Genomic DNA, 144,179 nt, shown 5'->3' on the forward strand with positions numbered 1-144,179 from the left:
ACCATAATCTCTTGTTTTATAACTTGATGTAACACTAAAGAGGTAGGCCCTACCAAATCCTAAAATAACAGGCCTACATTACACTTTCTGGCTTTCTATGTTTTGTCCCAAAACACAACCTAACTTAATGTTTTCCTGTCCATATAGCTAAATGTTACTCTTTGTTTAACCAGTTATTTTTGCCCCTTGGATCGTGATAACACACTCCGTGTCCACGAGGGCTGTCATGTTGCTGGCGACAGTACAGGCTCTTATCACAGTCGCAGCGGTCCAGCCTTCGCCGGTATTTGGCGCGTCCCCGCAACAAGCAGACCTCGCCCAGCGCGGGAACGCGCTGACATCTCCTCCCAGTCAAGTACAGAGCGCAGCACAGACCCTCCTCGCAGTCACGCGAGCGCACGCACGTGGACATCTCGGGCACTAAAGACAAGAAGAAGAATGGTCAGGGGGAAAGAAAAAAAAACCATACATTTGATTGAAATTTGAAGTTGGTGTTTGTGACTGATTTGGTCAAAAGATTTTCACAGAAACCTTTTAGTAGTCGCTATTACTGATTATTTTTTTAAATGTGTCACGCATATACATCCCTACTACTTGACAGATTACCAAATCACATATATCTCCTGAGAAATCATTCCTATAACCCTATTCTTTAAAGGGCAAATACAGTCGCGTCCCACGTCTTTCAGCCATTTAGAAAAAAGTGGAGGGTGTTACCTGAAAATTGCGGGATTTATATTGCTGGATTAACTGTTTGGGTGAACAATTATTGACGGGTTTATGTTGGTAAAAAAACGTAGGTAATTAGTATTACGATTCTACAGGTAGTTTGTTTTAAAAACAAGATATGAAGCTTATATGTCTTTAATCTGGTTCAGACTGTTCTGTGTCAGATGCCAAATATGTGTCTAATTTCGTTACTTACCTGTAACCAGTATTGGGTAAATTAATAAAAAATAAAAAAAATCACTACAAATGACCAATTACTCTCAATTAGTAAGTTGATTACTTTTATTGATGAAGTAAATCAGTTAAGATAGTAATCAGCTTACAATTTTGAGTTACTTTCTAAAACCATAGAAAAACTTAATTTCTATATTTCCTCCTTGTTCACTGACACATTAGTGTGTACAGTATATTTAAGCAGTTCATGTTTTAAACAGTGTTGGGTGTAATCGGATTACAAATGTATTAGTTACTGTACTGTAATTAGATTAGAAATTACTTAGATAAAAAGTAGTGTAACACATTACATTTAAATACTGTGACTGCGGAAGGGTGTGCGACATTGACTATGTTTACATGGCCCCAGTAAGTGGGTTATTGAGAGAAAGCAGCATTGTGGTTTACATACACTGTTTATGGTGTGTATTCCTTTCACTTGTATACAGCTCGGTAAGCAGCTTTCTCCACAGCAGCATGTTAATTACCTCGCAACGCTTGTGTAAATAACAAACATGGTACCCGAGGAAGTCGTCACTATTTTATTCTCTGCTGCTTTGCTTTATTTCCAGAAATTCCAGAGTTGTTGCTGTGTTTTTTTTATTAACTTAACAGTACTTTTATTAATTTTATCGTGACAGTGGAATTGTGTTCAATAGTGGGCTTTCCCTTTACGTAAAACTCAACGTATGAGATCATTTACGCAAACGTGAGGGACGTCATATTTTACAGTGGTGTTTATAAATTGGTATAGTTTATAATGTATGTGCTTTTTCCACTGTACCAGTGGCAGAGCTAGGGGTGGCCAGGGGTGGCTTTGGCCTGAAGCCTGTCCACCCCATTGGCCACCCAACTCACAATTGCTGTTTTAGTCATTTTGTTTTTGGTAATTTTTTGGCACAATTTAGTTCTTTAGAGGTGAAATAATCTCTGTACAAATGTACAAACTTAACATGTGCACACACACCAAGGTCACCAAACTTGACATAAGTATTCAGACCCTTTGCTCTGGCACTTGAAACTGAGCTCAGATGCATCCCATTTCTGGCTCATTTTTGAGATGTTTCTACACTTTGATTTGAGTACACCTGTGTAAATTCAATTGGTTGGACATGATTTGGAAAGGCACGCACCTGTCTATATAAGGTCTCACAGCTGAAAATGCATTTCAGAGCAAAACCAAGCCATGAGGTCAAAGAAACTGCCTGCAGAGCTCAGAGACAGGATTGTATGGAGGCATCGATCTGGGGAAGGCTACAAAAAAAAATTCAGCTGCATTGAAGTTTACCAAGAGCACAGTGGCCTCCATAATTCTTCAATGGAAGAAGATTGGAACAACCAGGACTCTTCCTAGAGCTGGCCACCAGGCCAAACTGAGCAATCAGGGGAGAAGGACCCAATGGTCACTCTAGTTGAGCTTCAGAATTCATATGTGGAGATGGAAGACACTTACAGAAGGATAACCATAACTGCAACACTCCACCGATCTGGGTTTTATGGCATGGTTGCCAGAAGGAAGCCTTTCCTCAGTGCAAGAAAACAAAAAAAAACACCTAAAAGACTCTCAGACTGTGAGAAACAAGATTCTCTGGTCTGATGACACGAAGATTGAACTGTTTGGCCTCAATTCCAAGTGTCATGTCTGAAGGAATGCGTTCTCGTGGAGAAACCTGTGTGTGTTAAACTGTTTTCTCTTAATCCCTTAAGTGGCATAAGGAAACTGCCATTCTCGTTTACATGGCGTTTCAGAATGCTGCTTTCTGCAAAACAGTGCATGTAAATGTGGTCATTGAAGGAGGAAATATAGACATTTTGAATGAGCAGAAAACCAAAAACCTTTCTAGGAAAAGTGACTTAAAAGTATTTTTTTTATTTGATTACTTTATATTAAGTAATCAGTAAAGTTATCTGATTACATTTTTGAGGAATAATTATTAATTTATAGTGGATTACTTATTTTGAGCAACTTACCCAACACAGGTTTTAAATGTATTCAACATAAGAAATAAAAATATTTTAACCCAAGTATTTGAAGTAATTAACTTAATTGAAAGTCAGTAACTATAATCTTATTACAAGAATTTGAAATGTAATGTGCTACACTATATTTTGTACTAAAGAGAAATTAAATTATAGCAATTAATTACTTGACCAGTCTATGAAGACTTTCAGCACTAAGTGATGGAATATAAATGTAATTTTATTTAATTTATTTTATCATATTCCTTAAATTAATCAGCCACAGGATTGTCATTGTTGCCTACTTTCAGGAATTGTTTGTGCTTTCATCTATTTTTTACCTTATAGCTGTGCTAACTGTACTTTAATATACTGTTGTTGACTACCTTCACCTGTTTAGCAACGTTTAGCAGTGTAAATTACAGATGATGTTGACAAGAGAAGACACACTGTTAATGTTTTCCCTGTGTCTATCCACTTGGCAACACAAGGAACATTATTAACATTCTATTTAGTATGGCCAAAGGGCCCAAACAAGACTTAAAATGTTATAGATTGGACTTTCAATTGTCAAGAAATCTGCAAATACATCATCCCTCTTACTCTCTCCTCACCTTTTTGCCTTCCATGCCCATCCAACTGAATCCTTGTCTTACCAGCACTACGCTGTTTCTTCTTGGAGCTTTTGCATTCATTTACCTTGTAAAAGATCAATCATCACAACCAAATTTATTAATTTCTTAAAAGTCCATTAGTGAGTGTGAATATGCTGAATGAAAATTGGTATAAGTAGAATTATATTAAGATATAAGAAAAAGACAAAAGTACAAACTGAGGCATGTAACCAAATATTGAGGAATATCTTACTAACCTGTGCAATGGTGCAGTCTTGCCCAGGTAAAGATTCTCTGATTCCCATAATAACAGAAGTTCTTCTTCTAACAGAATTATGGGAATTTGCAGTGGTGCCACTCAGTAAATGAAATATTGACTGAAAGTGATTGTAGGGCTCATGTCAACTCTTTCAAACAATCCTAACTTCATGAGTGCATTCTTAAATTATTTTATTATGAGTTATTGTATGACATTGGTCAAGCATGAAGGCAAAAGGCAAAAACTATTGTTTGTAAATTACTTAAGGGTTTAAGAATATATATTCTTACCTCTTGAGAGTTTATCATTTCTCTGGAAGACCGGATAATGTTTGAATCCAGGCACTGTACAACAGAAGTAACAGAAAGCAAAAATATAACAATAACTATCTGCATTGTTGTATCCAAACTCTATTGACTGCAATGAGGTTGTCCACAACAGCAAGACGATGAGCTCTTGTGGGAAAGAGCAATCTGCCCCTGTGTTTTAATAGTCGTACTGCGATTACCCTAATTATCAAAATAAATAAAAGAAAGACAAGTAAGAATAGGTCTTTCATTAGCGCTTACTTTCTGACTATTTCATTTATGTTTATAGGAAGTATGATGTGCATTACAGTGGTAATTAAGGCAAATTATGGCCCACACGCATAACAAACATGAAAGCTTGGATGTACCTTTCTTGGCTCCTAGATCCACATAGACCCTTTACACATGTAACACCTTTGAAAGTTGTTATGATGAAAAACATTACATTCTTTAAATGACAGTAATCATTTAACCGCATTAGTAGACTCGGATGCAAGTTGCTTCCTGAAACGGAACAGATGATTATCAACACCTTGAACCATGGCTTAGGGGGGAAACCTCGAAACCTATGTTTCTCACCAGACAAGGAGGTAGAAAATATCCAATATACTTTTGGAATTACTCAGAACAAATGTTCTGTCACGAAGTAAGCCAATCTGGGGAAATAAGAACAGAAACCCTCCAACAAAGTCTCATAATAATTCGTACAAGATCACAAAATCATAAGACATCGGATGAAAAGGTACGCTTTTATTCCCACAGAGACCAACCTATCATCAAATAAAATTGAATATAAACAATTCAGGCCTCAATTTTTTGCTGGTCTCCTATCCAGCACTGTATTTTAAGAAAGGAAACATCTGTGAACAAATTTGGCAACTCATTCCATATTAATTAATTCAAAACAAATGACTGACGTATTTCAATAACCTGTAAAACGCTTCCCTTGTTTCGTTCCAAACACTAATATTTTCTTTCTTTTAAATGGTACACAATGAGAGAGAACAGGGCAGGAATTTTTTCCTGAAATAGTTTTACATTCCCTCCCAATAAGTTTTGCGTTCCCTCACAATAGTTTGCATGGCACCCGCGGCCAGATCTCTGGAACCTCGGGACGTGGAAGACCTAGCAGGACTTTCGCCAGCAGTGATAGACACAATCAAACAGGCCAGAGCCCCCTCCACGAGGCGGTTGTACGCTCTGAAGTGGCTTCTTTTCGTGAACTGGTGTTCTTCCCATGGGAAAGATCCACAGAGGTGTTGTTCTTCTTAAAGGAGGGAATGGAGAGACAGCTGTCTCCCTCCACCCTTAAAGTGTGCGTGGCTGTATAGCAGCATTTCACGATATACTGGATGGGAGACCCTCGCGGCAGCACAAACTGATCATCAGGTTCCTCAAGGGCATGAGGAGGTTGAATTCTCCTACACCACACCTAATGGTGGTCCTATCAGCCTTACAGAGAGCCCCATTTGAACTCCTGGACCAGGCCAAGGTCAGCAATCTGTAGCTGAAGACGGCCCTCCTGGTAGCACTCACCTCTATCAAGAGGGTTGGGGACCTGCAGGCGCTCTCCGTCACCAGCGAATGCCTGGAGTTTGGGACAGGAAACTCTCACCTGATCTTGAGACCCTGGCCCGGTTACGTGCCCAAAGTTCCCACTACTCCCTTTCGGGATCCGGTGGTTAACCTGCAAGTGCTCCCTTCAGAGTCGGAAGACCCAATTGGATTGTGGATGCCATATCTTTGGCTTACCAATCGCAAGACCTGCTGTGCCCCTTGGGAGTTCGGGCACACTCCACCAGTGTGTTGCATCCTCTTGGGCACTGGCGAATGGCGCCCCTCTCTAACAGACATATGCAGAGCAGCGGGTTGGGCTACTCCCAATACCTATGTGAGGTTCAACAACCTCTGCATAGAACTGGTTTCGGCCTGAGCGTTACTGGGTACCAACAGGTAAAGGTCGGGCAGTCAGTTGGGTGTATTGCTTGCATTAGTGCCTTTCCCCTCTCAAGGTGATAATGTGCGCTCTCTTGTCCATAACAGTTCCCCGCAACTGGTGAAAACTGGACGCCTTCTCGATTTCTTAAGCACTGTCCGGTGATTAACTCGATAGAGGTGTAATGCCCCCAGGACCGGTATTTGTGGTATGGCCCTTTTCAGATAAGCCTGTGTACATGGGCTCAGTGCTCTATACGTGGTGATTCCTGCCTCGGTAATCCCGTATGATGTATTTCACATGATGAGCCGCTGTGTACCCTCTCTATAGATTGGGTCCTCCCCAGGGGTTTCTTTCCATATGCGAACTTCCCGGCCGGTAAGTCCATATGAGGTATTCTCCACATGTTAACCTCCCTCTGGGAGCATGGGGGTGGCAATATCATGCTGTGGGGGTGCTTTGCTGCTGGAGGGACTGGTGCACTTTACAAAATAGATGGCATCATGATGGAGGAAAATTATGTGGATATATTAAAGCAAAATCTCAAGACATCGGCCAGAAAGTAAAACTCAGTCGCAAATGGGTCTTCCAAATGGACAATGACCGCAAATATACCTCCAAAGTCAAGGTATTGTCGTCACCATCACAAAGCCCTGACCTCAATCCAAAATTTGTGGGCAGAACTGAAAAAGCAGATGTGAGGAGGCCTACAAACCTGACTCAGTTACACCTGTTCTGTCTGGAGGAATAGGCCAAAATTCCTGCAACTTATTGTGAGAAGCTTGTGGAAGGCTACACAAAGTTAAACAATTTAAAAGCAATGCTACCAAATACTAACAAAGTGTATGTAAACTTGTGATCCACTGGGAATGTGATGAAAGAAATAAAAGCTGAAATAAATAATTCTCTCTACTATTATTCAGACATTTCACATTCTTAAAAGACAGGGAATGATTTCTACGATTAAGATGGAATTGTGAAAAACTGAGTTTAAATGTGTTTGGCTAAGGTATATGTAAAAGTCTGACTCACACTGTAACTGAAACCTGATTTTCACTGACTAGTATTCAGACAGCTTTTTGTAAAAACACAGGGACTACTGAAAAGTAGCATCCGGCTGCTGATTGTGTGTATTTAGGCAGGATGAGAGATCAGAGATAAAGGCTCACTGTTATGAAAATAATGACGCAGTGTTTAAGTGTGTGCGTGCATGAATGTATATTTCCTTCAAAAGACCCCTCAACAAATCTTATACAGAAATCACTGGGCACAGAAACCTCTTTCACTTGAGCAACATTTCAACGAGTGACCACTACGTCTACAGCGCCTGCAATGAACATACACTCATACACTGAAGATGATAATGCATCCAAAGGTAAGACTAATTTACTTGAGTCTCTCAAAAACTTTTTTTAATGCAGTGGTTTCACATATTTCATGATTCATGTCTTCAATATTTAACCTATACATTAATAAGACATATATAGTGAATAGAATATATTTACCATGTTGAATGATGTATTGTATATGATAACTGTTATTAACCTTCAAACAATGCCTTGAGCAACAGACTGATTATGGATTAATTTTTTTTTGTTATTAATTTGTACTCTTAATTAAAAGTCTTCTTTTATTCATTTATTTCTCAGTAGTTACCAAAATACTAATGAGGTTAATAACAACAGTTTAACTCGACAAGTAATCTTTTAGAAGTTTTTCTCACTTTTTGTTAATTTTGATCCATGATTGACCATAATTCTTTATTTTAAGCAGAAAACTCCCTCCTTCAGAAGAGATGAAAGTTTTGGCACACATTTGTGTAACACAATGGTTATGGTTGGGATATGTGTTTGCTGAGCGATAACTCGATAACAGAGGGTGGTAACTAATGTTGCTAACATGTTCCAAGCATGTTCTCTGCTTTGTGTTAACAAGAACTGACTCGATGTTGACTTGATGATCAGTTCTTATTGACTTATGTTTATGTGGGTGTGCGTGCTTCTGCCTGTGGCATGAACAGGAATATAATGGAAATATTAGTAGCACAATCAGCATCAGATTGTTCAGGAAGCAGAACACCATTCAGTGGCCCGTAATCTCTCATATCATCTGTCCTTTGGGAAACATGCACATTCATAAAATGTTAGTTGCATTAGGAATCGTAGCATGTGAAAAGCATATTTGAGTCATGAAAGTCAAGAAATAATATTGCCAAATAATTTATTTATTATAATTTTTTTCATAAAACTGGGAAAAAATAGTCAAATATAAAAGAGCAGTTTAACTGTTCCTCATGTGCCTCAGAGCATGTGTAATTATATTGTTGAAATTCAATCACACATCACATAATTTCTGCTCTGGAACAAAGAGTCCATCTAGAACAAACCTGTTTATAAGCCCTTTAATTCATCAAAAAAGACTGTTTGGACCTGAGCACAGGAACAATAAGTCCTCATCCTTGTTGAGAGACAATGAACCTGCCATAATCACTTCGATGTTTCCAATTCAACAATCTTTTTCAATTCAATATGTTTGTGTAGCTTTTCTTATTGTTCTGTTACTTATTGATCTGTCTTACAAAGAATAATACCTTACAATTTTCACTAGATAGCAAGTAGAAACAGTGGTAGGGTAAAACTCAAGAAGTAAAACTCTTCGATACAGGGTTATATTTACTCCAAAAAAACTCTGACAAATTTCTGTGATACTTTTAGTGAGCTTGTATGCCATATTAATGGATTGGAACTGAAGTGTGCTGTCCACTATTGACTAATCTGCACTGAAAATCCAGAAATGTTACCACTCTTTTGATTAAATAAACTTGTTCCCTCGATTGAATTGTGTAATGACGTCTCCAAAACTCATGTAATTAAATTCAATGAACTTTGTATTTGTATAGAATGAACTTAACTACACTGCGTGCACAATTATTTGGCAAGTGAGTATTCTGATCTTATCATTATTTCCATGCAGATTTTCCAACTCCAAACCATATAAACTTGAATGCTTATTGGATTTAATCATTTTCAGGTGATATACGTATATTTGTGTTATGAGGGAGGGTGTGCATAATTCTTAGGCAGCTTCATTACCTCAGGTAAAATTGGACAAAAAAGAGATTTAACTGGCACTGAAAAGTAAAAAATTGTAAAATGCCTTTCAGATGGATGTAACACTTTTGAAATAGCTAAACTATTGAGGCGTGACCACCAGACAATCAAACATTTCAACTGGGGCGCAACAAATGCATGGAGAAGAAAAGGCACATATTAACTGCAAAACACTTGAGAATAATTAAACATGAAGCTACCAGGAACCCATTATCCTCCAATGCTACCATTTTCCAAAACTGCAACCTATCTGGAATGTCCCCCAAGGTGCCAAGTGCTCAGAGACATGGCCAAAGTCAAGAAGACCAAAACACGACCACCACTGAATATATTCACAAGTTGAAGTGTCAAGTTTGTGCAAAGGTTTTATGAACAGATGGATGGGCCCGTGTCAGGATCACTAATGGACACAGGGCACCACTTCAAGTCAGGTGCCAGCAAGGTGGAGGAGGGGTACTGGTGTGGTCTCCTATCATTAAGGATGAATTATTTGGACCTTTTTAAGTTGAAGATGGACTGAAACTTAACTCTCAAACCTACTGCCAGTTTCTGGAAAGTACTTTATTCAAGCAGTGTGTGAACTGGTTTGATTGGAGCGATGGAGGAGTCAGGAGACCCAGCCCCCTGTCAGATGCATCAGTCTGCAAAATAAAGGGGAGAGAGAAATTAGGTGCATGTAAAAGCGGCCCCCCACACAGTGCAGATTTTACCTTAAGGAAGGCCTGTTGGCACAACTCTGTCCACTGGACCGGATCGGGAGCCCCCTTTTTAGTAAGGTCAGTCAGTGGGCTGGTGACATCAGAATAACTAGGCACAAACCTTTGGTAGTAGCCAGCCAGCCCCAAAAACTGCCTTACCCCCTTTTTGGTCTTGGGTGCCGGGCAGCCTGCGATCGCTGCGGTTTTGTCAACCTGTGGACGCACCTGCCCGTGACCCAAGTGGAACCCCAGATATCGAACTTCCACCCGTCCAATTGCACACTTCTTCGGGTTTGCCGTGAGTCCCGCCCACCTCAGCGCTCTCAGGACAGCCCTCAGATGTTGCATATGCCGCCGCCAGTCATTACTGTAAATTATAATGTCATCTAGATATGTGGCGGCATATGCCGTGTGTGGTCTTAGGATCTTATCCATAAGGCGCTGAAACGTGGCCGGGGCTCCAAACAAGCCAAACGGAATTGTTACAAATTGGTGTAATCCGAACTGTGTTGAAAAAGCGTTTTTTTCTCGGGACATTGGAGTTAAAGGGATCTGCCAATACCCCTTCATTAAGTCCAGCATCGAGTAAAATTGAGCCGCGCCCAACCGATCGAGTAACTCGTCAATACGCGGCATTGGATATGCGTCAAATTTGGACACCGCGTTCACTTTCCGATAGTCAACACAGAAGCAAACCGAGCCATCACTCTTCGGTACCAGGACTACCGGGCTGGCCCAATCACTGTGCGACTCTTGTATTACACCCATTTTGAGCATTGCCTCTAATTCCTCCCTAACGACCTTTTTCTTGTGCTCCGGGAGGCGATAGGGCCGACTACGAACCACCACGCCCGGGGTGGTCTCGATATGGTGTTCTATGAGGTTAGTGCGACCGGGCAGGAGAGAAAATACGTCTGCGAACTCCGCTTGCAGCCTCGCAACATCTGTCAGCTGCGACAGCAAGAGGTGGTCTCCGCAAGGGACCGGGGTAAATGAATTTGCTTTGAGCGATATCTCCGGTCCGAGCTCCGCCTTCTCCGGAACCGCCGTCGCCAAGGCTACAGGTACCGCCTCCCTCCATGGTTTGAGGAGGTACGTTTGACGTGACCCTCTCCTATCCGTTCGCTTAACCTCATAATCGAGATCTCCAACTCGTCGCGTGACCTCAAAGGGTCCTTGCCACTTGGCGAGTAATTTGGAGCTCGAGGTGGGCAGTAACACAAGTACTTTATCTCCCTGTGAAAATTCCCTTAGCTGAGTGCCCCTGTCGTACAGTCGGCGTTGGCGTTCTTGCGCTTGGAGCAAATTCTCCTGTGTTACCCGTCCCAAAGTGTGGAGTTTTGCTCGAAGGTCAATAACGTATTGAATTTGGTTTTTGCTATCCGAAGGTCCTTCCTCCCAAGCTTCCCGTATGACATCAAGCACGCCCCATGGCCGGGGCTCATACAGTAGTTCAAACGGAGAAAAGCCGGTGGAGGCTTGTGGGACCTACTGCAAACAGCAGGGGTTCGAGTCACTTATCCCAGTTTTTAGCATCTTCGTGTACGAACTTACGAATCATGTTTTTCAAGGTCTTATTAAATCGTTCCACCAGTCCATCGGTCTGCGGGTGGTAGATGCTGGTACGAATCGACTTAATGCCTAATAATTCATATAGTTTGCAAAGTGTACGTGACATGAACATTGTGCCTTGATCTGTGAGGATTTCCTTTGGAATCCCCACTCGGGAGATCATTTTGAAGAGTGCCTCCGCAACACTGCATGCTGAGATGTTGCGTAGAGGCACTGCTTCCGGATATCGCGTTGCATAGTCCACCAGAACTAACACAAAGCAATGCCCGCGTGCAGTCTTTTCTAATGGCCCAACGAGATCCATTCCAATTCTGTCGAAGGGGATTTCGATCAACGGCAGCGGGCGCAATGGCGCTTTTGGGGTGGCCGGTGGGTTCACCAACTGACATTCCCGGCACGCCGCACACCACTTGCGAAAGTCCCCGTGAATGCCCAGCCAAAAGAAACGGGCCATTATACGTTTCAAAGACTTTTTGTGACCTAAGTGGCCGGCCATTGGATTATAGTGGGAAGGAGGGAACAGCAGGCACAGGGGGTGGAGAGAGAGAGAGAGGATACTGCCTCGCCGTCTCCTGGGAACGTCCTCTGCCAGCTGAGTGAGGGGAACGGGGAGAAGGGGAGGGAACAGCAGGCACAGGGGGTGGAGAGAGAGAGAGAGAGAGAGAGAGGATACTGCCTCGCCGTCTCCTGGGAACGCTGCCATGTAGTCCTCTGCCAGCTGGACAGCTCCATCCAACGATGCCGGGAGGTTGCACTGGACCCACTCCGACATGCCTCGGGGAAGCTGAGAGACGAACTGCTCCAGCACCACCATGGCGACCACTTCCACGACATCGCGGGTTCCCCCCACCAGCAGCCATTTCCGGCAGGCGTCACGGAGCTGTTGCGCAAACGCGAACGGGCGGCCGTCCTTCCCGAAGCTTAATGAGCGGAATAACGGTCGACTCTGCTCCGGGGTGCGACCGACCCGTTGCTGGATGGCTTTCTTCAAGTGGCTATAGTCCAGGAGGCTGGCGGCGGGAAGTTGTTGTGCCGCCAGCTGCGCCTCCCCGGAAAGTAGGGGCAATAGGCGGGCCGCCCACTGCTCGGGAGGCCACCTCCATACCTCCGCTGTTTTCTCGAACAGGTCGAGGAAGGCCTCCGGATCATTGCTTGGCCCCATTTTCGCGAGGGCAAGCGGTGGGGTGGGAACCAAGGAGGACGCAGCACCAGCCCCCTCTCCGGCGATCAGGCGCCGCAGCGCTTGCCGGTCCTCGGCTTGTGCCTGGAGCAAGGCTTGGAAGCGTTGTTCTTGCTCCCGGCGAACCTCCAAGAGGGCATGGTGTTGTGTCTGCTGGATGCTGGTGAGGGTGTTGATGACTTGGGCCAGCGGTGAAGGCTCCATAGCGGCGCTCTCCTCCAAACCCGGGTTCTCGGCTCCACTGTGAACTGGTTTGATTGGAGTGATGGAGGAGTCAGGAGACAACGAGGCAGGTTCAAGTTTAGACCTTTTTTATTGCTCGTGCTTTCTCACACACAGAATCGACGTGACCATCGATCACAATTACACCTCCCACAAAGGTATATATGTATATATAAATTTATAGAGCAGGATCGAGACGCACTCTCCCGTCTGTCGTGCTTTCTGGAAATTCTCTCTCTCCCTCTCGACATTTGGCGTCCCTTAAATGTCTCTTTCCATATCACTATAACAAGACACAGGTGTTAGAGGTAATTACAAACCAGGTGACAAGCCTTACCGCTCTCTCTCTCCCGCAGACCGACACATGACCACGCCCTCCATGCCACACAGTGTTACAGGAAGAAGTCTTCAGCATTCAAGAAGGAGCATGATCTTTATGCAGGACAATACTCCATTAAATGCATCCAAGTACTCCACTGCTTGGCTATCCAGCAAGGGCCTCAAAGATGCCCAAATAATGACTTGGCACCCTTCCGCACCTGACTTAAATCCTACTGAGAACATGTGGGCCCTTCTCAAATGTGAGATTTACAGTGAGGGAAGACATTGCAACTCTTTGAACAGCATTTGGGAGGCTTCAGCGAAAGTAGTGTTTCCCTGGGCCTTCAGCCCGAGACAGCTGGGAAAGTTCCTGCATAAGATAAGCGGCTATAGAGCAATTGATGGATTCAATTTTAGATCAAACAATTGCACAGCTCAAATAAAGAGGATAACTGATTCTAGGTAAGTCATTAAATCAACTTTATTCTCCACTCATGATGACTGTTTCAGTCATGTCAGTCGTGAACGGGTTTACCAGTACATTCAGTTTGATCACGTTAGGAACTAAATGACCAGTTAGTTCAGTGAAGAGATGTATTCGTTCAGTGGGTCCAAACAATGATATACTCCTTCACAGCCCGCTCTCTAATGCTATTTGCTCACACTAAAGTCATTCTTTAAAAGTGCAGCAAAGGAAGCCAAATGGACTAAAGTAGAGTTTAAAAATCATAACTATTTTCACCACCTATATTTTGTCAAATTCTGGGCTAAATTATTACCAAGACAAAGAACAAGTTTTTAAAAAGCCTAAATATCTTACACTGTGCATCAAAGCACAACATTTATATCCGTAATACATGTCATTTTTACTGTACGTCTTCAATTTTTACACATTCATAAATTAGGGATTATGTTTTGTGTATACCTATAAACTTGTCTTAAGTGCATTTCACTCCTGTCTCTGCTTGATTATCGCGACTGACTCGCATGCCGAACTGAACGAACGACACAACTCCACTCATTCAATCATTCAGCAGATCTTCATTCACGAGTCATTCATTAGTGAGTTTACCAGTATATTCAGTTCGTTCACGAACCACCTCTCCTCTCATTCAGACTCAAATGACCGACTAGTTCAGTGAAGGAGCATATTCATTCAGCGGGTCAAACCAATTATATTCTCCTTCACGGCATGCACTCGAATGCATTGGCCTGTGCTATTGTCAGTCTTTACAGGCATGAAAAGCAGCAGAGTCCATTGGCTTCGAAAGGGAGAGACGCCAGTGAACGGAAAATATGAGTCAGTGTATGGAGGTGAACGAGAACGATTCATTCACTTAAAATATTAGTTAAATTAGTTTTATATTACTTATAAAAGCTGTTTTATTCTACATGGAGAGGGTCCGCACATGGAGGCTGCCATGTTACAATCACATGACCAGCTGAATACTACTCGCTTAATCTGAGTAACCATCCTGTTATTGGACACTTTCATTCACTGATTAAAGTAATCATGGCTGACTGTGAATACTACAGTTCGAACGAACCCCCCCCCTTACTGCCAAAGGTCCAGAATTTAAGTCGTTTATTTTATTTTTTTCATGTGATTATTGTCATCATTGTTTTAATCAATGCTTGTGACAAATATTCTGGATTGCTGTTTCAAATTAATATGATTTAATATTATAGCTGGACATGTGTGTATGTGTGCCGCGCGTGCAGTTCAGAGATAGTTCTCGCAACACACTTTTCAAAGCAACGGTGAAGAAGCATCACCTCTGAATGATGGGGGTTATATATATATATATATATCCATCCATCCATCCATCCATCCATCGTCAACCGCTTATCCTGTGTACATATATATTTTTTTTTTTTTAATTAAAAGGATTTCTATATTTTATACACTCAATAGTCTACAACAGGCCAGCTGACAGTCTTGCCTGGGCCCGGGACAAGATAATCTTAGATGGGCCCCCCCATGCCCAGATCTCTCCTTTTCCCTTGCTCTTCCTCTCCTGTTCCCCTCCTCTGCTCTTCCTCTCCTGTTCCCCTCCTCCGCTCTTCCTCTCCTGTTCCTCTCCTCCGCTCTTCCTCTCCTGTTCCCCTCCTCTGCTCTTCCTCTCCTGTTCCCCTCCTCTGCTCTTCCTCTGCTCTTCCCCTCCTCTGCTCTTCCTCTCCTGTTCCCCTCCTCTGCTCTTCCTCTCCTGTTCCTCTCCTCTGCTCTTCCTCTCCTGTTCCCCTCCTCTGCTCTTCCTCTCCTGTTCCTCTCCTCTTCCTCTCCTGTTCCCCTCCTCTGCTCTTCCTCTCCTGTTCCCTTCCTCTCCTCTTCCTCTCTTGTTCTTCTCCCCTCCTCTGCTCTTCCTCTCCTGTTCCCCTCCTCTGCTCTTCCTCTCCTGTTCCCCTCCTCTGCTCTTCCTCTCTTGTTCTTCTCCCCTCCTCTGCTCTTCCTCTCCTGTTCTCCTCCTCTGCTCTTCCTCTCCTGTTCCCCTCCTCTGCTCTTCCTCTCTTGTTCTTCTCCCCTCCTCTGCTCTTCCTCTCCTGTTCCCCTCCTCTGCTCTTCCTCTCCTGTTCCCCTCCTCTGCTCTTCCTCTCCTGTTCCTCTCCTCTTCCTCTCCTGTTCCCCTCCTCTGCTCTTCCTCTCCTGTTCCCCTCCTCTGCTCTTCCTCTCCTGTTCCCCTCCTCCACTATTCCTCTCCTGTTCCTCTCCTCTGCTCTTCCTCTCTTGTTCCTCTCCCCTCCTCTGCTCTTCCTCACCGGGCCCCTCCCGCATCAATGTGACTCTCCCTCTCTCTCTCTTCTCTCTCACTGGTAGCCTGACTCTGTCCCTCTGCTCCGGGGCAGCGGGCCCCTCCCGCATCACTCTCTCTGTCACCTGACTGCAGCTGGATCTCTCTCCTCTCTGTCTCATCCTCTCTGACGGAGCTACCAAACTCAACTGTTTCTGTCAAAGATAACGTGTTGTGTCAGGCTGTTATACTAGAGATGCACCAATTACAATTTTCTAGGCCAATTCTGATTTTAGCCGATTCCGTTGTTCTAACCACTTTACAGCAGACTTCCATTTTTTTTATTTTTATAAAACACCATATACTTTTACCCAAACTGAATAATAAAAACACGTTTAAATGGGTACATTTTCTATAAATGTTTTCATTTTTTTTCTGACATAGCCTACTGCAGTTCTTGTTAAAACATACTAGACATGCAAAATCTGTGCATTTTGGGCACTTTTGTGTGAAATCATATTTATTTTTTGTCCATCAAAAGTGTGCTTTCACTTTTAATTAAGCATGAGCAGCGCAGCAAAAATAGACTCGGATCTGGCCCATTATCTGTTCACCGATGCCAACAGTGACGCATTTCAGTCGGCTTTTTATTTCTCATCTCCATAAATATATCTAGTAGTAAAGCTAATGCAAGGGCTAGAAATCAATGAATTCTTTGCTAATACTTCCTCGTCATCATGGAGAGCGCAGTTCGCACCGCTTTCTCCTTTCCACAAGCGCGTGCTCTCCCGTGGCGTCTGTCGTTGCTATGCAACAATGAACTTGCGCGCCTGTAAAAACGAGCGCGCCGCGTCGCTATTATGAGCTAATATCCAAAATATTTCCATATGTGTCTCTTTCCTCCTTTCTTATCAACAAGTGGATTTACAGCCACCACATCAGCAGCACCGCCGGTCCCAATGTCTCAGCACTTTTATGAAGAGGACGCAACTGCACGCGCTTCGGGCATGCACGCGCATCAAGTACCGGGTTTGAGAAAACCTGGTACCGTGGCGTGACGTTTAAAACAAAATTAGTACCGACTTGGTACCGAAGTACCGGGTCTTTGACAACACTATAATAAACGTTGGCTGCGCTGTTTCTTACCTTGCTCTACGTTGACTTTACTAACGTTAGTTCCAGCTTCTCCGTCACCACCTTTTTTAAAATATTTGTTTAGGACATCTCGAAGGCCTCTATTTTCTTCTTCCCTTCTTCTCTTTTCTTTTCTTTTCTGAGCACCAGACTTGTGCTGACCGGACATTTTGATCGTAACGTTAGCCTACTGAACTTCAAATCAAATGACAACATCAAATTTTGATCAGTGGCCAAACCATTTTTGTTTTGGGGGTGGGCGGGGGTTCTTGACCACTATTTCAAGGACAATTAGGAAGAAAACAAATAAAAAGCTTTTATGTAACTCAAATATTAGGTCTTTTTTCCACAAATATGCCTATTTTATTTATTTTTTAACAATTATTCCATAATTTAATGAGGGCCCAGTTCTGGGCCCCCCCCTACCCTGGGCCCGGGACAACAGACCCGTTTGTCCCCCCCTGTCGGCGGGCCTGGTCTACAATATAATAGCCATATAAACATAGCGTAATTAATAATAAAACATAGTTGGATATTCAGTGTTATTGGCTGTGCAATATCGACTTTTATGATTGGCCAATACCGGCAGACTGGAGCCAATGGAAATGCTTCTCCTTCGGTGCGCATCTTATTCCTATGAGAACTTCAAAGCAGACCGCTTGAGGTAAATTATGTGGAATGATTTAATTGATTTACAATGCCTAGTATGTGAGAGTGTTACGTTAGTCTGAGTGTTTTTTATGCGTGTCATGTTATCCTTTATTTATTAACTGTTATGTGTTTATTTTGCACCGATTCACTGATAGTGTGAGGATGTATGAGGTCACGAGTATGTACTAGAAGTGAAGTTGGATGTACATACATCTAATGAATGAGTGTTTAGTCACTGACAAAGCTTCAAAAAAGGTGTTTTGACTGTTTTTATATCAGGCTGAACAACCAAATAGTGAGTAGGCTATGGGGCGAAAAAAGCAGGAGAGACGGAAGAGAAAGCAGGCAGCAGCGTCATTGTCGCAGAATATTGAACATATGTTCAAAAAAACTGGCAAACAGGGTAAGATTGTTATACATAAGCTTGGGAGGGTTACTTTAAAAATGTATTCCGTTACAGTTACAAATTACTTCATAAAAAAATACACAAATACAGCAACAAGCAAAGAGGCATTGACAGAGAGTCAAGAAATGATGATGAGAAGAATTATTATTAATATTTCAGTAAAGTTCATTAAATCTGTTCTGTTGTTAGTGTGGTCTTTAAACTTATGAACTGTGTATGGACTGAAGGTGTTACATGAGGAAGCATTTGACAACAATGCAGTAAATATTTTAGGTGCATCAAAAAGCGTGCTCGTTAACCAGCAGACAAGCTAATCCAGCACAAATTAGCGCATAAAAGGTCACCAAAATGAAGTATTTGAACCTCATAATTAAATACAAAAGGACCACTTCACAACTGCAAAAAGGACCACTTTTTGAAAAAAAGAACCCCCCCTTTCAATAGGCTGGCTACGGACCTGCATAAAGTTCAGTATTGTTTATTGGTCATTAGGCTTTATATGATTTATGCTGTGAATAAGCATGAAGACCTGAAAAGTGTTTGCACAGGACTTTAGGTAACTAGTACAAGTTAAGTTGGGACGCCACTCGGTGTAACTTTATTCTTTTGACATAAACGTGACAAGAAATGTGACATCACAAGTCAAGAAATTACAATATTTAATAGAAACACAAAGCTGACTGTGGCAAAATGACATCATCCCTCCTTTTATTCTCACTATAACAGTCGATTTTTGCTGCACTGAGACATTCCTGTAACAAATCATGCATTAGGGCATTTTATGTTTTTTTGATTCATATGAACAAGTGTATTTATTAAGTATTATAACATATAAGTTCACTTGTTCATATAGTCCTGGAGTATATGAATGTAAACAGATTTGGCGTGCTGTCCATAACAGAGGGGCTCAAGCACAGGAAAGGGCTTGAGCTCTGAGACCCCCCATCAGGACAATCTGGCTATAACTAGGAATGGAGAAATAATTTTGAAGATGGGTAAGGATGCCGGAAGCAGCCGCTTAGATATCTTTAAGATGATTGGCAGGACTAGATGAACAAGCTCCTCCTGAAATGCTCACTATTTGGGAAATTTTGCAGGAAAGTCACCTTTTTATTCATGTTATAACTGTATGTCAGTGAATTATAATGCATTTATAAATTACTTGTTAGTCATTAATAAACTCCTTTATAAAGTCTTAACAAAAGGAACATTTATGTAAAGTGTTACCACCATTTGTTTACAGATCTCACTTTGTGCTTTGGTAAGACCCAAGGAGTTGATATGACATATTCTACTTTAAATGTTTGTCTAAGGAGATTGCATGGCTGTATGCTTGATTTTATGTTAGCAATGGGTGTTGCTCAAACAGCTAAATATATGTAGAAGGGTGTCCTGTCCACATACGTTTAGCCATGCAGTGTATCATTGGTTACTTTTTAAAATCCTTCATATAGACAAAAGGTTAACATTAGAGAAAAAATAAGTGTGAATGGTAAAGCAGCATTAGTGCATGGCGAATGAGACCACAAACTTTCAAGTAGTAGTTCACCCAAAAATGAATATTTTTTATTTACTTCTCATATTGTTTCAAACCTGTATGACATTCTGATTTATATAAAGCCCAAAGTATACTTCGATTTTGATGCGAGTCACTCAAATGCTCATCGTCTACGTACAGTCAAACGCGAGCCTGTCACAGTACACTTCCTTTGACTGTGCGAATACACAGGCGGTTAGCGCATGCACACTGCAACGGCTATGAAACACTGGACTATTTCCTATTTAGTAACTTCAGACATAAAAAGAAAGTTACCAAATTTAATAACAAAATAAACAATAAAATTAGTGTGAAATAAACTTGCAAACAGTGAAACTGTGCAAGCTCATTAATTATTCAAGCATGCTGGGAAGGCCAGCTTCGAAAAGTTAAGTTAAGACTTTCTCGTCTATTATTCATACGTGATGACACATTGTAAAGACACTGTAACAATCATAAATAATATTTACTTATAAGCTAGAGCATTCATTTTTACATGTTTGAATTGAGTACAAATGTAGAATTTACTTAATATTTTCCTGTTCACACTTAAACTAACTTATTCAATGTAGAAAGTGCTTCTGCTATATTTACTTAATTTTTTTCAGTGTAACGTAGTTCTAACATTAAGAAAACTGGACACATTCTCACAACCGCAATGTAATGTTTGAAAAATGTTTCGAGCACATTCATTTGTTAGCTGGTTTGTAATCAGATTACAGTTACTCCTTTTCAATGAGGAGATTACAGTGATTATTTTATTATCTTAATTTGTTGAGTTTAAAAACTAAAATTTGTCTGTTAAAAGTGTTAGTAGAGGTTTAAAAAAGTAACTTAAAAGTAAAGAAATTAGTGATATGATTACCTTTTCCAAGAAGTAATCAGTAAATGGAATCTGATTACAGTTTTAGATAAGAAATTAGTAATCTGTTTTTTTTTTTTTACTCAACACTGTTTACAGGTACATTGCTTTGATCATATCATCTAAATGGCTGCTTTTTTGGTGAAGGTAGTTAATAGTTGCAAATATAAAATATAATGATACTTAAAAAGGCCCCAAAAGATTAAACAAATAGCAAAGAAGTGCCAAGTGCGAACAGCAAATTGTTAGTGAAATGTCCTTTTGCTGCTGCATTTGGCATTTTTTTGCACTTTTTTGTAAATGTTTTACTCTGTTGGGGCCAAACTGATGTGAGTTTCATTTAGGAATGGATTAATTCCTATCATTTACATATTTTTGGATTATCTCTGTCTGTACTTGGGCTGTTGTTTGGCGCAATGTTGTTTGCCACATTGCTATTTACACATGAAAAAAATTACCAGTAATTTTAATATCACAAGTTTTTCTAAGTAAATCTTAATAGTATAAAATTAAGTAAAATCTACTTAACGTCATGACATAACATTGATTAAAGTAAGTAAAAGTAACTTTATCTAACTAACTAAATTTATTTGAACTAAATTCAACATAAACACAATAACTTATACAGGGTCCTTAAATAAATTTAATAAAATGTTATTGAACATTTTTATGCAGTATTATTTAACATGCCATGTTTTAAACTTTGCTTACAAACATGCTTAATCATGTACCACATGACATACAGAAGCCTCCCGCAGGAAAGCTTAATGCACGCTATGTAGTCTATAACAACATCACCTTGAATTACTGGCAATAGACACATGATATATTAAGTTGCGTACATATACCTCAACACTTTGTGCACTAAACCTGATGACAGTGACAATCAACAGATCATTTGTGGACCATGAACAGGTTATTTTGAGTTGAAAATTAACCAATTGCACAAAACAAGTTTCTAAATGAAACAACAATAAAACAGTGTAAATAAACTTGTATACAAACACAAGCTCATTAATTATTCAAGCCCAGTGCATTCTGGGAACACCATCTTAGAAAAATTACAAACACTGGGACACATATTTTATTACAATTAGCTATATTACCACATTAATTTACTATAGCTTGTATCAACATGCTGTGTATGAATCTGACAACAATTGTATGGTTAGTTGAGCTTTATTCATTGCATTAAGTGTTGCTGTTTAACTGCTGTCCGCAACCACCAGAACACACCTGTGACCCACCAGTTGAGAAGCACTGATCTAGTGTGATTGTAAAGATGTTTGAAGTAATATTAGACTACTAAGACACACTAAATTAGATTTTCCATATCTATGTATATTTGAAGAAATGTGTGCGTTATGCTCAACTTTGTTGCTCAAGTTTTATAGCCCGCTCTTGTTCCAAATGTAAATAGCCAATTAAATCATGTAGTCTCTGACTTCATCTGGGCTGAGAAGTCTCCACAATATAGTGATTCTTATGTCCTTTCTCTTCAGTGTGTGGAAGGAACCCCTTTGCTCACCCTGCTGAAGGACCCATGCATGCTCATTAGTGCAGGTGTGTGTGTACTGTACACTACCAGACAAAAGTTTAGATATGCCTAATTCTATATTATTACTATTTTCCTCACTGTAGTCATCAAATTGTAATAATAGTGATCAAAACTTAAATAAATCTGAAAAAAAAAACTGGAAAAAAGGGTATGTATTGACTAGCTGATATAAAAGCTTCATCAAAGTAGCCACCATTTGTATAGATTATAGCTCTCCACACTCATCTCTCAACCAACTTCCTGTGATGCTTTTTAAACTGAATTAAAGGAGTTCCTATATATGTATGTTCCTTATCTAGTCCAACCTATAAAGTTTTTTTTTTCTTAAGTTAATTAATTCATATACACGTATAGACACAATTTATATTTGTCTACAAACATTTCAGCATTTAAGCAGACGCCTCAAAAACATCATGAGAAACATAAATGAATTGTGTCCAAACTTGTATCTGTTGGACTGTGTATCTGTATGCCTAACCAATAAAATCAAATTCATCGTCATATGTCAATGTCCACATTAACAGTTAAACCAGTTAAACCTTCAGCTGTAGTTTTGTAATTACATGTATGGTTCCATAAAATGATGGCTGTATGTTTAAGGATATGAACAGCTAAACAGATTTGTAAATGAAGCGGAAGAGGAGCTCGGTTGAATGAATAATGAGTAAGATTATGTTTCCTGTATATAATTACAGGGTCATTATGCTTTGCAAACATGGGAGTAGCTGTTTTAGAGCCCAGTCTTCCCATCTGGATTATGAAAACAATGTGCTCACCAAAATGTCAACTTGGAAAGATACGCAGTCTTCCATATTATTCATTGCAGTTACAGTGATGCAAGTTATTAAAATGTGATTGAAATAATTTCATATCCGATTTATTTTAGGTCTCAACATTTTAGGGCCCAAGCTCTGAAAGTGTGGAGGCCATATTGTCCTTCTAAGGATTATTAGGGCCCATGTGCGGTGGCCCTATTGTTCTTCTAATGATTCTTCTTCTTTTCAAGGTTTTTGGTACTTTTGATGTACAGTACTTAACATGTGTGAACACTCTTGAAAGTTTGCACACACATTAGAGTCGTCGGCCATTAGGGGTGGGGGGGTGGTGGATGGCGTGCAGGAGGGGCTCTGTAGCACCCCTTTGAAAATGGGCATGTATGGGGGCTCTATAACACCCCCATTTTCATCTAAAGTCACCAAAATTGGTACATACTGTATATAGATCTCATCAAGTCGGACGACTATCATACTGACAGTCATAAGTTCCACCCAACAGGAAGTCGGCCATTTTAGATTGTTTGAAAAATGCATGCTCTGGAATTTGAAATACTCCTCCTAGCGGATTCATGTTACAGGCACCAAATGTGGGTGACATCAAAATTGAGTTGTATGATTGGCCCTGCAGGCTTATCACATTGATGTGGCTATTGTTGGTCACAGTTGTACTGCCACAACTGGTGGAAGGAAGTGTGGCACTTACAAAAGACTTTGAAATAGTCCTCTTACATTTACCCATATCACATCAAAATTGTTAACAATAATGTCAAGACACAACTGAGGTAAAATTGTGAAGGGATTCTTGATGTCTTGAAAAGTGTTGTTCTGGCAATGGATCAAATCATATGATGTTGCAATGTATTCGGTGTATTTGACAATCTCACCCATATGTTTAATAACTCTTATGACATGAATGTGGTTATGGTGGGTCATGGTCATAGGGCCTCCAGCTGGCAACAATAGATGTGCAAGGGTATTCCAACACTTGCCATAATTACACATTTATTTCATTCGCCACACATATCAAAGTTGTTAACCATTATGTCTTGGCCGTTAGGGCTTTGCAAAAGTTCATACTTGGGCGTGTAGAAAGGACTCTGTAGCGACACCTAGAAGATGGGTATGTTTGGGGGGCTCTGTAGCACATCCCTTCTGAGCTACAGTCACCAAACTTTGTACATATATAGATCTCATCAAGATGGACAACTTTCGTGCAGACAGTCATAAGCTCCACCCAACAGGAAATCGGACATTTTGGATTGTTTTAAAGATTTTTTATATATCGAACGGTGTTGCCATGGCAAGTCAAGTCAAGTGGTTAAGTCAAGTGGTTTTTATTGTCGTTCAACCATATACAGTTAGTACAGTACACAGTGAAATGAGACAACATTCCTCCAGGACTATGGTGCTACATAAAACAACATAGGACAAACACAGAATCACATGAGACTACACAGACTAAATAACATACCTATATAAAGTGCACATGCAAACGTGTGCAAAAAGTACGGGATGGTACAATAAATTACTAAAAATTAACAGGACAATGGGCACAGTGAGAGATGATGCTGCTCAGGATGCTCTCAATAGTCCCTCTATAGAATGTAGTGAGGATGGGGGATGGGAGATGTGCTTTCCTCAGCCTTCGAAGAAAGTAGATACGCTGCTTGGCTTTCTTGGATAAATTGTGATATGTGATAAATTTAAGTAAAAAAATGGGAAACAGGAAGTGACTCATATCTTCTGCATGCATCGTGTGATTTATATAAAAATTGACCTGTGTGTTTGGCCTTGTGGGCTGATCACATTGATGTGGCTATTGTGGGTCACGGTCATAGCGCCTTCAACTGGCGGAAGGAAGTTTGGCAGTTTTAACAGACTTTGAAATATCCCTCTTATGTTTAACTGAATTGCTTCAAATCTTTTTAGAATAATGTCAAGACAACGCATATTTAAAATTCTGAAGGGATTCTTGATTTCTTAAATAGTGCTGCCATTGTAATACATTAAATGTCATTATTCCTTATATGTATATTCACATGTTTTTGAGGTACTTAACATGCTAGAATTTTCATCCTATTTTGCACACACATCAGAGTTGTCAGCCATTAGGCCTTAAATTTAACATATGGGCGTGGCTGGAGAGCTCTGTAGTGCCACCTTTTGACAAAAGTGGTGGGGTAAGTTTCTTCTACGATCACCAGTCTTGCTACATATATTGTTCTCATCAAGCCAGACAACCTTAAAAACTATAGTCTATAGTCATAAGCTCCACCCAACAGGAAATCAGCCATTTTGGATTGAATGTGCATTTTCAATGTCGTAAGTCAAAAACATTGATTTCATGGGGTAACAACAATAAGGATGTATATATCCTTTATTTTTGCTCATTGAGGAGCCTGTGTTTTTATGAACTTACTGAACTATAACATTGTTACATAGTTACACATTGGTATTTGTGGCCTGACCAAGCCAGCAGAAAGAATCTGAGCCCTGCTGTTATTATAATTCACTTCAATAGTGTGCTACTCAAACTCTTGAGGACATTAAAAGCCAATGTTTTTAACAGTGTGAAAAGTGTATGTTAGAGATGTATTGATTACGTCTTCTCCTCCTTTATGGAGTGTGCTCTATCATTCTTTTCAATCACTTATACAAATCGGAGTCTCCGCTCACACAGGTGAAACACTTTCACTCGCACAGTCCATGTGCTCACTCGAATGCAGAGTCAAGTTTTCTTACATGATGATTATATTTATCTTCCTTTTATGTGTAATTTTCAGGTTGTGCTGCCTTGACTTTTAGACTTACTGTCAGTCCTTGAGAAAGCACCAGCTCATGTAGGGTTACCACAGAAACCGAATCGCTTTGATGATGTGCTCCGCCTCATGTTGGCACACATGGAAATGGAGCACAAGTGTGACCTTCGGCATGTGTACGCTAGCAATCTTGTCTTATTTATTGAAAGGCGAGGCCTGGATAACTCAAGTAGCCTACTAGGTATTAGTGGCCATGTGTTATTTCAAAACATAAGCCATGATCTTGAGAAAACAATACAGAAAAATATTTGAATCCATTGTATCTTTGGATGTCCATATGTTTTTAAGCAATCATTTTTGCTCTTCTGTTTGGTGGTGTTAGTGGCACAGACATTTCACAGTTCACCTTTGAAGTCAACATGACACCTGAATCAAAATCTAACCTTTTTACTTGATACACATTCCTGGTCTTATTGTGCACGATTCATCAGTGCACAGTATTTTTTTAAAAAGTAATCATTCATCAAAATGTCATTCAAAACTCAGCCACTAAAACATCTTTGCTTTTCAGCTGACATCTCATAGGCCACACAAGCTATTGGTGGATGTATATTAATAGCCACATGGCATTTAAGAAATGTTTTAGGCTACTCTTGATAATTAGTAAGTAGCCTTTGCTAAACATTAGTTAATGTATTAGTTATCATGAATAAACAATTAACAATATATTTGTTAATAAATGCTTAATAAGTATTGTTCATTGTTAGTTCATGTTAACGAATGTTGTTAACTAATGTTAACAAATGGAACCTTATTGTAAAATGTTACCATTAAATCTTAGTTAGTAAACTTAATAGTTAATCCAGTTATATAATGCCAGTTTACGGTAGGACCACCTCTTAAAAAAAATGTTACTAATGGATGACCGGAAATTTTACATTACAATAAAGTGGGTTGCAAATGCCATTTTGAGTTGACTTTAGATCATTTTTACTACTGCATTTTACATTTATAAAAACTTCTTAAAGGGAGTTCACCCAAAAACTAAAATTCTCATCATTTACTCACCCTCATGGCAACCGCGATGTGTATGACTATTAATGAAGATTTATAGAAGACTATTTCAGCTCTCTAGGTCCGTACAATGCAAGTGAATGGTGACAAAAGTTTGAAGCTCCAAATAAAGCACATAAAGGCAGCATAAAATTAAACTATAAGACTCCAATGGTTAAATACATGTCTTCTGAAGCAATATGAGAGGTGTGGTTAAGAAACATTAATATTTACGTTTTTTTTTACTATAAAACTCATAAATGTACTCATTGAGGGCTTGAGTAAATGATGAGAGAATTTTCATTTTGGGGTGAACTATCCTTTTAACAAGATTAGCATAATTGAGGTAATATCACTAATCCTTAATTACATTCATGTCCTAATATGTCTATTATATGTACTACTGCTCATGTCCTGTTATTTCAAAGGATTGGAACAATAATCATTCGTCACCTGAAGAGGCTGATTGCGTGATTCTTGGAGGTCTCAGATGCTCCAGACGAGAAAGCCAAACTAAGTATCCTGGACGCTTTGTAAAAGACAATACAGTTTGCCTGGCCTGTGACTACACACACTTATTTTGCTTAATTCACTCGTTAATGATCCAGGCTCTCTCAGATGAGCTCAGGAAAACCTGATTTGCTGCTCAGTTTATTTCATACGTTCAAGTGCCTAAAAATGTCTTCAACGCAGGCAAAAACAGGGATTGTACATATCTTTATTACATTTACTGTGGAAATGTAATACCCTCTTCTCTGTGTTGACTATCCAAAAATAAGCTATTCAACTTGGCTCAAGTTCTTTTTTTTTCTTCCAAAAGTTGTATTAAAATCTTTGTTTGTATAGAACCGTTCAGAGAGAAATCCTAGTCTATTTTAACAGTAACTTGTACTATTTAATTATAATTAGTTCTACACTGTGTTCAGCTTAACTTTTAAAACTATATCTTAACACCAAGGCCAAAATAGCCATTGAGGTCTATCAAATGCGTCTTTAAAGTGGCCAAATATTTTTCAAAGATTACACAAAACAAACACTTAAAAAGCAGAAATACATAGTTCTCAATTTATTCAGACATATTTTAAGTGACAGCTGTCAGAACGCATGATTGTAGCCATTACCAGCGACTTCTAAGGTTTCTCATAAAATGAATAAGGGTCCAATAAAGCTGACCCGGATGTACATGGATGTAAAAAAGAAGAAAGAGAACATTTATGCTTAGCAACAGCATACAGTTTAAACAAGTCAAAACAAACAATCCCACATTAGAGATTTTAGGGTTTGGCGGATGTGTGTTGATATGCATCACTGTACATTGACTTATTGATTACAGTTGTTCTACAACAACAGCTGCATGATTTGAAAGGCAGCAGAGTGATGTGATCAGTAGTTTAGTCCTTATGTGGCTTTGCTTTTCTGAGCTGGTTCCGTCTCTTGTTCATATTCTATCTCCACATATGCCCGTTTTTTCCTGATAGGCCCTTTGAGTGGAGCTTTCCCTTTCGATTTTGCCTTGCTCTCCTCTTCCATCTCTTCTTCTGCTTCTTCTTCACTGGATACCTCCTCTTCATTATCATCCTCTTCTTCATCACTGCTGCCCTTAAGTTTATTCAATTCCTGTTTAATATAATGCAACATTCATTATGTACAAATCACTCTCATAGATATTCAGCCATGTTGTTCTTTTGAAGAACATACAATTATTCAATTCTACATCACCTCAAAGTCGCTGAGATCACTCTCTTCAAAATCCTCATCAGCAACATATTCTCTCTGCCCAGACTCCTAAAAACAGAAACATGTGATTATATGAATGATCAATGCAATTCACATGCACTTTTCTTGTAATAAAGATTTACACTTGCAATAAAAACAGTAAGCCTCAACATCAACCAAACAACATTTAATACCTCTTCATCATCTTCCTCTTCCTCCAATTCAGATTCACTCACATCCTGTTTTTCCATAGCTTTATCGAAGGCATGGATGGGGAAGTTGTAAATGTCTCCATACTAAAATGAAAACAGAACATTTGCTAATGTAATAACTGTTTTGGCAAAAAAGCAAAATTCGCTAAACAGTATCACCACTATTCCGTGTGGTGTTTCAGCGGAAAACCCTACATTGTTTTTCTCTCTAAACACCTGCAATCCAGTTTAATCGATTAATTATGATTAAAAAGCACTGTGCTGTAACTCAGTAACACTACAATAAAGTTCCATTTGTTAACATTAGTTAAGAATAGTTAAAATTATTGGCAATTTATTAGCATTTATTAATCTTGGTAAATGCTAATTTCAACATGTACTAAAATCAAACTTTTTTAAATCAAAAGCAGTTTGTTAACACAACATGAACTAACAATGAACAGTTGTATTTTTATTAACTAACATTAATAAAGATTAATAAATAAAAAAATAATATATTGTTCATTATTAGTTCACGAGACCAAATGCATTAACTAATGTAATCTTATTATGAAGTGATACCCACAAATCTGTACTATTTGCCCGGTGCAATAAAAGCTGCATTATACCATCCACGGAAAGCAGGTGGTAAACAGAATTTATTTTAAAAGAGATGTTTGTGTTCATTTTACATTGATCATGGCAACAGTAACTAATCAAATGATCAAGGAGAAACAAATGATGGAGAAATGGTGTTATAACCAGGTTTTCATACAAGCTTATGCAATGTGCAGTGGTTTACACATGCCTGTTTTATGTTTTGATGTCAAAAGCAGAGAACAACCAGACGATTTCAAATCTCATGTAAATCTCATATTGGTGTGCATGTAACTATGGTAAAGATCCACTTACAGTTCCTTGTTTTAAACGTTCTAGCAGTTCTTTTTCAATGGCATTTTCCAGCTGAGCAGCAATCAGGGCTTTTTCCTGTTAGTGAAAAGAAAAAGTGAGTGAATATTATGTTATTAAAGTAAATATAACACCAAGTTAAAACCTACATTTGACAGAAAATGAGAAAGGTTTATATATATATGAGTAATATTCTGGATTAGGGCTGGGTATTGATACAGATTTCATGATTCGTTTCACAAGCTCTTGATTCGATTCTACTTATATGGGTATTTTCAGTTATAATGTCACTTTTTACTTACATATTAAATTAATTCTCTCCCAGATAATGTAGTTAATTATACAGGGGACCTTCTAACTAGGTACAATGTGAAAATATTACTTTAATTATACGTCATAATTTTTTTTTATCATTTTGATCACATTTTGGCTTTTTAAAAATAACAAATTAATGTATTAAATCAATAAATATTAAATTATATTTTGTTACATGTTTAATTGCATAATTTGATCTATTTACATTAATATGTTTAACACTTACTAAAACCGGTACAGTCTCATTAAGAAAACCAGCATTTATGTGAAGAGCATTTGTAGATGAGAGCATGTTAACCAGAGAGACTCGAATGGCTTTATCTCATCCGTGCTATGCATGATTAGAATTAAATGTTTATTTTTTTGTTGTTTTTGATCAACAACTGAATGTAAAGAACTGAAACGGTATTAAAAGAGACCTTATTGAATGACAAATCGGTTGGTGTGGATCTTGTCTTTGGACGGAACAACTTTTACTCTCAACATGCAGTGAAAGGATCTTACTGCTGAATACTCAGTCACTATACTACAGAATTACTGGTGAGTGAAATATAAACATTTACCAGCCAATTGTCAAATATATATAGCCTACATTAAACATTTGGTTGCAAATGCAAGCGATTTCCTCTCATTGTAGTGGAGGGTTGCGCACGACGCAGATCACGACGCGATCAGAAAAATATTTTTACCCACCCCTATTCAAGAAAGCATATTATCAGTATTGTCACTGACCTCTCTCCTTTTTTCCCTTCTCTCTACTTTTCTACTGAGTGGAACCAGTTTTCTCCTTAAAAACAAAAACAAATCAATACAAAACAACAATGAAAATGATTCACAAATTTGAATAAATAGCCAGACACAGATAAGCATTGACACATAAGAAAGGGACTCACTGTCTTTTCAGCGTGAGTTTGCGGATTCGAATGAGATACTGTGTGATCTTTGTTAAGCGTTGTTTGCATTTGTGTCGTATGAATCGCGGCCAATAGATGAGGTTTTCATCAATCTGTTCCAAGGCCTTCGCATAGTTTCTGTCAAGTTTCACCTGAGAAAAAGAAATCATAGCATGTAATGGAAAAATAGCACGAAGCACACTTTAAATTAAACTCATTCCATCAGCGATCACTTTGTTGGAGCATGTTTACTAGTTTATAGTTATTTTCAGTTTACTGATCTTGACTGATGAATGCTCATACCTTCTCCCACATGCGAGCGGGGAATGCTGCTCTCTCAATAACTTTCATGTAAAGATAACACAGACCTGAGGGGAAAAAAACAGTTGTAATGGACAAGAAACATTTGGAAAACCACCTGCTTGCAATGACACTTTATTTCAATAGGATTACCTTTTTCTTCTCTTACAGTAGCATACTGACTGTTAGCAAGAGGACACGAAGATCGATTACAAAGTCCTGTGATGTTGTATTCATTTCGGCAGAACTGTTGGGTTTTAGTTCTTCAATCATTTAAAGAAAGCAAACAGTTAGATTTCACGTTCTTCTGCATATTTGATAATGGGGACATTATTAAACTCTTAAGACTGATTAAGAAAACGCAAAGCCACATTTACTTACTTTACTTTGTAGGAACAAAAACTCTTATTGCCGATAAGATCCCATATAACCTTTAAAAAAAAAAAAAAGAAAAAAAAAGAATTGTGTTGACAATGTGCATTGCTAAAGCAGCCCCATTAATTATCTATGTTTAGTTATAATAACCACAATCAACGCTGTCATACAATTAATCCCAACAGACAACTTGGTTGCGTCTATAGAGTTTCATGTGTTTTTAGATAGCTTTACTTACGTCGTCGTGTTGCATTTCTGAAGCCTCCTTTGAACGTCCGTCCCTTGATACGTGGCCAGCACTGCTAATCGGACACAATTAAATAAGTGGTAAAAACGTTTAAGATAGCTAAATCAACTTCTGCGATCAAACGATTAGCACATGGAAGTTACTGGCGGCGTCCATCTTGGCACGATGACGTACACAAATCTCGCGATATTTTAATGTTCATAATGTCGTTTTAATTCGGATTCAATTTTAAATTGTAGTGTATATTGTTATTATAGTTTTTATTTTATTAATGACCTGGCACCTTATTTTTTATATTAATTTGTTACTGTTTTATTTGTATTATTATTATATAATAAATTTTGTCAAAACAATCATGCCAATAAAGTACTTTAAATAGAATATTGAATACTTTCGCCAGCTTTGTCAAGTCAAGTCAAGTGGTTTTTATTGTCATTCAACCATATACAGTTAGTACAGTGAAACGAGACAACGTTCCTCCAGGACCATGGTGCTACATAAAAACAACATAGGACAAACACAGAACTACACGAGACTACACAGACTAAATAACATACCTATATAAAGTGCACGTGCAAACATGTGCAAAAAGTACGGGACAGTACAACAAATTACTCAAAATTAGCAGTACAATGGGCACAGTGAGAGACAGTGCAGCGCCGACCAGTACACAGTAGTGCAACAAGATGACAGTGTCAATGCCAAATGTAAACATAACATACTATGAGATAGTGTTCTATGCACATAGCAGTTATTGAGGTAGCAGTCTCTTTGATCATGATGTTGACGGAAATCAACAAAAACATGCTGCTGTGTGGGTTAAAAGTGTTTGCGGGATATTTCACATAGTTGTGAAATATATGAGGCAGTAGAATATATCTGATCATTAATGTAAGCCCAATTGATTCTATAAATATGTTTTTATTAACAACATAACGACATGTGCATTTAATTTCTACACAAGTCATTTATTCTTCAGCGATCAGTCAGCACATAATAATTTATTAACGATACAGATAAATATAATTTATTACGTTTCCTGGATAAATTATTCATCACATATCTTGTATTCATTTATAATTGCAATAATAGATCAGATGGTTTTTGTGCGAGCGTAACAAGACGGCAGCACATATCACGTACAAACGTGATTAAACCAGTCATCATTTGGCTGAACCAGAAGGATCGGTAAAGTCATGCGGCTCGAATCAGCTTGACTTCAAACTACTGCTTTCTGCACGATGGTTACAAACTTAGTTTTCCTGTTTTACATTTTAGCTTTTAATGTGTATTGTTTTATATAATTGATATCATTCAGTTCCATAATATGGAATGAAAAGAATATGGATTTATCTTAGGTCAAACGTGAAGTTAGCATGCATTTAATCATATTCATGACATGGAAACACTGGACACGTTTCATTGGTCGAAACGTTTTATAATCAATACTGGGCACTACATGTGAAAGCTAGTATGATAGACAGATAGTAGGGATGTAATAAAATATCGATATAGTGATTATTGATCGGCACGTAATTTTATCGATACATTTTTGAGGCACCTGATTTTGTAACGCGGAAGTAAACAGTGGCATTTCCGTCGAATGTGTAAAAGTTCAGCTGTTATTGACCACAGTGTAAATAAACAGAAGGATATTATAATAATAGTGATATAACTTTATAAACTATCACAAAATCACAGAATGATGGACTAATGTCTGATAATGTTTTAACTTAAGCATGTATAGTACAAGAGTATGTAAATAATTCACTTGTTGCTGTGTGTTGTGTTGAAGAGACGATATTCTGAAAATTGCATCCCTACCTAAATCTACACTGTGTGGATATAGGGACAATAGTTAAAGGGCAAAATTTGTCAACTTAAATTTGGCAAATAGTATTGAGACAGCAGGTTGTATATATATATATATACAATCTGCATTGTGATTGGAGCCCACTTTGAATTTTTCAAAAATATATGCCCGCCACTAAACAAACAAATAACGACAACAACAACATAATGTGTTTTATGGCTGCTTTTTACCCCAAATACTATCCTTTCACTTATTGGACAGATATTTAAAAAATACTTTTGTGTTAATCACCTTGAACAAAATTGAAAATGACAAATTAGTATTTTGGCTCAAAATAAATGTGATTATTTTAAGGATTTAGCCCCATTTTACCCTAAAACGTGAAGGGTATATAAGTCTTCAAATATGAAATTTTTCCACCTACTGGATACTGAAAGAAATTTAAGAATGCATTCAATGAAATGTGATTACTGATATTATTAAAAAAAAACTTTTTGATGGACCAAGGACTTAAAAGAAGGTGTGTGTGTGTGTGTGTGTGTGTGTACACATATGTATCATATATGTTTTATTTATTTATCAGGTCCTCTTATGATGGAAGATGAAGTCACTCTTTATGGAAGTGTGTAGGCTGAGATCAAAAGAAACAAAAGAAATCGTGTGGATAAAATCTGGACCGTGCAGACTATGCTGATGATGAAATTTGCCTATGGCTGAAATAGTAAGAGTAGTATGGTAGTATGGCATTAGTAGGTGTTTATTCTGACACCTTCTGTTCCTTGTGTTCTTGTAACAGTACATAATGTTTATATACAATGCTTTATTTTGTTTATCATAGTAAGATCATGTTTATTCTTAAATAAAATACAAGATGAATACAAATAAAGACTCACCCCTTAATTTAGGCTTTTATTGGACTCAGCTCTCCGTGCCAACCACAATCTGTCGGTGGATCAACGGCATTCTGACAGATAGGCAACAGCTAGTGAGACATCCGGGACCCTCACTATTAGCGTGTGCACTTGTTTCTCCAATCACCCCAAAAAATTCCTTGCGTACATGACCACACTTGGCAATAAAGCTCATTCTGATTGTGATTTTAACTGTTCTCTGGGAGCCGAGCTAAATAAGCAAGCACTGTTATTGCATTCCTGATAGAAATCAGACCCTCAATCACACCTCAGAGGACAAATACATCAATGGCCTGTAGCCTACCATTCATGAATTATAACCTGAATAAATGCAGATGATTGCTTAAAACTCATCAATAGGCTAAAGAGACTGAGGTTAACCCACTCTTTCACTTGAAGTACATTATTAATGTTATAAGCGCAACACATAATTCAAAGCTCAAAGTAAAAGTTTGTAGTAAAACCAGTCTTTCTTGTTGAACTAAATTCATTACAAATTTAACTCATAAACTGACATATTATTTCATAATAGCCTATTGATTACCACAAAGCTTAAAAAAAATCACAGGTACCGTGAGCAAAGTATAAGAAATGTCATCACACTAAAGTCATGTTAACAGTATACAGGTGAAACTCGAAAAATTAGAATATCGTGCAAAAGTTCATTAATTTCAGTAATTCAACTTAAAAGGTGAAACTAATATATTATAGACTCATTACAAGCAAAGTAAGATATTTCAAGCCTTTATTTTATATAATTTTGATGATTATGGCTTACAGCTTATGAAAACCCCAAATTCAGAATCTCAGAAAATTAGAATATTGTGAAAAGGTTCAGTATTGTAGGCTCAAAGTGTCACACTCTAATCAGCTAAACACCTGCAAAGGGTTCCTGAGCCTTTAAATGGTCTCTCAGTCTGGTTCAGTTGAATTCACAATCATGGGGAAGACTGCTGACCTGACAGTTGTGCAGAAAACCATCATTGACACCCTCCACAAGGAGGGAAAGCCTCAAAAGGTAATTGCAAAAGAAGTTGGATGTTCTCAAAGTGCTGTATCAAAGCACATTAATAGAAAGTTAAGTGGAAGGGAAAAGTGTGGAAGAAAAAGGTGCACAAGCAGCAGGGATGACCGTAGCCTGGAGAGGACTGTCAGGAAAAGGCCATTCAAATGTGTGGGGAGCTTCACAAGGAGTGGACTGAGGCTGGAGTTACTGCATCAAGAGCCACCACAAACAGACGGGTCCTGGACATGGGCTTCAAATGTCAAACGTCTTACCTGGGCTAAAGAAAAAAGAACTGGTCTGTTGCTCAGTGGTCCAAAGTCCTCTTTTCTCATGAGAGCAAATTTTGCATCTCATTTGGAAACCAAGGTCCCAGAGTCTGGAGGAAGAATGGAGAGGCACACAATCCAAGATGCTTGAAGTCCAGTGTGAAGTTTCCACAGTCTGTGTTGGTTTGGGGGCCATGTCATCGGCTGGTGTTGGTCCACTGTGCTTTATTAAGTCCAGAGTCAACGCAGCCGTCTACCGGGACATTTTAGAGCACTTCATGCTTCCTTCAGCAGACAAGCTTTATGGAGATGCTGACTTCATTTTCCAGCAGGACTTGGCACCTGCCCACACTGCCAAAAGTACCAAAACCTGGTTCAATGACCATGGTATTACTGTGCTTGATTGGCCAGCAAACTCGCCTGACCTGAACCCCATAGAGAATCTATGGGGCATTGCCAAGAGAAAGATGAGAGACATGAGACCAAACAATGCAGAAGAGCTGAAGGCCGCTATTGAAGCATCTTGGTCTTCCAAAACACCTCAGCAGTGCCACAGGTTAATAGCATCCATGCCACGCCGCATTGAGGCAGTAATTAATGCAAAAGGGGCCCAAACCAAGTACTGAGTACATATGCATGATTATACTTTTCAGAGGGCCGACATTTCTGTATTTAAAATCCTTTTTTTTTATTGATTTCATGTAATATTCAAATTTTCTGAATTTGGGGTTTTCATAAGCTGTAAGCCATAATCATCAAAATTATATCAAATAAAGGCTTGAAATATCTTACTTTGCTTGTAATGAGTCTACAGTGAGGAAAATAAGTATTTGAACACCGTGCTATTTTGCAAGTTCTCCCACTTGGAAATCATGGAGGGGTCTGAAATTGTCATCGTAGGTGCATGTCCACTGTGAGAGACATAATCTAAAAAGAAAACTCCAGAAATCACAATGTATGATTTTTTAACTATTTATTTGTATGATACAGCTGCAAATAAGTATTTGAACACCTGTCTATCAGCTAGAATTCTGACCCTCAAAGACCTGTTAGTCTGCCTTTAAAATGTCCACCTCCACTCCATTTATTATCCTAAATTAGATGCACCTGTTTGAGGTCGTTAGGTGCATAAAGACACCTGTCCACCCCATACAATCAGTAAGAATCCAACTACTAACATGGCCAAGACCAAAGAGCTGTCCAAAGACACTAGAGACAAAATTGTACACCTCCACAAGGCTGGAAAGGGCTACGGGAAATTGCCAAGCAGCTTGGTGAAAAAAGGTCCACTGTTGGAGCAATCATTAGAAAATGGAAGAAGCTAAACATGACTGTCAATCTCCCTCGGACTGGGGCTCCATGCAAGATCTCACCTCGTGGGGTCTCAATGATCCTAAGAAAGGTGAGAAATCAGCACAGAACTACACGGGAGGAGCTGGTCAATGACCTGAAAAGAGCTGGGACCACCGCTTCCAAGGTTACTGTTGGTAATACACTAAGACGTCATGGTTTGAAATCATGCATGGCACGGAAGGTTCCCCTGCTTAAACCAGCACATGTCAAGGCCCGTCTTAAGTTTGCCAATGACCATTTGGATGATCCAGAGGAGTCATGGGAGAAAGTCATGTGGTCAGATGAGACCAAAATAGAACATTTTGGTCATAATTCCACTAACCGTGTTTGGAGGAAGAAGAATGATGAGTACCATCCCAAGAACACCATCCCTACTGTGAAGCATGGGGGTGGTAGCATCATGCTTTGTGGGTGTTTTTCTGCACATGGGACAGGGTGACTGCACTGTATTAAGGAGAGGATGACCGGGGCCATGTATTGCGAGATTTTGGGGAACAACCTCCTTCCCTCAGTTAGAGCATTGAAGATGGGTCGAGGCTGGTTCTTCCAACATGACAATGACCCGAAGCACACAGCCAGGATAACCAAGGAGTGGCTCTGTAAGAAGCATATCAAGGTTCTGGCGTGGCCTAGCCAGTCTCTAGACCTAAACCCAATAGAGAATCTTTTGAGGGAGCTCAAACTCCGTGTTTCTCAGCAACAGCCCAGAAACCTGACTGATCTAAAGAAGATCTGTGTGGAGGAGTGGGCCAAAATCCCTCCTGCAGTGTGTGCAAACCTGGTGAAAAACTACAGGAAACGTTTGACCTCTGTAATTGCAAACAAAGGCTACTGTACCAAATATTAACATTGATTTTCTCAGGTGTTCAAATACTTATTTGCAGCTGTATCATACAAATAAATAGTTAAAAAATCATACATTGTGATTTCTGGATTTTTTTTTTTAGATTATGTCTCTCACAGTGGACATGCACCTACGATGACAATTTCAGACCCCTCCATGATTTCGAAGTGGGAGAACTTGCAAAATAGCAGGGTGTTCAAATACTTATTTTCCTCACTGTATATAATATATTAGTTTCACCTTTTAAGTTGAATTACTGAAATTAATGAACTTTTGCACAAAATTCTAATTTTCGAGTTTCACATGTATTATGTTTGCATCTTGTGGCTGCAATTTTGAAACAACGTATATTTGAATGTTTTTTAGACTGGCCCCATTCACTTCGGTTATAAATGTCTTACTGTAACCGCAATTTTTAAATATACAAGGAACGAGTTGAAAATATTTTTTATGGTAATCAATTTTATGCCACAAATGCTGTCGATTGAGTGTCACTTCACTTGTAATAAACCAGAATATTCCTCTAAAACAAGCATAAGCTGGTTGGCTGGACATAACAAGTTTTAGCTGGTCTCTCAGCCTAGTATTCAGTTGGTCTTCCACACAGACCAGACCACAACCTCCCTAAAACCAGTCAACTGAATCCAGTGCTTTGACATGTGGTGTTTACTCTTCTTTGTTTTGTAACTGATTGTTGTTTATTTCTATTTTAATTTGTTAAAACATTTGAATATACAGTATATATATACACAATACACTCAGCAGTTTTTAGGAACACTTGTACACCTACTTATTAATGTGATTGTCTAATCAGCCAATCATGTGGCAGCAGTGCAATGCATAACATCATGCAGATACGGGTCAAAGTAGCTTCAGTTAATTTTCACATCAACTATCAGAATGGGTAAAAATGTTTATTTCTGTGATTTTTACCATGGCATGATTGTTGGTGCCAGATAGGTTGGTTTGAGTATTTCTGTAACTTCCGATCTCCGGGGAATCACAACAGTCCCTAGAGTTTACTCTGAATGGTGCCAAAACCAAAAAACATCCAGTGAGCGGCAGTTCTGCAGATGGAAATGCCTTGTTGGTGAGAGAGGTCAAAGGATAATGGCCAGACTGGTTTGAGCTGACAGAGAGTCTACGGTAACTCAGATAACCACTCTGTACAATTGTGGTCAGAAGAATATCATCTCAGAATGAGCAACATGTCGAATCTTGAAGCAGATGGGCTATAACAGCAGAAGACCACGTTGGGCAAGTTATTAAGTGCTCAGTGATTATACATATGTATGATTCTATAGAAACTTTATGCCAAAACTGACAACCAAAGATCATAGTTCTTATTTACTTTCTGGATTCAAGAAATATCCAAGAGATGTTTATTGTAAAAACTTGAATGGTTATTCTCAGTCGAAGGCACTTGTATGCACATCAATAGCGAGAAGTATGGCCGGAATGACAACAGCACGTTCTGCTGGACGACCTGCAATTCAGCTTGCCAAAACTGACTGCTATGCTGCAAATTCCTTGGCAATAGTTGCTAAGGGGTAAATTTGTTCAAGAAAATAAGTTCGGAGTAATTCAACTCGTTTGCAAAGGTTTAATTAATTGCCTTTTTTATTGTGTAGTTAAAAAGGCAAAGATTGCTGCTACATACAGCCTCCAATGATATCTTCTAGGATCCATGTACATTCAAGTACCTGTACATCACATATTCCTGTGTCTGTCTGTTACTGTTAAATAACTATGAAATTGCTAACTCATTTGTTCATAACATTTGTTTTCATTTATTTATACTCATTAGAAATGCTGATGATGGCTTTCTTTATCTTGCAGAATACGGCAGCTGATCTAGTGTATTTTGGCTTCTCCACTTCTGTGCTCCGTGATTGGTAGGCATGGAATTGTAAGATGCATCTCAATATTAAATATATCTAAAAAGACACATCAGCAGCATTAAAGCATTTAATAATGGCATGGTTTATACAACTAATTGGGATTTTGCCCCATTTTGTCCACTGCAATAAATTCTCTGAAAATATTTTTGGTGGTTTTATTTATGGCATTTTATGTTCAATATGTAAAACAGCCGTTGGTTTTTGAACATGTAAAACAAGTACAATTTATATAATTCAGGGATAGAGGGCTTTGTTTGCTAGAGAGGACTTAAAAAGCTAGATTTTCTCATTCATAATGAAACTAACATTGAAATAAAAAATTTAAAAATGCCCTAATTTACTCCAATTTCAATTTAAAATCATTAATGCTCACAAGTAAGAACATGACATTCATCCTAAAAAAAAAAAAAAAAACACCAAACAAGTATAAAACACCCAACAAAAGAAACCAAATAAGCAGTGTTTGGTGGAAATAAACTGCCAGTTTAATAACATACAATAAAACCTGTAAATATTGATGAATTATACAAAAAAAAAAAAATAAAAAAATTATAGTAAAAAAAAAAAAAAAAAAAAATGAAAAATGCACAACCTGCTAAAGTGGAAAAAAGGGAATAATCAGCAAGGACGATTAGAGTTCACAAACCCCCCGATCCTTAATACACTCATTCTCTCACATTCACACAGTTATTATTCCAACTCAGTTACTCTCCATTAGCAGCACACTCACTCGTTCATTCACACGAACACACAAAAGGATAGGGTTTAGATAATCAGTACACGTTAAATTCACAAACAAAATTACTGGACCTGCTATAACGTCAGCATGCCACCCCGTAAGCATCCCCCATCCCTCTCCCAGCCAATGGTGACTGCATAAGGGGTATCACTGAGTGTCTTCCTGTGAGTACAGCTAATGCTGATCATCATACAGATGTATACGAGAATGGGGCAGGGAACTGAATGGAGAGGGGTGGATGATGTAGGGTGAAATGAGGTGGGAAGGTTGGAAGCCGTGTATTTAAGATGGATGTGTGTGGGTGCTTGGAGATCAGTGCGGCTTCCCTGCTTCCCTAGTTCTCGCCCTCGCCTGCGTCTGCTTCGTCAGCCTGATTTTCTGATGTCCAAAGCTGTAGGTATAATTAGAATAAACCATTTTTAGCAAATAAATCACTAAATCAGGCATACAGCATCATTTGTGTAGAATGTATTGAGGATAGCTTACAGTAAGGTTGTCCCTTAGAAGCTGCATGATCAAGGTGCTGTCTTTGTAGGAGTCCTCATTTAAAGTGTCAAGCTCAGCAATGGCTTCATCAAAAGCCTGCAACAGATGGTTTTATTTCTCAGCTATTTTCTTTTTTGGAGTGAATGAATGTTAACGTTACTGGTGTTTCCAAGGTGTCAACTTGATGTGGTTAAAACCATGCAAAGTGATGCACTTAATCTACCATTCATATGTGGCCAAGATTTGCAAAGACAAATATATAGAAATACACACTGTAAATATACTTATATACAAATTTCTAAGTGCTTCATTTGTAATCTGGTTTAACACTGCTAGTGATTTAAAAAGACACTAACCGTCTTGGCGAGTTGGCAGGCCTTATCAGGAGAGTTGAGGATCTCATAGTAGAAAACTGAGAAGTTGAGGGCAAGACCCAACCGTATGGGGTGTGTGGGCTGCATTTCATTCTTACTGATCTCAAAGGCATCCTGGTAAGATTTCTGAGAGTTCTCAACTGTGGCTAAAAACAAAAAGGAACAGTAAACTTGGCTAGAGATGATCACATTTACAAATCAATTTATGAATCAATCTCTACGTCAGTGTATTAGTGCATGATAATAAAGCACAAAAAAAAAATTGACAGGTGTGTAGCCAGTGCTTTATCGCTTTAGATTATTGTTTTTAGTATAAGCCCAATGGAGTCACATGTTTTTGACCACCTTTGCATGAGGTTGTGGTCTTTAAACGTTCTGTCTCCATCTCACACACACAAGATTGCATGTGATGATCATGATGAGGTGTTTTCAGTGTATGAGCGGCCATCTCTACACATTCATTTTGAAGCATGCATCACTTGCAGATTATTTATTTATTCAATTAAATCCGACACTTTTTAAGTTTAACTATCACAATAGGACATATCACAATTTTAATTCGATTAATTGTACATTCAAACATCCATTTTCATCCAAATATGTCATTCTGCATTTTATTGCTAATGCCATTTTTATATTAATCACGATTACAATATAAAGAGCAATAATCAACAATGATTTTTGCTATAATCGTGCAGCCCTAATGCGCATGTTTTTCCTTTTTGCTGATTGTTAGGTTCTACAGGAAATTCGGGGTATGATTGTTGCACTAATGGGGAATGAGGTCTCTATAATCTTGTTTTTGACACACAATGTCAAAATGTTAACATGAGTGGGTTGTCTCTCTCCACGTGGAATGTAAATAGGTGGAGGCACCCAATAAAAAGGTGGAAGGTTATTTCTTTAAGAAATATGAGTGTTTTTTCAAGAAACACACCTTTCCTTGCAGGAAGCTGAAAAATTGGGGAAGATATGGGGTGAAAATATTTTCTTTAGTGCTGGTTCAAGTAGAACAGGGGAGTTATTACATTGATAAATAAACATCTACAATTCAAATGTCTACCACAGATTAAATAAAACAGTAATTATTGTTTTAGCAGAAAATCAGGGGCAAAGGTTGATTTTGCCTAATATTTACACACCTAACGCTAATGATCAGATATAATATTGGGAGGAGACTTTAATCTATTGATGGACTCAGGCCTTGATCATAGTGAAGCAAAAGTGTGCAAGCCCACTAGAGCAACACTGACACTTCACAGGATGTGTAAAAATCTTGGTCTTACAGATATTTGGAGACTTTTGAACCCATCTGGTAGGGACTATAAAAAAAAATTCTGTTGTTAATTGCTCAATTGGAAATAATGTAGTCTCAGATCACACCCTGGTGAGTTTAGAGGTGTTGCCACATATAGAGAAAAAAAAATAATATAGTTGGTGCTTTAATGTATCCCTTTTGCAAAATCATGAATTCCATCAAATGTTAAATGCTGAAATCAATGTTTATATGGAGACCAACTGGTCCTCAGCATCCTCTGTGGGCATGGCTTGGGAGGCACTTAAGGCAGGTCTTAGGGGCCGGATCATACAGTATGCCACACCTTCCACCAAAATCCATGGCACAAGAACTTGTGGAGTTGGAAGGGAATATTAAATGTGCCGAGGCAGAGCTGAAGCGCTGAATGCCGTCCGAAGGTCTCAGAGCCTTGACCGGTTTGAAATACAGATATAATACTATTTTGCTGCGGAAAGAGGAGTTTTGGCTATTCAGGGCAAGACAGTCATATTTTGATGGTGGACAAATCAGGGAAGCTTTTGGCTAGATATATATATAAAACAGAGAGATTCTTTTTCCCTTTAAATATATCAGTGTCGGTCTTCATTTCACCAATATATTTAAAAGAACATACGACAAGCAACTTGCCACACAGTTGACACCGGAGCAATTTACATTTGACAACTTATCAAACTTATAAAACTTATCAGAATTACTCATGAATTGCTCATAAATTTGTTTTAATCATAAAAACAAAAAACAAGATCTACAATTATATATTCCACTTACTGCTCTTGTTTGATTCAGATGCAACCTCAGATAAGTATCTATAATAATCGCCTTTCATTTTCAGGTAAAACACCTTGCTCTCTGCCAGAGTAGAGTGTGCAATGAGATACTTCTCCAGAAGATCCTGTGAAGAGAGGTTGGATCTATCAGGATTGTGGTCAAGCAAGCAATGCCATTTCTTTCAGAAGAAACTTTAAACTGATGAGTAACAACATTTAACAGTTTTAATACATTAATATTGCAATAAAATCCTTGTTCTGTGAAATTTAAAACTTAAATATTTTGTTATAGGTTCGAGAATTCAAGTATTTAAGTTTCTTCAGAAGCAATTGATGTTCTCAGGACAAAAGGCTTCAGGAGATCAAAAGAACTCCAAAAGTGACTTTACCAGCACATCATTGCAGATGTCCTGCAGTTCAGTCTCGATCTTTTCACGGTACTCGCGTGCCATCTGCTGTTTCTTCTCGTTTCCCTCGGTTTTCTGCTCAATGCTAGAAATGACACGCCAGGAGGAGCGCCGGGCACCCACTACGTTCTTGTACGCCACAGAGAGCAGGTTGCGTTCTTCATTGGAAAGCTCCTCACCTCCCTCAGTAACGGCCTTCATTGCTGCTGCCATGTCATCATAGCGCTCTGCTTGCTCAGCGAGCTTGGCTTTCTGTACCAGGTCAGTCTTGTCCATTTTCAGACTAAGAATAAGACAAAGTGAAAGATAAGGGTAAATATGAAGAAATTAATTAACAGCAGGGATGTGTTCGAGTAATTGAGTAATCGAGTACTCATTCTGCAACAGCTACTAGATTAAAATCACTACTCGATAATGGCAAATTCATTATCTTTTATGCATTTGGCTGCCATGAGCAGCGCTGAATTACACTGCGTTTTCACTCCAAATCTCGAATCAAATCTTGCAGTCCACTGGGGGCACCGTTGATGTGTCGTTGAGGTGTTGGATGAGACATAATGGCATCTGTGCTTCTAAAGCAAGCCAAGTTTTAAACAATTTTTTTTTCTTTTTCTGGCATAATCTGAGGTAAAGAAGCACAATTTATGATCCCATTGTTGTCAGATTTTACTGCCGATTTGAAATATGTTTGTTTATTGTAATCTTGACCAACCGTTTTTGAGATTTCGGCCTTTACCAATTCAAGTACACAGAAACTGCACTTTCATAACTGGAAATAGCTTCCCTGGAGCGTTCCAAAGAGCCGCCAGTGGACTGACTTGCTGGAAAGACTTGGAGTCTACTCAATTTGTATTTGGTTCCTGTTGGAGTCAAGGAAACTAATGGAGGAGGATCAGCTTTTATGAGGGAAAGAAAATATGAATTGACCTCTAAGCTTATGAGACCAGTATGTGTGAATACGCATTAGATTTCTAAAGATGGGCAGATTTTCTAAAAAAAATTAAAAATCTTTCACCACTTGTTTTTCTGAATAATAACATTTGAAATTATAAAATTGTGATAGCCTTTATGTAGACTCAGAATTTATATACAGCTCTGGAAAATATTGAGAGACCACTGCAAAATTAGCAATTTCTCTGGAATTATGGATGTATGTGCTTGAATAAAATGAAAATTTTGTTTTATTATATAAACTACTGACAACATTTCTCCCAAATACCACATTAAATTATAGTAACTTAGAGCATTTATTTGCAGAAAATGACAACCGGTCAAAATAACAAAAAAGATGCCGGGATTTCAGATCTGTGTGGCATGGAGCAATGTCCTGCTAGAAAAAAAAATCCTCAGAGTTGGGGAACATTGTCAGAGCAAAAGGAAGCAAGTATTCTTCCAGCATAATGACCTGGTCATCTAATGGTTAAATGGAGACCTGGAGAGGCCTACAAGGCACAGTGTCTCACACCCACTGTGAAAATTTGTGGAGGATCGGTGATGATCCAGGGGTGCTTTAGCAAGTCTGGAATCGGGCAGATTTGTTTGTGAACGATGCAGGAATCAAATCCTGGGGAAAACTTGCTTCCTTCTGCTCTGACAATGTTCACCAACTCTGAGGATTGTTTTTTCCAGCAGGACAATACTCCATGCCACACAGCCAGATCAATCAAGGTGTCGATGGAGGACCACCGGATCAAGACCCTGTCAAGGCCAGCCCAATGTACAGACCTGAACCCCATTGAAAACCTCTAGAATGTGATCAAGAGGAAGATGGATGGCCACAAGCCAACAAACAAAGCTGTGCTGCTTGAATTTTTTCACCAGGAGTGGCATAAAGTCACCCAACGGCAATGTGAAAGACTGGTAGAGAGCATGCCAAGATGCATGAAATCTGTGATTGAAAATCAGGGTTATTCCACCAAATATTGATTTCTGAACTCTTCCTAAGTTAAAACATTAGTATTGTGTTCTTTAAAAATGTATATGAACTTGTTTTCTTTCCATTATTTGAGGTCTGAACATACTGCACTGTTTTTGTTATTTTTACCTGTTGTCATTTTCTGCAAATAAATCTCTAAATGTCAATATTTTTTAGGGATGCACCGATGTTTAAAATAACAATTTGGCCAATGCTGATTTTTGGTTTGTTTATTTATTTTGTTTTTATTGAATTACCCTTTTGTGCTAGTGAAACAAAGCACATAACTCTATAACTTCATTATAAAAATAAATGAGCTGTTTTTAAGTCTTTCAGCCCTTCATCACACTATCTTTGAATGAGCACAAATTCAATCATACAAATTTATGAAAGAACGTTTAATATAACCTTTCACATGACAAAAAATGACTTTTTCAAGAGCCTTTTTAGCCTGCTATACAGCAGAATTTCTCCAAAACTGCAGCCAGGTAGGCAACTGTTGTCCAAGTCGACCGCAGATAAACAAGACATATAAACAGATAAACATCGGCCACTGCCATCAGAGAATGACATCGTATTTGGCGATAGGCCGATGTCAGTCAACAAGGCGAATATTGGCCGATACCGATGTTTGGGCGATACATCAGTGCATCCCTAATATTTTTATGTGGAATTTGGGAGATATGTTGTCAGTAGCTTATAGAATAAATCAAAAATGTTAATTTTACTCAAACACATACATATAAATAGTAAATCAATATAAACTGATAATTTTGCAGTGGTATCTTAATATTTTCCAGAGTTGTATGTGCATTACCCTAATGCCGTAAGTATTGGCAAACATTTTTGCTGTTTTTATATTTTGTTTAAAATTTTTATGAATGCATATTTTTCAATTTTTTCCCCAAAAAAATCATAGCTTGCTGGAGTCTTATTTTGAAACTGTTCTTGGTAACGTTTGTGAATTAAACAAATGATACATTTCATGTACGTGTCATACTTGTTATTTTACATTTTAAATTCCAATTAATCAGGTTATCCTTTTTTTGTGGGTAAGAGTACTCAACAACATAAATTACTTGAAAATGCTCATCCTTAACTAACAGTAATTTATATTTTTTTTTATAAATTAAATGTATAATTGATATTTTAATAGATTCTTCTCAAAGCATAAGACAGAATTAGACAAGGAATGTCCCGAAACTGATATATACAGGTCCGATACCGTGCTCATGTACTTGTAAAAATGCTCCAATACCAAAAAAACTATACTATCTGATGTACGAATGTCATTCCGTAAACTTTCAGCGCACAAATTAAAATCATATTATTTCCTAGTGTGATCAATAAAACAAAGGCTGTGATTTAATGAAATATATATTTTTAAAATGTGCAGCACATGCAAACTAACAATATTATGTTGAAAATGAATTGATCTTTTGTCATTGAATTAAAATTAATAAATGTTTTATTTAGAAACCATTTTGATGAATTTAATTGTTTTAAACGGTTTATATGGAAGTTGGTTTCGGTGTGTGCTGAAAAGGAAGAATTTGTACTCAATTTTGAACAATCATCTTATCTAAAGCATTGCCATCACAACAACATTATGTCCTGCATATTTGTCCAGCAACATGACCAACTGAACTTGATTGTCATCTAAAATTAATTTTAGCATCGTTATGCAATTTTCATTTTCTGAAGAAGCACAGCAAATGCAATCTGAGGTAAACAGGGTTAGATTTAAAATATTTAAATTTTTTTTTTAAAAAGCTAGTTTTCTGAATGGGAACTCAGCATTAGACAAATAATTCTGATGAAAAGTGCAGAATATTCTGATAATGTCTTTCAGACTACTTTTTTTGTCTACTGAACAGGGTAAAGCTAATTTAAGTTTGTGTAAAGAAAAGGCATATATAGGTCTAAAAATATAATTTTTTTCATTTGGTAATTATTTTTATTTAATGCTTTATTCATTTGGTAAATTATTTAATTTAATACAGGGGATTTTGCAGGCATTTTTTCAAAAGAAAACAACAATAATTGTACAGAATTGGGTTGTATGTTAGTGTTCCAAAAATGCACACTGATGTTTTTCTCCAAGTGTTGTGTATTTACATTTAAAGCATCTTTGTGCACAGAAATGTTTTTTGTATTATTTTGAATGATGTGGAAAAGCAACTTTAATAAATAAACGGATGTCTACCATGATTAAATTAATTTCAAACAGTGACCATTCATTTGTTCTCTATGATACGATATATCAGTGTTGGCACTCCTGGAAGTGTCATGACGCAGAGGTGTTTGCAGCATCGGATCTACATGCCATTAAGATCAATCCATAATCACGAACAATAAATTGGCTTTCAAAGATGTATACCTTGTCGTCATGATTAACACAGGCTAACGATTGGGGTAAATTATCTCATGTGAGACTACATTTTTGCGTTAATGCCAATTTTCTCGACAAAGTGTTTCCAAACCAGTTTTTCCGCGACATTTGAAGTAATGGTGTAGAGTTTATGCGCTAGAGTTAAACGGAAAAATATTATGTCGACACTTGTGTGAAATTTTAGCGCTAATTTGCTTTATTTTGATGAGCTAAAACTTTGTTCGCAAAAATAAATCCTTGGATGAAACGTACTGAGAATCACTTGACGCGACATGATAGCGAACAACATGCATGTGCACTTTACTGAGACAAAACAGCAAAGACAATTTGCTGTGCCCCAGTTCAACTATAGGCTCAAACAGAAAATCTTACTCTAATCTTTAATACGCCATCTTTCATCACATAATGTCATTTTTCTCGGTAATGACTTTAAGCCACTGGATTCAGTTGAACTATGTCAGGTTACGGTGACGTTAGCTAACAGGCTAACCAGATATAATTTAATTAAAATGGACTAAATTCGCCAAAAGTATGTAACTATTCTCGACTTTCTAAACCATATTGTTAATATCATCTCATGATCAAACACAAATGCAGACAGGGAGTTGTATACTTCATTGTATTAATGAAGAGTGTCTGGTCAGACTGTCTGTGCGGCCTGAAGAGCGTCTGCTGCCCGGGAGAGCGGAAGACAAGATTGTAGCACAAAATTAAATAACTGAAAACGTCCGTGTATTATACACTGAAAGAGATATAACACTGAAAGGAACAACACTCACGTTTTGAACGGCGTGTACACTTGCTTTAATCGTTAAAAAGACACAATTTGGATCCTCGTCCTCTGCCTCGCTCTTCGGTTGTTCTGGGTAGTACTACTTCCGCTTCCTGCAAACCGTTCCCAGCGTAACTTTGAGTTGTGTAACATTTATTTGGCATTAGGAAAAATATATGTATTTTATGGGAGAATAGTAAGATCTACGACTCGAGTGACTGTAAGAATGCTTTTGGACAGCCCATAGAGCACCCACCAAATGACAAGCAATGATACACACATGATGCACAAAAGCAGGAAATTCGTTTTCTAATCGACGAGCCACAAAATACGTTTATATTTGTGTTTTGAAATCTGTATTATTTTTTATTCTTAAATATCACTGTCTGCACACACGTGTGCCACTTTTCCTGTGACGTAGTGGCACTTTTTACATAAATTGTCCTCTAGGCAAAGAGAAAGGAGATAAACTATATACCTATTTCTATTTCAGGATGTCCTATCAACTGAAATAAGTAGAAAGCATCTCTATAGCATAGAGCCACTGAAATGTGATATATATATATATATATATATATATATATATATATATATATATATATATATATATATATATATATATATAAATTAAGAGTCACCTCGTAAAGTCAGCTATGCCATATGAAAATATGGACTGAACCATAGGGGAACAAGTTAATGATTTACGTTCTCATATTTACTTAAATATGAAAATAAATAATATCTAATATTTATCAAAACTATTTAGCAATGAACAAAGTCTTGTTTTGCTGCACATTATGTATTTAGATTTTCTTAAAATCAAAACAAAACAGCAAAATTATATATTTAAAATATTTTATAGCATTAATTGTTTTAGAAATATTTTTCACAGTTCTCTTGATAGTGGTCCCACATAAGAAATGAAATAAGAAATGAAAACATGTTATATCTGCAGGAATCAAGTCTCTCCTCTGCCATTGACCAGTAATGAAGACGGTGGGAGCACCTGATTTATATCCAGGTGTGCAGGGGGAATCCGGGATCTCATGGTCATGGAAAACCTGGAAATATGAGGGAATTTTAAAATAGGACTTCTAGGCCTGGGAAAGTCATGGTAAATTAGTAAAATCTTAATAAGTCTTAATAATTTCTACAGTGAATATAAATTATTCTAGTTATGCTCTGCTCTAAAATATTTAAATGGCTAAAAATTGCTCTTTGTGATTGCACTCTCTATATAATAATAATAATAAAAAAATCCTTATCTAGTAATCCGAACAACACAAATTAATTAGGCACCATCATGATTTCAAGCTTGATACACTTCGTATCACTTTCCTAGATGGCACTGAAAGTAATCAGTGTAATCAAAAGCTGGAAATCATGATCACCAAGGAGACTGCTGATGTCAATATTTACAGTGGAAAAAAAAGAGAGTTATATTTTAGTCTGTTCTCACCCAAACCCAATTGGATCGCTTCAGAAGGATATGGATTTAACCACTGGAGTCATATTGATTACTTTTATGCTGCCATTATTTGCTTTTTGGAGCTTCAAAGTTCTGGTCATCATTCACTTGCATTGTATGGACCTACAGAGCTGAAATATTCTTCTAAAAATCTTCATTTGTGTTCAGCAGAAGAAAGTAAGTTATTCACATCTGGTTTGGCATGATGGTTATTAAATAATGATTTATAATGTTTAATCCTAAATGCAAGCAAAACTGTACAGCAATACTCTAGAGGTCTACAACCTCATAATTGCTGCCGTGCATACAAGAAAAAGGTGCGTAAATATGTCGCATATATTTTGTAACATTGTGGTTCAGTAATTCTGAAGCAGATAGCTTGCTAACTGAACGCTAACTGAAAAACACAGAGAACAAGAAATGTTTAATGTCACAATCTATAGCTTTGGTAATGTACAATTATGTGTAACATGATTTAAAAGTCATTACATATTGTATTTACAAAAGTTATGTCGATATTCATCATAAAGGGATTGTGTAGGATATCTACTCGGGCAGTGAATAGAGCACCCATTAAAACTCTATTAGCCAACTGAATCGCTATTATAGCAGATGGGGTCTCAATTTCTCGCATGGTCTAATTTGTTCATGACAAAACTACACAAATTTGTCTATTTGACACCGATCACAAATCCCGATTGTTACCATGTTTTTGTGCATGTAAGAAAAACCCTTGTAAGCAACAGTCAAACAGTTTTATTGTAATAAAATATTTTTCAGGATAAATAATTTTCCAGGACATTTAAGTATTTTTCAAATTTCTTCCATAACTTTCTCATGACTTGAAAACGGTAAAGCAAAATTCCAGGTTTTCCACGACACCTGAGATAACTGCACAAATATATATAATCTATTAAAAGCATTTGTTTCAATCTCAGCAGTGCTTATGTTGAACGCAATCAAACATCTGCTGCCTAGTGTTCAACCAAAGCAAACAACATAATTTGTTCTTTATTTTTTAAATAAAAAACAGTGTTTTCGTTTTATATTGTTTAGAGGAGATCCAAAGTCACACTTCTCCTGATTGAACAATCTCCAAACATGTTGTGAGACTGAGATCCAACCTCTTATTCATGTCACAGAGGTCGTGCAATGACTGTCCTACAAAAGATAATTTAAGAGACATGGAGATTAACCAAAAAATAATAATAAAAAAAAATTATAAAAAGAAAATTGTTGTCCATTTATCATCCAATAACATTTTTCATATTCTACTTATGAGAATACAATTTACACAAATAAACAGTAATCTGCTCAGGTTATACAATATGCCTAATTAATTTAAAAAAAGAAAGAAAAAAAAGCATAATATTTCAGGAGGAAGGAGGTAAGTTGATGAACAGACCAAGCAGTCTGTTTGCTACAGCCCTCCAGCTTTCATGTCAAAGATGTATCAACAAAAATTACACCCGTTCGAAATCTTCCACAGTTTACTCCAGAAGTTTAGTCTTGGATTAGTCCACCCTGCTTCAGAGGAGAGCAGCAATGATGGATTGTGGCTTTAGTTGCCAGCCAGAGGGGCTGAGGATTCATGTGGGTCAGAGGCCAGAACATTAGCTGGCTTTGGCTCGAAGCTGGGCTCTTTTGCCGGTGACAGCCTGGAAGCCAGTCTTGATGCTCGCTACAGAGCAACGTGAGTGACAGGTTTCACACTGCAGGAAATACAGACGCGTGTCCTTCTGCAGGATTGTATCCGGTGAGCGGCAGGTATGACAAGTCACATATTCCTCTGTGAAACATAAAGGGAAAATGTATATCGCCAACAGCAGATACACAGTTAACCACTGAGATGTCAATATAGACCAATTCAAGGGCTATTCGTCTGTTTAAGAAAATTACGTCTTTGTTCCTTGAACATTTACGGCTAGTTGTCAACCTCATTCGAAACAACAGCTAGAGGCACTTCATTTATAGTGACTTAAACATGATTAACATTAATAACGTTAATGAAATGTCATTATTAAAATGTGGACCATGTTACTTGGTGGCAGAATGCTTCCTGGATAAAAATTAAAGTGTATACATTTCCGAAAAAGTGACCACAAATGGATGCACGCATAAACCACTGCTTTGAAGTGAGGATGCTGCATGGATACGTGCAGTACGAACAACTGTAGCACACATCCTATCTATGGTAGGTAAACAACATTTTTTGCCAACTAATAGCAAGTTTGACAGTATGAAATACTGACTAAAGATTGCTCACATTATAATGAATGAAGCTGCACAAGTCATTTAGCAGATGCTTTTATCCAAAGCAAGTTAGAAAATGAGGAACCTAACAAGCAATTTGTCATACAAAAGTCAACAATATCTGCAGTATTGGACTGCCAAGTTCTCAGAGTAGCAGGAGTAGTATAGAAACGATACACAGAAAGACATACACAAGGAAAGTTTTTTTAATTAAAAAGAAAACCCTTAACTTGTCTGCAAGTCATGCGCTTGCTAAAAGTTTAATTGATTATAACAGAAGCGATCCAATATTCCTGATCTCACCGCTAAGGAAATAATTCTGAGCATCTAAACTATGATAGTTTCGTCGCCTCTCTCGCGTAGCTGTGCTCAGTATCAGCAACACCTTTGGACAACTCACTTTAGGTAAACATTTGATGTTCTTTGAGAAAATTCTGTAATGACACCTCATTGTTTATTTTCAGTTATGTTTTAGCTAGACTCTAAAATTATGCGCTAGTCATTTTATTTTGACAGTTCTGGATTATAAAAATTGTGCTACCGGAATTGCTTCAGTACCAGACATGCGCAGTATTATTCAAATTCCTATGTTATTGTTAACGTCCTTGAAATGGTCTATAGCATACTGCACCAAGCATGTTAGTAATATTCAAGTTTAGGTCAGTGAAGATTGCATTTTGTTCTCACAATTGGCCTTGACAAGTGCATTTTAAAAGGCCTTTGAGTCAGTGTGACAAATTAATGCGTAAAAGTACAAATATTCCACGTAGTCTCTAAATTCTGCATGCATACTTGTAAAACGAACTATTCATGCATAGTATAAAGCATAATATAAAATAACAACCAAAATAACTTAATGTCAACTACCCACATACACCAGCAAGTAGTATTAGTATATATATATATATATGAAAAAAATAACCCATTATAAACCTTTGACTTACTTATATATCTTCTCAAAACATTCTCTATTTGTTTCTGTTGAAAGCGTCCTCTGATCACAAGCTGGTTGTTTCCATCTATTGAACCACTAGAAAAGGGAACACATAATTTGTTTTACAAGAAAGACCACTTTTCCACCCATGCATTTAAGGACTGAAATTAAAAGCTTACCTTGTTCCTAACTCAGCTAACAGGAATGCCAAGAGATGTTTGGGCTGTCGATGCAACCTGTAGATGAGCAAACATATGGTAAACTAAACAACAGAGTGGATATTTCACTGACAAAAAAGGTTGTCAGAGGAGAGAAAAATTTGAAATCTTTTAAAAACCTAGTTTAGTTTGTTGAAATGTAATCTACAGTATGTCTCCATGTTTAATACATTTTTAAAAATCATAAAAATTATTTTCTACAAAAAAACCCTGAATTGATGACCATAAAAATGTCATGCTGTATAACCATCAAGTAAAATGTTATTAAAATATTTCCTTACACCTTGAACACATTAGTGTAAGCTCAGTAATTTAACATGTTAATTGTAGAAGAGGTGTATTCAAGTTATTGTTTGTGTGAATTGCATTTTGAATAACTTAAAACTTCACTGTGGAGTGTAACTTTTCCTATTTTCTATTGAACATAAAATTTGCCTTATCTTTGCACTCACAGTTTGCAAATGTCAGTGAAGTTGACAAAAGATGTTTTCTTGGTCCCAACTCGGACCACCTGAGGAGGCTTCATCACAAACTTCCTCTTCTCACCGGCAACCATATCAGGGTTCTTCTCCCTCATGATGTTAAACACCCGGCTCAACAACTGCAAAGTGACAAGCACAGACATAATTTCCATCCAGGCTGCAGCAAAACTTCATATGTTTGTACCTATATGAGGTAGAAGAATATGTTCAACAGGCAACAGTGTGTGTGTGTGTGTGTGTGTGTGTGTGTGTGTTTACCTCATCATAAGTGTAGTCTCTCTCAGATCCTGCCCATGCTGGGCCCAACTGTGAGCTGAACATGATTCCATCTGTGTTTTTATCATCATCGATGACTAGTAAATCATAAGCGAAGAATGCAGATTTCATCATTGCTGGTAGAATAATTTTCATTAACTTGCAGAAACTTGCTACAGTTAATCTAGTTAAAAAGCAACTTACATTACATTAATTGAATTACTTTGTATTTATGTTTAAACACTGAAAATCAGGTTTAAAAACAGACACAACAGTTATTGATTTCATTATTGTGCATGTAATGAACAAATGTGACCAAGTATGATTTAATACTAACGTTAGCTGACTTGTCCAGATGTACAGCAAAATTTGTAAACCGTTAACCACTTGTGTTAACTGTCCCACCACTTGCTCCACCCCCCCGCCATCATAACATGCATATAGCTGTACAATCTAAACATCAAATAAATGAAGTGCATCTCCATACCATCATCCTTTTCCACAATGTCACATTCCTCAACAAATTCCACTTTTTTTGCTTTCTTTTTCTTAGCTGGCAGCATCAGGTCCATATCATCTTCCTCAACCATTTCCTGTAGGTCTCCCTCAATTTTCAGCTCCTGGTCACCATTAAAATGTGAAACAGGAAAGAAAAATGTTACAAGTGTCTTGCATCATGAATAATCAGAAAACTAGTAATGCTCATTTGTACAATTTCTTGATAAACAATTACTAACCTTCATGCCCTCTTCAATGTCATTGTCAAACACTTTCTTTGGTTTCTTCTTCTTTTTCTTCTGATTAAAGAAGTTCAGATCATCTAAATCATCTGAAGGCTCTGTGAAGAGAGTTGAGGATAAATATACATTCATTAAGTGCTAAAGTCTATTCCTAAAACGTTATAGTAATACTCATTCACGTAACCACATACAACCGCTGTGTCTGAAAATATCCATCCTTCCCTACTATATAATATGGCAAAAACAGTATGCCAATAGAGAAGTATGTCAGAATCCTCAATATTCATGAAGCAGTAAACGAGAAATACCCATCTTAATATTTCCGGTGAGATTCTGAAGTGTGGATCAACTGGACAATTTACAATCCCATAATCCCACGGGAGTGGATAAGACATCATGTTCAAAACACTGGATTTAAATGAATGGTGGTGAACTGCGAGTCGGATGGCTTTTTTCAACTGTAAGTGCTATACATACCAAGAAAATGGTTTCTTATGCTTAAATGGTGCTTGTTTAACAAAACAAGAGCGGATAATTACCGCGGTTCATGTTCTTACGTCATATATTCGGGTCAAAGGTCAATGAAGTATGTCTGAAATCTCTTCATACTACTCACATATATACCTAAAGCATATACTGTTTTACCGGCAAAGTAGTGCATCCTTTATCAAATACAGTACATTTTATGACAGTACGCGGTTTCGGATGCAGGGAATTAACTAGTTTGCTCTTGTTGAAAGTACAATTTTTAAAGGTGCCTGAGGGCCTGGATGCAGCATCATTCAAATGCAATAGTTTTCAGTTACCAACGCTATTGTAGAAATTTACTAATCAGAGTCAGTCATGATTAATTTAATCCATGAGTGCAAATGTCCAATTACAGCGCGGTTACTGAGATTAAGGGCGAATTCCATTCTAAAGGGATTATCCATATCCACTACTCACTCCAAAGGACTTTCTGAAGGGAGCACGGCATTAATGTAGGACTATACCCTTCGCTAACACTGTTGAGGAAGGACCCTTTCTGAAAAAATAAAATGTAAATGAAATCTTCATGGCCGCAAAAAGAGAGTAGTATTCAGCTGGTCATGTGATTCCAACATGGCCGCCTCCTTGAGAGGACCCTCTCCATGTAGATTAAAACAGTTTTTATAAAGTTACTGATATGACTGGAGTCTTCATCTAACACGAGTGGCCATGGTTTTATAAATACATTTTAAAATTACAATTATGTTTTTTAGGAGGAAAACTTTAAATGTAGAAAAAAATACTGTATGCAACTGTAAGGTTCCCATTTAAATACATTTTATATCTTGCCAGAGAAGTATTTGAGTAACCCCACAGCACAAATCTACTAAGAGAACAGCAAACAACGTCATGTTTTTGGAAATAAAGACAACCACTCATGATCATAACACACTCTTCTCACCTCTTCTCTTGACTTCATCATCTTCAGGCTCCATTTCTTGCTCCTCTGCTGCTTCAGGCTCAATTTCACTCCTTTCAGTCTGTTGAACCTCTTCTCCAAGTCCATCTCCATCTTCATCCAGCATAAAGGGCTTCTTCTTCTTCTTTTTCTTCTTTGTTGTTGTAGGGTCGAATACAATCTGAGGGCAAATAATGCATCATGCTCATTTGTTCAAAATTACTCACTTTGACAAAGGAAAAAATGCTAAGATAAATAGTCTATTGCGAGCAATGAATAATGAAGGGAATTGTTAACTGTTCTCAATAACCTTTCCGCTTTATACAATTAGAAATAATAAATACTCATGCTAAATAAAAGCAGGTAAAAGTCAGTAATGTAACATACGCGCTTTCTCACAAGTCGTATGACTCAATATTTTCCCTCGACTATGAATAATGACAAAATATGATAATAAAACGCCATAATACCTCGTCTTCTGACATGATGGTTTTGTCCAAAAATGGTTTCGGTCTGTTTAATCTCGATCACACAGCTTCTATTCACATATCTTCTTGCATCAGCACAGGACAATTTAGCGCGCATGCGTGCTTAAACTGTTACATCATGATCACGACATAGCTTTTTCCAAACTCCGGGAATGTGTTCCACTTCATTTTAAAATCCACTCGCTATCTCTCCCTAAGCACTTCCCCTCGGGGGGCATCTTTGCCTCCATTTTGAAGTCTGTTCCACTTCGTTCAGTGAGGGAGGGGAGTTTCTGTGACCCTCAACCCCTCGATTTTGACCGTCCGAACATGCCCAAGTGATTAAGGGTTAAGGGTGTTCCAGATAAACCCATTGCACGTCTTCCGCAAGTAGTGGACACTCGCGCAACATAAGCAGTGACGTACTCCGAGTCCATGAGACGGAGTGAAGTTTGCTAGGGAAGCGGATACAATTTGAAATGGTACGCAGCCCATTTGAATGCAGTTTGCGGCTGAAAATTTCTAACCGGCATCTGTCGATGATCATCGGTGATCGGTTCTGTACGGAAGCCCTGAACCGCAAGATGGAGAAAGAAAAAAAAAAATGTGTCTCAGTTCCTGAAGACAAAAAAAAATAATAATTTAAGAGAGAGAAAACATTTTTTGAAAGAGAGAAAAAATGTAAGACTAAAATGTTATTGTTAATAAATGTTAATAAATGTTTATTGATGTAAGAATTGCACTGCATAATTTTATACATACACAAGTGAGCGCATTCTTGAAAAACACGTGTACAATTATTCATGAAATTTCGTAAAGCCATATTTCCACTATGTATTTTGAAAGTCGTCCTTTATCTTGTTCGTAACGCCTCGTCACGTGACTTTAGATAGCGCTGACGTATTTGGAAAGAGGAAATGACGTCACGCATGACAGTACGTCATCTTCATACACATTATTCTTTAGTGACGTAGGTACTGTAGATGTTTAGGTCCCCATCACAATGCATGCTCTGAAATTCTGATATAGAAACAATGGAACATTTCGGTCTCGCCATTGGACTAAACATAGGCGTCTGTACGCGAAATTACGTGTTTAGGCGCAATAACGCGAACACACGTTATAGTCTTGACACGTAAGTGTCCACAAATAAAAATCTGAAAAAAAAAAAAAGAATCTGTCCGGACTTCCGTACTGCGCAGAATTTGCTCAGCGCTGGAGTTAAACGACATATCTTAAAAATACATCTCATATATGTGTTACATTGTTCTTATATATTTATATTTTAGTTTAAACATATAATGTTTCTATTATGTTTGGAGTGGTGGTGGTGTAGTGGTCTAAGCACATAACTAGTAATCTGGTAATCACAGCCACCACCATTGTGTCCTTGAGCAAGGCACTTAACTCCAGGTTGCTCCAGGGGGATTGTCCCAGTAATAAGTGCACTGTAAGTCGCTTTGGATAAAAGCGTCTGCCAAAATGCATAAATGTAAATGTTTATGTCATCAATTGAAAACAGCACACAAGTGAAGAAAAGGCAAAATTCAACTGCAGTATGCTTTATTGAAAATCATTACCCCACCCCAAAACCACTCAAATAAGAGGGGGAAATAATAACACATATATTTTTTTTTTTACCAGGAATACACAGGCATGACAGTGAAAAGAAAATATACACATACATCACACCTTGCCCCATATTTCCATGAATCTCCCTTTTCAACTATCAGGCATTACACACAGCCTGTCATTTAAAGACATGCCACTCAAGTTACAAAAGCATTTCAATTATTAAGGCACTTAGCACAAGTGTTCATATGCCTGGAGTGCAAGAATCAAGACAGAAGTTACTTTATTGGAGAAATAGTATTATTTATTTTTTAGCAAGATCAAGGATATTATCTTTACCACGGAAAAACTATAACATCACCAGAGCAAAGGAATCCAAAAGTTTAATGTTCTCTCAAATAAGCCATCTGAAAATGTTCAAACATACAAATGTACACAAATCCCACTTATGTCTCAACCTGAATAGATACAGCATCCAGCAAAAGGTTTATGCTTCCAAAGAAGAAAAAAAAGTAATAATGTTTATTTTGTATATTTCAATAATTACAACAATCTACTGTCAGACAAAATCCTCAGCACATTAATGTATTTGGCCAAGAATGGGCATAATAGACAAGACCTGCACTTAAATGGGATTTTTTTTGCAAATATTAAAAAAAAAGCACCACATAATTCATGAAGGGTAGTCAAAGAGGATTTGTTTTCATGGAGCAATAGCTAACATCAATTACTCTAATATTTTTGTTTGTTTGTTACTAAACTGTAATATGTCACGGTCAATAAACGGTAAAAACGTTTATGCAGTTGGAAGTGCTGAATTACGTTAATTTAACAGAACACACTGATATCAAAGATTGTAGTAAACAAGTACCAAATCAATCTAATTTAGCAGATGAGAAAGGTCAATCGGTTGAGAAATAGAGCATGTAAATGATGTAAAACACAGTTGTGTATCAGCAAACATGCTTATGACAAAACTACACATTTTTTGAAAAGTAGAAAATTAAAATTAACTCTCTATCAAATAAGTGAAAATTTTAGACACCAATCAATATCTGAATAATCATGGTAAAATATTTAAGGGTCTTCTCACTTGTCTTTCTGTCATCAGATTTTATTGTCTGATTAACTTTGAAATCCTGCTTCATATCCATTGTCATTTGTAACTCTTGTCTGGACTTATCCTAGCCATACTTCAAGAGATATGGTAATTCTTGAAGTAATTTTTTTGTAGTGTTAACCCTCTGAAGGTGCTCAGGTTTGCCCATTCAAGCCAACCAAAGTAAGCAATGAGAGTGTCTGATTGGGGCAAGTTCACATGGCCCATGCTTTAAGATCTTCCATATCATCCTCATCCTCTTCTTCTCTCTTTTTTTGGACTAAAAAAAATTAAATAAAAACACAAAGACAGAAGGTTACAGGAGTATGACTTGTTTAACAACCAGCCAATCTTTTAATTTGACAACAAAACTAAATCTAATAACATGTTGGAATGTACTGGAAAGTATAGAAAGAATTGACACCTGTTTTTTGGGGTAATGGGTTTGAAGGCACACTGGGCAGAGGGAGATCCCCTGTACCAGTGATTTCCAGCATGTTTTTGTCCATCTCCTCCTGTTCCAACTCCTCCAATTCAGCCTCGAGCTCTTCCTAGAAAGGACAAGAATGATATTGTTCAGTAGAGGTAGACTGATATATCGGTTTTACAGATTAATCTGTGCCAATAGTTGCTTTTTTGGAACTATTGGTTATTGGCAAAAAACTATGACGATAGCTGACAATAATTATTTTTATTTATTTCTCCGTATTCCTCTGAAAATTGAGTTTTTTTTTATTGAAGCGAAGGCATGCAAAGGAAAATGCAACTACATAGAAATATCCCCCATCAGCACATACATTGTTTCTCCAACTTCAATTATGAATATAATAATAATAATAATAATATATGGGCTATAAAAAGCTTAATTTGGTAAATATTAAATATAGGGAATTGTAACGGAGCCAAGTCTACACCATTTAAAAAGAAAAGTCCCTGGTGTGTTTCAGGCTTGTTTAGTGGTAAACGTTCCATGTTATGCACCCCGTCATCTTTTTTTATGATTATTATTGGGATTATGGTTGAAAAATACTATCGGACAATGAATTGGTTATCTGACTTTTCCACCACCTAAGTTATCAGTATCGGCAAAATCCACTATTGGCCGAATCCTATTGTTCAGGATAGTGAAATCCACAACATCCATAATAACTTTTTTGAAGAGAATGTATGGCACATTGCTGTTAACGGAAACATCCAAGAAAAGGTCCACATCTAAACATTGTGATTAGTTTGGTAGAACTGTGCATATAATTATTTAAAAAAATTTCTCAGTACAAGTTTGTTCCTTTTGACTAGATTTACCTCATCAAATTCATCTCCAAAACCAACAGGCCGTGAAATAGCATCAGAAATCTCCTGTGCCAACTCCTGCTGTTCTGTGATGTCTTGCATGAGGTCATCCACTTTGTCTATGTCCCTGAAAAAAAAAGGCAAACAGGAAAATAAACTTCTGAATATTTGGACACTACAATTGCATTCAATGTGACATTTCAGATATCTTACATATTCTCATGGGCTGTCTTCATGGCCTTAGCTGCAAAGCCCATGTTCTTAAGCACTTCTGTGTTCGTATTAGCATTTTCTAATGCTTCTCGCTGGAACTCAATGGTGGAGAGAGTGCCATCTATCTGAGCAAGTTGCTTCTCATATCGCTTCTTTCTTTTCAGGGCCTGTAAAGCAGCTTAAAAAGGCAACAAACTTGTGGAGAAACATACACAGAAATACATTTTAAGAAAGGTTAACCTGTTAATACAAAAAACTTGTAAACTCCAAATATAGAAGATGTCATTGCCTTCCCAAACCATGCAGACTGTCAAAATTGAAATAAATAAAATGAGTTTCGGTTTTAAACTGTAAATCTTTGATCAACGAAATCAACATTCAACTATATCCAAACAAGCACTGGGCAGCCCATGTCCCTTGATGTAGTTCATGGTTCCTGTCAATGGCTCTTCTTTCACAACAGACCACATGACACAAATAGACGTAACTAAGTGATATGACATTCAATCTGCCCCAAACTCTTGAATACAATTCTTTGACGGCAGGCCTGAAGTTAAATTTTCTCTACCAATGTTCTTACCTCTAGACAGAGGTCTTATAATCGACATTAAGAAGTAAATTAATGAATATGTCTCAGTTTAAGGTAGGAAACGCATGGGTGTAGCTTCCTAACTAATCAGCCCACCGAAATCGACGACAGGTAGGGTGAGAGAGGGGACTCGTCTTCTTTTAAGTTACAGAAGAGCAAATCAGACGCAAACCATCCCTATAACGCGTATGTTTATCTTTAAATACATACCTCGTTTGTTTTTCGTGCCGTTTTTCTTTGCCGTCGATAGTTCAGCTTCAATCTTTTGCTCTAAGTACTCTTGTTTCTTCGTTAACATCTCCTCTGTCTCGCGGAGTTTCTGAATCGCTTCTTGTGGGCTTGGGCCTTTGTTGCCTTTCCCGCCACCGCCGAACAATTTGCCGAATACGGACATCTTGTTTTTAAGTACGGGAAACCCAAAAATCCTCCTGAGACTGTATGTTTCTAGACACTAACAAGAACGTCCTCCGCTTTTCCGTGTTCTGTTGTTTTCCTTACTTCCGCCTTCAGGCCCGATGACGTCATGAAACTCGTCACAGACTGGACACATATCATCGCTCCAAAAAACTCCACAGAGGTGGAAAGTCTTATTAAAAATGTTTGGAATTTGGCCAAAAATAAATTTATTTATTAGTGATTGGAATTGTTAAAATTTTAGATTGGGAAATACTTAGTAAAATTGTATTCTAATTTAGCTAAATCAAAACGTCACATGGATGCAATTGTGTGCGTGTTTGTGTGTGTGTTTTTCCATGAAAAAAAAAAAAATCACTTACAGCACCTTTAAAACTGAAAATAGTTTAGTATAAGGTACCTTACAATGGCGACACTGTGAGTCTGTCATGATCAGAAAAAAACTGACGTCACGCTTGTGTTGTACCAGCTGGTATCACCCAACTAGTGTTGGGCAATCCCCCTTTAGCTAGATGGCAGTTTCACATTATACCCGTTACTTTTCTGTGCTCTGGTCAGGATGGGCCAATCACAGTACTTTATTATTACTGGATGAGGATGCTTTTATAGATAATGCTGAGGCTGATATCCATTCACAGGTATGAATCCTTGCAATTGTCAGTTTTTATTCAAAATAAATATTTAGTGTAAAATGTCTCCAAAGGGATTTAAAACACTGATATTTAAATGTGGATGCATGGTGGATAGGGGTTTCAGAGCATCAAGCGCCCCCTGCAGGAATACAATTTTGTGTCTCACGAGACACAGTCAATGACTTACAACATGTGCAATTTTGGTCTGTACGTCTGTTACCACACAACTTTTTAAAAATACAAAAATAATGTAAATGAGATTTTCCTTAATTTCTGATTACCTTACACCGTTTAAGGGATTAAGAGGAAGCGGTTTAACACACATAGTTTTCTACTGTAGAACGTAGTTTATGTGGCCATGCAAACACAAGTGGCGCTCCGATGGGTGTTTGAAGAGTGCACATGTGCGTTTTTGGAAACTCTCAGAGAACACCAGGAGACTTGGATAAAGTTTCCACAGGGTTTTTTACTGTAGGAGATCAGGAGCCTCAGTTTACACGTCAGAACATGTTGTGCTGCAGTCATCAAGTCTAACTTATGGTGCGTTCAGACCAGAGGCCTCGAGAGCATTTAATCGAACGGAAGTAATTAATTTTCTATTGCAGCCAGTGTCTCTCGGCGGCGAGAAGTGGTGCGGCGTGTCTTGGGCGGTGTGCAGGGCTGGACTGGTAATCTGGCATACCGGGCATTTTCCCGGTGGGCCGACGCACTTTGTGTCCGATCATTGGCCATTGGGAGAACCGAGCGGGCATGGCGCCTTATGTAGAACGGACCACAAAACGGCACCGCGATATGCAGAAAAGGACAGCAAACACCCCAACGGGCCAGTTACCATGTAAAATCCCAGGCCGATTTCACTTCCCAGTCCAGCCCTGGTGGTGTGGGGGTCAGAGGAAAGTTCAAGTGCGGGCAACATTATGGTAATGAGCTTTGACGTGGTTCGGCGGCAACCTATTGGAGTATATAAGTGCTCCGCTCTAGCAAAGTCTAGAGAACACAACAGTGTCAAATTTGGTTCCCACCAAACAATAGTTCCAAAGACAAAATGGAGGAGAAACTGATTATTGCCGTGGATCTGTCCCTGTTTGCTTACAGGGATATATATATATATATATATATATATATATATATATATATATATATACATATTTTTTTTTAAAACCAATGCGTGGACAAAGGTGTCTGAAATTGTTGGTGTGCCAGGTGAGTTGATGAAGTGGATATTATGGTTTATATAATATTATATAATAATATATTAAAAGATTTCATGAGGATATAGACTTCTTGTGATATGTCGGCAAAAAGATACTGGTCGACATGTCTGGATATTTTGTGGCCCCTTTAAATATAGTTCACGAAACCAAGCATTCTGAATTAATGTTGCTGCCTATTTCAACTACGTCAGAGCGTCCACGAATCTTCGATAGCGTTGTTGGGAGGGCAGCCAGAGTGAATTTTGACACTCTCGCCACCTCTGGTCTGAACGCATGGTTAGCAAAGCATACATTTAATTTTATAGGCATTCAGTTGGCAGGACTTATTCAGATTGGCCTTACACACAGGGGTGAAACAGAGATGAGAAAATTGAATGTGAGTTCCAGCATGCTTAATCTACATAAATAGTATCCCTAAAGTGCTCGAGGGGTTCACACCTAGGCATTGCATTCACGATACTCTGAAAGTGATTGAGTCAGAAACAATGGCAACCAGTCAAAAATGGAACTGAGCCATCAAGAACCATCACAGGAAAAATGGGATAGACCTAGTTAGCATGAGAAAAATGTCGTCATTCACACTCTTGGTCAAGCAAGCAAACAGGATACAGCTATTGGGAAATAATCTCACAGAATCATGATTCCAAATACCTTCAGAATTTGGGAAATGTGGGAAAAGCACATACACAACCCATTTATACACACCAATGTAAAATATCGACAGTCCTCACGTTTGCTTATATATCTCATACATTGGGGGAATCCCCGAGTTTTACGTAAGAGGTAAACCCCACTATTGAAGCGCAATTCAGCTGCAGGTCACAATAGAAACTTAAGGAAACACAGCTACAATGGAAGATATATCGAAACAAATAGTGAAGACTTCCTCGATACCATGTTTGTTATTTACACAAGCGTCACAGGGAACATTGCTGTTGAGAAAGCTGCTTACTTACTGATCCCATGTATATGGGAGTAAAGAGTACGCCGCTTGTGCTTGTAAACTGGAATAACGTTTTCTTGCAATAACCCACTTTCTTTTGTTCATGTAAATGTAGTCAGTGAAATCTCATCTATTGCTAGAGTTTGTTAGAAGGTTAGAGAGCACATTTAGCTGATTTTCAAAATAAGTTACATGGTATATATAGAATGTGGGAAAAAGGTGCTTTCATTAGATCAAGGCAAAAGTGGCTAGAGTATGGAGAACAGAGGTCTGCTTGTTTTTTAAGCTTGAGTAAATACAATTCTATCTTTCAGTTAACCACTGATGGATCTATTACAGATAACTCTTGTTATTAGTCAAGATTAATAAATACTGTGTGATTCCCCAATTACTGCTGATGAATTTAAGGAAGCAATTTCTCTCTTGAAAAATAAAAATCACTGGGGAATGATGGGATCACAGTGAATTCTATAAACTTTTTTCTGAGCTTCTTTTGTTGTAGTTTATTGCCTAAATCTGTGAAGAATCACTCTCAAATTCTTAGGTTTTGATTCCAGAAAATTAGACTTTATTATTACAAATAAAAAGCCGAGTCAGTCTGCAGAGCAACTAAACAACTCTGGGTTTTGTTCACTTAAATCTCCCCAAACAAGGTGGGGCTTATACTTTTTAAACATGCATTATCTATCATTCTCTTCTTTGACTCTGGTCTGACCATTTTAAGAAGTGGACAGTAACCACCTTTGGAAGACATAAATTCTCCCAGCAGTCATGAGAGCACACATGCAAGGCTATTCCTGTTTCTGCACAAACCTTCAAATAGTCACACATATGTTGAGCACACATTCCATCACGACCACAGGCCTTCACACACACACACACACAGTAAACTACATGTCAGATATCACTGTTGTACAAATCAACAATGTTTACATTGATTATACCTGATAAAATCCCCCACACTTTCTCCATCTGGTTTTATGAAAAATCAACATATTTTTTTATAATATTAGACTTATTTTTGACCTTTTTGATTACTCTGACCTTATAATGGATGAGAGCTTAATTCTCTTTTTAGACTTTTTCAAAGCCATCAACACTGTTGAGCATCCCTTTATATATTTTTATTTTAAAGAACATTTTGGTTTTGGGAACTTTTTTTTACTAATGTTATGAAAACACTCTATGCTTGTGGAAGCAGTAAACTGAAATTAGGTCATGGCACAACTCCAAGGTTTGGATATCTGTGATTAATAACTTTTATAAAAATGGTGGCCTTGATTTATTTGATTTTTTTGCCTTCAAAATGGATTGGCTAAAATACTTTTACTTTATACTTGTAGAACTTTATTTCTATGTTTGCTTTTGACCATCTTGGTGGCCTTTCTGTGTGTGATTATAAAATAGACAAAATTCCAACTATCTGCTTTTCATGGGCAAGCTTTATTGGCATGGAAGATGATTTACAAGCACAATTTCCCCCAACAATGGTATTACATTTGGAATAATTTTAACATTTTGTTTAAGCAGAAGAGTATTTAAAAAAAAAAAAAAAAAAATAGGTTAGACAAAGGGATATTTATGGTTTGTCAGTTGTTAAACTCTAAAGGATATCTTATAATTAATTTATTTTACACTTTAAATTTCCTGTAACACCCAAGTTATTTTCTCTTATATTTTGTGCAATTCATTTGTTATCTCTATATGCAGAGGTGTGACTAATCGAACTGACTTACTCTTAATCAACCCAGGCAATACTGTGTGTGGTAAAATCATTTTATTTATTTATTTTTTTTACAAGTTAGAAACAATAACAAAGCTATTCGCTCTTTATTTAAAAAAAGGAGGTTGCCACCAAATCATATACTATTGTGGCACTGTTCATGAGATCCGTTTCTTCAAGAAACTTATATAAATTATATAAATACAAAATATCTAAACTATTTTGAATTTTTTAGACAAATATTGCAAGCTATTGTACAAAATAACAATATCCTTGTTCATATAATCATCATTTTAACAGCTCTTGGTTATTTGACAAATGTGCATTGCACTAATAATGCAGGCTTCACTCGAACTATTTTCTCACGTGGACCAACATCGATTAGAAGTTATCACAGACTGACGATTAATTGGTCCACACAGGAAAGCGTTAAAATTAACAGGTGTTCCTCAGCAATAATTAAACTGACACAAAACACTTACTACGGGGTTGAGCCCGTTAGTAGCTACAGTGAAGGATATGCTTCTAAGCTTCAAAAAATACACCAGGTAACTGTGACGAACATTATTTGAAGTGAGTTTGTTGCACTTTTAAAATGTAAACGTTGTCTCGCGAGGCCGCTCATTATTGGCACATCTGCGTGGAGTGATGGATGCTCGTGCTCGTTTGTTTTATTTAAAATCACAAAGCGTTATTAGTCATAAAAAAACCGTTTGTGTCTTGCAAGTTATTTTACATTTATGCATTTGGCAGACATTTATGCATTTGGCAGACGCTTTTATCCAAAGCGACTTACAGTGCACTTATTACAGGGACAATCCCCCTGGAGCAACTTGGATTAAGCATCTTGCTCAAGGACACAATGGTGGTGGCTGTGGGGATCGAACCAGCGACCTTCTGATTACCAGTGATGTGCTTTAGTCCACTACGCCACCACCAATAGCAAACTCATTCTTGTCATTAAAACATGCTCAATTATTTTGTCGTATCACATGGCTCACCAATATTGACTAATCTCTTGACTAATGGATATTTTCACTTAAAAGGAATATTCCAGGTTCAATAGAAGTTAAGCTCAGTCGACAGCAATTGTGAAATAATATTGATTACCACAATGCCCATGAACTCGTTCCTTCTTTAAAACATTCTGGGTTATAGTAAGGCACTTACAATGCTCACGATTTCAAAAGTATTGCCACAAGACGTAAACAATATGCGTGAATATGCTTTTGTTTTAAAATTGTTTACTAAGCTTTCCTGTGTAATGTTTTACAACTTCGTTGTCATGATGACATAATGCTGTAAACCCTTCAAAAAATACTATTTAACCCCTTAAACTCTGGTGCATTTGTAAATTTTGCACACTCCTATTAAAAGCTCACCATTCACAAACACTGTGGTCTAACTGCAAAAAATTGCTCTTTTAAAAATTATTTTTTTTTTAAATCATTCTGATTGACATGTTGCATTTGTGCTTGGATTCAATTTCAACAGCATCTGTGAAAAAACGCATCATTATCTTGCGCTGGTCTTTTCTGACATTGTTGACATCATTCCTTGATGTATATTGTCATGAAACAGAGACCCTTTATGGAATGATTTTCCGGACATTATTCAAAAGGAATTGCAAATTGTATTTGCAATTGCGTTTTCAATTTGTGGACGCATAAAATGTGACATAATCCAAACGCAATTGCAAATCGCGCATTACCGTTTGCATTTTCGTTTAAGCGAACGCACAGTGACTGCCAGATTTCAAATGGAAAAGCAAAGTCCATTTGCAACTGTGTTTCCCATATCTTAGGAGTTTTGGTCCTGTCATATTTAAATAGCAATTTCAATTACCACATCTGCTTTTTCACTTTCTCAGCGTCGCGTATGTAGCCAGCCAAAACTCAAATGGAATACTAATTCCCTTAGTATTTCCATTGATGCCTTACACAGAAACCTGTCAATCAGGGTCAAGGGTGGGATTATGCTATGGGGAGAATAATTATATAAATAATCAAATTTGTATCTGTAATTAGCTACAATAGCAAGTTCTGTGGTTGTCGATGAACTAATACATTTTCACATTCATTAGAATTAAAATTTCGTGTCCTGGTGTTTATTATTAATATAACAGATTCATTTATTCATGGATTTTGATTCCAGTGGCGGCTGCATAGGATTGTTTCCAATTTCCAATAACTCCAGAGCGTTGTAAAGTCCAAAAGTCAACATGTTTTGAAAAAGGATAGATGTAATAATTTCCAAAATTCACAACATGTTTTTATCTAACGAAATATTCCGCCTCAATCCATGTTTGTTGGCGTTTAAACTTTCGAAAACATTTTCACTGTGGTGGAAAAAACTTGCTGAAAACAAAGCGAGGCACGCACCTTCCGGGGCAGTCTAGCAGCTAATATATAGGCCTATGTATTTATATAGTCTAGCACTATTATATATTACAAAAAAAGATTGTATTATGTAGGACTATCTGCGTTCGCTTGGCGCTCCATTTGATCCATATTATTGTATTTTATTCAATACATTTTTAGGGTGATGACGCCATAAAATATGACGACAGACATTAGAAGCTTCATTCTAAAAACCTCAATAGAAGTTTCGAATGTAAATATGACATGACATTTGGTACAGTCTATGAACGGTCAGAATGACCACTATGGCCATTCTAGTAGTTCTAGAATTCCGGTAGTTCTCGTGTTAAATGCAAGTACAAGTCTATTGCTTGATTAGTGTCCTTTGGAAGATCAAAGCGTGTCTCAGCCATGACAGTATTACAAATGTCATAGACAGTAATGTCTTTGTATTGAAGGCCAAGTTTAAAATATATCTCTATATATTGTCTCAGACCCAAAGTAAAATAAAACCGGATTAAACTTGAAAGGCGGGACATGTTTACTTCCATGCAATCCAGCTAAAATAGAGCTCCTGGCAGGATTTTGAGGGATCTCAATATTTTTTTTAATGAAAAATTATCTCGTAATTCTGAGATAATTAAGTCGTTAATTCAGAAAAACAGAGTAGATTTTTTTTTCTCAAGTGAATGCAATACGCTTCCGTAGGACATATACAATGCATACAAACATAATGTTGCATATGTGAGCACGCACAGACATATGCACCCTTTTGTGTTCTTGTATTGTTAAATATGTCTAGACTTTGATTTATAGTGACTTCCACATCTACTTAAGCCCATATCTTATTTCATATATGGGATGTATTTGTATGTATTTTATTAATTATAAATCTTAAACTCAATACTCTGTAATTTTTGTTTTAAATTTATAAGCCTAACCAGGGACAGGGGTTGCAAATTAGTCATGGCTAGAAACATGCATACATGAGTGGCTTCTACTTTGTAGGCCTATTCTTTCTAAAGCAATGTTCTATGCATTTGTCCCTGTCAAATAAACATTAAAATAAATACAAAATAAATAAAGAGGTGATGCCCTGAACAGACGCCGGTTTATTTGATCTTGACCGTCGACTGTGAGTGACGTCTCTTCCCAAGACAAACACGCCCCATAGCATAATCCCACCCTTGACCCTGATTGACAGGTTTCCGTGTAAGGCATCAATGGAAATACTAAGGGAATTAGTATTCCATTTGAGTTTTGGCTGGCTACATACGCGATGCTGAGAAAGTGAAAAAGCAGACGTGGTAATTAAAATTGCTATTTAAATATGACAGGGCCAAAACTCGTAAGATATGGGAAACACAGTTACAAATGGACTTTGCTTTTCCATTTGAAATCTGGCAGTCACTGTGCGTTCACTTAAACGAAAATGCAAACGGTAATGAGCGATTTGCAATTGCGTTTGGATTATGTCACATTTTATGCGTCCACAAATTGAAAACGCAATTGCAAATACAATTTGCAATTCCTTTTGAATAATGTCCGGAAAATCATTCTATAACCCTTCCCTCCAAATCCGAAGACAACTAAACCGTGATGTATCTCACCTAACCACATGTGATTGGAGCTCCCGAAACGCATCTTAATACCAGGTCGAAACAGGGCCTTTGTAATCATGTAATTCTTCTTCTCTTCACTCTACCTCACTTTGGAAATCTTATTTCATTACACCAGATGACAACAAGCATTAGAAAAATACACCACCCTCGTTATTTCATCGAATATCTCGGCCTCTGAGTGGACTAGAAGCTCAATCTTAGTGGTATTCAAAATCTGAGATTTTTCCCTCTGTAGTGATCTATAATTTTATCATCAGTAGTCAAAAACATATTTTTCTGAATTTATTTAGCATGTTTTTACTGCTGTATTTCAAATGTTGTTCTGGACATCTAAGATATAACAAGATTATTCAGCCAAGCAAGCTCACAGACAAGTAAAAAAATGCCTTAATTTTTTTTAGAAAACCTCCCAAGATAAAAGCAGATATGAAGTTTAACTATTGGGGTCTTACAGCAGCAGTGAATGGCGCATAAGAATTTTTTCGACTTACAGATTACTTCTTATTAGGGCAGCAAAATAAACTGTACATTCTCATCCTGAGAATGAGATCTTTCATTTGATACATTACTTGTCCATTTAGGTGCTATGTGTAGGACTTTCTACCCCATTATCTCTATGGTCGCTAATTTTCAACGTGAATGCTTTTAGGCCTTATTAAATGCAGAGGTTATCTCTGAAAAGTTCAGATTCTAGGCTTTCAAATGATACCTCATATACCTGACTTGTATATATGTATACGCTTTTAAGCATAAACTTTTTTTTTCACGATATAGTGCAATTACCACCCCACCCCCCCAAGAAAATGTAATGTAAGTGCTTTTTATCTCCATTAACTCTCTTTATTGATTCACACATTTGAAACAGAATAGCTTATGAAAAAAAATAAATAAATATGAAACTCCCCAAAATAAGAGCAGGTGGCACAGCTGTAAATACCTTAAGAATTGAGACCAGGGAATCCCAAAATGCTGAACCATATTTTCAAAGGATCTCAACACTCCACTCTCATAAGTCACCGAGCATATTAACCTCCCTCACAATCCAGTCTGTCCAGCAGAAAGGGGACTTATTAATACATAATTTTGGGTTCATCCATATGCTCAAAGCAACATTTAAATAAATGTCAGATTTAAACACTCTGGACACTTTTGTCCATACCGAGTGCAAATACGAGATAACGGGGTGTAACTTCTGTTAGTTTGATAGAAAGGCTTTGCGATGGCGAAATGGGAGCAAGAACTTCCTTTTATACAATACAAAACCAGGGAGGGGCTCTTTCAGGTGGAAGCAACCAATGAACCAAATGGCTGAGACCGAATGCAAAATAATGAAACAAAATCTTGGGTAGGCCTAACCCACCTTTTGTTAATCGCCCTATGCAACTTGCTGAAATGTAATCTGGGACGTTTACCATTCCAAATGAAGGACTTCGCTATGCTATCAAATAGCTTTAAATTAGAGAGGGGGGTCATCTATAGGGAGAGATTGTAGCAGGTAGTTGAATTTTGGAATACAATTCATTTTAATAATGTTAATCTTCCCAATCATAGGTAAATGTAATGAAGACCACCTGCCCACATCACTTGAAAACCTTTTTTTATTAAATGCAAAATCTTATGTGCCATACCTCCCGCCATCACACCTGGAAAATCATCATCCTCCTTTCTTATTTCAGCTTCTAATGGTTCCAGGGCAAGACAGAACAATAATGGGGAAACGAGGGCAACCCTACTGGTTGCCTCTATTCAGAGTAAAATCTGAAATGAATCAATTTGTTTGTACCACTGCTACCGGGTGTCTATTAAGTAACTTATTACAACCAATAAAAGTATTCCTGAAGCCATATATTTTCAAAATCTTAAAAGATAATCCCATTCTACAATTTAATGTGCCTTTTTGTCAAGTGAGATGGCAGCGAACAGAGTCTGGTCATTTGCCACTGACCACATGATATTGATGAAGCGTCTAATGTTAATCAGAAGATCTACGGCCCCGAATAAGCCCAACCTGATCTGTATAAACTTCTAGCAAAAGTGGAGCCAATTCTGTAGTATATGATCTAAAAAATTCAGCGGCAAAGCCATCTGGTCCTGGAGCCTTGCCTGTAGGCAAGGCCTTAATTACCTCGCCAAGCTCCAAGTTTATCTCTGAATCATGAGAATATTTTTTTGCTCAGTCGTCAGTTTAGGGAGTTCTAATGGTTCCACGAAGTTTCAAAAATCAGCATCAGTAGACAAAGACGTGAAACTATAAAGATCAAGATGGATTTTTTTAAAAGCATTATTATACCAATGGCTGAGGTGAATATCACGGAAGGAAGGAGATTTCACTGAAGGAATGCTAGAAAAAGACTTCGTTATATATATATATATATATATATATATATATATATATAAACCAAAAGTTTCCCTGCTTTGTCCCCTGACTCAAAGTATGACTGTCTTGCCCTGAATAGCCAAAACTCCACCTTCCATGACAAAATAGCTGTATTGTAATCGGGTCAATTCTCTGAGGCCATTAGTTGACATTTGGTGCTTCAGCTCGTCCTCGGCACTTTTAATATTCTCTTAGAATTCCACAAGTTCTTGTGCTTTTTTTTTTTTTTGGTGAATGAGTCATACTTTATAATCTTGCCCCTAAGAACTGCCTTAAGTGCCTCCCAAGCCACGCCCAAAGAGGATACTGAGGATCAGTTGGTCTCCATATAGATATTGATTTCAGCCTTTAGCATTAGTTGGAATTCAGGATTTTGCAAAAGGGATGCAGTAAAGCACCAACTATATGATTCGTTTTTTTTTTGGGGGGGGGGTGGGGGCTTCCGGTTTGGTAATGCAGTGTTAGGACACAACATGTCTCAGCTCTGTGTATTTCATGTACTTTTTTCAAAATACACCCTATTTGTATCAATAGTTGAATTCATTACCTTTTTGCATTTTATAAACCACCCGCCTTCGGAACCTTCACTTAAAATGAGCAAATCTACAAGGACCGGCATAAGCCACAGACTCAAGTTCAACATGCGCAGACCGGTAAAGAATGCAGCAAAATGTTGGATGCTGAGTCCATATCCATGCAGCTCACAATCGTAAAGTGCTTTTTATCAAAGATGAATGAGAAACAAGTTGTGCTCTTACATCGCGGCTGTTTATCTGCGGTGAAAACGCAAACGCCGGTCTGTCTGGGTCCACAAAACAATTAAATCTCGGTGGTGAGTACCACCGGCTGGTGCAGGAGCTGTGGCTGGATGAAGTCTGGTTCTAGCAGTACTTCAGACTTGACAGGACCCAGTTTGATGAGCTGCTGCAGAGGGTGGGTCCACTGATCTTTCCATTACTGCAGGAGCTGAGAGCGAGAGAAGGGTCACTAGAGCTCTAACGTCTACTCTCGTATTGGCTGTCGCTCCCGTAAGTCGCTCTTCATTTGAATAAAGTTAAACTTGTCTCAACTTTGTGGCATCGCTGGACACACCCACATCTGGATGCCAACGGTCGCGACGGCTTGTGTTGCTGGAAGTCGCTATGCTCTCATTGAAAATAAATGGGATGGTGTCGCTCTCTTGCGCGATGTCGCTGGCAGTGTGAATGCAGCTTTACAGAGGAAACTCCACGTCTGCTGATCATCAGATTTCACTGATATTTTGTTAAGGAAACTGTCATGAGTTGGGCTAAATCTCATAAGGACATTTCTTACAAGGCCACAAAATCAAGATGCATGAGAATTTCAGCACAGAGCTGGTGAGGAAACGTGCAGCTTTCAACAAGATCAAGAGCCTACTTCACAAGCAAGGAGTACATTTTTGGATGCTGTACCCTGCTCACCTCGGAGTCGGCTGTAACTGAGTGGAACAGATCTTCGACTCCTATGGATTCAGTTAAAATAAACTCTTAAGTTCTCTTCTTTCTACTCTAATCTTTACAAATCAGAAGCCTGCTCAGACATTGCTACTATTCTGTCCTTCCTCTCTCAATTAGAAATGCCTAAAATAAGCCCAGATATAGCCAGTCACCTAGATGAGCCTCTTAGCTTGGAGGAGATTTGCATCTTGCATTTTAACCATGAAAAACAACAAAGCTCCTGGTCCTGATGGCTTCCTTTATGGATTTGTTTTTAAAGATTTCCACTATTCTCCTCATTATATCTATACAATTATTCCCTAGATCAAGGTTTCCTAAAACAAGCTTTGATTTTCTTAATATTAAAGAAAAACAAAGACCCTAAACTTTGTGACCGCTACAAACTTGTTAGCCTAATTATTAATGATGTTAAGTTACCAGCTGAAGTATTTGCCAAATGTTTAAAGGCTGATATTCAGTCCATTATATCAGATCAAACTGGCTTGATACTAGGTCATCAGTTGTCATCCAATAATACTGAGTCTTCTGAATGTAATCCTTACTTCATCTAGGTCATCAAGCCCAGAAATCTCACTAGACGTGGAGAACGCTTTTGACAGGGTGGAGTGGAATTATTTATTCATGTTTTACAAAAATTTGGTTTCGGGTCTAAACTAATCTCATGATTTGTTTACTGTATTCCACTCCCTCAGCTTGTGTAAAAACAAACTCTGAAATTTCTCTTTATTTCTCTTTCTCATGGCATGTGTCAGGGTTGCCCACTTTCACTTCTTTTTTGCTCTGGCTATAGAGCCTCTCTCTATAGCCTTGAAGTCCGCCTCAGTATTTTCATGTATTCATAGAGGAAGGGAACATCGTGTCTCATATGCATGCGATCTCGTTATATGTTTTGGATCGACTTAACTGCATGGATAACATAATGCATCTGTTGAATGTGTTCGGATTTCAGGATACAAGTTGAACTTTGCTAAAAGTGAGTGTTTTCCCATAAATTAATTGGCAAAACAAATCCCTCCAGCTATGCTCCCATTTCACGTGTCTCCCAAAGGATTAAGTTACATAGGCGTTCATATATCAAACTCAAGTCATTGCACAAAGAAATTTTACAAAATTAATGGAACGCATTAAAGTAGATCTTCAGCTTTAGAGCTGTCTTCCATTATCTTTAGTAGGTAGGATTGAATCCGTTAAAATGAATATCCTACCACAAATACCCTTTTTTTTTTATTTCAGACATTTCCCATTTTTCTCCCCAAATCTTTAAATAATTTAATGCCATTATATCCTGTTATGTTTGGTCTGGCAAGCCTCCACTTGTACACATCAACTCTTCAAAGAACCAAACAAGATGGGGGTCTCGCTCTTCCAAATGTCCTTTTCTGCTATTGGGTAGCTAATATCCAGATAATATATGCATGGTGCAACTTCCCAGATATTAATTGGTATATGATGGAAGCTGCAGGTCATCCTCGTTATCCACATTCGTTTTTTACTCCAATTTGTGGCGTGCCTCTAAATACACCACTAAACTGATTGTGCTTTCATCACTTAATCTGGAAATAGTTTCGTCAGCATTTTAGATTACATGCATTGTCCACTTTTGCCTGTCATTGGTAATTATCTCTTTGTAGCTCCTACTTTGTATTCAACTTTTTTTTGCACAGCTCAGGGAGAAGGTCCTAGTATTGTTTCACGATTTGTTTTCTGATCACATATGTGTCATTTAACGAACTGTTGAGTAGATTCAATATTCCTAAATCCAATTTTTTCCGTTATTTCAAAGCACACTTCGCACCCTTTCCTCACCAGCCAATGAAAACTTTTGATGATATAATGTTACTTTCAAAATCGCAAGCCATATAGCCTCAATTTATGACCTGCTACGCTCTGCACAGTTCACTCTTCTTTCTGCTCTCAAGGAAACCTGGGAGAGGGAGCTACGACTGGAACTTGACGAGGAGCTGTGGTAATAATGCTCTAGCTAAAATGAACTCTATCTGTATTTGTGCTTGTTTGCATTTTGTCCAATTCAAAGTTTTTCACAGAATTTATTACACCAAAGCAAAATTGAATAAACTTTCTTTAACAGATGATGACAGTTGCTATAGATGCTCGTTATCCCCAGAAGATCATACTCTTATATTTTACACCTGTCCTAAATTGCATTCATTCTGGTCTTCTTTTTTCACTACATTGTCAAAGGCTATTAATATCTCTTGTGAAACCCTGCCCAATAATTGCAATCTTTGGGGTACACCCTGTTGATTGCTTGTATAATAACCAGAATGCTGATATTTATTTTGCTTCATTGGTAGCCAGAAGACAAATACTGCTACATTGGAAATCCTTATTGCCCCACTTAAAATGTTTCTTGGTTGAAGGACTTGATGTCCTTTTTACAACTGGAAAAAATTCAACTCACTGTTAAGGACTCTGCTAACTCATTTTGTAAAATGTGGAAACCTGTCCTTTCCTTTGAGACTGTACTTTCATTGGAGATTTTTCTTTTTTTTTTTGTTTTTTTGTTGTGGGATCATTTGGGATGGGTAGGGATAAGGGTGTTCTGGTTATTTGTATAATTGTATACATGTATTATTCTGGTTGTTTAAAAAAAAAAAAAACAGCAGGTTGTGATTGTTTCCAAGTATGCCATGCATATATTGTCAGTTAAGAATCTGCTTAATGTATGATTTATTTTTCTCCATATGTGGCAACACCTCTAAACACACCAGGGCGTGGTCTGAGACTAAAATGTTTCCGATTGAGCAATCAATAACAGATGAAATAAGATTTATTGTAGAATAGATTTATTTTTTTATATATATAAAACCCTTAAGGACTGATGAAAAAAAAGTATAGTCCCTACCAGATGTGTTCAAAAGTCTCCACATATCTGTAAGACCAAGATTTACACATCCTGTGAAGCATCAATGTTGCTCGAGGGAGCTTACACACTTTTGCTTCACTATGATCAAGGAATGAATCCATCAAAAGATTAAAATCTCCTCCCAATATTATATCATGAGGGATGCCAGCGGCTTGCAGCATCTCTTCAAGATCTATAAAAAGCCCTGTTCATCAATGTTAGGTGCATAAATACCAGTCAAAATAAGACCTTGTCCCTGAATTTCAGCTAAAACAGTGACTGCTCCTAATTTATCTTTGAGACATTTGAATTGTAGATGTTTACTTATCAGCATAATGACTCCCCTGCTCTTACTTGAGCCAGCACTAAAGAAAACATGTCCTCCCCATATCTTCCCAAATGTTTCAGCTTCCTGGGGAGAAAGGTGTGTTTCTTGATGAAACACTTATATTTGTTAAGCTTGAGAAGAGAAATAACCTTCCTCCTTATGGGGTGCCCCGACCCATTCACATTCCCTGTGGAGAGAGACAATCCACTTTAACAAACCATATTAACATTTGACATTTTGACAATGAATAAAATAGAACACTTGTCAAAAACAAGAGTATAAAGACCACATTCCAACATTAGTGCAACCATCAAAACCTGAACAAAACAAACAGAAATGAGAAAAAACATGCGCATTAACTCCGTATATAAATAAGCATGTAGATTCTTCCATAAAACTGTCCCGAAGATGTGATATTTTACAAAATATACTCCAGCCACTAGGCGGAACAAGCACAAAAAAAGTGTGCAGATTCCTCAGTCAAACGACTGTTCAGTGAGCTGGTTGGCTACAACGCGAGTACAACAAAATGACTCACTCCATTGACTTTATGAAGGACATCGCTTGCTGTGGGCATGCGAATGTTTTACGGCCATCCTTGACATCCATTCTCAATTTGGCCGGGAATATCTGTGAAGTGACCTTCAGTTGATGTGAAAGTTTCTTGCATTCCTTGAATCTTTTTTGCGAAGTCTGGGAACAAGAAAATGCGGTGGTTCTTCCAAGAAAGATTTCCTTTACTCCTTGCTTTGCGATGATCTCAGAAATGTGGCCACAATTGATCAGGGCCTGTCTCCCTCCGTGGATTGCCAAGCAGTATCCCTGTGAGCTCACTCGATTTCCAGTTTATGGCCTGCTATGTTGAGCAGATTCAAAAAGCACACATTCAGGATTTTCCCCATATCCTGTCCCTCTACTCCTTCCAGGACTCCGATGAGGCCGTTATTCCACCGGCTATGGTTTTCCATGTCCTCCAACTTCTCGCAGTCATGCTTCAAATCCACCTTTGTTACTAGCGGATTAGCAGATAATTCTCTCTCTGATGACTCCAGGTATCCAAACGATCCATTTCATGACATCCCCCACTCTTGTAACCACATCAGTGAACTTCGCCTCCATGGCAGAGATCGACCGATGTATCACAGCAAGATCCTCCAAGTCACCAATGACCTTCGTCAGCATCGCCGACATGTTCAGCATCTCCCGCTGCATTTCCCGCACCTCCCTGAGGTCGACTCCCAGGCCCGCGGCCTGCTCGGGGCATCAACTTGAGCATGCAAGTATCTTTTTATGTCTCAGGAGGATTTTGAATTCTTTGTTCCATAACTGTTCTAGGAGGACAATATGTCAGTGTATCGATCTCACAGGTTTATTTCATAAAAAATATTAAATCTAGCAATGTGCGCAGAGCTCGCTGTTCACACATCCGATCCTCGCATCACATTTGGCGTCACATGACTCCAAATGTAAGCACTTTTTAATAAAATTACAAGCTTCACAATTCTGCCTTTTAAGCCCCACATAAACAGGCCCTCTTTACTTCCACTGTGAATTTGCATTTTATTTGTTTTAATAAAGGGACAAGTCAAATTGTTTGTGGTAATAAACACTACAACACTAATGCTGTAGATTGATTTGAACTTGTACTGAACTCCTTATTTCATTAAATTCTAGTCAGACTGATGCCTTTTATACTCTAAAATATTATGAAGTGGTTAAGGTGATGTTGATCTGCTCATACCAACTGACTTAAATTGGTTATTTCATTTGATTAGCCTATCTGGCTTAAATGTCCACCCTAATGTGGTTTAATGTCAGATTTTCCATGATCATGACATCCCTCCATGATGCTGTTTTGCAGAGTGGTTCTGAAGGATGAACAGCAGTGGACCAGCATACCCTTTAGCCTCCCTGTATGTGGGTGACCTTCATCCTGATGTCACTGAGGCCATGCTCTACCAGAAGTTTTCTCCTGCTGGTCAGATCATGTCCATTCGTGTCTGCCGTGATGTTATTACACGCAGGTCCCTCGGATATGCTTACATTAACTTCCAGCAGCCTGCTGATGGTGATGACGCACACTACTTACTTGCATGTGGTTCTGAGGGTCAATGCTTGGTGTGTTTTTTCATGTCATATGTGACTGCTGGGAAAATAGGAATTACATTAGGTAACATGTTAAGTGGTAGGTCATGTTGTGCCATGAAGGGCCTTTTTCAGTGACTTGTTGCTCTTTGATTGCTAAAAGCTGCCCCATTTATCATATCCCATTTGTATAAGCTATTTTATGTCCACATACTCTTCTTGTGGACTTTACATGGTATGCTGTACTCTAAACTTTGAATTTGTAAGACATTTTTTTTTCTCCATTTTAGCGGAGTGTGCCCTAGACACAATGAACTATGAAGTCATCAAGGGTCGTCCAATCAGGATCATGTGGTCCCAGCGAGATCCAGGTCTGAGAAAGTCTGGTGTGGGCAACATCTTCATTAAGAATATGGATGACTCTATTGACAACAAGGCGCTCTTTGACACCTTTTCTGCTTTTGGAAACATCTTGTCATGTAAGGTAAATTCTTTTTCAGTGATTTGATGATTAAAAAAGCAATAAGTCACAAGAAGCTGTGCATTACAGTGATTTTACAATGTGTAACTGGGTGTACCAAAACAGTTTTTTTTTTAAAGTTTTTTTAGTCACACACAAGGGTGTTTTATCCACATAATGACTGAGGTTTTTTAATTTTTTTATATATATATATACCTATGGTGTACTACAGTAACCGCTTGTCCCTTCTAGGTAATTTGTGATGAGAATGGCTCAAAGGGCTATGGGTTTGTGCATTTTGAGACACAGGAAGCTGCCAACAGAGCCATTGAAACCATGAACGGCATGCTTCTGAACGATCGCAAAGTGTAAGAAATGACAACAACTGTATGGAGCACAACATCAGCTACCAGCTCTGTATTTTCCCTTTATCTTTCCTCAGTCAGTTTGACCCCGTATACACCTGGTATTAAGATGTGTTTTGGGTGATCTGATCGCAAGTGAACACAGTCCAAAATGTATATGGAGGTACTCAAAATGCATGTGAACACATCACATTGCATGAACTCTTATACTTCCTGAATCAACCAATGCACTTCAACAACAAGAGTTTTTAAAGGAATAGTTCACCCAAAAATAATAATTCTTATAATTTACAATTTTATACTGTCTCAAACTCTTAAGACTTTTTCATTTGCGGAACACAAGCGAAGATTTTTTTTTTTTGAATTGGAGATATGAGGTGAAAATATTCATACAATGCAAGTCAATGGTGGCCAGAACTTTGAAGCTCAAACACATCATAAAAGTAATCCATGAGACTCCAGTGGTTTAATCCATGTCTTCTGAAGCAATCTGAATTTTTTGGGTGAGAAACGACCAAAATGTAACTTTCTCTATATCTTGACACATGCAGTCTCTTTGGCGCATTCATGATTTGATGCTTGAATACACTTCCTTTCACATGATGCATGCGTCAGGTTTACACACTGTTTTGCCTACATTTTGGTCTGTTCTCAACCAAAGCTGATCGTATTGTTTCAGAAGACATGGAATAAACCATTGTAGTCCTATGGACTTGTATTGTATGGATATATTCACATAATATCCCTATCAAAATATCTTTGTTTGTGCTCCTCAGAAGAATGTCATAAAATTTGAGACTGCAAAAGGTTGAGTAAATGATGAGAGAATTTTCATTTTTGGGGAATTTATTCCTTTAAACTTTTCCACTTATGCACTGCTTAAAGGAAATAACTGGGAAATTTCATAAATCGCATACATGCATAACACTTCAAGAGTTTCTTCAGTGTCTACAGATATCAACATGCAGCAACATAGATGAGAATCACTCACCTTTGCTTGGATTAAAATCAAGTATAACGGGAAAACGGTGCAGCAGGTTTGTTTTTTGTTTTTTGTTTTTTTGCACTTGTATAATCATGCAGTAATCCACTGACGTGGTGATAATGCATGTCCTCATGTAATCCGAGACCCTCCCTTCGAAATCCAGACACATGAGTGTGGTCACATGAGACACATTTGAGATGCATGTTACCAGGTGTAAACTGGGTCATCATCTACTTATGTTGCTTTGTCATCTTTTCAACACTCATTGCTATTGTTTGTTCTAGATGTCTTAAACTATTGTAAAATGGTCTCCATATTCTCCTGATAGAGGTCATTAGATCAAAATGTCAGATATCCATGTTTTGGTTGGTGCTTTAAAAAAAGGTCTAGCAGTACTTAATGGTGTACTCTGTAATTTTTACCTCATTAAAAAAAAGTTTAACTCCTAAACACACGAATTGTAATGTAATAATTAATATGTAGGACATAAATAGTAATTTTGCAAAAAAGGAAATCATTACCACTCACTATAAAATGAAGAGATCTACAGTCATATCCATAACTTTATAAAAGCTGTTTTATTCTATATGGAGAGCTAGAATCACATGACCAGCTGAATACTGCTCGCTTATTCTCAGTAACAGTCCTGTTATTTGACACTGTTTTAAGTGTGCAAAATAACAATTCATGTCTTTTTTTTTTTTTTTTTTTTTTAATGATTACAAAATTACTGCATACACTTTTAAAACCAAAGTTTTAAAAACATTTCACATTGCAAAATAGCTTTTTGTATTGAGCCCTCGCAAGCATATAATGTGACTCTTTAAGGATTTTCTTTTTCGCTCTTGAAGTGTACATTATATGTTCTTTATAACATCTCACTCTTTCATGCTTTGTAATGTGTACATATAACAGAATAGTTCACCCAAAATATGAAAATTCTCTCATAATTTACTCACTCTCGTGCCATTGCTGGTATGTATGACTTTCTTCTGTAAAACACAAATTAAGATTTTCAGAAGAATATCTTAGCTCTGTAGTTCCATAATGCAATTAAATGGTGAGCAAAAATGTAAAGCAGCATAAAAGTAATCTATAAGTGGTTTAATCCATGTCTTCTGAAGCAATCCATTTGGTTTGGGTGACCAAAATAAAAATAAAAAAAACTGACTAAAATTTTACTTTCATTGCAGCATGATCATGGTTTCAAACTCAATTACATTTCCTAGAGCTTGACATGTGCAGCGCACTATATGGTGCTAGATAGTGTAATCAAGCTTGAAATCATGATCAAGGAGTCTGCTGATGTCAAGATTTATAGTGGATATGTAGTTACATTTTGATCTGTTCTCACCCAAAACCGATTGTATTGCTTCAGAAAGACATGGATTACACCACTGGAGTCTTATGGAATACTTTTATTCTGTGTTTGTGCTTTTTGTACCTTTTAAAAGTTCTTGCCATCATTCACTTGCATTGAATGGACCTATAGAGCTGAGATATTCTTAAAAAAAAATTCTGTTCTGCAGAAACGTCATACACATCTGGAATGGCATGAGGGTGTGTAAATGAACTATTTCTTAAAATTGGTTATGCATCTACATATGCAGTTTTGTAGGGCATTTTAAGTCTCACAAGGAGCGTGAGGCAGAGATGGGGGCTAAAGCCATGGAGTTCACCAATGTGTACATTAAGAACTTCAGTGAAGATATTGACACTGAGAAACTGAAGAGCATCTTCTCTGAATTTGGTAAGAGATTGCATAGAAAGGATGCTGTTTTTCACGAGTAGTATCTTATATTGGCATTGGATTTCTATACTTCTGGTTCACAGGGAATACCCTAAGTGTCTGTGTGATGACCGACGAAAGGGGATGCTCTCGTGGCTTTGGCTTTGTCAACTTTGAAAACCACGGAGATGCCAGGAGGGTAAGTCAATGTTCTGTAATTCTGCATGTGTCCAGTGGATTAGAGATGTTTAGTCTGAATTCTTTTGCTCTTTCTGTGGTAGGCAGTCACTGAAATGAACGGCAAGGATTTGAATGGCAGAGTCTTGTATGTTGGTAGAGCTCAGAAGAGACTGGAGAGACAGGGACAACTGAAGCGCAAGTTTGAGCAAATAAAGCAAGAGCGCATTCAACGGTACCAGGTACACCCATGAACAGTAAATTTCATAAATCTGAAATCATAATTTCCCTAATTATGTAAGATATTTTTAATTGCTCACCCATATGTTGATATTCAGTAATACACAAATTAATTTAATGTAGGGGGTTAATCTCTATGTGAAGAACCTAGATGACAGCATTGATGATGAGAAGCTGAGGAAAGAGTTTGCACCCTACGGAATCATCACCAGTGCTAAGGTATCGTAGAATGTGCAAGAATACACTAGGCTTTCTACAAAATGGTAATGCTAAACATAAAAATAATTCACAAGTAAAATAATTAAGACTGCTGCTTGGAGTATAATCACAACTTTCCCCCCCCTTATGTTTGTTAGTCCCATCACTTGTATGTTTATCCTTGAACAACAGTGCTTTTGCTGGGGCCTATAAAACCATTTTTAGATTTGAGTTTGTGGTTATGGTTAAGATTTAGCCCCTGTGTAGTTTAATAATTAAATACTTGGAAAAAAGGATTTGGAAAAAAGAGGCGTTCGAGTCCTCCCGGTGTTGTGCAAGTGACAATGCAGTGAAAATATGCTCTTTCCTGCCTTTTTTTTTCTCAATTAACATTTATTTATTCATAGACATGTGTATATATATAAAAAAACCACAACTATATATATATATATTTTGAATCAACATTTAACCCCCACTATTACCCCTCACAAATCTCACCCTGACCCCCAACAAACACCCCTGTGGTCACAAATAAGAATACACATGCAAAAAAGAACCCAAAAACACAAAGTAATTGCCCCATTTCCTATCAAACAAATTCCGAACCCCCAGCCTACTGCTTGACCCCTCCTCGAAAGCAGCCACCCTCGCCATCTTCGCACATCACTCTGGAAATGAGGGCGCACCATCCGACTTCCATCCCCTTAAAATAATTTGCCTGCCAATCATAATACTGGTCGGAGCCCAATTTCTTTTGTGTTTATCCCCCAAATTTATGACTGCCCATTGCCAAAATTCTTGGATCTTAACCCCCAAAAAAACATGGGTTGTGTCTCCATCCTCTGATTGGTATCGCCAGCAGGTTGGGGTGTCTTTTAAGACCATTAAATCCATTACATGGATTCCAGTAGAATCCATGTAATGTCTTGAATTGTATAAGGTCCACCCTTGCATCTCTAGATGCAGACTTGATGGTTTTTAGAATCCTAGCCCACACTCCCTCCTCAAATACAAAGTTTAAATCTTTCTCCCATAATCTCTTCATTTAAATTAAAGCTCTGTCCCCCAGACTCTGAATTAAAAGGGAGTAATACACTGATGCCTCATGACCTTTTACAGAAGCAGTAAATCACTTCTCCCAGAGTATCTGCTGCTTCAGGGGTGTGTGTGCTACTCAGACAATCCAAAAAACAATCCAGAGCAGGTGGTACAGCTGTAAATACTTGTAGAAATCTGGGAATCCCAAAATGTTGAACCAAATTTTCAAAAGATCTCAACACTCCAATCTCATATAGGTCACCGAATGTAGTAACCCCCCTCGCAATCCACGCTGACCAGCAGAAAGGGGACATAATACATAATTTAGGTTTCAGCCATATCCTTTAGGCAACATATAAATAAATGTCCGAATGAAACACTTTGGACTCTCTTGTCTATACCGAGGTAAAATGCGAAATAACGGGGTGTAACTTCTCCGGTTATTAATCTTTGTCAGTCGGTCTATGTAACTTATTAAAATGTAATCTTGAACGTTTACCATTCCAAATGAAGGACTTCGCTATGCTATCGAATTGCTTGAAATAAGAGAGGGGGTCATCTACAGGGAGAGACCATAACAGGCTGTTACATTTTGGAATACAATTCATTTTAATAACATTAACCTTCCCAATCATAGATGAATGTAATGAAGCCCACCTGCCCACATCGCTCAAACGTTTTTATTTAAGGGTCAAAATTAACTAACTAAATCACTAATTTGCTGGGAATAAAATGCCCAAATACTTAGAGAGATGAGATGAGTCTTGGAGTCTATAAAAAAAATAAAAAAGTAAATGAACTGAAAAAATAAATCCAAAATGTTGAGGTAATGTGTAATGATTGTAAACATGTTAAAACCAATTTCATAAAATTGGTATTGAAAAAAACCCGAAAATCCAGGATGCACTTGGCCGAAAACGAAACTGAAATGTACTTCTTTTTTTCTTAAATAGGTAAAAAAAATAAAAATATTTCATGAATTTAATGAATCTGAACTGGAAAAACTACAAACCAATAAAATAAATCACACTTATTGAAAGTAACACACCAATATTGGACAAAAAAAATATATTAAAATAATATTCTTCATTCAGTTCTGTATCTGGTTTTATTAACAATTATCCAAATAATGTAAAGTTTTCGAAAACTATATGCAAAACAACAGTCAAGTAAGTTAGCTAGCATCTTTCAAAAAGTTTAAATATGCATCAGTAATTTTAATTGAAACAAAAAGGCAGAACACAGAATGACAGAGGGCCTCTATTCCACTGATCTATATATAACTATAATATATAATTTTATATATATATATATATATATATATATATATATATATATATATATATATATATATATATATATATATATATATATATATCTAGATCAGTGCTCTATTCTGGTTATGTAAACGTATGTACACTTTAAGTGAAAATGATTGTGCAAAACAGCTGTAATTGAACTAAATCCAACCTCAACTGTAAACGACTGATGTATCCTCAAGTGAAGAACAAGTGTAATGTAATTACTATACACATCAAATTGGACCGCTTTCTATTTAACAAGTGACTGGTTTCTCTTCAAGAACAAAAGTTGCTAAACGTTCGACAGGAGAAGCTCATCAAGAACATGAGATTCTGCACAGAACAGTCTCTCACTCTCTGTGCTGGTGCTTGGGCAGATAAATACCTGTGCGCAATCCGCGCAAGCAAAGGAAAGCGGTCTTTGTTTATGCGACCGTAGTCAAGGGGATTGTCGCTTCTGGCAATGGGTAGTTCAGCTAGATACGTCTCAAGTTGTGTTGTAGCAGCGCTAGTTGTGGCACTGCTGTGGATCGGGGCGCTTTCCTGTAGAATCTCTTGCTGTGTGTGTGTGTGTGTGTGTATATATCTTGAAAGTTCTGCTGAACAAACACTGCAGATCGCAAATGTGATGTCCTTATCAGAAACTTTGAAGAATTTCCACACCGCTGACATGATCGGCCTTTGTTTGGTAGCGCCGTGATAAGGGCTAGATCGATCCAGAGTGAAATCTGAGCACTGAGGGGCGAGGAGGTATGTATTTTCGGCTCATATTTTCGGCCTTTTTTCTCTTTCGGCCGAAAACCGAAAGTGCCATTTTCGGCCGAAATTTCGTTGCATCCCTAATTGATACATACGTTTGTGTGTGTGTGTGTGAGAGAAAAAGGCCATTCTGTTTCCTTGGCAGTCAAACGAATGTTCAGTGAGGCGGCCCATTCGACTGCTACATGAGTGCAACAGATGATCCAATCACTCCAATGTCCTGCAAGAAATACTAGAAAACAAACTCCAACCAATAGGTGTAAGCACAAAGAACATGCAGATTAATCCACAACACTGTCCTGAAGGTGTGCTGCTACACAAAACAACAACTGCCACTATGCGGAACCAGAACAAAAAAAGGTGCTCCGCTTCCTCAGACAGTCAAGTGAATGTTCAGTGAGTCAGTCCACTAGGCTGCAATGTGAGAATCGCCAAATAATTTACTCACTCCATTGACTTTATGAAGGACAATACTTGCTGTGGGCTTGTAAATGTTTACGGCCATCCTTTGCATCTATTCTCAATTTGGCCAGGACAATCTGTGCAAAAACAACCTTCCGTTGATGTAAGAGTTTCTTGCATTCCTTGAATAGATCACGTTTCTCTATTGTCTGGAAACAAGGAAATGCTGTGGTTCTTCCAAGGATAGCCTTCCCGTACTCCTCACAAGATCTTTATCGTATGATCTCAGAAGTTTGGCCGGAATTGATCGGGGCCTGTCTCCCTCCACGGATCTCCGAGCCGGAACTCTGTGAGATCACTCGACTACAGCTTATGGCCTGTTCTGTCGAGCAGACTCTGAAAGAGCTCATACAGAAATTTCACCATAATGCCTCCAGAGCCTGAGGATTTTTCATTCTTTTACATATTGTCTTCTTGAAAAGTTAAGAATCGGGGTGTATCGAATCTCACCAGTTTATGATTTGAAAAATATTATAACTAGCAAAGTGTGCAGTGCCCACCATTCACACGTCCGAATCTCGCATGGCGTCGAATGACTCCTCTTTCCTGCCTTTTTATAAGAAAGCTAACCTCACTTTTGCAAGACATTATTAAAAATACCTTTTTTGATTCTTTTGTATTTATGTGGTAGGTGATGACGGACGGAGGCCACAGTCGGGGCTTTGGCTTTGTGTGTTTTTCCTCTCCTGAAGAGGCTACAAAGGCGGTGACTGAGATGAACGGTCGTATCGTTAGCACTAAACCACTTTATGTGGCTCTTGCCCAAAGAAAAGAGGAGCGAAAGGCAATCCTAACCAACCAGTACATGCAGAGACTGGCCAGCATTCGAGCAATCCCCAGCCCTACGATACCTACCAATTACCAGCAGAGCTCTGGTTACTATATGACCTCTGTGCCGCAGGTAGGCATGTGTGGTTTTGCATGTTGAATTAATTTATCTTCATTTCTGCAGTGTGAACTTGGATGTCTGTATTTCTAGCATCAGATTCGCTCTTTTTATAACACTGTACCAAACCTGCGGCCTGCACCACGCTGGACGGCTCAAGCTCCTAGAACACAAGGTAAAGCCTGTTCACTACAGATGTGCAAAACTACCAATTTTTTAAATCGACTAGTTGGTGGGTTGTTTTATGCAACCATGTAAAATTGGGCTGTGTTATATCCACTAGACCCTGATCAGACACTATTCATAGGGATTTCTGGATGCGAAGCGCAGCGCTTTAACATGGAAACTAACAGATATTCAACAAATAATTAGGTTAATACCTTTAACCAGATCAAAATGATCAAAGACAGAAATAAGAGCCTCCAATATATGAAGAAATAAGAGGCTACATATTAATTTTTAAAACCCACCTCAAGACTCATCTGTTCTCTTTGGCCTTTGAAATGTAATGGTAATTTATTTTTTAAAAAATGTTGTCTTAATGTTTGGAAGTGTTGTGTTCCATTTGTGTTTTAATAGTATTGTTATTTTGTTTGATAGTAATGATGATGCTTGGAATTGAGGCCAAATGTTCAATCTGTTTCATCAGACCAGAGAATCTTGTTTCTCACAGTCAGAGAGTCCTTTAGGTTCAGCACCTGCAGAGGATGGGTACATCCGAATATCACACCTGTGGGACAGGTACAGGATGGCAACAACAACTGCCGAGTTACACCAGGAACGCACAATCCCTCCATCAGTGCTCAGACTGTCTGCAATAGTCTGAAAGATGCTGGACTGAGGGCTTGTAGTAAGGCAGGTCCTTATCAGACATCACCGGCAACAACGTTGCCTATGGGCACAAACCCACCTTCGCTGGACCAGACAGGACTGGCAAAAAGTGCTCTTCACTGACGAGCCTCAGTTTTATCTCACCAGGTGTGATGGTCGGACTCGCATTTATTGTGAAGGAATGAACGTTACACCAAGGCCTGTACTCTGGAGAGGGAAAGATTTGGAGTTGGAGGGTCCAACTCCAAATTTTGAGGTGATATGGGTGATACGGTGGTGTGCCGCAGCATCATCGGACTGAGCTTGTTGTCACTGCAGGCAATCTCAATGCTGTGCATTACAGGGACGACATCCTCCTCCCTCATGTGGTACCCTTCCTGCAGGCTCATCCAGCGTGACCATGCCACCAGCCATACTGCTCGTTCTAGGCATAATTTCCTGCAAGACAGGAATGTCAGTGTTCTGCCATGGGCAGCGAATAGCCCGGTTCCCAATCCCATTGATCATGTCGGGATCTGTTGGATCTGAGGGTGACTCTAGGGCCATTCCCCTCAGAAATGTCCGGGAACTTGCAAGTGCCTTGTTGGAAGAGTGGGGTAACATCTCACAGATAGAACAAATCTGGTGCAGTCCATGAGGTGGAGATGCACTGCAGTACTTAATGCAGCTGGTGGCCACACCAGATACTTACTGTTACTTTTGATTTTGACCCCCCACCATTCTAGAGACTGTTGTGTGTGAAAATCCCAGGGGATCAGCAGTTACAGAAATACTCAAACCAGCCCATCTGGCACTAACAATCATGCCGCGGTCAAATTTTTGATTTTCAGAATTCTGATGGTTTATGTGAACATTTAACTAAAGCTCCTTATCTGTATCTGCCTCATTTTATTCACTCCACTGCTGCCACACGATTGGCTGATTAGATAATCGCATTAATGATTGTTGGTGCCAGACGAGCTGGTTTGAGTATTTCTGTAACTGCTGATCTCCTGGGATTTTCACACACTACAGTCTCTAGAATTTACTCAACGCAAAAAACATCCAATGAGTGGCAGTTCTGTGGATGGAAACACTTTGTTAATGAGAGAGGTCAATAGAGAATGGCCAGACTGGTTTGACCTTACAAAGTCTACAGTAACTCCGATAACCTTTCTGTGCAATTGTATGAAGAATATCATCTCTGAATGCTATTCTGAGATGCTGTTTTGGCAGAATGAGTGGGACATACACTATTTTAGACAGGCGGTTTTAATGTTGTTGCTACAGAGATGCGTTTTCTCTTCCGCTATTTACATTTAAATATAAATAAACCAAGTTTGTTTCTCATAAATGCTGCATTTTCTTTCTGTGTTTAATACTGGATATTAAAGCAATGGTATCTGTTTACATTTTCGGTCATGATTTTTAGGCTTTCGGCCATTTTTGTCCGAAAATTTATGGTGGCCGAAATTTCGGTCCATCACTTATCCTGCCCATACATAATTTTTGGTATGCTGGCATGACTTCAAAATGCAGTGACAGATCATGTGAAATGTTCACATTTGTAGATGTTAATTATTTATGACTACATTTAATATCTTGCTAACATCTTGACTAAAATGCATCGATTAAAGGAGGACGACTTCAACATTATCCTCTATTGGGTGCTGGGACATATTGGTCTGGCAGGAAATGAAAAAGTAGATACAGCTGCAAAAGAGGCATTAAACTTTGAGATCTCAGAATGTCTGATACCACCCTCAGGCCATTTAATAAACTCGTATATCACCAATACGTGGCAATCAGAATGGAATGAGTGCGACAGCAATAAATAATTCGAAATAAACGCCAGGATCCAAAGAAATTACACTCAAAATTATAAATCTAGGCATGACCAAATAAAGTTTACCAGATGCCGACTGGGCCATTCAAGACTAACACAAACTATCAGACAATGCTATTTAAAAAAAAAAAATTTATACAGAGACTATTTTTAAAATATCATCTGAACATGTTTTACATTTTTCATCTTGTATAAACTTAAAAGTGTCTTGTATAATATTGCAAATATGTATTGACAAACCTTGTTTGCCATGTGAATAGCCTAGTTGCTGACATGGCGATAAATAAATATCTTGCTAACAAATCTGACCATTTTATAGTGGTAATTCCACACTATTATTTACTGTCTCAATGTATTTTTGGGTTCAGTGTTCTCCTTATAACTCTAGATCTGGATGCTTTAATTTGTCATTGGCTGTTCTAGTTCCATATACAGCTCAGTTTGTGAGACCAGCAGCGCCACGCAGGCCCTCCACCACCATCAGCACTGTCCGCCAGGCCTCCACTCAGGTTCCTCACATTGTTAACAACACCCAACGCATGGGTAAGGGTCTGCGTATGTGTATTTAGAATTATGGACAAAATGGGACTTGGGATAGTCTCCATTAGAAATGTGTACATTTATTATAAAAGGTACACAATTTACACCATATGCTGTATATTATAATGAATACACAATTTGGAAGCGTAAACCTTATAGAAAAGACTAAATGTTATGAAAATGCACATGATCACGAACCATCTGTTGAACGTATATTATAACCATAGCATTATTTGGTAAATAATTTACTGTCTGCCTCAGGAATTATGTGAACTGATTGAGTTGCATCGTGTCATTCTGAATATCCTGTATTTGGCTGGAATGGGAAGTAATTTTTTATTGTTTGTCTGTTTCTCTCTTGACACAGCCAACATTGGGACACAGACAGCAGGTGGGAGAACTCAAGGAGGTGCTGTACTCCGAGGAGTTAGTCAATACAAATACTCGCCAGGAGTCCGAAATGTGCAGCATGTCATCAATGTGTCACCTCCTGTTGTTCATCAGGTAAAATCATATTTCACATAACGCAATGTGACAGGGCGGAGCAAAGAGGCATAGCATAATTATTGCATAGCAAAGAGGGTGGCAAATATCAGAAATATCCATAGATAGACAGACGCTAATGTTTAATAGATTACAACAGGCATGTTTTACTCAGACTAAAAGTGGTTTATTTGTATACTGCATAGCTACATTTGTTATAAACCAATAGGGCTTATTTTGTCACATTTTATTGTCATGAAAAACTGTTTACACAATTACTTAAAGCAGGTGCTTCAATTTAAAACGAGGTCAAATACTGTGTGATCCTCAGAGCACGTTTTGACATTTTGAGCAGCTGAAGGGAAGTCGGGCGGTTGCTCCCAGCTCTTAGTGCCTGCCGCCTGCAACCTCAGTCAGTGTGACTTATACAGAGATGCAATGTATCTGTTGATCACTTGCATATGTGACCAAATTTTGCATGTTTGTCACATAAGTGTACACTCTAAAGGAAATTTACCTTATAGATTGGAGGCATGGAATGTCACCATCACTTTAGTGGAGTCGTGATATGCCATAGTTACATTTTACATTGTATTTAATGACATCAATTCTGATTTTGGTTAAACATTACTATTTCGTAATATCGTGATTTATTACATGATTTTTCAGTAAATCAAGATTAATCACAGATTTTGACTGCTTTTCTGTCAATGTATTCCTTTTTAAGAAAATAAAACAAGGGTAGGTGTATAGGTTGCGTAGTCCTTGCCGTGCACATTAAATCTCTTAAACCAACATCCTCAACAATATGAATCGGCTGGCAGGCTGTGGCAATACACTTTGCTACAGCAATCGTAAAGCTGCATCCACAAGATTCATATTGGGGCATAAACACACCACCCAACACCAGCGTTAGGCACCTCCTTTAAGGTTTAAAAACAAATGAAGCGCTGCAGACACTGCCGTGTTCAAAATGTCTTTCTATTCAAACTGCTTCTGTCATATCCATGTATGACATTGAGTAGTATGGTACCTCAGTGCAGAGTAGTATGTTATCCCCGTACAGTCCCAGCTGTGTTTGTTTTGTATCACTTTATTATTGACACAAAATTGCTGTTGTTTGTGGTGTGTACATCAGTGTTATTGGTCACATCACAAATGTTCCGCCCTTTTCCAAACAGTGTTTAGAACCACGGAACTGATAAAATTTCAGTATCTAATGTGAAAATTAGTAAACGTTTTAATCTCATTAAAGAAAAAATGTACTTGTTAAAACGTTTTAAATTAATCGCATGTGTTAATGCGTTAATATTTATATAGTAATATGTACTAATATCCAGTATATAGTGCGTAAAGTTTCATGGCTGGTTACCTCCTTATATTGTATATTTGTTAATGGTCCATTTATGCCATGTCGGAATTACTGCAATTATGAGTTTCCGACTTGTAAATTTTGTCCACGTCACTCATAATACAAGTTGGGAACTCTGAATTTTATGAAGGCTTCATGTTCTTGAAATTGGGAAAAATTGGTGCTTGGAAAGTTATTGAAAGTCTTTTCATACATTGATCCCTGTATGAACCCTTTTATTAAAATAATGCCCCCCTTATAAGAAGCACTTGTAAGCTCAGAGCTCAATTTTTCTTTGAACATCATTAAGGATCTGACTTTGTTGATAACCAATCACTAAAAAGCATTTGAATCTGTAAGTTGCAGGAAAATCTTGTGATTCATTGTGCTCCCACCAAGTACATTGATCAAATGCCTAAAACTACAAATTGACTCAGACTTTATTGATGCTAGCAAATGTGTAGCAAATGTTAGGGAAGTTTTGGCAATTTAAATGAGGCTTCACTGTAATTATAAACAAGCTTGCATAGCAATGTTTAATGTTTACAATCATTCTGATTAAAATTTACTGTTTATATGTGAGGATATGTTTTGATTCTGCTGCAAATACTGTTGGATAAAGTCAGAACTGCTTATGAAGACCACAGTGATTCCGCTTTTGGTTGGCAGAGTATAATGTGAACATGAGAGCCTCTAGTGGTAGATAAAGGCATTGCTTATGCTTCACAACCTCTCTAGTAGGGAGGCAATACATCTTACACTGTACCAACCTTATTAAAATTACTCCTTACAATATCAAACTATGTTTCTGAAGATCTGAAGTTGATCTTTTGCCTGTCCTTTTATGTAATGGATTTAAGTGAGTGAGGGAACAGTGTTGTTGTGGAGGAGGGTTGTGTTTTTGGCTCTGTGATGGAATGTGAAGAATAACAAAAGCCTAATTATGCTCACTTCCTTTTGACAAAACAAAAAGTCTCTTTTGCTTTTTGAAAGACATCTTGGGGCTACAGTGAACAAAATAGAAAGTTCATATTTGGGAATCTTTAAATTATCTTACAGAAGACAAATGTAAATTTGTTATTGTGTATTTATTATCTTTTTGTACTGAAATCTGTCATAAAACTTGCTTTTTTTACATGAAGAGATGCCTCTGGTGGTAGACAGAGGCATAGCTGTCACAATGTCATATATAAGAACATTCTGTTTTTTTTGTTTTTTTTTTAAAGCTGCACCCAGTTCAGCAGGGTTTCAGAGAATAGTTTTAATGTTTCAGTGCTGTGGAGGGGAAGTAATGAATCACAATGCTGAAATAAGTCAACACAGAGAGCCAACCCTGTTTGTCTGTTTTACACATCTGTCTTTTCCTTCACAGACAAATGGTCACATCAAAACTTATGTTTTAAAAGGAAAATAATCTATGTCAGTACTAGAATCTTAGAATCAGTAACCCAAGTGTACCAAGATTGTTTTTACAGCTACCCAGCCAGCTAAAATAATGTTTAAACACTCGTCACCTTCATGACTGCTTACTAGGGGATCATACTATAAAAAAAAAAAGCAGGCTTGGTTTGGTAGCACATGTACTAAACTTGTAATGATACAGGGAAATTAGCTTGGCCCCTGGTACAAGGATGACACACATTATTTTAATTAATTTTACTGAATAAAAATGTATATAGAAATGCCTTTAAAACATCAAGCTTTGTAAACCGACAATGTGCCAGTTCCCCATGATGCCATAGATGATTGGGACCATGCCCTTAAAATTATACATTGTGGCTGGTGTAATAAGGCCATCCGATATGTATGAGTGTAGCTGAGCTTGTTTTATTTTGAGGGTTTACTCCTTTAAAGAAATAACATAGAACAGGAATATATCCAAGCTATTGTTGTCTCCACAAATGTGAAGTTAATTGCATGCAATATTATAAAAAAAATGTTTTTTTAATGAAGTTGCATTTCAGTCAGCAGTAGTAGCAGTTAGCCAACCCCTTGTTTGTGAGTGCTTCTGTAATAGAAAATGGAAAACATTATATTGTCTGCTAAATGAACAAATGTAATAGCTAGTTTATCAGTACCATGTTACATAAACAATTGTTCTATATTTTAAATAAAAATAAGTCTCGCACTGATTAGTGTTTGAGTATGTCAGCAGAACTGCCATAAACCCCATCAAACTATCACAACTTCATAAAGTGTATATATGTTTAGTTTTAAACCATTTAAATGTGATGCAAGTAGGGGAATATTTCCGTAGACCCAGGAATTATAACATGTGTGTTTTTTTTTAAGGTGCCGCAGCAGAATACAGAGCCAGTAGTTCATGTGAGGGGTCAGGAGCCCCTTACTGCCTCAGTGCTGGCAGCTGCACCCTTAACAGAGCAGAAACAACTACTGGGTATTACATGCACCTCTACACATCAAATCAGGGACTGATTGTTTACATGTATAAGTAATGGATCTTAAGTTGTATTTAAATGGAAACATTCCTATCAACAGTATCTATAATCTGATGTTGATTACTACAAAGTTATGTAAAATTGTCCCACAATTTATAAAGGAAAACCTATGTACAGTAATTTATAGTTAAAACATAGAATATTCCTTTAAACGTTTGAATCCCCTCAGGCTGCAGAGATTCTTTATTTTTATGCAAGCACACAAACAACTTTCCTACTGCAGCAAAGTGGAGAATTCAATTTGTCAATCTACACAAAGTGATAATGCCTTTTTAAGTTATTTTATTTGTTCTTGTACATATTGAATGCTTCATTCAAACATTTAAAGTATGTGAACCCCCTAGTCTAATGATGTCAACAAAAGCTAATTAGAGAAAGGGTTACAAAGTTACATCTCCAAAATCTTAGATATTCATCTGTCCATAGTTAGACAATTTGTCTGTATATGGAGACGATTTAGGACTGTGGCTACTCTCCCTAGAAGTGGCCGTCCAGCCATGATGACTCCTAGGGCATACCGCAGAATGCTCAATGAGGTAAAAGGAACCCTAGAGTGAGGGCTAAAGACTTGAATGAATAATTGGAACTGGTTTAACATCTCTGTTCATGAGTCTAATATACAGAAAACATTAAACAGGCATGGTGTCCATGGCAGCAGAGCTGAAGCAGTTCTTAAGGGAGTATGGTCCAAAATTCCTTCTGAACTATGTGCAGGTCTAATCCGCAGCTTCTGGAAACACTTGGTTGAGGTTATTGCTTCCAAAGGAGGATCGACCAGTTATTAAATCTAAGAGTTTACTTTTCCCACAGCACTGTGAATGTTTATTGGGATGTTCAATAATGAAATATTATAATTGTTTGTGTGTTGATAGTATAGAGTTGTTGTCATTATTTGTCTATACTTGTGACTTTGATGAAGATGAGATCACATTTTATGACCGATTAATGCAGAAAACTAATTCCAAAGGGTTCACATACTTTTCTTGTCACTGTACCCCTTGTATTCAGTGCAGTGCATGTGGAAATTGCATGGTAAAAACAGGGTTACCGTGGTTGATTTGAAGAGGTTTTGACACTATACATAATCCATCATATATTTCATACTGTATAAAACTAGCTAAAATTATGTGTTTTCTGTACAGGTGAGCGCCTGTACCCTCTTATCCAAGCCTTGCATCCTTCTCTTGCGGGAAAGATTACAGGCATGCTGCTTGAGATTGACAACTCTGAGCTACTGCACATGTTTGAGTCTCCAGAGTCCCTGCACTCAAAGGTTTGACAACAGAAAACAAAAACTCCTATTGTGCACTGCTTCCCAAATGAAACCCATGACGATATTGACATCATTTTCTGTTAGACCAGTGTGTTTATTTGGGCTCTTTAGGTTGAAGAGGCCGTAGCAGTGCTGCAGGCTCATCAAGCCAAGGAATTGACGACTAAGAAATGAGAGCGCTCTCTTAAGGCAGGTACACCTACATCAGTTTTGCTGTCTGCATGAACAGAATATTTACAATAACAATTAATCGCACATAGTGACTGCACACAAGTTATTGTTAAACAAATCCTCAACTTTTTTTATTTTTGATTACTGCAGGTATGCACACTGCAAGTTTCATGAAGGTTTTGAAGAATGGGGGAAAAGAAAAATGGTTGAAAACAGCACTTTGGTGTCGTATTATTTAATGCATAGTTTTGACACTGCAAATGCCCTTTTGCTCTCCACAATGTTAAGTTTATTCTGATTTTGTTTATAAAAATGGAAAAAATATGAAAAGGACAAAAAATGCTAAATCTTTTTTGAAATTTGTGTGCAATAAATATCCTTTGTGGACATGCAAATGTTTTTTTTTTCTTCTTCTTTATTATAATCACAATTTTGTATATTATTAATATTGTATGATCAGAAGAATACCTATGCCTTTTTATCATCCTAGCTGTTGAAGTGTTTTTAAAAATTATTTTACAGTGCCGTTGTTTTACTGGTTGAAAAATGATATGCCTGTGACAACAATAACTTTTTTTATAATTAACGATAATTTTTTAAAAACATCCAGCCTAATTTGTAGATAACTGTATAAGAAGAGTTTCAGTCATGGCTTTCCTGTCAAGTGCTGCTATAATGGTTATGATGGACTCGAATGAATGAAGGTACATAATTATTTCTCACTTTATAGCTATGTCCAAAAACTTGTCCAAATGTCCAAAAACTTTTGTATGTTTTATACTGATGTAGAAAGAAAATAAGGTGCCTTTCAAACTGTTCCGAGACCTGTTTCCTTAAGATGTACATTCATACAAAAATGCTGTTGGCAAAGCCACTACCTGATTGGGCAGCAAGGCACTAGTAGCTTTCAGATGCAGCCTGACAGTCAGTATCAGTGGGCAATTTGGCACTTATCCTCTTGCTCCCTCTATTGGGCTGCCACAGGGACAATCATTAAGTTGCTCTGAGATTTCAGGTGATACACCAGATTCAAATACTGATTTCATAGGTCCAATTTTCATGAATTCATAGTTTGAACATGATATCTGAACATGATATCTGAAACAAATGGTGCTTCGATCCTACATGAACTGGTTGACAGGTTTGTGGAGACAACTCCAAGAATAACAGATGCCCAGTGAGGTTTGCAGAATTTGGCCTTTCTTTTTGCATACTTTAAAGTTTCTGCGTCTGCTACACATTACATCCTTTGTGTACAACCTTTCCCTCTGATCTCTCTACCTTTTATGATGACAGGCCCAGTCTCGCTCCTTTATCTTAAAGGGGTCATGACATGAGGAATAAAATATTCCATGATCTTTTGACATGCACTGAGCCAAATCATTATGACCATCTGGCTAATATGCTGTTGGTCGTCCACATGCCACCAAAACAGTGACGACCCACTGAGGCATGGACCTACAAGACCCCTGAAGGTGTCCTGTGGTATCTGACAGAAAAACATTCACCGCAAATTCTTCAAGTCCTGTAAATTGCGAGGTGGAGCCACTGTGGAACGGACTTGTTGGTCCAGTGCATCCCACAGATGCTAAATCAGATTAAGATCTGGGGTATTTGGAGGCCAGGTCAACACCTTGAACTTTTCATCATGTTCCTCAAATCATTCCTGAACAATGTGTGCAGTGTGGCTGAAAGAAGCCACTGCCATCAGGGAATACCATTTGACATGAAGGGATGAACCTGGCCTGCAACAATGTTTAGGTAGGTGGCTAATATCACATTTTCATCCACATGAGTGGCTGGACTTAGGGTTTCCCAGCAGAACATTACCCAGATCATCACCCACCCTCCACTGGATTGTCGTTTTCCCACAGTGCATCCTGGTGCCATCACTCCCCCAGGTAAACAATGCACAATTACACAGCCATCCACGTGATGTAAAGGAAAACGCAACTCATTGGACCAGGCGACCACCTTCCACAGCTCCAAGGACCAGTTGTGACGCTTGCGTACCCATTGTAGGCATTTTCAGTGGTGGTCAGGGGTCATCATTACTCTAATCTACCTTGACGTGGCCTTTTGAGCATATGATCAACATTACTCACTTCACCTGTGAGTGGTCATAATATTTTGACTCATCGGTGTATAAGAGGTCATTGTACTAAGTTTTAGAACTCCAAAACCAAGCTGCCAAAAACTACTTGTTTTCTACTTATTCCACATTGTGATGTCACACTGTGGTAGCCATTTGACCACATTAACACTTAAAATCTTAATTTATCTTCTCCATAGCCCTGCCCACTAGCAGTGAGTAATATGGCAAGAAGACAGCCAATCGTAACAGTGGGCATTTACTGTCAATTCTTAAAGGAGAAGCAGCAACAGAGAGCCAGACTGAGGTTGAAAAATTATATTTTATCAAATATATGACTTTTGTGCAAAAAATATTTTAAAGTATACCTCAAGGAATATATTATAGATATATAATATACAATAATAGAAAAGGCCTGTTATGATCCCTTTAAGTAAAAAGTACGGGGAACACATGCAAGTACCCAAACATGTCTTGAGTCTTGCCCCTGATACTGACCAGCAATACATTGAGTGAGGTCACCTGCTCAATTTAAAAGTAAGCAGTACCCGAACAGAGAAGATTGTCAGGGAATCACACGTGAAAATCCCTGACAATCTTCTCTGTCCATAAACTTAAAATGCTAAATCTGTCCCTAGACCTTCACCTTGACCTCTAATTGCAAGTTTGTGCCTCAGAGCCCATTGACTGGCACACAAAGAACTTTTGAAAGATGACTTGTGTAGAGTAAGCTACATAGTGGATTAGACTTTAAGGTTCACTCAGTAATAGTTTTTCTCATTTAATAAGTTTTACATCTAAATAAATGAATAGTAATTTTGAAACGTATGTATTAAACCATGTCTCTGTAATGTTCTGGTGCTGAGATATGGTGTTTTGGTTGCTGTCTGCCAGTACTTTTTATTTACCACAAGACTCGTGAAAGATGAAAGATCATACGCAGCATGAAGTAGACAGAAGCAGAGGCAGCATCAATGTGGGCTCTGCATAAATTTTATGAAATCTTCAAAATTTGTGTGCAATAAATACCCATAATTGACATGCAAATGGTGTCTTATAATCATGAATTTGTACATGAGTAATATATTTATTGATAAAAAATATATAAGTGAAAATGGTCAGACAAATACCTATGCACTTTGTCATACTGGCTGCAGAAAGTGTTTAGAATTTTTTTTTATGTATTATAAACGGTCATTAAAATGCAAGAAAACATTTTGGCTGAAAATCAATTGTACATGTAGCATTTATGAACCATACATGGTTACATACAGAATGAACTCTGTCTGTCTGCTTCATCTGTCTGTCTGTAAATGCAATCATTTTGTCTTCCCTCAATAACACAAAACAATACATTTATGAATCAAGAATGGACCCTTTTCACAGACTTATTATGATGCGTTTCCGCTGTTTTTAACAACATATATGTAGCAAACATTTTTATAGTTAGAAATTTATCACATTGTACTTTGTATTATTTTTCACTGGACTATGTTTAAAAAAATCAGTTACCATAGCTGCACTGAGGCTTCTAACACAGCTGCTGAGGGAGTGACTGGAAATTTTGCCCATTTTTGTCTTACTGCTGTTATCAAGAGCTATATATTTGTATTTTTATTTTTGAAAGCATAATCAATGATCTTGATGAAGACTCCAAGAATTTCAGTAATTATCCCCAACATTGTCCTAGTGGATCCAGCACCCCTTACAACTTTCAGTGAAGGTCAACGCTGTTTATAAAAACGAATAGATATGCCTGAGATTACCACATTCTGAGGGGAACACCTTGAATGAATGATTCATCTTTCACACCTTTGCTTTAAAAATATTTTATTGTTATTGATGACAGATTACAATGATAGTGCTGCAAGCTTCGACCAGGTGGGAGTAAGTCAAATGGAGCAAATAGATTTGAGTGTAGGCCAACTGCAATGTGTACAGATAGTTTGTAATAAGCAGTCAGAGCCCCAAGGTCTTCATGACACTTTAAATTAAAGCAGCAGAACGTTTGTGATACTGAAAGCACCCTGTTGATCAGAGAACTGCAAAGATTGTTCTCTAGATCTGAAAAACATTTTTTATTTATTTTTATTTTTTATTTAAGTTTTTGTATTTAAGTACAATTGATTTTCATGCAATTTATCTTTTTCCACTGCTAGAATTAATGTTTGACACAGGCTTCTTAAAAAAACATAAACCCACTGATTTCCAACCAACACCATTATTTGGACCATATAATGTTAGATAATGTTACTCTACTGAAACAATTATTTGTGCACACATGAATACACCATGATTTGACATTTGAATTAATATATTCAAAACAAAAAAGCCTCTTTTTGGCAACCCAGTAATCATGAACACTTTCTCATCATGCAACTAATCATCATGTTTACTACATCCCCATCACACCTGTATTTAACATTCCTGCCATTATTGATGCAACTGTCTCATATATTCTAAAAGATTATCTTAAAGTACCTATTTCAAACTTCTCATAGTTTTGTCCACAAAAATAAAGATATAAAGTATATAGAATGTTTTTTTTTATTTATTTATAAACATATCTTTATTACGAGGATTAACCCCTTGAGATGAAGCATCTCGTTTTCGAGGGGGTCCTCCAGTACATCAAAGCAAAAAAAGAACCAAAACAGCAGAGCAAATATCACGGTCAAAAACCGCACAACAAAACACAACAACACACACACACCAGCTCACAATGCTCAACCCCACCCTACCCAACACGATCCCTATAGATAACATGATAGAGAAACAACCACATGACTAGCATTGCACAAGGTCAAGGACTAAGAGTAATACAAAAAGAAAAAAAAAGAAAAAATAAATTGAGGATAAAAATAACAATAATAATAAATAAATGAATAAAAATGAAGACATAAAAATTTGAATTAATAAACACATGACCATTGAAGCCCATGGTCAAACAAACAAAACTAGAAACAATGACAAATATTCCGAAGATTTTCCTCGAGAGCCCTTCGAAACGCTGTAAGTGAAGTTAAAGAACGGATAAAAGAGGAAGATTGTTCCAATCATATGGAGCCTTAAAACAAAATGCATACTTGCCTACTTGTTTTTTAACTCTAGGAACAACAAAAAAATCTGATCATTGTATCGCAGGCTGTATAGCTGAATTATAAAGCACCAAGTGTTGCTTGAGATAAACTGGATAATTCAAGTAAAAACTTTTAAAAATAAACTGTAACCAGTGAGACTGTCTCCTGGCCGAAGGGGCCAACCAGGACAACTGTCTGTATAACACACAGTGGTGTGTCCTGAAGGGACAACGGAGAACAAAACGGCAAAGACTGTTGTAGACCACATCAATGGAATGCAAACAAGAAGCAGGAGAGTTCTGATAAATAATGTCGGCATAGTCCAAAATAGGCAGAAGCAGCTGTAAGACTATTCTTTTCCTGACCGGAAAATTAAAACATTTAACAGATTGATAAAGTATTTTAAGACGAGAGTTAAGTTTGTTTGTCAATGCTTGTACATGAGTTTTGAAAGATAAATCAGTTTCCAACCAAACACCAAGATATTTAAAGGTCTCAGTTGACTCTAAAGGAGAGGAATCAAGAAAACAAAGATTAAGGTTGTTTTCACCTATATCCAAGGTTTTTCTATGGAATAATAAAGAGTAGGACTTTGATTTATTAAGGAGAAGTTTATTTGCCAATAGCCACTGCTGTATAGAATTAAAGTCATACTGTAAAGCGAGGTTTATCCCGGAGATAGTGGGTTTACTACAGTAAATGACTGTATCATCGGCATAAAGATGAATATTACAGTCTGTACAACATAAGGGCATGTCATTAACAAAAATAGAAAATAATAATGGTCCCAAAGAAGAACCTTGAGGGATGCCTTTTACTATACCTGTATACTCTGACTGACAACCCCTGTAGGACACCCCCTGACGACTGATGATGAAAATAGCTATTAAACCAGAGTAAAGATGATCTCATGAGACCAATAGCATGCAATTTATCTAATAGAATATAGTGATCAACTAAATCAAAGGCTTTGGAGAGATCTAAGAAAATGGCACCGGTACACAGATTGTCATCAAAACTAGAAAATATATCATTAGAGAGTTTTAAGAGAGCAGTGGTAGTGGAAAAGTGTTTTCTGAAACCTGATTGGCATTGAGTAAGTAAATTATTATCAGATAAATAACCAGATAATTGATTAAAAATGATTTTCTCAAAAACTTTAACCACACTATTAATTATTGATATTGGCCTATAATTGTTCAGAATTTGTGAGTCTCCACCTTTGTGCAAAGGAATAACTTTAGTACATTTCCAAGCAAGAGGCACTTCACATGTATCAAATGACATATTAAAAAGCACAGCCAATGGTGGTGCTAGTACATGCGAGGCAAGTTTAATAAACTTACCCTCAAGACCATCAGGGCCAGGACTACTGCTATTGGAAAGCTTATTAATAGCCTGTTGAACTTCCATTGATCTAACAAGTCTAAATTTGAAAGAACTACCGCAGGGTTGGCTGTTAAGACACGGGTCTCGCGAGAAAAACAGGAGGTTGGACAAGCGGTATTTGAGAAAAAAGCAAACTAAAGGCATTAGAAATCACAGCTGGATCATTAGTTATTTCATTATTAATTATCATATTATTTGAAGTATTATTGGACTTACCAACTAGAGTGTTAACTCGCATCCAGAATTGCTTTGGGTTACTTAGTTCATTTGACAGGCTATCTCGATAATAATAGGCTTTAGCGTTTCTTGTTTGAGTTGTACATAAATTTCAGTAATCGTTTGTATTTCTCCCAGTCTTCAGGCAGTTGTGTATGTTTATGTTTAACCCAGGCCCTATCCCTCTTTTTAAAAAGATTAATAAGATCACCATTAACCCAGGGCAGATGATGGCCTTTAACCTTAATGGATTTCCATGGAGCATGTCTGTCAATAACTAGCCCAACTTCAGTATAAAAAAATCCCATGCAGCTTCAACATCAGGAATTAAGTAGAACCTATCCCAATTTATCCTCCGAAGGTCATTAACAAATAAATTATTATTAAATAATTTAGTTTCCCGTACCTTGATATATTTAGGAGGAAGATGAGGAGTAGCAATTTTCCAGATACAATGGATAATGGAATGATCGCTAAAGCAGTCTGAGAGAACTCCAGAAGTCATTATTCTGTTTGGATGAGAAACAAGAATCCAGTCAATGAGAGATTTAGAGTTAGAGCAGACTCTAGTGGGCTCAGTGATGATTTGAGTCAAATTAGCACCATTAACCATATTACGTTCTTTGAATGTAGAAGAATCATTCCAATTTAAATTAAAATCCCCCAGCAGAATAATTTCTCTCGAGTCTCCCAGTAATGATACCGTAGCTAAAATGTTCTTAACAGACTCTAGTTTAGGAGCTGTAGGAGGTCGATAAATATTGCCTATTATCAAATGTTTATTTGCATGAAGAGTTATCTTAACAAAGATACCTTCGAAAAGCTCAGGTTTCACCTCAGGAATAATTAGCTGTGAACTCAGATTAGATGAAATATAAGTAACAACTCCACCTCCCCTGGAACCTCTGTCAGCCCTATACATTACATAATTTTCAAGGTGAATAATAGCGTCAGTAGTACTATTAGTAAGCCATGTTTCAGACAAAGTAATTATATTGGGATTATTATAGGACAGCCAAGCTCTAAGCTGATCAATTTTAGGGAGTAAACTACGGATATTAAGATGGATAGCATGGAGACCTTTACCCATAAAATATATATTTGTAATCAATGAAAATAAAGCTAACTAACCTCGTGAGGTAAAAATCGTGAAAGTGAAGAAGAGGTGAACATGAGAGCCAACACCATATACACACACACTCAATCATACCTACATTTAAAAAAAAAAAAACAAAAAAACAAAACAATAATACAAAAATCCACACACAAAAGCAAGATAACAAATTAAACTAAACTGTCTTCATTCACTCCCCTGATAATAGAACCACTGAGTTACTTTCCGCAACGTAATTAAGTGCTTCAAGATTTATAATAAATCCCTTAAAGTGAATAGGTAAAATAAATTAATAAGCAAAAAGAAAACACACTTAATACATTTTTATTTGCTTTATACCAGAGACCCAGTGGTGGAATAAAATAAAACAGCATATATTGAAAAACCAAAAACAGCAATCTTCAGGGTCAGAGAAAATCAAAAAAAGTAAACCACAAACAATCATCTCTCTCTATGAGAACAAGTCTATCTGTCACCACGTAGTGACGTCAGACGTTAAATAACGCTTCATGCCGTACGGAAATAAACAAACAAGCATGACAACAGACGGAATTGATATTTCTCATAATGAATGAGGATCAGAAGAGTCAAAAGAATCCAAGTACTTGACAGCCTCACTTAAATCACCAAACTGGGTTTGGTCCGACCCTCGGCTGAGTTTGATAACAGCGGGATACAACAAAAAGCCTCAAACCCCAAGGTACGTGCCCGGTTCATTACTGGAAAGCAGGGACGTCTGAGTCGAGCAGTGAAATCACTGTAGTCAGCAGTAAAGCGGATAGTTTGACCATCAACTACCACAGGTGTTTTCCTTGCGAGGCCCAAGATCCTGTCTCTGTCAGTGAGGCGAAGACAATTAAAGATCATGTGCCGTGGGGAAGCACCCGCAGAACGCGGGCGGCCAACGCGATGTGCTCGCGTAAACTCCGGAGGGTTAGAGGCCAACTCAGGAAACCATGTAGGAAGGATGCTCAACAGGTAGGACAGTGCATTACTATGTTCTACTCCTTCTTTCAGGTTGATTATACGTAGGTTGCTCCTTCTGCTCTGGTCCTCCATCGTGATCAATTTCTCCTGAAGTTTCTTTAAAGCCTCAGACTGCTCAGTTATGGCATCCTCAGCGCATTTCACTTGAGCACGAAGAGAAATAGTAAGCTTACGTTGGGAGTCCAACTCTTTCGAGTGTTCCTCCAGTGTTGTTTTAATGGAAACAAGCTGATTTTCCAAACGATCAAAGCGATCTTTAGATTGTTTATCAGCTTCAGCAAAATACTTATGAAGGATAGTTTCCATAGACGCAGTTGTCAACTCACACACGCCCGAGTCGGCGTCTACAACATGTGAGTGCACTTCTTTCGATTGGGGTGCCTTCTTCGGAGGCATTTGTCAAATCCAAATTCAAAATTCAAAAGTACTCACAAAAATTTCAGATTTGCTGTTTAGCTGTTCTGAATCTGCTGTTTTAGCACATTGAGCAGGGGGAGCTGTGAGAAGCCTAACTCCTACTCCGCCATCTTGAAAAAAAAAAGTATGAGAAGCATCATACTTTTTTCCTTCTGATGTATACAGTATGGTGGCATTATACATATGTTAATGGCCACACTTTGCTTTTGAATGTAATTAGTGTTGACAGCCCCAGTTCTTGTGTTTTAGTTTGTGTTTTTGTTAAAAAAAAAATATATATATATATATACAGTGCAAAATTTTAGGCACTTGTGAAAATAGTCTTAAAAAATAATGACATATATAGTTTTCATTTTTCATTTAATGTCATACAAATTCCAGTAAACATAAAAAAAAAAGCTAAATTAATATTTGGTGTGACCACCTTTGCTTTTAAAACAGCACAAATTATCCTAGGTACACCTGGACACAGTTTTCCTTGGTTGTTGTCAGATAGGATGTTCCAAGCTTCTTGAAGAATTTGCCACAGTTCTTCTATCTATTTAGACTGTCTCAATTGCTTCTGTCTCTTTATGTAATCTCAGACTGACACAATGTTCAGTGAGGGGCTCTGTGGGGGACATGACATCTGTAGCAGAGATCCCTGTTCTTCTATTCTAATCTTTTCTATTTGCAAAAGTAATGTTTGGGAGTCTAACATTTATATTCCCTACTGACACACTAAACCTGAAGATATAAATAACCATCTTAAGACAAATGCTGTTGTGAAACATCTTATGTGACTTGCAAAGTACTATATATATCTTTTATGTAAAGACTCCTAGCCATGTGTGCCTTGTTTGTTCATTAAAGATGTACTCCGTAATATTTGTTTACATTTGCTTACATGTAGCCGTCCTCCGTTACCGATGCTATTGTATAAATGCACTATTCGCAGTCAACCATGTAGTGTTTTGTGTTCGGGACCATAATCAGACCAAGGAAGAAGTTCTCAAACGTCTTTACTCTTCAACATCCTAATACAGACTTCCAAACTACCGAAGCCGGTTCGCTCAGGAAACGTCAAAACTCGTTTCTATAATAAACCGTAATATAATTACTGCATTTGCAATACTGAGCCACGAGATGGCAATCTCTACCAGTTAATTACACCAATCTATTACACTCCTTCCCTTTTAGCTTTTCCCTTAACATAGCCCCTTTTTATTTAGCAATAATTAACAACAACTAACCTTTCATTTTACTCAACCAAAATAAATCTACTGCCCTGAACATTTTATAAATTTTGCAAATGAACGTTCTATTAGAACAACAAAAATGTCACTTGGCAGCTAAACATTTACTGGAATAAAAAAAAACATTTCCATACAACATACTGCCAGTTATAAATCCAGTTTTTTAGGTGGTACCCAGACCCTCTCTGGATACCTCCGTTTCTCAGGTGAACTTTTGCTTTCTGTGTGCGATGATGACACATCGACAACCTGTTCAGCTGGTCTAATGAGAACTGTAGGCGGTATTAGCTTGACTGGTGCACTGGGGACAACAGCTGGAAAAACACAGTCCCTGATGACTGGTGGTTCATTCTCAACCACTGGTGAGGGCAAAACTTTTTAATTTGTTCACCTTTTCCTCGCCATGGCAACATGTGGTCGACATGCACTGTGCGTTGCCTCTGACCCTCCTGTACCATGTATGTGACAGCTCCCAGTCTTTGCAGCACTTTTGCCTGAATCCATTTCTCCACTCCTCCCCTGAAATTTCGGACACGGACAGCTTCCCCATCCTGAAAAAACCGAAGACATGAACCACCACTGTCATGATGACGTTTCTGTGTAGCTTGTTTCTCTTCAACCCGACTGGCAAGCTTGGGTTTAAGCAAACTGAAACGTGTCCGAATCTGGCGCTTCAGAAATAACTCAGCCGGAGTCCGACCAGTCACTGTGTGGGGTGTACTGCGGTACATGAGCAAAAAATTTGCAAGTCTATGACTAAGTGGTAAAAAAGCCTTTTTCTCCGCCTCCAACACATCCTTCGTCAACGCACGTTTCAAAATCTGCACTGACCTCTCTGCAGCTCCATTTGATGCAGGATGGTATGCAGGTACAGCAGTGTGTTTGATACCGTTTCCCTCCAGAAACTGTGTAAACTCCTCGACACCAGCTGTGGACCATTATCTGAGACCAACTCTTCTGGCAGTCCATACGCAGAGAACAGGCTTCGCAGCACTACAATGGTGTTTTGAGATGTGGTGGAAGACATGGGGAAAACTTCTAACCACTTTGAATGGCTATCAATAACCACCAAAAAATACTGTTTATCCTTCTCTGCAAAATCAATGTGAATTCTCTGCCACACTCTTTCCGGCCACCTCCAGTGGTGCAGCGGTGCGACTGCTGGCATTTTCTGAACAGCTTGGCAGATAGAACAACCTTTCACCAGCTCTTCAATTTCCCCATCACAGCCAGGCCACCACATGTAACTGCGAGCGAGAGCTTTCATGCGGCAGATACCTGGGTGCACATGATGAAGGTCTTCCAGTAAACGCTGTCGATAACCTGGGGGTATGATGACTCGCTGGCCCCAAAGAATGCAACCTTGTTCCGCTGACAACTCCTGCCTGCGTATGAAAAAAGGCCGCAGTGCTTCCTCCTGAACATGACTGGGCCATCCATTCATTGTGTAGCTCCACACTTTGTTCAGTGTAGGATCTTTTAAAGTAGCTCTCTCAATGTCTTTCGCACCCACTGGTAGTTCCTCCATGTGTGAGAAGTAAAAAATACCTCCCTCTTCTCCTGTGTTGTCGAATGAGGCAGTGGGTAGGCGAGACAGAGCATCAGCGTTTGCATGATCAGCTGATCTCCTGTACTCAATATCATAGCTGTATGCCATGAGGATGAGAGCCCAGCGTTGCATCCTTAATGCTGCCAACGTTGGAACTGCTGACTTTGGTCCAAGGATAGTTAACAGCGGTTTGTGATCTGTAATCAGTGTGAACTTCCTCCCATAGAGGTATTTATGGAATTTCTTAACTCCAAAGATGATAGCCAGTGCCTCTTTCTCGATTTGGGCATATTTTCTTTCAGCCTCCGTTAACGTCCTTGATGCAAAAGCTACCGGTCGTTCCTCTCCATTGTCCATGACATGGGAAATTACCGCCCCTACTCCATAGGGTGACGCATCACAGGCAATCCGGAGTGGCAACCGTGTGTTGTAATGCACCAACACCCTACTTTGCTGTAATAGCTGCCTTGCATCTTCAAATGCCTTAGCACACTCCAAAGTCCAAACCCACTTTGCCTCTTTTCTCAACAAGTTGTGTAGAGGGTGGAGTAAGGTGGAGGAATTTTGCAGGAAACGGCTGTAGTAGTTAAGAAGCCCTAAGAAAGACTTCAGTTCCGTGACATTAGTTGGCTCAGGCGCTTTGTTTATGGCTGCCACCTTTTCATCCGTGGGGTGCAGGCCATCCTGGTCAATGCGATGTCCCAGATACTCCACACTGCTCTGAAAAAACTGACATTTTGACAATTTCACATGAACACCATGATTTTCCAAACGTGTGAGCACTTCATCCAGTTTTCTCAAATGATTTTCCTCAGATGAAGCAGTGATGAGAATATCATCCAGAAAACATGTCACATGGTCCAGCCCCTGTAAAATCTGGTCCATTACAGACTGAAAAATCGCAGGTGCACTGGAAACACCATAGCTGAGGCGATGAAATTTGTATAGGCCCTTATGAGTGTTGATCATCAGATACTTCTCTGATTCCTCATCTAACATCAGCTGCTGGTAAGCATGAGACATTTACATTTACATTTATGCATTTGGCAGACGCTTTTATCCAAAGCGACTTACAGTGCAATTATTACAGGGACAATCCCCCCAGAGCAACCTGGAGTTAAGTGCCTTGCTCAAGGACACAATGGTGTTGGCCGTGGGGTTCGAACCAAGGACCTTCTGATTAACAGCCCTGTGCTTTAGCCACTACGCCACCACCACTCACCATGAGACAGGTCAAGCTTACTGAATGATGTTCCTCCTGCTAAAGTAGCAAACAGATCTTCGGTGTTAGGCAGTGGATATGTCTGCTCTTCTATACACCGATTAATACTGACCTTGTAATCGCCACAAATCCTAATTGTTTTGTCTGCTTTTGGCACAGTTACAATCGGAGAGGCCCACTCACTCATTTCATTCTTTGAAATCACCTCCATTTCCTCCAACCTGTCCAACTCCTTCTCTACTGCTTCCTTTAATGCGTAAGGAACAGGGCGAGCTTTGCAAAGGATTGGTGTAGTGCCTGGTTTTATGCGGATTTTGGCTTTAAAACCCTCTATGCAGCCTTGTTTCTCAGAGAAAACTGCCTTGTGGCGCTGTAACACCTCGTTGACTCCTGGGGTCCACTCTGCCTGTGTGAACACCCTGTGCACTGTGAAAATCTGTTTCCAGTCCAGGTGTAGTTCCTTAAGCCAGTTCCTACCAATCAGAGCTGGTCTACTTCCCTTCACAACAACAAGAGGTAAGGTAACTTTCTGTGTTTCATACTGCACTGGTATCTTGATGTATCCTAGAACAGTGATACATTGGCCTGAATATGATTTCAGCTTTAACTTGGGGGCTGGTTTTAACAGGAAATGGTTCAGATTTGTCTGGTAGTAATCCTCTGAGATCACTGACACAGCTGACCCTGTATCCAGCAGCATTGTTGTGCTCTTATCACCCAGTGTGACATCCATGGTGTACCCCTTTTCACAGCTTGAGATGGAATATAATACATACACTCCAAAAAGTTCAGCCTCTTCATCCCCTCTGGATGTATTTCCTTCAGCTTCCACATACTGAGTTTGAGAAATGGCTTTTCCTTTTCTACATGCACATGCTATGTGTCCAATTTTGGAGCAGGAATGACACTTTTCATTCTTGAATCTGCAGTCACGTGCTGAGTGTCTTCCACCACATCGGTAGCATGTCTGTGATGTCCCAAAATTACTTTTTTCTCCTTTTTGGCCTTTGCTTTGAGCTTTATTATCATTATGTCGTCTAAACTGTCCTTTTCTCCCCTTTTCAGAAAAACCTGCACTTGACAAGGCATTTACCTGATGAGCCTGGCTGTGTCCAGAAAACTCCATCGATTTCTTTGACGCCAGCTCCATTGCTACTGCAATCTCACAAGCTTTTGGGAAAGTCAGATCCTTTTCAGACAGCAATCTGCGCTGCACTGCATCCGAGCGTAATCCACTCACGAAACGATCTCTCAGCGCATCATCCAAATACTGTCCAAACACACAAGTAGCTGATAACTGCTTCAAAGCTACCACATAATCAGAGACAGTTTCCCCCTCTCTCTGGTTACACTTTTGGAACCGAAAACGTTCCGCGATTACAATCGGTGCTGGCTTGTAATGTGTGCTCAGTGCTCTCACCAGATCAGAATACTCCATAGTACTCGGTACGGTCGGCGACACCAGATTTTTCAACAATTTATAAGCATCTGCCCCAATCACAGAGAGAAACACACACACACCTTCTTTTCATCCTTGATTTCGTTTGCCAACATCCACTGTTCCAGACGTTCCAGATATGACTCAAAATCCTCCTTCGCGTCATTGTATTCATCCACGCGACCGACTGGCACAGCCATTTTAGATTTTTTTTTTTTTCCGAGGCTAACTGCTAACTGTTAATCCACACGTGCCTGGTTCCTTTGAAAAAAACTTATTTTCCTTTTTCCACGACCAGTGTACGGTTCCTTTTACAATGCAGTGCCGCAGTGGCATTTTTTAATATCCTCGTCGCCATTTGTAGTGTTTTGTGTTCGGGACAATAATCAGACCAAGGAAGAAGTTCTCAAACGTCTTTACTCTTCAACATCCTAATACAGACTTCCAAACTACCGAAGCCGGTTTGCTCAGGAAACGTCAAAACTCGTTTCTATAATAAACCGTAATATAATTACTGCATTTGCAATACTGAGCCACGAGATGGCAATCTCTACCAGTTAATGACACCAATCTATTACAAACCATGTTTTATATATATATCTATATAAATTATTTTTTTTGGTAAAATCGTCCAATTATGGGATTATTGAAAATAAATGAGGAATATTCGGCTGGTCATATGATCTCAACATGGTGACGTTCATGAATGTGGACTCGCCACTATATGTAGAATAAATATTTTTTTTTTCTCTGACTGATATGACAAGAGTCATTATCTCAAATTAAAAAGAATATTGTCAAATAGATAATACAAATGATTACCAAACTCATAAACATTACTCATAACCATAATTCAAATGTATAACCTGATAACCAAACTAATTTGCTTAATGTTGATGATGGTTAAAACACCTATTTTAGAACACCACATATTTAGAATAGGCTCCTATGTGGTGAGATATACAGTACTGTGCAAGTCTTAGGAACATAAGATGTTTCACAAAATCATTTGTTTTTTAGATGGTTATTTTATATTTTCTGCATTAGTGTGCCAATAGGAAATATACATTTTAGATTTCCAAACAGTCCTTTTGCAAATAGAGTAGAATAGAAGTAGAACAAGGAGTCCTGCAACAGATGGCAAGATCCCCACGGAGCCCGAACTCAACATCGTTTAGTCAGTGGTAAGTTCTCCAAGATGCTTGAAAAACCATGCACAAGTGTACCAGGGAGAATTAGTGCTGTTTACTGCACTTTGTATGCAGTAAATTGATAAATAAAAATTATACATGACATTATTTTTGAAAACACTCAGTTTACAAAATTTTTCACAACTGCTTAAAACTTTTGCACAGTATTATAGATAATTAATTGGCTGTTGTTGATGGCTTGATGTACAGTATAAGTCATGCCTACAAGTCGATGTTGGTTGCCAGGCGCAGACAAAGCACAGCTTCAGGGGGGAATGTCTCGAGGGCTAATTTCATTGGCCTCCAACCTCAATACACGCAGATTAGAGTAGTTGCTCGTGTCCACAACTCTGCAAAAACTGCTTAATGAAAATTCTGTAAAATATAGGCAAAGCAGTTAGTTATTGTCTAATCCGCATGCCAAGAGAAACAGTGCTGAAATGAATGGTTTGCATTAGAACAGTATGCAATCATTCCTATACTTACAAAGTCACAAACAACAACTGTATTTTAGAACAGCCATTTCAATGGTTCAAAGACCCAATTCAAAAGGTTTAGGCAATACACAAATGTGAGGCTACACATTTTTTTTTGTATACACATATTTTCACTTGTAGATGACTAAAGTTTTATGAGGTGGTTACCTTCATTTTTAAGGTATTTTGTAGATGCACTTATCCAAAGCAACTTACAAAATGTGCTTTAGGATCATACACAAGGGATGATCCTAAAGGATATATACTCAATAGATGTCAAGCATGTGATTGGTTGTCGGGACATTAAAAAAAAAATATTCTGGTTCAATACAAGTTAAGTTCAATCGAAAGCATTTGTAGCACAAAGTTGATTTAACACAAAAAATATATATAAAAAATAAATTACAGTGAGGCACTTATAATAGAAGTGAATGGGGGCCAATCTGTAAATGTTAAAATACTCACTGTTTCAAAAGTATAGCAACAAGATGTAAACAATATGTGTGTTAACATGATATTAGTGTGATAAAATCGTTTACTAACATTTTCTGTATAAAGATATAGCCAATTTTACAACTTTGTTACCATGACGATGTAGCTTAATGCTGTAAACCTTAAAACGTCTGTAAAAACAATGATTTAAACAAATTTACATCTCAAATAATACCGGTTTTAACAGAAGAATCAATGTAAGTGCTTTAATAAAATTATAAGCTTCACATTTCTGCCTTTAAACTATCCAAAAAGTGCCTCACTGTAACCAAAATGTTTTGCTATTGTTAAAGAAATAGTTGAAATGCATTTTTGTGGTAATCAACATTGTCACAAATGCTGTCGATTGAGCTTAACTTGTATTGAACCTGGAATATTCTTTTAATTCCATATTTTTATTTTCTAGATTTCACAATTTCTAATAAAAAGCTGCTTTAAAGCATTCCATTTGGACAAGCATACACATTCAGAAGATTTTTGAGTAAAAAAGACTAATTTGTTTATTTGCACAAGACAGACAGCAGTTCTGACATTATGTGTAACATTTTCTGGTGTTTTTCCTGTACCTTTGATCTTGTTGGCCTGCAGATAGAGGTTCTCTAGATTGGTGCTGATAGTGGGGATCCTCTCCAACTTGTTGAAGGACAAATCGAGTTCCACAAGTGTGCTGACATTGAAAGCATTGGCTGGAATTCCACCATTGGTGAGCTGGTTGTGCGACAGCCGTACAAAGCGCAGCTCAGGCCGGTGGCTTAGAAAGTCAGCAGGAATGCTGGATATTAGGTTGTACTCGAGGTAGAGTTGGGTTAGCTTTGGCGGCAGGCTTTCTGGAATCTTCTTCAATCGGTTTGCTCGCATGTCTAAAAGAGTTAAGGATAGTAGGCCCTCGAGTGCACTACCAAGGTTTTCAATAGCATTCATTTGGAGATGCAGGGCAGTCAGGTTGCTCATTCCCCTGAAGGAATGGGCTGGGACCACAGAGATATTGTTGTGATTCATATGTAGATCGCTTAGGGAGCGAGGTAAACCTTGTGGAACAAGACTCAGGTTGTTGTTGTGCAAAAAGAGGCGCTGTAGGTTTGGTAGCTTGGCAAAGACTTTGTCGCTAATCTTGTCAGAGCTCAGCTTATTTGAGTGGAGGCTGATCCAAGCCAAATTTGGGGCGCTGTCGAAAACTCCATTTGTGATGCTTGTGATATGGTTATTATGCAAGTAGACATACTTTATATGAGATGGTACAAATGGTACGTGATGTAGTTTGCGGTTGTTACAGTACATTGCATAGGGGTAGGCTGAAGGGCAGTTGCACTCCAAGGGGCAGTCCAGCACAGAAGGCTCATCTTCTGTTCTTAAGGAGGCATGATTGTAACTGTGACTTCTGCCATAACCATGACCATATGGCCGGTTGCGCAGGTAATTTAGCCAGGTCAAAGTGTTGGTTGATAGTGTCATGGATAAATCGATAAGCCTTGCCAACAACAAAAGTGCAATCCAGGCTCTCATTGTCACTAGAGAAAAAAGTTGTTGGTCAGGATACAAATATATGCATTGTAGAAGAATAGAAGCCTTTATTTTGGTCACACATTTTATATATATATATATATATATATAGTGAAATGTATTTGTTTTCACATATTGTGAAATACTGGGGTCAGAGTGTAGGGTCAACCATGATACAGCACCCCTGGAGCAGATAGGGTCAAGGACCTTGCTCTAGGTACCAACAGTGGCATCTTGGCAGTGCTGGGGCTTGAACCCCCAACCTTCTGGTCAGTAACCCAGAGCCTCAACCACTGAGCCACAAATTAAAATTTGTAAGCTAACCAGGAAGGATAATTCACCATGGGCACCCTCAGGAATTTCAAATAGGGATTTTTAAATTAAAATAAAAAAATATATATATTTAAAAAAAAAATCTGTGGTGAAAATTACTTGAAAATACTTTCACGTTTTGTTCTAGAATATAAATTACACAAAGTCATACCTCAAATGTAAATTTTTATGCTACTGTGTTTTAAAAAAATGCATGTTGCTAACCTGTTGCTAAATAAAGACTACAACAGACATCCATTTCATAAAGCAAGTAGTTCACATGTTGATGGAAGTTGTAGTCCTTAATTAGCATTGTTAAATACAGTAGCATTAAAAATAATGTTTGAGGTACGACTGTGTGTAATTTATGTTCTAGAACAAAATGTGAAAGTCTCATTTAACCACAGGCTTTAATTTACTCATAAATCTAAAACTCTAAAGCCATTATAAAAATTCAAAGGATGATCGAAACCCTTCTTGTTTTTTAGATTACAACCTAAACAGCCATATTTGTGTTTGTGTCAGATAGGAGCGCAACATTTCAAAATAAGAGTCCCCGGTGTATTTTCGGGCTTGTTTATAGTTACATTTTTTTGCTGATCATTATTGGGATTTTGGCTGTACAATAAACTGCATTTGGTATTTTATTCATTTTGGATGTGTGTTGCCTCTACTGTCTATCAATGCCCATCACAGAATTAGTTTTTAACATTAAATAAATCGATAAGCTGATTAAACGGTTAGCAACATTTTCCACCACCTTAGTTGATCCAATAATAGTCAACTTCTTATTAAAATACTTTATCAAATATTTATATGCATTTAGGATAGGTGAAGCATTGATAGTTTGATTTCCCTGAAAGGTTTAAACACTGGCTCTGTGGCACTGTTTGAGTATCCCAACCGGCCCAACACATAAACATATGTTCAACAAAAGTGAATTTGGGATGGCAGTATCTGTTTGTCCAACCAATGGAATACAGGGGGGGAGTGTTCAAGATACCTGTTTGAAAACAGTCGTTATGTCTGCCATTTTGTTTGGTGTCTCTAGAGGTTCAGAAATTACACACTTCACCTTTATGACACAGAGTTTATGTCTGCCTGACATAAGTTTCAATATATAAACTATCATTACAAGATCAGCATCATTATTTACATGCAGCATGTTTTCTATTCATTAGAACAAAGTTGTGGTTTAAACAGAGATCAGGCTATCATGCAAATTCTCTCAGGTCTGGGCAAGTACGCCACATGTAATTTGTTTCATTTGTTCAAAACCACAGAATGTTTATAGGGAAGGAAACTTCGGTAGAGAGATCGCGACAGCTTAACACTTGGAAGATATTAAAAGATAATATATTGATAACAAATCTTTGTTTGCATTCTTGTTTCAACAGGCATTATTTATTCATTTGGTTTGATTTGGGTAAAATGTAAAGGAACAGTTTCAGAATCATAAAGCCCTTGTTCTATTGCTGTGAAAGAAATGAATAGTACACTAAAGTTTTGCTCCTTAATTAATTGTTTCATTGTAAAAATTGATGGTAAGATGATAAATATGTACTCAAATTGTCAGGCACTTTTAAACTAATGTTGTTTTAGGAGGAGCTGCCTTTCAATTTGTTCAAGTTCTGGCAACAATTTTGCAACATTACCAATAGTGATGACATTATTATCCTTCATTTAAGTAATATCAGAGCAGACTGACTTTACGTGTAATTAAAGAACTGCCAATAAGAAAATTATTTATGCAATAATAAAAGCCCATTAAAGTCAAGTACATTTAAACTGTATGCATAGACAAACCTATACTTCTCTTATGAGCCGAGAAAACAAACCTTTCATCATAATTCTTAGACATTTATGATAAGCTTTCTGCTAAATAAGGATTAAGTACATACCTGTAGTTGAAGCGTCTGTGCCCTTCAATCTTTCTCTCTTTTGCTATGGATTGGCCATGTTTTCCAGATGCATGTAAGCATCAAGATAATGACATTAATTGAATCATTTCGTGACACAAATTATTTTGTGTTTCACAAACACAAACATGTCTTTGAATGCAATGCATATGTACTCAACATACTTGGAATTACATTATACAATTAATTTACATGCATACAAGTAAACACAATAACTGTATTTGTAACTTATATTGTCTCCTAAACCCACTTTTATTTATTAGATCTCACTCCAGTAGACTGATACAGCACAACCCAATGTCTACAATGTATAGCCTATACAGTGAACTGTGAATATGTGCCGTGTGTGTGTGAAGGCAAAACATCTGCAATTTAACAGCCTTGCTTCATAGATTCTGTCAGGACAGGACCCCTGCCATATCATTATCCCAACACAGGATGACTCTTTGTGTGTGTGTGTGTACACGAGTGTATGCTTTTATGGGGCATTTGACTTAGTATGATGGAGCATAATTGTCTGGATGTAATTTCAGTATTTAAATCAGAAGCAAGAGTGTATTTTAATGTGCATGACCTTCATCCTCAAAAAATCCTTTTGCATTTTTCTGATTACAATCATTGCCAATGTTTGCACACACTTTTGTCTATTCTGAAATATTTCCAAACTCACAATGATAGAAAGTACATTTTCTTTCTTTCAAAAACACTCCGAAGGAATAATAAAAAGTGCTTTTATAAGGAAAGTGATAAAATATCTGGATATTGCTTAAGTGTGAACTGGAAAAACTAACTGAAAAATAAAACAGGCAAACCATAAACATCAAAAGGTTGGAAACCCATTATGGTTTATTGTTTGCATTTTAAATGGCCTTAATGAATGGAAGGTCTGCTCTTACAGCTGTGCAAAGTGGTTTCCACAATATATAAAAAGAATGCTGAGATATTGAGATTTATATAACCGTATTTATTGGGTTTTCATAAAAGAGCATGCTGCTTTTAATGACGTCATGATTGCAGAATAAACATAATGGAGAAAACACCCACATGGAGACAATTAGAAATGTCTTCATTCATTCATGTGTCATAAGGGACTGTGTAACCATTAATAATTTCTGAGAGTTAATGCAAAATAATTAATACTTTATGGAAGTAATGCTTCACAACGAACCTTGTATAAGATTGTGATGTAATGTGTGAGGCTGACATGCTGGTGTCAGGAGCACAACCTCTCCCTCAACGTCAGTAAAACCAAGGAGCTTGTAGTGGACTTCAGGAAGAAAGACGGAGAACACAGCCCCATCACCATCAATGGAGCACCGGTAGAGAGTCAGCAGTTTCAAGTTCCTCTGTGTCCACATCACTGAAGAACTCACATGGTCTGTCCACACTGAGGCCGTTGTGAAGAAGGCTCACCAGCGCCTCTTCTTCCTGAGACGGCTGAGGAAGTTTGGAATGAACCAACACATCCTCACACGGTTCTACACCAGTACCGTAGAGAGCATCCTGACTGGCTGCATCACTGCCTGGTACGGCAATAGCACCGCCCACAACTGCAAAGCCCTGCAAAGGGTGGTGCGAACTGCCAGAAACATCATCGGAGGTGAGCTTCCCTCCCTCCAGGATATATATACCAGGCGGTGTGTGAAAAAAGCTTGGAGGATCATCAGAGACTCCAGCCACCCGAGTCATGGTCTGTTCTCACTGCTACCATCAGGCAGGCGGTATCGTAGCATCAGGACCCGCACCAGCCGACTACATGATAGCTTCTTCCCCAAGCAGTCAGACTTTTGAACAATTGATCTCCCATGATCAATAATTAGCACTGCACTTTATTAACCTATAATCTCACACTGGACTGTCAATATATTCTCCTCAATACAACTACTTATATATATATATATATATAATGTATACTCTTTACTTATTGTATTGTATATTCTGTATTCTATATTGTGTGTATTGTTTACTGTACATTGTATATAATTATTGTGTTGTGTAAGTATGTGTACATCTGATATGTAAATTGTGTTGTGTAAGTATGTTGTTTACTGTAATTGGTATATGTCTCGTCACTGTCATGACTGCTATGTTGCTCGGACCTGCACACAAGAATTTCACCTACTGTTGCACTTGTGTACATGGTAGTGTGACAATAAAGTGATTTGATTTGATTTTTGATTTGATATTAGTTGTTGATCAGTCAACCGTTTAGCAGGTTGCTAAAAATACACATCTTTAGGTACAGATGCACAGGTAGTTGTAATAACCTTCCAGGCATTATTGCCTGCCATACCTCCACCAGTGCCTTCATCCCAGCTGTGGGGTCATCAGCCGGGAGCCACCTATCTTCAATGTTTCACCCCTTTAATCCACCTGATGGTGGAGCAGCGGTCAGGGACATCTCCCTGCCACCTACTGCACCTGGAGACCAGATCGCCTCTAACACCTCTCATCCTTGCCTTCGCATCCAGACATCCTTCCATTAAGAATGACTTGCAACCAGGGTTCTATATGTCATAATACCTCAACAAGACCATACTCACCAGCACGTTGGTCGAGATGTGTACTCAGCACTGGATCCGTATCTTTCGGTAACCTACGCACAAGCCCTCACCACATATTACCCATTCATTCATATCATTGCTATTTTCCTAGCTGAAGTGGACCACAATTCTACATCCGGCCTCAAGTATGTAATGGCAACCTCAGTAGGAAATTTTAGCTGCTGGCCAAGGTTGACCAGCATTGACCAATCATTTCAAGGTGCCAAGATTGATCTGGCTTCCCTCCGTGCTGTGCCTTGTTTGGCACCTACCTTTTTAACAAAATCAACACCTGCCTTGGGGAGCATGGTTGCCTTTGTTTGCCTTCAATCTTTGCATCTCTTTTTGTAATTAACATTTTTTTTATTAAATCTTACAATAACAAAGGAAAGCAAAAACACACACACACACACACACACACACACACACACACACACACACACACACACACACACACACACACACACACACACACACACACATATATACATATAAACCCCCCCTCCCCAACCCTGCCCCCCCATAAAACAACCCTGTGGTCACACATAAGTAAATATATAGGGGAAATAAAAACACAAAAAATATACATATAATATTCATACTCAAAACTATACTACACTACTCTCTCCACGCTCCACCCGAAAGCACTCCAAAATCTCCAAATACCTGTCCCATTTCAGAACAAACAAATCCAAGTCACCCCGTCTTCCCAATGACACCTCCTCATAAGCCGCATCCTTCCCAATCTCCGTGAACCACTCCAGATATGGGGGTGTACCAGCTGACCTCCAACCCCTCAAAATAACCTGCCTTGCGATCCTCACACAGGCCAGAACCCAGTTCTCTATATGACCACCCCATCGCCCAGAACACAAAGTCTGGGCAAAACGAATGCCTACCACGTCAACGAGTGCCTACCACGTCACACAAAAAAATACTGAACCTTCAACTAGAATTTCTGGATCTCGACACACCACCAAAAAACATGGGCCATATCTCCATCCTCCAGTTGGCATCGCCAGCATGTGGGTGTGTATTAAAGACCAAGCCTATACAACCTAGAGGGGGTCCAATAAAATCTATGCAAAACTTTGAATTGCATAAGGCGCACTCTTGCATCACTAGATGCAGACTTAACCTTTTTAAGAATCTTAGCCCACACTCCCTCCTCCCATACCAAGTTGAAGTCTTTGTCCCATACTCTCTTGAGAGAAGTTAAAGCTCTGTCCCCCAGATTCTGAATTAACAGGGAGTAATACACTGATGCCTCATGACCTTTTCCAAAAGCAGTAATCACCTCTCCCAGAGTATCGGCTGCTTTAGGGGTGTGTGTGCTACTCCCAAATACAGTACCAAATGTTCAAATGATCTCAACACTCCACTTTCATATAGGTCACCGAGTGTAGTAACCCCCCTCACAATCCACTCTGACCAGCAGAAAGGGAACTTACCAATACACAGTCTTGGGTTGTGCCATATGCTCGAGGCAACATTTAAATAAATGTCCGATTTAAACATTCTGGACACTTTTGTCCATACCGAGTGTAAATGCGAAATAACGGGGTGTAACTTAACTTCTCCAATTAATTTGATAGAGAGGCTTTGGAATGGTGAAATAGGGGCAAGAACTTTCTGTTCAATAGCAAACCATTGACGGGCTCTCTCAGGTGAAAGTGACCAATGAGGCAAATGTCTGAGACTGAACGCATAGTAATAAAACAAAATCTTGCGTAGGCCTAGCCCACCTTTGTCAATCTTATTGAACTGCAATCAGGGACGCTTACCATTCCAAATTAAGGACTTCGCTATGCTATCAAATTGCTTGAAATAAGAGAGGGGGACATCTACAGGGAGAAGTTGTAGCAGGTAGTTTCATTTTAATAACATTAACCTTCCCAATCATCGATTAATTTAATGAAGCCCACCTGCCCACATCGCTCGAAAACCTTTTTATTAAAGGCTCAATATTAACACAACTAAATCACTCAAATTTGCTGGGAATAAAATCCCCAAATACTTAATGCCCTGTTTGGGCCACTAGAAGGCACTTGGCTGGAAAGGCATTACTGGACAGTACGCTGTCAGAGCCAAAGCTTCAGATTTAGATCAATTGACTTTGTATCCTGAGAATTTGGATAAGGAATTAATAATTCTGTGGAGGCAAGGCATGGATCTAGTAGGTTAAGAGACAAATAATAAAATCTAATCGGCATAAAGCAGAAGCTTATGTGTCACACTTCCCGCCATCACCCCTGGATAATCATCCTCTTTCTTATCACGGCTGCTAATGGTTCCAGGGCAAGACAGAACAATAATGGGGAAAGAGGGAAACCATGCCATGTGCCCCTAGTCAGTGTAAAAGCGACCGGAGACTGATCATTCGCTACTGAACACATGAAATTGATGAGACGCCTAATGTTGTCAGAAGAGCTGCGGCCCGAATAAACCCCACCTGATCTATATGTATAAGAGATGTCATAACTTTACTTGATCGGTTAGCCAACATTTTTGACAAAATTCTGACATCTAGCTGTGAAATTGGTTGATCAGCAAATTTCACTGAGGGAATGGAAGAAAAAGACTCTCTCTGCTTTATATGTCCCCCAGCTCAAAGTATGACTGTCTTGCCCTGAATAACCAAAACTCCACTTTCCGTGAAATCTTTTTATTATATCTTAGGAGGCGAGAACCGGCTTGACAATATAAATAATAGTTTAATGAAGAAATAAATGAAAAACACATGAACATAATCATTCTCTCTCTCTCTCGAACCATCATCACCCACCGCCTTTATCCCTCGCACGCCCCCATGAGGGCATGCGTTTTCTCTCTCTCTCTGAGGTGTGTAGAGCCCGGCCCTGCCCTCCTCCGCTCTACACACCTCAGAGAGAGAGGAGAGAAAAAAAAAAAACATACTCACTGGTTCTCTGATGCACATGGTCCCCGATCACTCCTCCGCCCCTGGCAGCGGCCCTACCACTCCAGGCAGTCGGGGGTCGTTTCCCTCCTCCTCTCGCAGACGGCGGTCCTCTCGACCCCTCCACATTTCTGGGGGACGGCAGGAAACTCCTCCGCCCCTGGCACTCCAGGCAATCGGGGAGTCCAGTCCCCACTCGCCTCGTGGACGGCAGCCATTTCCCGCATCCGATCGGTTGGGCTACTCCGTCCCCCGGATGACGGCAGCGGCGCCCCCCTGGGTGGACGGCAGTGTCAAGGACTCCGCGATGGGCATCCCTCCTCCTTCCCGGAATTCGGCACAATGTATAGCGGGTTAAGGGAAAGGAAGAGGCGAGAACCGGCTTGACAATATAAATAATAATTTAATGAAGAAATCAAAAGACACAAACACACACATAGGACGGACAGCTGCCCGTAAATGTTCTCTCTCTGTCGCACCACTGTCCGTGACCCGGCCACTCACTCCACCCTGTCACATATCTGTATTTCAAACGGGTACATTCAGACGATCAGATGACATTCGGCGCATCAGCTCTGGCTCTGCACTTTTAATATTTCCTTCCAACTCCACGAGTTCTCGTGCCTTGGATCTCTTGATGAATGAGGCATACTGTATGATCCGGCCCCTAAGAACTGCCTTAAGTGCCTACCAAGCCACGCCCACAGAAGATACTGAAGACCAGTTGGTCTCCATATAAAAATTGATTTCATTCTTTAACTTTAACTTTAAGTTGGAAATCAAGATTTTGCAAAAGGGATACATTAACACGCTGTGGCAGAGCGGAGGGCGGGGCCGGGTCGTGATTCCGCACACCTGGCCCCTAATCAGGCTAATTAGCCCTCAAGGGATAAAGGCCGACCGAAGATGGCAGAGCGACAGAGAGAGAGATTTACGGACAACTGTCCGACACCTGTGTGTGTGTGTGTTTGTCTTTTTGGTTGAAAAGCCAAGTTCTCGCCTCCTCCTTTCCATCAATCCCTTTACACGTACCAACTATATGATTTATTTTTCTCCATATGGGACAACACCTCTAAACTCACCTCTAAAGATGTTTCCAATTGAGCAATCAATAACAGATAAAATGAGCAACTTCGACATATATATAAAAAAATATTTTCTAGAGTAAATCTTATGTACTGATGAAAAAAATGTATAGTCCCTACCAGATGGTTCAAAAATTGCCAAATATCTGCAAGACCAAGATTTTTACACATCCTGTGAAGCGTCACTGTTGCTCGAGGGGGCTTACACACTTTTGCTTCACTATAATAAAGGACTGAGTCTCCTCCCAATGTTATATCATATGGGGTCCCAGCGGCTTGCAACATCTCTTCGAGATCAATAAAAAAGCCGTGATCATCAATGTTAAGTGCGTAAATGTTAGCCAAAACCAACCTTTGCGACATTAGAATTGTAAATGTTTATTTATCCATATAATGATTCCCCTGCTCTTACTTGAGCCAGCACTAGTGAAAACATGTCCACCCCATATCTTCCCAAAATGTTCAGCTTTCTGTGGGGAAAGATGTGTTTCTTGAAGAAACACTATATCACATTTCTTATGCTTAAGAAAATAAATAACCTTCCTTCTTTTTATGTTTGCCCCAACCCATTTACATTCCATGTGGAGAAAGATAACCCACTCATATTAACATTTGACATTGGGATATAATAGAAAAAAATGTATTGTGTGTCAAATATAAGATTATACAGACCACATTCCACATTATTGCAACAATCAAACCCCGAACTTCCCCCCGAACCAAACAAACAGAAAAAAAACCATGCACATTAACCCCGTGCACGACAGCGCCAACCGGCGTCAATCCCTCTAAACTCAAAAGATCCATGTACGCCTATGAGAGCCCCCACAATAACTTTGCCGTCGGATTGCTCAAGTCTGGTGTTTCTGCACAAATTTTGTAAGAAAACATTACTTAACAGAAAATAGTTTCTAAAACAAACTCCAGCCAATAGGCAGAGTAAACACAAAGAATGTGTAGATTTATTAACAGAACTGTCTCGAAGGTGTGATTCTCCACAAACCAAATCCCAGCCAATATAAAGCCGTTGAGTTTCTTCGGACAGACAAACAAGTGTTCAGTGAGCCGGCTGATTATGAGTGCAGCAGATGAAGTAATCACTCCAATGTCCCGCAAAATATTCCACAAATACTCCACAAAACAGGAGGGATAAGCACATGGTATGAACAGATTCATCCACAACTGTCTCAAAGCAGTGCCATTCCAGAAAACAGTTGTCCCTTGTATCATACTCAGAAAACATTCTCAATAATACATACTCAAAAAACAAGCCCTAAATAACTATATAAGAAGTTTGCCCATTTAGTCTACAAATATGACAACAACCTAAAATGAATGCATTTACTTGAATTTTTTTCTTGCAATTAATTTATAGCTAATTTCACCTTAAACATTTTTTTAGAACACTAAATCTGCCATTTAAAAATACAAATCACAATAAATAAAATACGCCACAAAACAATTCAATTTTGTTAAATGCCACATCTTTTTGTCATTTATCTGGCTCCATAAAAACCAAGAGTCACCTGTTTCTTTCAGACTTCATAGTGTCTTCATCTCTCCTGAAAGCATTTAGGGAGTACCAAGCTGTTCATTCCCCAGAGTCTTCCACGGCTCATTCCCCAGAGTCTTCCACGGCTCTGCATTCCACGGATTTTTGAAGCACAACTAGATGCTGTTAAAATAGATGTATTTAGATACTGCTCTCCCATGGTACTCAGTTATCTATGTTGCATTTCACAAGTTAATATGCAAATGTGTGCTTCCCTCTGACTCTCAAATGAGTAATATAGGTAATATTAGTCATCATTCATATAATTGCATACCTTTCAATCCATTATTAGGGAGGCCAGCAGGGGGTGCTCACCCTATGGTCTGTGTGGGTCCTAATTCCCCAGTGTAGTGACAGGGCCACTATACTGTAAAAAGGCACCGTCTATTGGATGAGATGTTAAACCGAGGTCCTGACTCTCTGTTAAAAATCCCAAATTCCCCCCATTGGTCCTTCTCAATCATGGCTTCCTAATAATCCCTATTGATTAATTTGCTCTATAACTCTCCTCTCTCCTCTCCACCAATAGCTAGTGTGTGGTGGGGATTCTGGTGCACTATGGCTGATGTTGCATCATCCAGGTGGATGCTGCACAATGGTTGTGGTTGAGGAGATCCCCCCTATTATATGTGAAGTGCTTTGAATGCCTAGAAAAGCACTATATAAATGTAAGGAATTATTATATTTTTGTCCTTTCCACCCATGCAGGAGGAAGCTCAGAGCAGATATCTTCACTGCCTTCCCTTTGCTGTCATTGGAGGATCTTTATGAGCGTGTCCCAAATAAAAAATAACACAATTTTGTGAAGATATATGCACATAAGGGAAATGCTGTTACTCTGTGCATGCTCCAAAAAAATGCCTTATTCTTTCAGATGGAGAAACAGCTATTCCCTACAGGTGGGTCTACTTAGCCTCAGTCTTGGTTGCAATTGCTAGTGGTTATTTAAATGCTATAGTATTATCTCATCACCTTGTATATTCTCAGTGTACATACTGTGGCGATATCCTGCCAAGCTTCCAGCATTCACCACATGGCCACCTGTCCTGCAGAAGTTAGCTGGTGGAGCAGGTCAGTTTATGTGGGATTTTTGTTAAAATGAATTTGTGTGTCTCAGAGAAAGTGTGTCGGACTGATTTCTCTCCTGCAGATCTCATGTTGTCAGGGGTTGTGGTGTCTGCCAGTGGCCTTCCTGAGGTAAATCAAGGAGATTTCTGTGCTGTCTGTCTTGTGGCAAACAGGTAGTACTACCCACCACATTTAACTTTTCCACATTAACTTTATATGATTGTTTATACTGTTTATTTATGCAAGTACTTACTAATAAATATTAACTACATATACCTTTACATGCTCTGTAACTGTTTTGTGCTTCTGCATGTAAATAGACGTTTTTATTTTTTAATAGTATATTACTTAATTTTAGAACATGTAATTTGTATAATAGTTACCATCCTACCTTTGAAATCCAAAAGAGGAACAGAACATGCAACTCAAAACACCACCAGCTGTAGTAGATTGAGTTACATCATGAACAACATTTTTACTGTGTGTTTGTGTGTGGAGTGTGCGCTGTCAGTCAATAATAAAAACAATAAATGTGATTAATCACATTGTTGTTCATAGTTAATCGTGATTAATCACAGATTTTGAGAGTGCTGAAATATGATTCTTATGTATACTTTTTTCCCTTTTCAAAATTATTTTATTTGCTTTTTAGAAAAGAAAACAAAACTATATTTAACAATCTAATGCTTTAAAAATTTTCCAAACAAAGCCTTCCACAGTATTAATATAGAAATGCACTAAAATAGCAACAATTCAAGTAACATTGAACGTTTCCCACAGTCTAAGTGGGAGTTTGACTAATTGAAAGATCTAGTCCCCACATAGGTTGAATATTCGTTGCAGTGGGCATGAAGTCTCAAACTCTCATCTTCCACAATATTACTCAGCTGGGTTATCTGTGGCTGTGGCTATCCACTTTGCTACAGCAATCATAAAGCCACGTTCATAATTTGCTGGTCATAATTCAGGATGTCAATGCCAGCATCAAGCGTCATTTTTAAATCCACATGAAAAGTGCTGCAGATGTTTTTGTGATTTGACTTTACGTGCTTCTGTGGTCATTATATTGCACATAACAGGGTAAAGTACTGAATTTCTATCAAGTTAGAATCAGATTTATTGCCAGGTATGCTTACACATGCAAGGAATTAGTCTTGGTGAAAGGAGATTCCAGAGCACAAACAATACAGCAACAAGACATAGACAATAATAAAAAATGATAAAAAATGTAATAAAAATAAATAAATACATTTTTTATAGAAAATAAAATATATATAGAATACACAATAAGACAGTATATATACATATATATACATGCACACACACACACACACACACACACACACACACACACACACATGTTGTGTTTCCATGTTTTATGGGGACTTTCCATAGACATAATGGTTTTTATACTGTACAAACTTTATATTTTATCCCCTAAACCTAACCCTACCCCTAAACCTAACCCTCACAGAAAACTTTCTGCATTTTTACATTTTCAAAAAACATAATTTAGTATGATTTATAAGCTGTTTTCCTCATGGGGACCGACAAAATGTCCCCACAAGGTCAAAAATTTCGGGTTTTACTATCCTTATGGGGACATTTGGTCCCCACAAAGTGATAAATACACGCTCACACACACACACACACACACACACACACACACACACACACACACACACACACACACACACACACACACACACACACACGTATACAGATGGACGTGGGAACAGAGATCTGGTGTAGTCAGCTGGTGGTGTCCCATCTGGACTTGTTTTGTACAACGAAGAGTTCCTTTCTCCATAATTTTATCACTGACACAGCTGTTGTGTGTGTGTGTGTGTTGTGTGTCAGTGTAATGAGTGCTTGGGGACAAAGGTTCTGCCCTTCCGACCAGTTTATGATGGTTAATACTTTATTAACGGTAAATACATTAATCACTATTAAGAAAAATGTATGTGTTAAACTTTACTGCATGCTTTACGCGTTAATTTCGACAGCTCTAATTTAAACATTTTATGTATACATGTTAAAAATCACAGATGTGTTAGAGCTCAATGTTGAGTTATGGTGCTCATGGGCAACATGAGTATGAGTCAATTTTGCATTTAGCTTTTTCTGAAAATGTACTGTGTTCTCTCTGCTCAAAGTTAAAATATTCCAAAATAAAAAATCATTTTAGGTGGAAAAATGATCAGTTTTTCCAAACAAAGAATTGTTATTTTTCTGTTGTACATTTTATGTAAGTGACAATTTTGCTTTTTAATTTTAATTTGTATTTTCTTTTTAATTGTGTAGGTGATGTAGCTTTTTCTTTAACTGAATGTATTCAGTAACAGTGCTCAATATGTGTAACATCTTGTAGCTGGCAATGGCAATGACGAAGACTTTGACGATGGAGTGACAAACCCAAGTGCAGTTTATTTGCTATAGTGAAATCCAGCAAACCATAACTCCAAACATGAACAAAAAATGAACTTGACAAAACTTCACTTGAACAAAACATAAACATGAACTTAACTTGATTAAACATGAGCGCTGGGGATATGCGAAAACAACTGCATTTCATTGGCCCTGTACCTGTACTCTGCACAATGACAATAAAGTTGAATCTTAATCTTAACTTGACACAACAAGGCGAAGCCCGTGGGGCTTGGCTGTGACATGACATGGAGCAGTCTGGGGCATTGCTGTCGTGAACATGGGCAGAGACTTGGAAACGACCTCCGTGGTCATGAACATGGGCAGAGACTTGGAAACGACCACTGTGGTCAGGGGCAAGGACTGAGACTCAGGAATGACTTCTGTGGTTGTGGGTGTGAACAGAGTCTCAGGAGAGACCTCTGTGGTCGTGGGCATGGACAGAGTCTCGGGAACAACCTCTGTAGTCATGAACACAGGCTGAGACTCAGAGACAAAATCCCTTCTCCTCCTCCTCCTCCTCTGTTGGCAGGGCAGGCTCAAGGAGGAGATGGGCTCATTAATTCTGAACTGAAAAAAGTCCTTGAGGGTGAGCTCATTAAAAGCCACCTGACAGGCTAGGGCACAAAAGTCCTCAACATAGTCCTCCAGGGGATGACTCCCCTGACAGAGGCTCAGAAGCTGAACTACTGGGTCCATTGTGAGGTCTAGTATTCTGTAACATCTTGTAGCTGGCAATCAGAGCCGGATTATCCATAAGGGCACTTGGGCCAGTGCCCAGGGGCACCAACCATTCACAACCACTTGGGGGCACCACATGACACAAGCTTTAAAAATATTTTTCGTAAATTGTTATATTATTAACTTGAAATTCTTGAAAGACCATACATAACTTGTTTATGAACACTAATTTAACAATAATAATAATAATAAGAAGAAATTATAAATAAATGAAGATTACATGACCACTATCACTCCCCCAATCTGTCAGAGTTGAGTTGGTCCACAACAAGTACGCATAAATGTGTCAATTTTTTAACGGCTACAGAAAATGAATCAAAATCCAAAATGGACAGACGGCAATTGAGTGGTTTCAGCAAAAGAAGATTAAAGAAAGAGAAGGATGCTAGACGTTTAGCTACAATAAAAAATGTTCCAGGGATCGACAATTTTTTGTTAGATCACTAGTTTTTGGGAGAACACTGGAATTGCAGACACCAGCAGCACTAAGTCTGACACCGCCGGCTCTGCTAGCGGGGAGATGCAGCAGCTGCTAATGTTAGTCAGGGCGTCGGCGATGACCGCCAGGCGAATGAGGATATTCTCCTTGTCCTTGGGGAGACAGGAGCGAGGAAGACTCGGGTGAGGAAGAGGACATTAATGAAGGTAAATATTAGGGGTGGGACGGTACATGTAAGTTATTCAGTATTGAACTGAAACGGTACGGGCACGCCTCGGTGCACGAATTTACACGGAGAATACACGGTATAAAAATAAATAAAACTAAATAGCGATACATATCGCTCTATTTCGCATAATGAACAGTCTGATCAAGATTGCAATGCTGGAGTGTGTGTGTGTGTGTGTGTGTGTGTGTTTGTGTGTGCGCGCACGCGATCAAACTGTGTGTGTGTGAGAGAGACACTGATCTATTATAGAATGTCATTATATAGATCAGTGGAGAGAGCGAGAGAGAGAGGCGCGGGTGCAATCGAACTGTGTGTGTGCGTGTGTGTGAGAGAGAGAGAGCCGTGGTCGTGATCGAACTGTGTGTGTGTGTGACGTGAGAGAGAGCGAGCCGTGGGCGCGATCAAACATAAAAACATACTCCATCATTTTGTTCATACAGGACATCATTCAAACTGCAGAGTGTTTACTTATATTCGTGTACACTCGCAATAATACACAACAAAGTGCTTTTGTCACACTCTAAACTTTTGTCAAACTGTAACCTACAACTGTCACCCAACAAAAACACACACACACACACAAATCTGTTTATTTTTAAGTTACACATTCTACATTGATTAAAAATCAAATGTGTTTTAATGGTAGTATTAATAAATTTAGACATTTGAATATAGTGCTCACTGCTCATATGCCTACATGTATGTAGTTGGACAAGTTAGGAAATTACAAGTTAGGAAATTACAATGTCTGATTGGGGGGGGGCTTTTGACGTATAGTGCCCAGGGGCACCACACTGTCTTGATACGGCCCTGCTGGCAATGGCAATGACGAAGACTTTGACGATGGAGTGATGAACCCAAGTGCAGTTTATTTACAATAGTTAAATCCAACAAACCATAACTCCAAACATGAACAAATCATGAACTTGACTAAACTTCACTTGAACAAAACATAAACATGAACTTGACTTGATTAAACATGACTAGACTATAAACTTATGCTACACCAACAATACTAGAATGAATAACAAAATAATCAAACAATGAACCAATGAAAAAAAGACACATGAACATGGAGGGAAACATGAAATAAAATGCCTGCTGGTAATTTTCCTTACTATAATTACCATTAAACTTAGTGATTCTCTTATATACAGATCAGCCACAACATTAAAGCCACCTGCCTAATATTGTGTAGGTCCTCCTAGTTCAGCAAAAACGGCACCAACCTGCATCTCTGAATAGCATTCTGAGATGATATTTTTCTCACCACAATTTTACAGTGTGGTTATCTGAGTTACCGTAGTCTTTGTCGAACCAGTCTGGCCATTCTCCATTGACCTCTCTCATCAACAAGGCATTTCCATCTCAGAATTGCCGCTCACTGGATGTTTTTGGTTTTTGGCACCATTCTGTGAATATTCTAGAGAATATTGTGTGTAAAAATCCCAGGAGGATCAGCATTTACAGAAATACTCAAACCAGCCCATCTGGCACCAACAATCATCCATGCAATTATCTAATCAGCCAATCGTGTGGCAGTAGTGCATACAATCATGCAGATATGGGTCAAGAGCTTCAGTTAATGTTCACATCAACCATCAGAAAGGGGAAACATTTTATCTCTGTGATCTGGACCATGGCATGATTGTTGGGGCCAGACAGGCTGGTTTGAGTATTTCTGTAACTGCTGATCTCTTGGGAGTTTTACAATTCAGAGGGATTATGAATTATTTGAATTATTAATTAAAATAATAATAAATAATACATTCATATGTTGTAACTGGTCAAGTTTGAAATGTGATTTTGTCATTACCTAAAGAAATTCTTTAATAATTTCAAGATCTCACCATTTTGTTTCCGCAGTCCTCGAGGAAGACAGCTTGATATCAAGAAATCGAGGAACACACCTTGAGTTTAGCGCACACTACACAACTCAATCTCATCTCCTTTGGTCGACTAGCCTTTGAAATATAGAGAGAGCACAAGAGGAGAGCAGTGTGAAGGAAATAATATGAAAATGACATTTTAAGACTTTCTTTTTTCCCCTGTTCTGTGCATATCAGTGCAAAAAGTGCCCATGCCTTTTATTTTTTTTATTTTATTTTTTATAAACTGTTACTCCTTTGCTCCAGTCAGGGATAAATGGTTTTGTAGTTGATGCCTCCAGTCTTGGCTTTACATACTGTGTTCTTTCAGTCCATTCAGTGGGTCTCAACTTCTCTCTCTCTCTTTCAAACTTTTCCAGCTCTCTAAGTTTCTGCAGTGCATGCAGAGAGATCACAGTCTAGTTCAGGTGGAGGAGTTGAGTATTGGTGTGGAGAGCATTGTGGAAGATGACTGGAAGAACCCAAAGTATGCAGTGCTCTCCTTGAGTCACACCATTTAACTATTCACCTCATTCATAACATTTATTTCATATTGCATATAATTTCTATTTGAACAATTCCAATTTTCAAAACATGTAATAGTAAAAAAAAAAATATATATATATATATTTTTGTTGCTGTTTGTTGTAACCAAGTTATCAATACAGTCTTAACCAAGTGTTTTTATAGCTCTCATACTTAATGCTTTTTTTCTAGGTTAAGTTCTTTCAGCAGGTAACAACACCAAGACAATAAGACAATTAGCTGCATGTAGGAGTATTCATTGGAGGCTTTTCAATAACTGTAATGCCAGGGTGTTACTGTGTGGATGCTAAGGGGTTCTGAGTGGTTGCTTACTGTAGCCGAAATCAAATGTGCCCACCCCCAAGTCTTGATGATATTCTGATATGGCACAGGACAGGTTGCTTCTACAATGTCTATAGGATTTTTTCACGTTTTATTGTATGCTATGTGAAAATTAGACCCAACTGCTAGTCTAATTGCTTAAAGTAACAGCACACCTCACCTTAATTAGCCACACTCTTTGAATTGTCATTAATGTCCGTTACACGCAATGTTTTTGCATTGCTCTGTTACTTTACTCACCCCTACAACATTGCTACACATATCTTCTTATGACATACCATCAAATGCAAGTACACAGTATTGTGTAGAATATAAAAAAGAGTGAAGAGTTTGTGTACTCTATTTTTTTTTATTTTATTGAAAGTATTTGTAGTATGACTATACACATACCTCAACAGCAGCCGGAATGCACTGATTTATTCAAACTTTGGCATGATGGAAGTCTGAAACAGTCCCTTGAGCACTAATTTGCAATTCTGATCTAACCAATTTTACAAATCATTCCTCTTTCCTTTGACTGTAATCTCTTACAAAGATATACAGCCAAGTATCTTTTGAAGAAATGTCAAAAGCAGTGAATTACAGCTTTAAGGAATGTGGGCCAGGTCACCTTTTTTGGAAAATGTATGTGCTTTAAGTGTCATACCACTGAGAATATAATTATTATTTTTAAAAGCTACTTTTTGGGTTATAGTGTGTGCAATATATTAGTTTTTCAAAATCTAGATATGTTTGGGTGTATATGTGTTGCAAAAATAATAATAATAATAATAATAAAGATGGATAAAACTAACAGCATTGTTAAAGCCCCTTCTGAAAATTAAATATAGTAATCATGACTGTAGTTACCATGGTTAATTTTGTGGTTGTTATAGATTTACTATAAATACCATGGTCAAACTATGGTAACAGTAGTAAAACCATGGGTCATTATTTAATGGGGCATCATTTAAACAAACGTTAGTACGTATTCTAAATGACCATCAATTTGAACTGGGTTTGACAACATGGGTTTGTAAAGTAATTTCAAATAAATCACATTTCTGTACTCAAACCCTCCAAATATTGGCCGCATTCACTTTCATTGTAAGTGCCTCACAGTAACACAGATTTGTGCCTTTTTTGAAAGAAAATGACAGAAAAGTCGAAATTCACTTTTGCAGTAATCAACATTATGCCACAAATGCTGTCGATTGAGCTTAACTTGTATTGAACATGGAACATTCCTTTAATGCGGCACTGGCCATGACATCAAAATCTCACTCCAGCCTGGTTTCCCAAGTTGGAAACCCTGGTCTAGAGCTGTCAGAGAGACCAGTGAGATTTCTTACAACACTCATTTAATTAAAATATTACAGGGAGTAGTAAACATTTTTGCATACCTATCCATGAACCATCTAATTGAACCAGCAATTGAATCCAATACTTACAGCACCTTTAACATGATAAAATACTTTAAATGAGGATTTTATTTAATATCTGCTAAAAAGAACATGTTGTCAAATGCAGTGTTAGCATATCAAAACAAACAGATGATAGCATCAAACAAAACATGGGAAAATATTCAACTACAATAAAAGATGCAAAAATACATTACTAAACAGTATGAAGCATTCAAGGTTTTTCATAAAGTTTGAAAGTTTTTCAACTAGTTATACTACAGTATATTAGTGTTTTTAAATCCATTCCTGGAGTACCAGTAAATACACATTTTGGATGTCTTATCATTATTTGACACTCAATTCAGATCATGGAGCACTTTACTAATTACAGTAGCTAATCAGTAGAATCAGGTGTGTAAGATGGAGGCATCCAAAATGTGTAGTGTTACTCCAGGAAAGGATTGAGAAATGTACTGTACTAAACTCAGCAAAAAAGAAACGTCCCTTTTTCAGGACACTTGATTGTAAAGGGTTTAAACAATGTTTTCCATGCTTGTTCAATGAACCATAAACAATTAATGAACATGCAGCTGTGGAACGGTCGTTAAGACACTAACAGCTTACAGACGGTTGGCAATTAAGGTCACAGTTATAAACATTTAGGACACTAAAGAGACCTTTCTACTGACTCTAAAAAACACCAAAATAAAGATGCCCAGGGTCTCTGCTCATCTGCGTGAACGTGCCTTAGGCATGCTACATGGAGGTATGAGGACTGCAGATGTGGCCAGGGCAATAAATTGCAATGTCCGTACTGTGAGACAGTGCTACAGGGAGCTTGTTGTCACTGCAGGCAATCTCAACGCTGTGCGTTACAGGGAAGACATCCTCCTCCCTCATGTGGTACCCTTCATGCAGTCTCATCCTGACATGACCCTCCAGCATGACAATGCCACCAGCCATACTGCTCGTCCTGTGCGTGATTTCCTGCAAGACAGGAATGTCAGTGTTCTGCCATGGCCAGTGAAGAGCCCAGATTTCAATCCCATTGAGCACTTCTGGGACCTGTTGGCACTCCTGGGACCTGTTGGAGGGTGAGATCTAGGGCCATTCCCCCCAGAAATGTCCGGGAACTTGCAAATGCCTTGGTGGAAGAGTGGGGTAACATCTCACAGCAAGAACTGGCAAATCTAGTGCAGTCCATGAGGAGATGCACTGCAATACTTAATGCAGCTGTTGGCCAAAGCAGATACTTACTGTTACTTTTGAATATATTCAAATCCAGCCTGTACCATGACCCGATACCATTCTATGGATATGTATACAAATAATAATTCAAATAATAACGACCACTGAGTCAAAGGTAACATGCTAGAATGTGATGAATCTGATTATCTACCAAAGGTTGTCTAAGGTAAACTTTTCTAGCACATCTCGTCAAAACCCTAGTGAAAGTGGCAAGTCTTTCTGTGGCATGTGCTCTCAGAAACATCTACTGTAGGCTTTCAGAAATGTCAGTCAAAATGCATTGTGTCTTATGTATATTCCAATTTCCAATAAAAGATAACAAACATTATAACTTGTGTCAAACACTTCATAAATGTTGTATTTATATTTAAATGGTGTGGGTGTGGGGACATGGTCATGTGTCGGTCTGCGGGGAAGAGAGTGCGGTAACGCTTGTCACCTGGTTCATAATTAACCCTTACATCTGTCTCTTGTTATATTGATGTGGAGGGAGACATAAAAGGCACACCGAGTATCCAGAGAGAGAGAGAGAGAGAGAGAGAGAGAGAGAGAGAGAGATGGATGCCATTTTTTAATGCCATTAAAAAATCTATCCAATTTGAAATACCAATTAGAATCTGGCTCAAAATATTCCAATCAGTCATAGAACCTATTGCACTAAATGACAGTGAAGTTTGGGGTTCTCTCCTAAATCACGAATTTGACAAATGGGACAAAAATCCGATTGAAGCCCTGCATACAGAGTTTTGTAAAAGCATTCTTAGGGTACAGAGAAACACACCTAATAATGCATGGCAGAATTAGGCCAATACCCTCTATTAATCCACATTGAGAAAAGAGCCATTACATTTTGGAAACATCTAAAACTGAGTGACCTTTTTAAAGCCCTTAAAAACCATGAAGTGAATGCTGAGAAGAGTCCCATCATTCAGCTGGTCCTGAGGCTCCACAATCAGACTAACACGACTAACAATAATCAGCCCCAGGACACGGACACCCTCATCCACACAATCTGGCCCAAACAAATGATTACAAGAGATTACACAACAGCAGAATACCTGAGTAGTCAGAGACCACAAACTGAGGAAACACATGACGAGGTACAGACTGAGCGACCACAGCCTGGCGATAGAGAAGGGCAGATACAGACAGAGCTGGATGCCCAAAGAGAGCAGGTTATGCCCATACTGTTGCCAAGGACAAATAGAAACAGAACTACACTGTTTATTTTATTTATTTATTTTTCCCTGTTTTTCCACACTTGTTCAATACAGAATTTGTTCTACTTTATTAATTTTTTATTTTTCATGCTCATATAAATGCTTTGGCAATACAATGTACAATTTGTCATGCCAATAAAGCTAATTTGAACTGAATAGAGAGAGAGAGAGAGAGAGAGAGAGAGAGAGAGAGAGAGAGAGAGAGAGTGAGTGAGTGAGTGAGTGAGTGAGACCTACAAGCCGATAGTGCTTTCCTTTGCTTATTCCTTATTTTGATTCCAATGGTTACCGTCGATGTGTGTGTGTGTGTGTGTGTGTGTATGAACCAGGTGAGAAGCCTTACCGCTCTCTCTCTCCCGCAGACCGACACGTGACCACGTCACCACACCACAAATGGTCTCTCACATTATTCCCATTTTTGTATGAACAATGGACAAACATGCATATTTACATTCATCACAAAAAAGCAGTCAACTACCTAGCAACACTTGACGCTTGTGTCTTCAGTGGAAGATTGGCAAGATTATTATCACAAAACAAAGCAAACCAACAAAAGAATGCCTGAAATGACATTTCATTTAACCTTTCCAAGATTGTAAAATGTCACAGCCCAATGACATGTTTTCTTACTTCATATTGATGGTGTCTGCTTTCATCAGAACAGGCAAGTAAAATGAAATACTCTACAGAAATAACATCTTTTTGTACAATACTGAGGAATACTTCAGTTTTGTTTTGTTTGATTAACATTAAAAGAATGGTAGCTGCAACGCATCTACTGGATTTGTAACATATTTTTCAGCTGATGGATATTATTATTACATAATGGATGAATGCCTCTACAGTTCCCATTATCTCAGTAATATGGTGTATCTTCAGTCATATTGGTTCAATATGGTTATGAACATACAGTATAACAGCACTCTGGGAAAGTTTGTGGGGTTAACTGAGTATGCAGAGCATGTTGTTGAGGTATGGAACAGAAATCTCAACTTTATTCAACAAATGCAAGCTCAGGTGGACACATACTACAAACCTAATGCTTAATGTAAGTGATTTAAATGTATTTACTAATTGTATGTACTAAATGTATTTACTGTTTTGCTTAAATCACCAAATCTCTAACAAAATTGTATGAACTGAATATACAAAACCATTATGTCATTTTTACTTCATTCAGATGTATGAATTACACTGCATGCCATCAGTTTATGAACTGTTATGTGAGATACGTTTATGTAACATATCAGATGTTGCTCTTGTTGATTTAGTTGATAACTGATGGTTATGCTCATTTCAGTGAAGCGTGCTCAAGGCAAGCATCCAGCCATGTTGATGTGCAGCGTGTATGACTTCTACCCAGAACAAATCAAAGTGTCCTGGTTGATTAATGGTGAACCAGTGACCTCTGATGTGACCTCTATTTTGGAGATGGCTGATGGGGACTGGTCCTATCAGATTCACTCTGAGCTTGAGTAAACCCCAAGATCTGGAGGAAAGATCTCTTGTATGGTGGATCACACCAGCTTCAATAAACCCATGATTGTAGACTGGGGTAAGAAAGAAAACATACCTCATGGTCACATCAACCCTACTTTTGTGGATGGGATATTTAGACATACTAGAATAAGATTAGCTGCAATAAAGAGAAAATACTGTATGGTGGTTGTCCAAATATTATGCTCATATGTTAAACAATGTTATAAAAAGTCAAGTGTTAATTGCACACAAACAAATCCCTCTCTCCCTGTGTCTGAGAGGAATAAGATTGTTATTGGGGCCTCTGGACTGGTGCTGGGAATTGTCATAGCAGCTGCAGGACTCATTTACTACAAGAAGAATTCAACAGGTCAGTCTATACAAAAATAATCAGAGTGATGGACATCATTTATTACTGGTTTCATATAATTTTTCAATTAATTACTTTTTAATTTGGCTGGTAGGATCCTGGTACCACATAAACTATAGTATGTGCAATATAACATGATGACGACTGAAAGAAGAAAAACCTGCATCAATGATGGAGAAGCAGTGGATCACTTTATATATTTCTGAGTGACAAAGTCTCTTTATTCTGAACTTTTAACATTTAAAATAATAATAATAAAATAAAATAGTGCATCAAATATGATGCACGTGATTGACTTCTATTAGAGCATCTTTATGTATGTAATATTGGTAATGATGAAGTAATAACTCGGTGTTGAATATAAGGATTGTGGAAAACAAATTGATGTTACAATTGAGTAACAAAACTCTTTGTTCCCATGCTACAGTAAAAAAAAAACACGGTACAAAGGTTGGCTTTACATCAGAGTGGCAGTCTTCTTTAAACTCCTCCTCTTGAAAACAGAGGAAGAGGTAAATGTGTGCCAATAGGGGACCGGAATAAGCTGCATCAAGCTGCCAGTTGAACTGTGATACCTCACTGATCTCTGCCTGCCTGCATCACCTTGGTCAAATGATGTACTACACTCTTAAAACAGAATACATAGATAATAAATTAATTACCAACTAAAGCCTTCATCAGCCGAATAACAAAGGACAATTGCATCTATGTGAACTTCAGCAGTTAATCTAGGATGGACTTCAAAGACATTAGTCATTAATCTTACAGTTCATCCAAAATGTTTGTTAAAACACTGGCCCTTATCTCTTACTTAGTTTAATAATTTTAAACCATGACTTGCACTATACATAAATATACAACAGTTAGTTCCGGTCCTCAAATCTGATTGGACGAGAGACGTTCCATGAGCATTGATGGTCTGACACCATCAGCACTCGGACACTTCACTGTGTGTGTATCACTCCACTTGTGTTTGCTCCATTCTAAACTAAAGTGTAAGAGCAGTGCAGATCTGTTAAGAGCTATCTGTCTCTTTATATTTCATTTAGAGACATCACATATTTTAGCCAGCAGGTGGTGGCGAAAGATCATTTTTGTGTGTAATATGAGCCAGTTGGTGACGTAAAGTGAATCCATTAGTCATTGTTTACATAGAACAGCGCTCCTCGATCGCTCGTATTACTACTACATTACTTAAGCTAGGACATTGTTTTAAATGGCTTTAAATGAACAACTTAAGCATTAAGGCTCATCACAGCTGAGAGACACAACAGACTGTTTGATTACAGAAGGCGCTTACCGCTTATCGAGTTTCCACATTGGGTACACACTGTTTAATATGGCAGAGGACATCACTGTTTCTAAAGTGAATACAGCAAGAAATACCACCGTTTGGATGCTATTTTTCCAATGAGAAAGCTGATCTTAGAAAACTGACAGCATCTCTGCTTGGGAGTGGCATCAGGTGATCGCACAATCTCTCTCTCTCTCTCTCTCTCTCTCACACACACACACACACACACACACACACACACACAACAACAACAACCGCCATTCACCACTAAGTGGTGGTGACGTCACCACGATGCTTGTGCCAGGCTATGTGCACATTTATGTCACGTGAAGTGTCGAACGCCCGCTGGCAGGTGGTTACGGGACAGATCCAACAGGTGACAGGGGTTGACTGACTGAGATGACTGGCTGATGCACCACCTGTGCCCTCCGGTACAGCCATCGAAGGCTTCACAAACCACGTGGTTGCCAGAGGACATCCCTGAAGGCTCAGGAGGCGGAGCTGAGGGAGGCTCTGGGGCCTCAGGAGGCAGAGCTGAGGGAGGCTCTTGAGGCTCAGGAGGCTGAGCTGAGGGAGGCTCTGGGGCCTCAGGAGGCAGAGCTGAGGGAGGCTCTTGAGGCTCAGGAGGCGGAGCTGAGGGAGGCGGAACCATGGACACCTCTGGAGGATCAGGGGGCGGAGCCGTGGGAGGCTCAAGAGGCAGAGCAGAGGGAGGCTCAAGAGGCAGAGCTGAGGAAGGCAGAGCCGAGGAAGGTTCGAGGGGCTCAGGAGGCGGAGCCGTGGGAGGCTCAGGAGGCAGAGCCGTGGGAGGCTCAGGAGGCAGAGCCATGGGAGGCTCAGGAGGCAGAGCCCTAGAAGGCTCGAGGGGCACTGGCTGTTGGATGGTCCTGGCTCCTGGCGCTGGCCCTTGGACGGTCATGGCTATGGGCGTTGGCCCTTGGACGGTCATGGCTGCTGGCACTGGCTCTTGGACGGTCATGGCTACTGGCGCTGGCCCTTGGACGGTCATGGCTACTGGCGTTGGCACTGGGACGGTCGAGGCTACAGGCGCTGGCTCAGGGACGGTCAAGGCTACAGGCGCTGGCTCAGGGAGTCAGGCTCGAGGCTAGGCTAGGCGCTGGCTCAGGGACGGTCGAAGGCTACAGGCGCTGGCTCAGGGACGGTCGAGGCTACAGGCGCTGGCTCAGGGACGGTCGAGGCTACAGGCGCTGGCTCTCTGACATTTGGGGCATCAGGCTCTAGCTGGTGGGCCATGGAATGCATGGGCTTGGGTTCGCTGGACGCTGGGGGCCGAGCCACGGGGGGTTCTGGGGACGGAGTTGCGGTAGACGGAGGCTGGAGAGCAGAGACCCTTCCTTTTCTCCTCTTCCTCCGGGCGGATGAGGCTGACAACGCTGGAAGGCTGTTCGTGGTTGGCGTGGCCTCAGGCTCGCTGGCCATGGCTGGAGTGGGCAATCGCTCGCTGACCATGGCTGGAGTGGGCTCAGGCTCGCTGGCCGTGGCTGGAGTGGGCACAGGCTTGCTGACCGTGGCTGGAGTGGGCTCAGGCTCGCTGACCATGGCTGGCGTGGGCTCAGGCTCGCTGACCGTGGCTGGAGTGGGCTCAGGCTCGCTGACCATGGCTGGCGTGGGCTCAGGCTCGCTCACCGTGACAGGCATAGAGAGCCCAGAGGCGGGAGCCGGGATCGAGAGAGGAGGTTCCCCGGCAGCAAATTCCTCCACGACGAGACTCACGTATTCCTGCCAGGTGTAGTCTCCAATCTCTGGCAAAACACAACACCGGTGTGTAGGTACCCCAATCCTGTAGATGGTCTTCAGGAGGTTGTCATCCCAACCGGTGTAGCCGGCCATGCAGGAGAAAAAATGGGAGAACTCACGGATGTTTAGCTCCATATGCGTCAGTCCCACGAAGAAAGCCGCTGGATCCATTGTGGTCGATCATTCTGTAACGCCTGGTGTGAAAGCAGGACAGGACGGACAAGAGGTGCGGATCCAAACGCGGTTTTTATTGAATACAAAATAAACGAACACTGGAGCAAATAAAAAGGCCACGAGGGGAAAAGTAAACAAACATAGACTAACACAAAGCTGGACACGAGTCGACAGAACATCCACGAAGGGCTGGGAAAACCTGGAGAAAGCACGAGAGATTACACATAGGCATAAACATGAAACGGTAACGATCGACAACGGAGAGAGGAAACGACGGGGTTTAAGTAGACAGACACAGTGATAACAAAATAAGTGACAGGTGCGGACAATAACGCTGTGACAGCGGTGATGAGGAGCGAGGAAGAAGGGAAGTGTAGTTTTAACAGAGACAGTGAAACACAGGCGGACATCAAGGAAGAAATGACAGGGAGCGTGTTAGGTGAAACAGACGGATAACAAGGAAGAGTGACATGGAACGTGACTGGCGAGGGTGAAACAGAAAACACGGGACGGACCACATGGAAACGTGACATGAACATGACTAGAGAAACAGAGGTCACAGTGAGGACAACAGGGGATCGTGACAACTGGAGTCTTCATTTTAATGTGTTTGGTCATGATTTCCTAAATATATTTCAAATTTACGATTCATGTCTTTAGGAGTTAAACTTTTTAATGAGGAAAAAATGACAAGGCTGTGCAGTGGCTTAATTGTTTGAACAGTAGCAATTAAGACATGTGTAAATGGATATAAACGGGCAAGGAGAATATAAACGGGCAAGGAGGCGAGAACCGGCTTGACAATATAAATAATAGTTTTAATGCAGCGCTAAGTCTGTAGCGGTGCAGAGCTTTTTTTAATGTCTCTGGATCGAAGCCCTGCTCACCGATTTGCTTGAGGAGCTTGGCTTGAAATACCATTGCGTGGAGTGCTGATCCAGCTTGTCCTGCCACTGAGTAAGCTTTTCCCGCCAGTGCAGACATTTGTCGGCATGGTTTGAAAGGATGTATGGAGTGTGATTTTCACGCCCTGTTACTCTCTGGGCAGATGTGTGCCGCTACAACCTCCTCAACAGTGTATAATTTGGCATCACCGTTTTCTTCCCTGTGATCCACATTAAAGAGGATGGCAGAGAAGGGCGCTCGCAAAGACTTAAATAGTTCGTTATGAACTTCGGGGAAGAATGGGGCAGATTTGCGGGACGCTGCCGTTTGACGGCATCCAGACTGCAGGAACCATTCGTCGAAGCGAGGCTGTTCAGGTTCCTCTGGGGAAGATCACTCAAGGTGAAGCTCTTCGAATGCCCTTGTAAGGATGCAGAGCATCTCCCTGTCAGTGGTGCGTGCACGTTCCTCACCCTCGTTGGGGAGAGGGACGGCAGCATCATTCACTGACTGGAGTTCATCTCGCTCATAGCGTACATGCACTTCACGAAGCCCACCTAAAAATGAATCCTGTTCGACCTCACGGCCCCGCCTTGCCTCCTCGTGTGAATCCTCAGGTATCGCAGAAGAGGTGGGTGGGTGGGCGCGT

At 38.6% G+C, this 144,179-nt stretch overlaps 6 protein-coding genes, 1 non-coding gene and 2 pseudogenes across 7 annotated transcripts; 3 read left to right on the plus strand and 6 right to left on the minus strand.

The window, feature by feature from the left end:
* Positions 1 to 27,612: 27,612 nt before the first annotated feature.
* Positions 27,613 to 31,688, minus strand: LOC127620903 (protein MAK16 homolog). Its single transcript, XM_052094247.1, has 10 exons — positions 31,524 to 31,688; positions 31,292 to 31,341; positions 31,064 to 31,173; positions 30,914 to 30,978; positions 30,611 to 30,762; positions 30,450 to 30,504; positions 29,406 to 29,480; positions 28,497 to 28,598; positions 28,306 to 28,371; positions 27,613 to 28,203 (listed from the first exon to the last, which is right to left on the minus strand). The coding sequence occupies exons 1-10, from the start codon at positions 31,536 to 31,538 to the stop codon at positions 27,985 to 27,987; spliced, it is 909 nt and encodes a 302-aa protein (XP_051950207.1). The 5' UTR covers positions 31,539 to 31,688; the 3' UTR covers positions 27,613 to 27,984.
* A 935-nt stretch (positions 31,689 to 32,623) lies between these two features.
* Positions 32,624 to 32,718, minus strand: LOC127621541 (small nucleolar RNA U13). Its single transcript, XR_007967871.1, has one exon. It is a non-coding gene; the product is annotated as a small nucleolar RNA U13 (small nucleolar RNA).
* A 6,652-nt stretch (positions 32,719 to 39,370) lies between these two features.
* LOC127620904 (14-3-3 protein beta/alpha-A-like) lies at positions 39,371 to 48,963 on the minus strand. The gene is made up of 6 exons (XM_052094248.1): positions 48,783 to 48,963; positions 43,679 to 43,979; positions 43,291 to 43,414; positions 41,208 to 41,371; positions 40,852 to 40,947; positions 39,371 to 40,756 (listed from the first exon to the last, which is right to left on the minus strand). The coding sequence occupies exons 2-6, from the start codon at positions 43,970 to 43,972 to the stop codon at positions 40,700 to 40,702; spliced, it is 735 nt and encodes a 244-aa protein (XP_051950208.1). The 5' UTR covers positions 43,973 to 43,979; positions 48,783 to 48,963; the 3' UTR covers positions 39,371 to 40,699.
* Positions 48,964 to 49,694: 731 nt separating this feature from the next.
* On the minus strand, positions 49,695 to 57,436 carry LOC127620901 (eukaryotic translation initiation factor 2 subunit 2-like). The gene is made up of 9 exons (XM_052094246.1): positions 57,022 to 57,436; positions 56,555 to 56,732; positions 55,123 to 55,223; positions 54,873 to 55,005; positions 54,389 to 54,483; positions 54,101 to 54,249; positions 53,610 to 53,666; positions 53,441 to 53,526; positions 49,695 to 52,032 (listed from the first exon to the last, which is right to left on the minus strand). Exons 1-9 carry the CDS (start codon positions 57,034 to 57,036, stop codon positions 51,857 to 51,859), a joined length of 990 nt encoding a protein of 329 aa, XP_051950206.1. The 5' UTR covers positions 57,037 to 57,436; the 3' UTR covers positions 49,695 to 51,856.
* Positions 57,437 to 58,560: 1,124 nt separating this feature from the next.
* LOC127620905 (charged multivesicular body protein 4c-like) lies at positions 58,561 to 62,291 on the minus strand. The gene is made up of 5 exons (XM_052094249.1): positions 61,992 to 62,291; positions 61,193 to 61,370; positions 60,992 to 61,106; positions 60,114 to 60,240; positions 58,561 to 59,969 (listed from the first exon to the last, which is right to left on the minus strand). Exons 1-5 carry the CDS (start codon positions 62,173 to 62,175, stop codon positions 59,905 to 59,907), a joined length of 669 nt encoding a protein of 222 aa, XP_051950209.1. The 5' UTR covers positions 62,176 to 62,291; the 3' UTR covers positions 58,561 to 59,904.
* Positions 62,292 to 76,407: 14,116 nt separating this feature from the next.
* On the plus strand, positions 76,408 to 97,675 carry LOC127620899 (embryonic polyadenylate-binding protein-like). The gene is made up of 16 exons (XM_052094244.1): positions 76,408 to 76,510; positions 79,600 to 79,806; positions 80,114 to 80,307; positions 80,536 to 80,651; positions 83,244 to 83,383; positions 83,467 to 83,561; positions 83,644 to 83,781; positions 83,903 to 83,998; positions 88,169 to 88,438; positions 88,517 to 88,598; positions 91,503 to 91,622; positions 91,987 to 92,123; positions 95,746 to 95,851; positions 97,055 to 97,185; positions 97,297 to 97,378; positions 97,507 to 97,675. Exons 2-15 carry the CDS (start codon positions 79,614 to 79,616, stop codon positions 97,357 to 97,359), a joined length of 1,881 nt encoding a protein of 626 aa, XP_051950204.1. The 5' UTR covers positions 76,408 to 76,510; positions 79,600 to 79,613; the 3' UTR covers positions 97,360 to 97,378; positions 97,507 to 97,675.
* On the plus strand, positions 95,017 to 95,112 carry LOC127621534 (uncharacterized; annotated as a pseudogene).
* A 15,875-nt stretch (positions 97,676 to 113,550) lies between the features above and the next one.
* LOC127620900 (fibromodulin-like) lies at positions 113,551 to 115,756 on the minus strand. Its single transcript, XM_052094245.1, has 2 exons — positions 114,820 to 115,756; positions 113,551 to 113,660 (listed from the first exon to the last, which is right to left on the minus strand). Exons 1-2 carry the CDS (start codon positions 115,754 to 115,756, stop codon positions 113,551 to 113,553), a joined length of 1,047 nt encoding a protein of 348 aa, XP_051950205.1.
* Positions 115,757 to 138,209: 22,453 nt separating this feature from the next.
* LOC127621219 (H-2 class II histocompatibility antigen, E-S beta chain-like) lies at positions 138,210 to 143,728 on the plus strand (annotated as a pseudogene).
* The last annotated feature ends 451 nt before the right edge of the window (positions 143,729 to 144,179 follow it).

The sequence above is a fragment of the Xyrauchen texanus genome, chromosome 27 (assembly GCF_025860055.1).
Source record: "Xyrauchen texanus isolate HMW12.3.18 chromosome 27, RBS_HiC_50CHRs, whole genome shotgun sequence".
Classification (NCBI taxonomy): domain Eukaryota; kingdom Metazoa; phylum Chordata; class Actinopteri; order Cypriniformes; family Catostomidae; genus Xyrauchen; species Xyrauchen texanus.

Excerpts from the sequence above, each read along its gene's own strand:
- LOC127620903 (XM_052094247.1), bottom strand. Across the intron at positions 28,599-29,405 it reads AACGTTTAAAACAAGGAACT|TATGGAGACATTTACAACTT; the intron begins GTAAGTGGATCT and ends TTTTCATTTTAG. Across the intron at positions 28,204-28,305 it reads GTGATCTCAGCGACTTTGAG|GAATTGAATAAACTTAAGGG; the intron begins GTGATGTAGAAT and ends TATATTAAACAG.
- LOC127620904 (XM_052094248.1), bottom strand. The coding sequence starts at position 43,972 with ATGGACAAGACTGACCTGGTACAGAAAGCCAAGCTCGCTGAGCAAGCA. Across the intron at positions 40,948-41,207 it reads CCTGCCAACTCGCCAAGACG|GCTTTTGATGAAGCCATTGC; the intron begins GTTAGTGTCTTT and ends CATCTGTTGCAG. Across the intron at positions 40,757-40,851 it reads TTCTAAGGGACAACCTTACT|CTTTGGACATCAGAAAATCA; the intron begins GTAAGCTATCCT and ends TTATACCTACAG.
- LOC127620901 (XM_052094246.1), bottom strand. Across the intron at positions 55,006-55,122 it reads ACATTGAAGAGGGCATGAAG|GAGCTGAAAATTGAGGGAGA; the intron begins GTTAGTAATTGT and ends AATGGTGACCAG. Across the intron at positions 53,667-54,100 it reads TTCACTGACATTTGCAAACT|GTTGCATCGACAGCCCAAAC; the intron begins GTGAGTGCAAAG and ends GCTCATCTACAG.
- LOC127620905 (XM_052094249.1), bottom strand. The coding sequence starts at position 62,175 with ATGTCCGTATTCGGCAAATTGTTCGGCGGTGGCGGGAAAGGCAACAAA. Across the intron at positions 61,107-61,192 it reads AAGACAGCCCATGAGAATAT|GGACATAGACAAAGTGGATG; the intron begins GTAAGATATCTG and ends TTTTTTTTTCAG. Across the intron at positions 59,970-60,113 it reads CCCATTACCCCAAAAAACAG|TCCAAAAAAAGAGAGAAGAA; the intron begins GTGTCAATTCTT and ends AATTTTTTTTAG.
- LOC127620899 (XM_052094244.1), top strand. The coding sequence starts at position 79,614 with ATGAACAGCAGTGGACCAGCATACCCTTTAGCCTCCCTGTATGTGGGT. Across the intron at positions 80,308-80,535 it reads GAAACATCTTGTCATGTAAG|GTAATTTGTGATGAGAATGG; the intron begins GTAAATTCTTTT and ends TGTCCCTTCTAG. Across the intron at positions 88,439-88,516 it reads ATATGACCTCTGTGCCGCAG|CATCAGATTCGCTCTTTTTA; the intron begins GTAGGCATGTGT and ends CTGTATTTCTAG.
- LOC127620900 (XM_052094245.1), bottom strand. The coding sequence starts at position 115,756 with ATGAGAGCCTGGATTGCACTTTTGTTGTTGGCAAGGCTTATCGATTTA. Across the intron at positions 113,661-114,819 it reads GCAGGCCAACAAGATCAAAG|AATTTTCATTAAGCAGTTTT; the intron begins GTACAGGAAAAA and ends TATATTTTACAG.